The 144,179-nt window shown below is 41.0% G+C and overlaps 1 protein-coding gene across 5 annotated transcripts; it reads right to left on the bottom strand.

The window, feature by feature from the left end:
- Positions 1-70,868: 70,868 nt before the first annotated feature.
- Positions 70,869-140,505, bottom strand: NNT (nicotinamide nucleotide transhydrogenase). Of its 5 annotated transcripts, none has more exons than XM_050946884.1 (22): positions 140,411-140,505; positions 136,408-136,615; positions 127,983-128,212; positions 125,640-125,857; positions 123,182-123,269; positions 122,380-122,468; positions 120,367-120,554; positions 118,533-118,666; positions 116,025-116,216; positions 113,973-114,126; positions 110,742-110,903; positions 109,403-109,513; positions 108,279-108,424; positions 106,386-106,581; positions 105,131-105,364; positions 102,082-102,242; positions 100,761-100,940; positions 96,567-96,726; positions 94,918-94,999; positions 77,104-77,222; positions 75,109-75,224; positions 70,869-72,783 (listed from the first exon to the last, which is right to left on the bottom strand). In XM_050946884.1, the coding sequence occupies exons 2-22, from the start codon at positions 136,556-136,558 to the stop codon at positions 72,640-72,642; spliced, it is 3,255 nt and encodes a 1,084-aa protein (XP_050802841.1). In that variant the 5' UTR covers positions 136,559-136,615; positions 140,411-140,505; the 3' UTR covers positions 70,869-72,639. The 5 variants fall into 5 exon arrangements, with proteins under 5 accessions (XP_050802841.1, XP_050802843.1, XP_050802844.1 ...); XM_050946886.1 differs by having other exon boundaries at positions 136,408-136,611; XM_050946887.1 differs by lacking the exon at positions 140,411-140,505 and adding an exon at positions 138,962-139,696.
- Positions 140,506-144,179: the final 3,674 nt, after the last annotated feature.

The following is a 144,179-nucleotide window of genomic DNA, read 5'->3' as shown; positions in this document are numbered from 1 at the left end:
TTCCCACAATGCACTTAACAGAAACACTATGAAGAAAAGGCTGCTCTCTTGAGATGAGAGAGAATAAAAGAGAATGCCTTTGTAAAGGCAAGAATTTATGAAGGGACCAGGATTAATGTTAAAGATTAGCATTGCACAAGGAAGATCAAGGCTAATTCTGGAGCTCATGTCACCCACCACAAGTAGACCTCTATGCAAGCAAAGCACAAAAAATCAAATTCCACAAGTCCAAATTCAGAGTTCAAGTAACATCTTTCTCCACAAGCAGAAGAGATAATGGCTGCATGAAAAGGGATCTGTGAAGATAAGGGATCCACTCACTTCTCAGATGTCAACCTGACAGAGTGCTCTCCGTTCTACCTTTAGAAATCCAAAAAGAGGCCTAGTAGTTTTCAGGTATTATATATAAAATGGGCTGAACTGTCAAGCATTTGGCTCACACAGATGTTCACAGACTGAACCTTGTAGTTTGATTTGCAAGTTGGTGGCCATAAACTAACCCTTCAGATGGCCTGAATATAAAATTTAAGTTCTGTACTATGTAGGTCAGTGTTTCTCAAACTGGGGTTGCCGCTTGTGTAGGGAAAGCCCCAGGCGGGCTGGGCCGGTTTGTTTACCTGCCTCGTCCGCAGGTCCGGCCGATCGCAGCTCCCACTGGCTGCAGTTCGCTGCTCCAGGCCAATGGGAGCTGCTGGAAGTGGTGCAGGCCAAGGGACTTACTGGCCGACGCTTCAACAGCCCCCATTGGCCTACAGCGGCGAACTGCAGCCAGTGAGAGCTGAAATCGGCCGGATCTGCAGATGTGGCAGGTAAACAAACTGGCCCCGCTTGCCAGGGGCTTTTCCCTACACAAGCGGCGACCCCAGTTTGAGAAACACTGATGTAGGTTGTTACATTGCCCTCATCACCATAGTATCTGAAAGCCTTGTAGCAGTGCGTTCAGTGACATGAATAATATCTTGTTGCTGAATCATGTCCAAGCACTCCCACCGCCTTTTGCACACACACTGTGTGCCTTCCCTTTTGTATATCCAAGAGTTTCCAAGTCACTCTTGGTAACCTACTTACCCACTTTGTAATTTGTTTTGTTAGAAATATCTGAAATATGTAAAGTCTGGTCTTCTATGGTCTTGACAGAAGACCTCTTGCAAGAGGGGGTGGTTTCAAGGCTACCTATTGAGTGCTCCTTCTGTATTTGAAGGTTCTGGCCTGTTGAGTTTTTAACAGTGACATCATGCCATCCTTTTTAGTAGGGGTGTAGTAGCTCCACAAAGGTTTATGTCAAGCACTGGAGTGAAGTAGCCTCAGCCAAGTGGTTGTTTCCCTGCCCCATATGCTATGGAAATACAATCCTCTACTTAGACTGGGCACTACAGTGGATTCAGTTCTATAGGGCACATGGGAATAAAGTAGTTAGAAATAAAATATCAATCATATATTTCTGGGGAAAAAACTCTTGTGAGGTCACCTTGTTATAAAATGGATTTTGTTATTGCATGAGAACTCAATAGGAACATGTTTTGAGGGGGAGGGTCCACGAGTAACAGCTTGCAGGTGGCTAGACTAGAAAGCCTAGAGGAGTTATTCCCTGCTGATATCCTAAATAATTCCACTTGCAGTATTCCGCATCTGTGAACATTGCACAAGAAAATGTTACATCAGAAGCTGATAAAACCCACAAAATTCCCCATTCACCCAAAGTTTTGTTTTAAGAGCTTGAATATGCCATAATTGAGCCTTTACTGCTATTGGCTTATGGGTCTCCTTGGAGGCTACTCCACCTACCACCCATTGGCATGGCTTCCATTTCTGAAGGGGAAACTTCCCCTTTGCTGCAGCTGCCCTTGAGAATGTTTCTGGAGGAAAAGAAGTATTGTATGTGATGATTGTCCTTGGCATCATAATCTTGTCCTTTGTCTAACGTTTGTGGAGTTCCTTTCTTTTTCCTCTTCTTGAATTTGCTTATCAGTTCCTCTCATCCTTCCATTTAGTATTCCACACCTCCTACAGATCAGTGGTGCTTTACATGAAAACTATGATGCATCAGAAATGGAATGGCCATGTGAGGCTGACAGCAAATGAGTGTAGATATTTCATTTTTGTGGCTTCCATAAAAATTTACTTGTTGGGCAACAAGACTTACTCAGCAACATATCAGTGGAAAATTAAAGTGAGGAGTTGTTTGCGGAGATGAAAATACAGTAGCCTTTGTAGTGACAGCAGGGAACAGTCTCAGTTATTACGTACAACATGGAAAGATATTGTGGATGGCACTTTGGGCCAAAACTTGATCCTGCTGGTGTCAATATCAGAATTCCCTTTGGCTTCAATGGAACCAGCCACTAACATTTCAGAGCAAGAGAGGATGTTGAGACTCCAAACAGCCAGTGCTCAAGAGTACAGTATGGATGTTGTTGTAATAAGTTCTCGTTGTGCTAGTGTCTGTGCACACAGACAACACAACCATCATGTTATGTTCTGTTTTTAATAAGAAGAGATCAGTGCCTTAAAAATATGGCTCCTATCATCAACTGATTGCAATGAAAGAAAGTTCAGCATAAAAGAGTCATTTAGACCAATATATGAAGATAAAACCTAGAATATTTCTCTCCCACTGGCCAAAAAACACAAAAATCCACCAAGCACAATGACAACAACAAACAAACAGCTGCATAGTACAAGGACATATTGCTCTCAGACAGCTAGAATGTATGTGACAGTAGATAAGCCACGCAGACACTGCTCTTAGCAGCTGTACTGGGGCAATATTTGCATAAAGGGATAAACTGTTCTGAACATCTTTTGTTAGTTTTAATACTTTCTTTGAGAATTAGGCATGCATTTCATCAGGAGCTACAAGGGCCAGAGCAGAGTGCCAGTTTAGAGCCTTTAATTATCTTTGCAATGAGATAGGCCCCTTGACTTCCCTATTCCTCCTTTAACAATGTCAATCTCAGTGCCCTGTGCAGTTCCTTCCTCTACTTCTGTCTTTGTGCTTGGTCCCATGGGCAGGGCCAGCTCCAGGCACCAGCACAGCAAGCAGGTGCTTGGGGCGGCCAAGGGGAAGGGACAGCATGTCCAGCTCTTCGGCAGCAATTAGGCAGCAGGTCCCTCTGAAGTGCTACCAAAGAAGAAAGCAGCGCAGTGGAGCTACCGCCAAAGTGCCACTGATCACGGCTTTTTTTTTCCCCCTGCTACTTGGGGCGGCAAAAACCCTGGAGCCAGCCCTGCCCATGGAATGTGTTCCCTCTTTTCTCTTTAGTACCACTACCCTTCAATCAGCTCTTAAAATGCCATTTTTCCCCAAAGCCTCCAACAAAAACTAGACCAACAAAGAGGGAAAAAAATCTATATTAAATTACTATCTAATCTGATTTTCATAGTGTGCCGTGTCTTCTGTGTGCCTGCATTTCAGACTGTAAACTTCTTGGGACAGGAACTTGCTATATTTTGCTACATTCTGTAGCACCAAGCACTGTTGCCACTAAACAAACAATCAACGGGTGTGCGAATGTAGAGTAAACTAATTCACCAACCTCCAGCTATTATTTTTTCTTTTTCTTTCAATCTGGAGAAAGGGATATCAGCCAATATCCAAACACTCCTAATATTATGCCAGATTCTGCCACTTGTACTCATGAGTATTTTACTCCTTGAGTAGTCCCCTTGCTCTTAATTGGATTGTTCATGAAGTAAAGTACAGTACTATTCGGTGCGATTAAGTGAGCATCAGGTTGAATCAGAAGATTAATAATGGCATATTGCCTTTCACTATGAGGTAACAGGTTCTGGAAAAGGCCCAGTACACTAGTGCGACTAAAATTGTTTTCATATGATGATATATGTGAAAAGAGTTTGCTACAAACTGGATTGACACCAAGCAAGTGTCTCACCACAAAAAGAAGGGCCAGAAGAGTTTGCCCTAATTGGTGCAGTTTATTGGCCGCGTGAGCAAGGCCAAGAACCAAATGGAAATGGAAACAAAACTTGTTCTCATTCCTACATTTTTTCCCTTCCAGACAGAGAGGAAGCATATTTGAAATGTATCAGTGGAGGGATATTTGCACTGTCACAGCCTATCTTGTACTTGTTCTGTAAATAAACAGAGTGCTTCAGTCTCTAGGACCTTAGAAAAACAGAGAGTGACTATAGGGTGATGGCAGTCTTTAAACCTTGATATTGGTCATTAGAATTTCCTAGCAAGACTCCCACTGCTGGTGATAGACTAGCAGTGCAAAATGGTTCAAAACTTGTACAGCTTCATCTTCAAATTTCACCAAATTGCAACAAAGCTGTATTTTAGATTTGCCCTAAATTGTACTGTACCTTGATAAGTAATTGACAGGTGTTAGTGATTTGTAGACATCCTGGAAGAGGTGTGTTTCAAGAAAGGATTCAAAAAAGGATGAGGTGGCGGTTTTCCACCCTTTCCTCACACACAGGGTGCAGTTTGGGAAAAACCATGGAAAGGCTTGAGGGAGAAGCAGTGATTGCCCTTGCAGTAAAAAATTAGAGCTGAGATGGGACTATGTGGCACTCAAAGATGAAGCAAGGCTTGTTCTTGATGATCTTCAAATGCTTATGTCAAAACAAGCTACAAATTGGAAATGGGTTTAAAGAAATCATTCCCAATTGCCCATTTTGGAATTTTTTTTTAAATCTTACCGTCAATCAAAAATGGTGGTGGTGCTTTGTATTTGCGCCTTGCATTATGGATAACAACATGAAATATACAGCCAGCATTTGATTCTTCTATTCAGTCCTCTGATTTTAAGGGTTCAGTTCTCTGGCATTGAAAGCTAGGATTTGTAAAGGAGTTGAAGGGTGTTAGGCAATCACGTCCTGTTGAATTTAAGCAGGAGTCGGGCACCTAAGACTGGTAGGCCAAAGTGAACAGGGGCAGGATTAGGCCCTGGAAACCTTAGAAAACCAGCCACAATTATATCACAAACTAAATGCACCACTCGGATTATCTGTTGTTTAAACGAGATGTCTCAAGTATGTTATCTATGTGCATAAAAGCATAAACATTTCAGCTATCAACTCATCAGAACTGCTTGAGCAAGCATAAAATATCATCTTGGCACAGGTAGTTACCCCACCCCCACCCCAAATAGAGAGAGAAATCTGACTTACTCTTCAGCTGCATGATAATGGGTCCCTCTTAAGATACTAAGGTGATGCATGTTTTTAATACCACTAACGGCTTTCCTTGCGTTGGTGAGAGCTGCAGATTTTTAGCTGACAATACAATTTTAAGACTATATGTCTATATTGTACATATTTGTTTAAAAAACATGAAGTGAATAAGAATTCTGAAGCACAAATGACACTACATGGATGAATAAACTGAACCCAGAAAAAGTTAGCCCACTTTAGTGTTGCGAATGTAAGTGAAGCAGGGTGCATAATATAACAAAAACCCAGTTCTTACTCAACTGATTATTAAATATCCTTTATTCTTTCCTGTATTTTCAGTATTTGTACTATTCTTCTCCCTTGGCAGCGTAAACTGGAGCTCCTATCCTATGTCTACATTTTTGTCTTTTCATACGATCCATTGGATTTTGATACATAGCTGTGTACTGAGCGGGGTCACGCAATGCTTCCAGAGCTGAAGCTGTAGGGTGAGACCCTGGATGACCCCTGGTAACCCCACAAGTTGAAAGTCTAGCATGCTGTTCGCTGCTAATGATCAGTGCCGCATGGCAGAAAGCTCGAGCTACTTCCTGCTAACAGACTTCATGGCGATAGAGCCTAGACCATCCCGTGAAATTGCTATGTCTCCCCCAGTCCTGGTTGGGACCTATCAATATAGGTTTCCCCTATTCTCACCACTAAAAATCCACTATTTCCTAACTCCCTATACTGGCACAGCTCTGAATTCTGTGTACTGAAGTGTGTGTACAGCACCTAAACCCCACCCCTATACACACACTCCCTTCCCTTAGCTGGAAGGCAAAGGAATTTGGGGCATGTGAGAAAAGAAAATTGCACATTAAATCTTGGGCATTGCAGTGGGCAGGAGGGGGTTAATAATGCTTTGGCAGGGGTCCCCACCTTGGCTTGACCTGCCTCTATTTGTGGAGCACAACATCTGATCACAGTTTTATTTTCAACTCAGTTAGCACCTAACTAGCTAAGGACTTCACTAATTTCAAGTCCTACTTTCACACTGTAAAGGACCATTAACGTTGTCTTTATTCTCATAGGTGCCACACCACAGAAGATCAGTGAGAAATGTAAGAGAAAGCCATACCTATTCTAGGTTACTTTGGTGAGATAATTCCTTCTGGATTTGTATCAAATTCCATTTAATGCCATGCATTTCTGAGGTCTCTTTTTCCCCCTCCCACAGAAGTCTTCTCAGCTGTCCCATTGACAAGTCGGCCTCTTTCTGATGTCCCTAAGTGCCTGCACTGACATGGTATCAGATAAGCAGGGGGATGAGTGACTAGGTTAACTGATAAAATTGCTAATTAAAGCCCTGTTTTCAACACTCCTGAAAGATTAACTGGGCCAAAATTTAGAACACAGAGGAAGTTTTACTTTTAACAATGAACTCTGTTTGGTAAATAAAAGGCTCTAACAATTTCAAAGAAGGTCATGCCAAGAAGCTTGCAAAAACATTTTCCCCCTTGGAGAATTATACAAATGGTACAATTCACTTTAAAACTTTGTAGGTTTAACTTTGCAAGCCTCTTGTTTGCCTGTTAAGTAAACATTGAGGCTAATTCACTGAATAGCTGCAGTGCTGAAAGCACAGTCATCCTCTGATCCGAACCACTCATTCTGATGACTTATTCCTAACATTTCAAACTGGCCTAAAATCAAAACTGCTGTAAAATTGGAAGGGGGTGAGGTGGATAGAAATAATTTCTTTATCTTGCCCAGCGTAAGTCTAGATATAATGTTACTAGTCTGACAATAATAAGGTATTAATATGGCAGTGACTATGGCCTAGGTTCCAAAAGTACTTCAGCACTTAAACCCCCTGATTTAGGCATCTAAATCCCAGTTTTGGACTCCATTGCAATTCACAAAGCTCCTGTCAAACCTTTAAGTGCCTAAACTCACTCAGAGCCTAAGTTTTTGCAGTAAAAAGTTCCATAAGCACCTACATTTCTGCTTCTGAGCATGCACATGGCTGCCTCCCTCTAAGCATCTGTCTGCCTAAGCCCCAGAGTGACGCACAAACCAGGGGAAGATAGATGTTTGGCTGCCTAAATTGCATATAGGGCCTGACCTGACAGGCATGTTCCCGAAGCCGTCTACTGGTTCGAGACACTCAGGCGTGTTCACACAAAGCAGCCAAGGGGAAGGACATCTTCATAACTCATTGCCTAGTGGTTGGGATAACTCACCTGGGATGTGGGAGACTTCCAGTTCAAGTCCCCTCCACCTCAGGAAGGGAACAGGGATCTCTCAGGAGACAGTTGTAATTGTGTTATTCTGATGTGGAGTTTCATCAGTCTATCCTGTTGAAGCTGTTACACCCTGGATTAGTCATTGGAACAGAGGGATTTGGATCCTGAGTGAGTGCTCTAGCCACCAGGCTATAGAATCATTCTCATGCTTGTTCTCGCTCTCGCCCAAATGACTAACTATTTATCCAGAATGGAACAGCTGTGGCAAGAGAGAATGAGGCAATCTCTCATCAGAACCGCTTTCTGTTGTAGCAAATATTACTGAAGGTCCAACCAGCTTCATCAGAAACATTGTTAGTGTTACAAATGTTCTGTAATGCCCCCAAAATGGATTTGCACACCTGTTTGTTACTTGCATAGTTACTTGTTTATAATATTCCCATATGATAGATGAGGAGCAGAGGAGAAGACCTATTTTTTAACACTTCACACCAATGCTCCTGGGAGAACACTGCTCAGGAAACAGTGTGAGGCACTAAATTGAATGCTGTCTTCTAAAGAGCATGAAAGATTCCCAGCCAATTTAAATGTTCAATTTAAATGCTGTGATACTGATTATTTATTGTAAAGCTAATTGAAGAAACGGTGAATGCTTAGTTCAGTGATATTTACTTGTTGTGTTTGCAGCACATTATACCTTTTACTGCTGTTGCACTTTTGGTGCTTGCTTCCATTTGTAGTGAATTAACACTGGGAAGTTGATAGCTAAGTGGAAAAGGGTTAGTACTGAAGGATTCCACTTATGCCTGCAGCCATACCACCTTGTTCTGCGGTCTGCTCAGCTCTCATAATAAGCTAAACTGGGTCAATCCAGGTCAGTATTTAGGTGGGAGACCTCCCAGGAATGATTAGATGCTGCAAAAAGTAGCATTCCCTTTGAATTGATACTAAGTCAATAAACTAGTACATCTGGAGAGAGCAAAATCTGGATCCAGGTCTCCACCTGATCCCTCCCCCCAATGTTAGAGGCTGTCCAGATCAGAATTTTTATTTTGGCCCATTATAAGAAGGCTTGATAACTTTTGTTTATAATTTCCACAGATAATACAGATGTTTATTTGTAAGCATTTTTTTTAAATTTTGTAACAATTAAAACCTCCACAGTGGAGTGGGGAGTCAGACAAAGGCAGGACAGATGGATTATTGAATGACAATTGACATTGAGATGAGCTTTATAACTGTTAAAACACCAACTGTCAATATCCCATGTCAAAATATACAAATCAATACCCTTAAACTCTAAGTTCTCAAGCAGCATTTTTCTTATTATGCCTATCTGTAAATGTTGATTATTCTCAGTGGAAATAGTTTTCATCAGTTTGTGTATTCATAGTGAAATCAACATTTACCAATAAAAAATCTAATCATTCCAAGCCTAATTAAAAGGATCAGGTGTGGAATGCAAATCCACCCCCACCATCCCTGCTACATTCCAAATGTGTTTGAAATAGATCTGTGAGAATTGCTGGATACACTGAAAAAATGGAAAAAATATTCGTTTCATCAACCCAAAACAATGTTTTCTACTTTTTCTGCAAACTGAAAAAGTTAAAAAAAATAGTTCTTTTTTGGTTGAATAAAATGTTTTGTTTCCTGAGAAACAAAAAATTTATTGGCCTTTTTTTTAAAAAATCTTTTTTAAAGAAAATTGAAGTAAAATTCAAACTGTCAAAATATTTAAGGTTGAAAATGTCAAAACAAAACATTTGGTGGTTGTTTTTAAAAAAAATTCAGATGAATCCATTTGGTAAATTCTACACAAATTTGTGAAATGTTTGTTGACCCAAATATGTATAGGGTGGGGAAGAGGGATGAGTTTCAGCTAAAAAAATTTCACATAGCTCTAGTTTGGATCCAAGTTTTTGTTTCAAACCCATCTTGAGTTCAGTGACACTGTGCTTCTGGAGGCACCATCAGTCAAAAGAGATGTAAAATCAGAGTCTTGATATTTGGTCTTTGAGGTCATGTTTACACCAGAGAGTTAAGTTGACTTAAGTTGACAATCATAAATGGCTGTAATTACATCACTTGTGCATGTTCACACATTGCTCCTTGCTCTAGCACCAACAGAGAGAGCAGTGCACCATGGGTAGCTGGCTCATTATGAAAATCACCACATTCTCCCACTAGGAGTTCTGGGGATGGATTGCAGTTTATCATGAGGATGGGATCACTGCCCCATGATGCACTTCTCTTCATCCCATAATTCCAAGGGCTTCCAATGGCATTTCACACCATTTTTCAACTGTCCGTGTAAACTTTGAGCCTGCCATCTCTGCCTGAAAGCATGGATTCTGCACTGTTCCCAGTCTTGTGATAAGCGTTATGAACACAATGCAACTGATCCTGCAGTATTTCATGAGTTAAGAATCTGAACAGGAATCTGTGGAAAGAAACAATTCAGGACTGATGCTGGCATTCACAAAGCAACTGCATATGGTGGACATAGCTATTGGGCTTGGGAAATAAGCATGAAGTGGTGGGATCGGATTGTGATGCAGGTTTGGGATGAAGAGCAATGGCTTCAGAACTCTTGTATACACAAAGCCACCTTCCTTGAACTCTGCGGAGCTAGCCCCAACCTGCAGTGCAAAGACACCAAAATGAGAGCTGCCCTAATGATGGAAAAGCGAGTGGCAGTTGCTGTGTGGAAGCTGTCAACTCCAGACTGTTACCGGTCAGTTGTGAATCAGTTTGGAGTTGGGAAGTCCACCGTAGGGGTTATAGTGATACCAGTGTGCAGAGCCATTAATAACCTCCTGCTACGAAGGACTGTGACTCTTGGTAATATGCATGAAATATTGGATGGCTTTGCAGTAATGGGCTACCCTAACTGCAGCAGGGCGATGGATGTCACACACATCCCAATTTTGGCCCCAGACCATATTGTGACAGAGTACATCAGCAGTAAGAGCTACTTCTCTATGGTATTGTAGGTGCCGGTGGATTACTGGGGTTGTTTCACTGATATCAACACAAGGTGGTCAGGGAAGGTGCATGACACACGCATCTTCAGAAACACTTGTCTGTATAGAAAGCTGCATGAGAGACTTTCTTTCCAGACCAGAAGATTCCAGTAGGGGATGTGGAAATGCTCATAGTGATTCTGGGAGACCTAGCCTACCCCTTACTCCTGTGGCGCATGAAGCCAGAAACCTTGACGGCGGCAAGGAGCACTTCAACAACAGGCTCAGTAGATGCTGAATGACCATAGAATGGGTGTTTGGTAGATTAAAGGTTTGCTGGCGCTGCCTATTTGGTGGATTAGATCTCAATGAGGACAATATTCCCATGGTCACAGTAGCCTGATGTGCTCTGTATAACATTTGTGAAGCCAAGGGGGAAAAGTTTCCCTGGGGTGGAGGGTTCAGCTGAAGCATCTGGTGGCTGATTTTGAGCAGCCAGACACTAGGGCTATTAGAGGGACTCAACAGGGAAGTGCTTTGAAGCAGCATTTTGCCAATGAGCCCAGTAATATGTCTTTCTGTAATGAATTGATCCAGGCATTGTTTGCCATCTTGAATGACCCCTGTAATGATTACTACCTGAGCCTTAATTGTAGTCTATGAATGTGCCAGTTGCCACTATGTATGAATTTCTGTTGCAACCACCCTGTGTAGGTCACAGTACTATTCAACATATTCATAAATGATCTGGGGAAAGGGGTAAACAGTGAGGTAGCAAAATTTGAAGATGATACAAAACTACTCAACTATACCTATAAAATAATGGGATCTAAATTAGCTGTTACCCCTCAAGAAAGAGATCTTGGAGTCTTTGTTCTTCTTAGTCTTGGAGTCTTAGTTCTCTGAAAACATCCACTCAATGTGCAGTGACAGTCAAAAAAGTGCACAGAATATTAGGAATCATTAAAAAAGAGATAGATAATAAGACAGAAAATATCATATTGCCCCTATATAAATCCATGGTACGTCCACATCTTGAATACTGTGTGCAGTTCTGGTCAACCCATCCCCAAAAAAGATATATTGGAATTGGAAAAGGTTCAGAAAAGGGTAACAAAAACTATTAAGGGTATGGAACAGCTTCCATATGAGGAAAGATTAATAAGATTGGGACTTTTCAGCTTGGAAAAGAGATGACTAAGGGGGGGATATGATAGAGAACTATAAATTCATGACTTATGTGGAGAAAGTAAATAAGGAAGTTTTATTTACTCCTTCTCATAACACAAGAACTAGGGGTCACCAAAAGAAATTAATAGGCAGCAGGTTTAAAACAAACAAAAGAAAATATTTCTTCAGATGACGCAGAGTCAACCTGTGGAACTCTTTGCCAGAGGATGTTGTGAAGGCCAAGACTATAACAGAATTCAAAAAAGAACTAGATAAGTTCATGGAGGATAGGTCCATCAATGGCTATTAGCCAGAATGGGCGGGGATAGTGTCCCTAGCCTCGGTTTGCAAAAAACTGGGAATAGGGGACGTGGACGGATCACTTGATGATGACCTGTTCTGTTCATTCCCTCTGGGGCACCTGGCATTGGCCACTGTCGGAAGACAGAACACTGAGCTAGATGGACCTTTGGTCTGACTCAGTTAGGCCAGTCTTACGTTCTAAAGAATCACTGTCTTTGTAAGACTAAATTTTTATTAAACAGCAATACACAGATTTATGTTTCTTACAAGGATGACAGTGAGTAGCACCCTCTAAAGTGAAGCTCTCACCGGTGTGTGCAAGTCCAGCTGTCATTATGAAAAATGTCCTTGGGGTGGAGCGCAAGGGGTACTGCGATGGGCAAGGAACGTAGCAGGAACATGTGTGGGGAGTTTGGGGAGGGCAAGGATGGCAGTTCTTTATGGGCTGCTCTGGGAGTTGAGCATGCATGTGTTCTGCTTACAGTGCAATCAGGGACCTCAACATCTCTTTCTCATTCTCCATGAGCGTTATTATCCACTCCTGACCCTGTATTATCCACCTCTGGCTCTGGCGCTGGCTCCTCTCCTGGCTGTCCACTTCTAATTTTTCTTTTGTCTCTCTCCATGTTCTGTGCTTGGTATCAGCCTGAGCTGATGATTGCAGCACTTCGCAAAACATGTCCTCCTTACTCCTCCTTATTTGCCTCCTTATCTGTCAGGCGCTTTACCGGTGTGTAGGAGCTGGCCCTCAAGGGCACATCTGACGAAGCAAAAGAAATAATACACAGAGTCAGTATTAAGTATCGGGGGGTAGCCGTGTTAGTCTGGATCTGTAAAAGCAGTAAAGAGTCCTGTGGCACCTTATAGACTAACAGACGTTTTGGAGCATGAGCTTTCGTGGGTGAATACCCACTTCGTCAGATGCATGTAGTGGAAATTTCCAGGGGCAGGTATATATATGCAGGCAAGCTAGAGATAATGAGGTAGTTCAGTCAGGGAGGATGAGGCCCTGTTCTAGCAGCTGAGGTGTGAAAACCAAGGGAGGAGAAACTGTTTTTGTAATTGGCAAGCCATTCACAATCTTTGTTTAATCCTGAGCTGATGGTGTCAAATTTGCAGATGAACTGAAGCTCAGCAGTTTCGCTTTGAAGTCTGGTCCTGAAATTTTTTTGCTGCAGGATGGCCACCTTACTGTATGTGATGGCCAGTGAAGTCCTGTTGGTTTCTAGACATCACGGTGCAAATAAGTGATGGTCACATTACCACCACCCTATACCGAAAACCTACCGACCGCTATACCTACCTTCATGCCTCCAGCTTCCATCCCGGGCACATCACACAATCCATTGTCTACAGCCAAGCACTGAGGTACAACCGCATCTGCTCTAACCCCTCAGACAGAGACCAACACCTACAAAATCTCCACCAAGCATTCTCAAAACTACAATACCCGCACGAGGAAATAAGGAAACAGATCAACAGAGCCAGACGTGTACCCTGAAGCCTCCTACTGCAAGACAAATCCAAGAAAGAAACCAACAGGACTCCACTGGCCATCACATACAGTCCCCAGCTAAAACCTCTCCAACACATCATCAGGGACCTACAACCCATCCTGGACAATGATCCCACACTTTCACAGGCCTTGGGTGGCAGGCCAGTCCTCGCCCACAGGCAACCTGCCAACCTGAAACATATTCTCACCAGTAACTGCACACCACACCATAGTAACTCTAGCTCAGGAACCAATCCATGCAACAAACCTCGATGCCAACTCTGCCCACATATCTACACCAGCGACACCATCACAGGACCTAACCAGATCAGCCACACCATCACCGGTTCATTCACCTGCACATCCACCAATGTAATATACGTCATCATATGCCAACAATGCCCCTCTGCTATGTACATTGGCCAAACTGGACAGTCACTACGGAAAAGAATAAACGGACACAAATCAGATATTAGGAATGGCAATATACAAAAACCTGTAGGAGAACACTTCAGCCTCCCTGGCCACACTATAGCAGACCTTAAGGTGGCCATCCTGCAGCAAAAAAACTTCAGGACCAGACTTCAAAGAGAAACTGCTGAGCTTCAGTTCATCTGCAAATTTGACACCATCAGCTCAGGATTAAATAAAGATTGTGAATGGCTTGCCAATTACAAAAACAGTTTCTCCTCCCTTGGTTTCCACACCTCAACTGCTAGAACAGGGCCTCATCCTCCCTGACTGAACTACCTCATTATCTCTAGCTTGCCTGCATATATATACCTGCCCCAGGAAATTTCCACTACATGCATCTGACGAAGTGGGTATTCACCCACGAAAGCTCATGCTCCAAAACGTCTGTTAGTCTATAAGGTGCCACAGGACTCTTTACTGCTTTTACAGAGTCAGTATTGTGTGTGTATTCACAGTCTTGGATCATAAAAGTTACATACATCTCCTTCTCACTTTCCCTTGACAAGCACGCAACATGGCCAGAGCACTAAACATAATGAATTTGTCCCAGGAGGGGGTGGTGCAAGATGGGACAAAGGGTCTGGGTGGGTTCAGAAGGGGATCAATACATACCCCTAGGGACAATATTCTGAATACTGGCCCATTTTCCAGAATCAGGGGCGATTGAAGCTGAAATCACACTACTGAGGGTAACTGAAGATGCAAGGGTGCGTCTCCTGCACGTGTGCGGCTTCAGACTGGCTCCATATGCTGCTCACCTGTGTGTTGTTTTGGTTCTTTCAGAAGTAATTGACGATTGGCATAGCAAAGTTTCCTACAATGTGGGAAGAAACAAAGCAGCTCTGTCAAGGAACCTTTGGCAGAAGATTGCAGAGTATCTGCAGGAAAGTTTCCTAGAGATCTATATGGAGGATTCCTGGGAGATCTCAGTGGGCAATAAGAAACTTCTCTGCAAGGGTCTCACTGTTTAGCTGCACAGGGGAATGGGAAGCAGATACAAACAGTCCCTAGTGTTGTTAATTTCGATCCCTTCTCCCATGTGCATCATGTAACAAAATAAAGGACACCTCTTCCTCATATCACCGGGCACTATCAAAGCAAAATGAGCTCCTCTCTTCTGCTTCAGGCATGCCAAAGCTGAATTGTTGGGACCAGCTGGACCTCTCTGGAGTGAAAAGAGGTTCTGGCTTGCCATGCCATCGAACGAGCCTGTCGCCTGTCCCCGTCCCACATCCTCCTCCAACTCTACCTCCTCGTCCACCACTTCATCTTCAGGGTTAACTCCACTGGCCACTACCTCCAATCCTTCCCCCCACCCCTCGAAGTATCCATGGAGTTCTTGGCAGTGGAGGTGGGGTCACCAGCAAAGATGGCATGTAGATCCTTTTATTGGTGCCACACCAGAGTGATATTTGGCCTCCCTTGCCTTCTGGTACACCTGCCTCAGCTCCTTGATCTTAGCACGGCACCACTGCATGTCTCTTTCATGCCCCTTCTCATCCATGCCACAAGGAATCTGCTCTTATGTGTCAACGTTCCTACGGCTGGATCAGAGCTGAGACTGCACAGCATCTTTCCCCGCAGTCCCAACAGAGTCAGCAACTCCAGTGTACTCCAGGTGGGAGTACGTTTGCTGCAGAAAGTCAGCATGGTCAACTGGGATTCAATATGAGCTATTCATGCTGTCATAAACAGATAGCTAAGGGTTAATGTCTCTGTCACCTGGAAAGGAGTAACCTGAAACACCTGACCAGAGGACCAATCAGGAAACAAGACTTTGTCAAATCTGGGTGGAGGGAAGTTTTGGGTGTGACTTCTTTGTTCTTTGTCTTGTGTCTGTGCCCTCTCGGCTATGAGAGTGATTTTTCTATCTCCTGGCTTTCTAATCTTCTGTTTCCAAGTTGTAAGTACAAAGATAGTAAGACCATAGGTTTATATTGTTTTCTTTTGTATTTACATGTGTGTAGTTGCTGGAATGTGTTAAATTGTATTCTTTTTGGATAAGGCTGTTTATTCATTTTTTTTCTTTTAAGCAAATGACCCTGTATTTGTCACCTTAATACAGAGAGACCATTTTTATGTCCTTTTCTTTCTTTTTATATAAAGCTTTCTTTTTAAGACCTGTTGGAGTTTTTCTTTAGTGGAGACTCCAGGGAATTGAGTCTGCAGCTCACCAAGGAATTGGTGGGAGGAAGAAGTCAGGGGGAAAATCTCTTTGTGTTAAATTTACTAGCCTGACTTTGCATACACTCTGGGTGAGGGGGGGAAGAGAGATTAGCTCTTTCGGTACTTGTGTTTTCCAGGACTGGAAACAGGGAGGGTGGAGTCCCTCTGTTTAGATTCACGGAGCTTGCTTCTGTATATCTCTCCAGGAACCCAGGGAGGGAACACCTGGAGGGGAGGAGGGGGAAGGGAAATGGTCTATTCCCCTTTGTTGTGAGACTCAAGGAATCTGAGTCTTGGGGTCCCCCAGGGAAGGTTTTGGGGAGACCACAGTGAGCTAGGCACTGTATAAATCCCTGGCTGGTGGCAGCGTTATCAGGTCCAAGCTGGTAACTAAGCTTGGAGGTTTTCATGCTAACACCCATATTTTGGACGCTAAGGTCCAGATCTGGGAAAAATGTTATGACACATGCCCAGCAAACAAGAAGTGAAATTTCAAATATTTCTGGAGTTTTAAAACTAGAAGGGTGCATGCCTGTGTACCTGGCTGCAGGGCAGCCAAGTAGAAATTGCTTGCCAGAGCAGTCTTGATGGTCATTGTGGGACACCTCCTGAAGGCCACGTAGGGTGACATAAGCAAGCGCAGTGTTTACACTGACACTGCGTTGCTCTACTTTTGTTGCGAAAAGCTCTGTGCTGTTTGTCAAGGTGGTTTTATTATATCAGCGCAGCAGGAGAGTTAAATCAGCAGGAGGAGCATTGTTGTGTGTCTACTCTTTTGTCAACGAAACTTGACTTTTATTAATAAAACTGTGTAGTGCAGACAAGGCCTATATTCATGGTACTTTTCCTAGAAGTTGGGTTGCTAACTCTGGTATTCTGATCAAATTCCAGCTCAATTAATTACAATCTGCCCATAGCAGAATGCAATAACAGTCACTTCCTGGCCTAATGAGGTTGGTGGACTAAGTCTGGAAACCACCACTACAGTTGGCACTAATTTGCACTCTGGTTGGTAGTCTTGGCCGAGAGACAAAAATGTGGAACTAGCCTTGTCTCATCCCTAGTGGTGGAGGCACCATTACAGTGGTGAATGAAGTGGTCCTACCTGAGAGGAAGATGAGTTAAGTTTGTAAAGGACAAAGGGCAGTATTATGCAGTAAAGAGTAAGATACTATTCATTTCTTCAAAATATTTTAAAACATTTATAACTAGCGTGTGTGAAAGGTGCTCTCTTGACAGTTATGTGAGTGGGAATCTCTTGTTTATCTACAATAGAACAGGTACAGCACAGGCAGCCTCAAGGCGAGTTCCCTTTCACTGCCTTGCCAACTTCCTCAGCTCTGACCAAACTTGAGAGGCAAACCTACCTTTGGCTGAGATACATGTAAACTTGTTTGCTACTCTATAGTTTTCACTAAGTCTGTGGCACCTGTAGGAGTTCAGCATCTCTCAGGATCAGGACCTAAAATCATAATCTCCCTTTCCTTCTTGTCCTTCAGTTATGCATGATCATGTGCAGTCTGGTTCCCAGCATGACTGACATGCAGTGATTAGGGTTTAATCACCAACACCCCATGTCTTTTTTTTTCTGCTAAATTGCTTAGAATATAATTGCATTAAACTGTTAGAGGTAAATGGCTTATGGGGCTTCCCATTGGTCATTGGATCAGAAGGTTCTTAAGAGAAGCACTAAGAAAAGCTAATGAGCATAAACTGAATTATTACTCTGTTATCCATGTACTAAAAGTTTGTTCCAGAAGTTCTATATCTGAAAAAATGCCAGAGAATAGCCTGCCACGGAACCAGACTAGAGCTGGGTGACATTTTTCAGATTAAACCTTTTTACAGGGAAAAAAAAAGCAGATTCAGCAACACCAAAACATTTTGTGAATTCATATCCATGTCTCCAAATGGTTCCATTCCAAAAGATATAAAAATTCTGAAAAAGTCAAAATGCTTTGTTTCAGCATTTTCTAAATGAAACATTTCAACTTTTCAGTCTGAAACAATTTTGTTTAAATCTTTCCTTTTTTTATTTAAAAAATAATCAAACCTTTAAAAATGGTTGAAAGTGAACTAAAATATTTCAGGTCAAACAAAATATTTCATTTTTAATAAAATATCAGGTAGAAAGAAACAATTTATTCAACTCAAAGTAAAAAAGAAATCAACTCTTTCAATTAGCCAAAAATTGCCAATAAAAAAGATATATTTTGGGGTTGACCCAAAACAATTCTTTAAAATTTTGTGGAACTGCCCACAAACCAAAATATGCATTATTCACACAGCTCTCTCAAGGACCTAAAACCAGGCAAGCTACAATAGGAAACTACCTATGAAGACATGAGCCAGAAGCTGGCACTGGTTGACAGGGCATGGATCACTCAATAATTGTCCTGTGCAATTCGTTCCCTCTGAAGCATCTGGCACTGGCTGCTGTCAGAAGCCGTGATACTGGGCTAGATGGACCATTGGTCTGACCCAACATGGCCATTTTTATGAGTCTGTCTCCCTTCCCCACTGCTATTAATTTTTCTTTCCCTATTAGGGTCCAATTCTGCTCCCACTGAAGTCAATAGAAACTCTGTTGCTGGCATTCTAGTCTATACTCTATTGCCCTCATCACTGTAAGTGTCTGAGTGCCTTCCAGCAGTGCATTAAATGACATTACTATACATCTGTCATCTGTTGTTTGTTCTCTCTTCCTCTTGCCAGAGAGAGAAACGTGCAGAGAAGTGTCTTGTTTTGGTAGACTATCTGTTTTGTTTTGTTGTTAAATATACCAGTTGCTATGTGCTTATGTTAGAGACGGTAAGCTCAAAGAAATATGCCATGCACTTGGAGCAGAAAGTGGTAAGGTTTTTGATGGTCATTACTTCCTGGGGGAGTTCATTACATAGTCTCAGACCATCCCCAGAGAGAGTTCTGTCTCCTGCACAGATGAGCTTTATGCTTATTGTTGAGGGTTTCATTGTGGCAGAGGAGAGTAATTGTTAACCATGGTCTTCATCCTGGAGCAGTAGAAGGGCTTTTAGGTGTCCTAGGCCCATGCCATAGAGCACTTGGAAGATAAGGACTCAGACCTTAAATTTGATTAGATATTCTGTGGGAAACTAGAGTAAAGAATGGAGGACAGGGGTGGTGTGCTCACAGTAGCCTGTTTTGCCAAGAAAAAGAACTGCAGTGTTTTGTACTTCTTGGAGTTTCCTAAGTGCTGAAGGTTTCTGCCCAGGTATATCACATTGCTATAATCCAGCCAGAGGTGATGAAAACATGAGTAACTGAGGCCAGGTCTTTGTCTGCCAGGATGGAATGGAGTCTCTTAGCCAGCCAGTGATGACAGAAAGCATTACTCATGGTCATTCTGATGTGAGAGCTCAGAATCAGTGGAAAAGCCAAGAGGCCTCTGAACTGACCAGTTGTGAGTATGTGCCTTCAATCACAAGGGATTGCACCATGGCTGCAAATTCCTCAAAATACTTTCCTCTGCCACCAGCATCAGCTTTGTTTTGCTCAAATTCAGCTTTAGCTAGCTGTTCCTCAGTCCTATGAGCTGATATCATCTAAGCCATCTTGGTGTAGTGGTGTACTTGTGTGTGGTGAAGGATAGGTAGAGCTGTGTGTCATCTACATATTGCTGGCACATGAATCCATCTCATCTGACTAGTTCACCTAACGGGAGCATGTATATGTTGAAAAGCACTGGGGAAAGAATTGATTCTTCTGGAACCCCACAAGTGTAGGGTTTAGTGGTACAGGTGTAGTTTCCCAACTGCTTGTTGGGTGCATCCCTCCAGTATGGACTCAAACCATTTTAGAGCTTTACCTTGGACTCCTGAGACCTTTCTCAGGTGAGACAGCAGACTCTCATGGTTAACAGTGTTGAAAGTTACAGAGAGGTCAGATGGTTTGAGACGGAATATTTGTCCTCTGCCTATTGACAGAAGGAGGTCATCCATCAGTCTCACTAAAGCAATTTTAGTTCCATGTCCTGAGCCTGAATCCAGAGTGCGCTGGGTCTAAAATGCTGGCTACAATTAGATGAGCTTTTAGTTGGCCTTTTGCTAGCTTCTCTGTGAGCTTGCTCAGAAATAACAGATCTGATATAGCAGGTGAGTTGGCTAGGAATGAATATCTAGGGTGGGTTTCCTCAGACTATTGCATGTTTGAAAGAGGAAGGGAAGATCCCTTCTCTGAATGAGGCATTGGCTATTTCAGTCAGGAGTACCACCAGTTGTGCATGACTCTCCTTCACAAGCCAGGGAGGGCATGAGACAGGACTTGGGTCACAAGACTTGGATCAGGACTAGTTTAGGGTTCCTATATGTATAACATGTTGTAATGTGTTGAGTAAATGATACTGAAAACAGAGAAAAATATACAGTGGAATGGAAAATACATTCCCTGGCTTGAAAACTATTGAGTGTTTAGAGCCAGAGAATAGAAGTAAGGAGAAAGTTCACTGGCTTCATTCCCTTAACAAATAAATCAGTGATGAGAAGGGTTGGGATTTGTAAATGGCATAAAATAAATGTGTGAGGCTTGGAATCAATTTGTTTTTAGAAAGATTCCAAAGATGGAAGAATTCAGCAAAATCCCATTTTTTCCACTTCATATTTTTAGTTGACACCTTGTTGATTTTAAAATGTTGCATAGCATCTTTTAGAGTTGGCAATAGCAAAGACATACTCTTAATTGGGCAAAGATTCCCCAAAGTAGTCTATTTGATCTGACTGGTTTCCACTACAAATGCCTTTCCTGAATGGGAGATTTTCTTTTTCTCTCACTCCCTTGCCACTGAGTTAATCGAACCATAGCTAGTGGACAACAGCGCTAGAAATTGCAACAAGCATAAGTAAGTAGCACAGGCAAGTGCTAGTGGTAGCAACCAGAAGGAAATGCCATACCCAAATAACAACAGAAGACTCAGCCAAGTGGACAGCATTGGAACAGAGACAAAAATCCTGGCAATATAAAGAGGAAATTAAGAGACTAGAAGCACAGTACCTTTGATATCACATACAAATTTGGAGTGAATTCTGGAAAAGTTGTCACTCTCTCTTGTAACGTTCATCCCCACACTCCTGCCTTGTGAGTAACCTGATCCAGATCATGTTGGATCTCCTGCCATCACTCTAGACCCAGGGAATTTCTGGAATCCTTATGAGTCCTGGTGCCCTCTGCCAGTTGACACCAAGAGGTCTCTGGAAAACATTGGATAATGCACAGCCTCATCTTTATTAATTGTGGGGTTTTTTTTTCTTTTTCAGAGAAGGAAGCTTGTTAGCTTTTATTTCCCTCCCATGCTTGTCAATCTCCTCTAAAGATTCACTTAGACAATTTCTAGCATATCTCTTTTCAGTGAGGAGCTACTTCTTTTTAACCCTTACAACTTTGTGCTTTGACTGACAGGAATACTTCTTCCTAACAAGATGCAGTTACAAACAAACTCTAACTCCCACACACACACCTGAGAAGCAGCCTCTTTCCTTTGTCCCTCAATTGGATTCGCTTCATAGCCACCTCACTTTATGGAATATAACTGTCTACCCATATCAACTAACAAGGGCTGGTACACAATGTTAAGGACGTCTTTTATACAATGCTCCCACCTCCTGTCAGGCTAGGAGAAATAAAGGACTCGGGTTGGGTTTAAACTCGGATCCTACAAGAGGGACTGGAGGTCACTGCGCTGGAATGTCTAAACAGTTTTTAATCAAATAATCCAGTTAAGACTGCTACCCAAAGCTTAGATCCATTACATTAATACAATAAAGCAGTAATTCTTATGGCTGCCCACTATGGCCAACTGTCCTCTGGCTACCAACACACTGAAGCTTCTTATCAACTCTCCTCATTTTATAATGCAAACATTATTAAAGCCCAGATTTTGTCACTTTACCCATGCTGAGTACTACCTTATTTCACAGAGTATTTCCATTAATTTAAATTAGATTACTCCTGGGGTTAGGTAGTACTCAGTAGACTAGTAAAATATAAACCTGGATCAATCACGTTCACATCACTGCCACGCTCCAACAGAGAGACAACTCTGTTTGTCAGCGTTTATGGGCTTTTGATTAGATCTTTAGAAACATCTCTTCAGGTACTTAGTGGAGTCGTCTAGCCAATAAGTGAACTAGCAGAGTTTATGCTACTACAGATAGCTCAACAGGGCCCCAGTGCTGCTATAGGCAACAGAGCTACCGTAGGAACATTCACCTTAACAAATCCAGTAAAGGGGTATGCTAGGCCTGTCTTGGCTGAAAGTTTCCGTTTGCATATCATAGAATCATAGGACTGGAAGGGACTTCAAGAGGTCATCTAATCCATTCCCCTGCACTCATGATAGGACTAAGTATTACCCACACCATCGTATACCATGATACAAGTTTGACACTGTCTTACACTCCACATAAGTCAAGGGTTGCAGGAGATATAAATCAGGACAGAGTATTTCCTGTAAAAAAACACCCAAAGTATTTAAAGTAATTTTTAATATGACAGGGTGGTTATTCTCCAAATAATAATAGACAGAATGGGTAGTGTAGAAAGCTGAGTTTTCAGATAATTCTGATGTGTGTAATGTGATCATCTTTGTTTTTAAACTGCTGCTATTAAAAAGTTATCCATTTTAGCTTTCATCATAGAAAATTAACAAGTCCAGGGGCTAGTCATGAACGAGACAATCATTTTAATAGGTACATGAAATAACTGAAAAAGAATTTACAATATATGCTGTTTTCCAAAATATGCTCTCCCCCTCACCCCACCCATACACACGTCTCCCCCATTCACCAGACATTTTGATCTAAAATATTTCATGATGGGACATGCTGTAAAAATTAAACTCAGCAGCATGTATGGAAACAGGAAAAAACTCAATTGTTTGCAAAATATGGAAACTTCCCCAAAACGCAGTAACTAAGTTTTCTACCAGGCATGACAGAATACTGGGGCATATTCATCAACTCCATATGAAACAACAGTGCTTTTTGAGTGTTGAAACAATGTAACATTCAAATAATTCCTACATTCATTCCAGCAGGCGCCACTCACCAAAATTCTGATAACTAAATCTGGCAAAAAAAAAATTATTTTTTTTTAATGGGATGTAATCAGAGTCTCAAGCTTCTTTCCAGAGTTTCTTTATAAAACGATATCAGTAAAGCATAAAATAGCCCACATGTAAACTTTCACAATAAATCCAGCATTTTTCATGCAAAGTCACATGTTCACATATCAGACTTCCTTCATTTCATATGGACTTTGGTCAACAATGACTTTGGATCACACTCTTCATTTATCTCAGACAGTGACAGTTTGGTAACTGTGTTTTAATTTAGCAGGATTAACATCAGGAACTAGAACAGATAATAAATAGAAACATGAATTATTACCTGTAAAGAGATCTTAGGAAGTGACCCCTAGGAAAAAAATTATATCATTGGTCCAAAACACTATTGCAAAATGTAGCATTTGGGACCAAGCAGTAAAATATTGTAGTGAGGTTTTTATGAGAAAATTGAGAGAATATTTTAATTGATTTTTTTTAAATGTAGTTAATCTGCTGCTTGTAAATGGTGAGAGACTGATAGCCTTAGATAAAGTCCTCTATCTGCTAAGTAGAGACCAAATCCAAGGGAAGGTAAGAGGATAGTTCAGTCTCCAGGCCCAGTTAATCCTCTTTCCTCAGTCTGCCAGCACGGTCCAAACCAAAGCCAAACCTGGTAGCAGTGGTTTATGTGGGGAGAACACATCTGGATTGAAACAACCAAACTGATTTCATGTCAGCCTCAGAATTAGTATCTCCATTCTGCAACTTTATCTCCTCACAGTGGGAAGCAAGAGATAAAATGGGGAAGAACTGCAATGCACAATCCAGGTGCGATAGGTAAAGTTCTGAAGAACAGGAGCACTTATCAGCGTTCCAGTTTCTCAGAAAGAGCCAGTGTCCTCGGGAAGAGGTTCATAGCTGACTAACACAAAACAACTTGCAAATACACTTGCAAGCTATGATTTTTGTGAGCTCCCTTTTTGGGGGTTGCAGAGAGTGGAGCAGATGGGTTGTGTGGGTGAAAGTTTGTGCTGGTAAAATTATATTTGGAGCAATAAATTCCTCTTTATTTAATATGCAGACTAGATAAAGTGGACATCTGTAGTGTATTCTTCCGCAGTGTCCAATGAGTGTCCTTAGCCTTGGTTTTTCCAGAAGCTGGGAATGGGTGACAGGGAGTGGGTCACTTGATAATTACCTGTTCTGTTCATGCCCTCTAATGCAGCTGGCATTGGCCAATGTCGGAAGACAAGGTACTGGGGTAGATGGACATTTGGTCTGATCCAATATGGCCATTCTTATGTTATGTTGTTATGTAATATAACCCCTTTGAGGGAGGAAGGTGTCTTATTCTGTTTTGTAAGTACAGTTTATGGATATTATAGAATCATAGAACTGGAAGGGACCTCGAGAAGTCATCTAGTCCAGTTCCCTGCACTCATGGCAGGACTAAGTATTACCTAGACCATCCCTGACAGGTAAAAACAAGGAATCCGGTGACACCTTAAAGACAAACAGATTTATTTGGGCATAAGCTTTGGTGTGTAAAAAAACCCTTCTTCAGATGTCTGACAGGTGTTTGTCTAACCTGCTCTTAAAAATCTCCAATGACGGAGATTCAACAACCTCCCTAGGCAATTTATTCCAGTGCTTAAATACCCTGACAGTAAGGAAATTTTTCCTAATGCCCAACCTAAACCAAACTTGCTGCAATATAAGCCCATTGTTTCTTGTCCTATCCTCAGAGGTTAAGGAAAATAATTTTTCTCCATCTTCCCTCTAACAAACTTTTATACTTGAAAAGTGGTATCATGTCCCCTCTGTCTTCTCTTCTCCAGACTAAACAAACCCAATTTTTTCAATCTTCTTTTATAGGTCACGTTTTCTAGACCTTTAATAATTTTGTTGCTCTTATCTGGATTTTCTCTAGCTTGTCCACATGTTTCCCGAAATGTGGCACCCAGAACTGGTCACAATACTCCAATTGAAACCTAATCAGTATGGAGCAGAGTAGAAGAATTACTTCTCATGTCTTGCTTATGACACTGCTGGTAATATATAAAATATATTTGATTTTTTTTGCAACAGCGTTACACTGTTCACTCCTATTTAGCTTGTGATCCACTATGACTCCCAGATCCCTTTTCACAGTACTCATTCCTAGGCAGTCATTTCCCATTTTGTGTGTGTGCAACTGATGTTCCTCCTAAGTGGAGAACTTTGCACTTGTCTTTATTGACTTTCATCCTATTTACTTTAGAGAATTTCTCCAGTTAGTCCAGAACTTTTTAATTTTAATCCTATCATCCAAAGCACTTGCAACCCCTCTTGGTTATCATCTGCAAACTTTAAAAGTGTACTGTGTGCCGTTATCTAAATCATTTCTGAAGATATTGATGAGAAACAGACCCAGAACTGATCCCAGAAGGATCCCACTCATGCTTTTCCATTTTGACTGTGAACCACTGATAACTTCTCTCTGGGAATGGTTTTTCAATGTGGCTGTGCACCCACCTTATAATAGCTCCATCTAGGTTGCATTTCACTAGTTTGTTTATGAGAAGGTCATGCAAGGCAGTATCAAATGCAAATTATAATAAGCTGTGGCCAAAGTGCTCCATATTATCATTGATAAAAGCTTGAAGAAAAATTTCACAGGCTACCAAGATCTGAGGATTCTCCTTAGTTTTCTCCCATTCCATCCGCAAGATGGTGCATCACATTCATACCAAGAATGACTAGATAGCTCTTCAAAGCCTACTGGTAACATTCACTACTTACGTGGCTGGGAATGGCTATGAGACACCCTTGTTGCGGAAAAGACCACCACCCAGTTGATTTTGGATCAGACAGCCGGAGGCACCTTTATTGATAAAACAAGACTACAAGATTACAAGTATGCATACAGGGAGAGACAGCGTAACCTCATGCAAGAGGTAGCCTGCTCTGCCCTTTACAGTTTTCACCAAGCTTATAAAGGTTAAAACTGCAAAATATCATATTGATTACACAAGTTATTTGTCCTTTTCTGGTAAATTAATATTGCAAATCAGCAAGCTATTTTAACATATATCATGCATTTTGGCAGTGATTGAGCTGGTCATTTTACAATTGAGCAAGCCATTTCCACACTTATCATGCGTGTTGGCAGTGGGTGAGCTGGTCATTCTGTAACTCCACCTTGCAGTTACCGTAAGCAAGCAACAATTATCATGCTATATTTTACTTAAAACTAAGCTGACACTTGAGTGACCCCTTGTCCTCCTCCCAGTTCCTCTTTTGTCAGTGTTCCATACCCTGCTTTCCTCATATCTAGTTTCTCCACATCCAGTGCACACCCAGTGCCACAGTAATACAAGTTTCTTTGAGAACTAAAACCATGGCCTTTATTTTGCATTTATTTAGCTTGCATGGCCTGTAAACTAATAAAGCTAAAAGCATATAATTGTTACAATATTATATGTTAAAATTACAGATGCTTATATCAATGGCAGGGCCCTGCAGCAGGGACAGATAGATTACTATTTCAGTCATGGCCCTGGTACAGTATCCAACCCGTGACAGCAACCTCCAAAAGGCTTTGGTGGCAAGACAAGATCCCATATAAACAGTTGCAAAGCTCTATCCAACGAGACGGGGGGAAGGGGTTATGTTCCCTCACACCCTATTCCACTACAAGCTAACTGTGATGCTTTCACAACATTCCCAACTAATGCTGCCCTAGGGAGCAATGAGAGACTAAGCACAAGAAGTAAACTTCACTGTGCCATGTGACAAATAACATTATCCCTGGGGTGCTGAGCTGTCTCCATAATTACATGTTTGACTATAAACTAGAAGAGAAAAGCTAAACATCTTACTCCTGACTAAGGCCTCAGGGTCACCAGTGGAGTAGAAGCATGAGCAATGGTAACAAGTGCTGCAAGCTGTTTTTTTCCAGCCGACTTCCTAAAAACATGAGGAAGCGGCACAAATACCTTTCTAATATGATAGATCTCGAGACAGAACATTCAGATGTATAAAGTGCATATGAGGACAGTCTGTATCAAAGAATGCAGTAGTTTACACATCATTAGGACCAGACCATGCATGTAAGCACCTAAATAGGTGGATGAAACAACACAAAGGGATCACAGGAATATTAACTAATCCATATGAAGACAGCATTTTTTCCAGCTGTGCCTGGACTCTGTTGCATGCTATAAGAATGCAAAGAGTATTTTTGTCCAATAGGAAGTGTATGTAAAGATCATCATGACTTATCTACTGCTGTATCCTATTCAGCTGAAGGTAATCTTATGGTGCCATTGTAATCCTTTCACTATTAAATGTAGGTGAGCTTTGTTTAAATTCATAACCCAGGCTATTGTACCAGTTTGAACTATTGCGGGACTGCCACAAGGGACAATAACATACAAATATTGTATGAGCAATTATGTACATCGCAACATATAAAAAAAACAGGCTACAAATATTGGCATCTAACAGCAACATAAGAAAGGTGAAGACTTGCCATACATTTAAATCAAAGAGAAATTGGCTCCTTTGGTAAGTCAAAGCTAGGAAATAAACCCAATATTTTTAATAATAGGAGTCCAAAGATAGGTTCACAAATCTATTGTGACTGCCTGGTTTTCAACCATTCTGAGGCCCAGCTATGCATGTTGAGGACAATGGAGAGAGCGGAATTTTATGGAGAGCCATTTTACACCCCCTCCTCAACCTTTATACAATGAGAACAGTGTAAGCAAGCTGCAGTGTGCAGCAGAACCCAGCCCATTGATTTCTATTTAATTTATCAAGCCATCGTAATCACTAATCATTATTTGTATTACAGTAGTCCATAGAGGCCGGTCAAGATCGGAGCTCCATTGTACTGATCACTATACGTACATATAGGAATGGACAATCTCTGGCCCAGGGAAATAAGAGGCACAAAATGGGAAAGTCACAGAGCAGGCCAGCAGCACAGTCAAGAATGAAACCCAGCTCTTCTGAGTTCCAGAGCACACTGTGCCTTTTAAGACTCATGGTGCTAAAACCTTTCACATAAGAGAGCTCATTAAACCTAAAAAGACTGCATAATTTTCCTATACTATGGTATGGTTGAGGCAGGTCAATTATAAAGGTGAATGGAATGCCATATATTTTAGTATTGATATGACCATTTTGTCTACAAATGTAGAGATTAAAATCTTTAACAATGTTTTATTAATTTTTTAAATAATAAGAAAGAATAATGAAATAGGAATTAAACTTTTTTACTCTGAAGATAAGAGAGATAAATTTCACAGATACCAAGTGTTAATGCAGAACCTTCCATAGGAAATTCTCAGCTTAAGGTGCAATAAACAAATTACACCCATTAAAATTCTGAATGTTTTAGAGTTCTATACACAATTTTGCTAGAGGATATGTCTGTAAAGCGTTTCCATACTCTTGGTGATAGATAGATAGATAGATAGATAATACAACTGCATTAAATGAAGCCAACAGGACAAAATGCACTCCCTTGTGTAAACTTGAGCAGCCCATGAACTACTCTGACTTTGTCCCAGCTGCCTATGGACCCAGAGTCCTGATGTGGCAGGCAAGAACAATGAAAGCTTGGTGGCACTTCAGCCAGAATCTAGACATATTGGCAACCACCCCACTATGCTGATGTGCTGCCTCTATGCTACCCAGGGATTCCTCCAGCTCTAAAGAAATTCCCAATGAGGCAGTTTTGCCAGCTTTTCTCCTGTTTGCACCATATGTTAATGGCATCAGACAGAAATGGAGTCCAGAACTGGGTCCATTGATTTCAATGGAAAGTGTCAATAGTGTGAGTGAGGACAGTGTAGGGTATTTTTGCTGTTCTGCATTTACTTCTCCCAGAAGCTTGCTGATTTTCATCTAAATGGCTGGTCTTCTTTCATGTTTCCTGACCTCTTTATGTTGCATATGCCTCTGTGCATCTCCAGTAACTATGATTCAGTGGTCTGAAAATGGAAACATTTTTGGTATTTGCAATGTACAGTGTGCACGTTTCTCTCTCATCTCTGGGTGTCTGAAGAAATTAAAACAAGTCAAACAACAGAGCATAATTATGGCCATTAATGTATCAACTGTAGTGCGTGCATTTATGAACCTGCCACACTGAGATTAAACCAGACATGCTGCTTTCATCAGAGGCATCAAAGTCAAGTATGAATATAAATAATAAGTAAATAAAGCCTGAATACTCACCTGACTGTCCCAAAAAGGGATTTACCCACTCTCAAAACATTTGTTTCATTAATGTCTCTGTGGGAATCAACCAACTGGAGAGCCCTCTTCTACAAAGCCTCATCAAGTATAATTAGTTGTCTTAGTAGTAACTCTAACTGCTCCAACATCAGATTCTCGAGTAAATTTCAACACGGTTAACATTGCCTGCTCTTAACACACTGACAAAGATAGTAAGGCACCATTGACATTTGTATTAGGACTGCTGAGAGTTTATTTTCAATTCTAGTGATGGGCAGTATAATGATTTAAAGCAATGGCCTGACAGATGGGCCTACTAGGTTTTATTCTCAGCTCAGGCAATGACTTACTATATGACTTTTGACAAGTCACTTAGTAGTTCAGTGATCTCTCTTTTAACATTGGTATATTTGTATTTGATATACCTACCTCACAGGGATTTGGGCAGGCTTAATTATTGTTGGTAAAGTGTTTCGGGATGTTCAGATGACAGGCTCTGTTGAAGTGCAAAGTGTTATCAGATGTGTTAATGTTGCTTCCATCTGTCTTATGCAGTGTTTTCTGAGCTTCTCTTCAAAGTCATCATTTAAAGAAAATTCCAAATGACAGTAGCTGAGCAGAGAACACTTTGTAGGCACATTTTTTTAACTTGCCAATAAGGCTAACATAAAGTACATCAAATAAAACCATGTCAGTGTGGAGAGGCTTAGGCTCAACGATCAGAATGGTTGTATCTGCAGTTTTTGAAGGGGTGAAAACTTGTCTCCTTTATTTGTCTTCCAGTTCATGGCTAAGCAAGTGGCATGGAAATTTCCTTTAACATTCGGAGTGTCTTCTAAAAATTCAGCCTAAAATTGTAAAGTGGACCAACATATACTTTTTTTGGAAATAAGGGTATAGGAACTTGTCTGGCTGCCTGAGGGAACCACTATGTGCTACTATATTGAAGTCCCAGGAAAGTTCCAGAGATGCATCTTTTGGCTGCTTGATATTCAGATATCAGCTATTGATCAGCTTAAGCTGGCTCTCTCTTGAGTAAGGTAACTCACCCAACACTCCCAGCTAGACAGAATTATGAATTTTGTGTTCATCAGAAGAGGGCAAAATAGAGGACTGGATGGTTCAGGAAGTTGGTAATGATTCAGTGGTTGCCATTTTAAAAGCAACTTTTACCACTTTCCAGCAGTTTCCACTATCTCAGAAGCTGTGTTGTAGTATCATTTCTTATTCTAAAGGTCGAGAACTACTATTTAATAGAACCTAGGCCCTTGGCTTAAGTGTGACCCAGGTAGCTGGTGACTGAAAGCTGCTACTGTCTGATGGCTGTTTGGTAGTAGTCTCAGATGTCCACATCACAGGGGAAATGACTGATTTGCTTCTTTGCTAGGAGCTTGCAAAAGAATTAATGGGTATGGAGAATGATCTATGCTCCAACCTCTAATTACGATTCAGATATTGATATGGCAATGTGGGGAAACTTCCACTACTATCTGTGCCATAAGTGTTCTACAGCTAGATGGTGCTGTCACTTTTATGATCTTTCCCTAGCGTTACATTCAAGAGACAGAAAGAGGTAGGAAAGGGTTTAGCAATGATGAAACTATATGGAGTTTGCCTCCAACTAAAGGCATCTCAGTTTGACTTTGTGCAGTCATAGAGACATTTCAGTGAGAAAGGAACAACTGAAGACATACCGCACCCAACATTCTGCTGTGTTTATAATCCCAGTCGCTAATAAGATCTCAAAGCACGGACTGATAAGAACAGAGTTACTGATGTAGAACTTGTCACAGTTTATCTGTAAAGGTGTGATGGGCTAATTGCACGTAGATGGGCCTGTGCCCATACAAATATCTCTGGGGGAGAGTCACACTTTTGTGAAGCATTTGGAAATCTTGGTTGATCTGGGGATTTATAATCCAGCTGTTTCCATGTCACAAAAGCACACATATTTTGCAAATAAAATGGGAACTCAGAACACCGTTGGCTCCTGTACAACAAAATCATCAGCCTTTTCAGCCAACATCACAATACAGAAATTACAACTTCATGTCTAACCAATCAAATTTGCAAGAATGCTAAGATGGATTTTGTGAAACTTTTGATTTTTTTCCAATGTGTTGATTTTCCACAGAAATTTCCTTGTGGAAGTAATACATGAATTACACAATTACATTACCAGATAACAGTTCATAAAACTAGTAGTTTCCAATCCAATAAAAAAAATTAAGAGGACTAATATGACCTCCACTCAGGCTCCTACACGCTGTTCCAGTGGTGTAAAGGAGATACTACCAGCCTGGGGATAATTCCTCTGGTGCAGGACAATGTAGGATTGATATGAGTAGCCTGACATTGCCTCCTTTCCAGCTCCAAGTATAAGATGTGCCTTCGTTTTAGGAGGGGACATGTATACAGTGATCTGCATTACAAGCAATTCTGTGCTTTAAAGTAGCCCATCGGCAGTCACAGTAATGCTGCCATAAATTAGACCAGCCCCTGGGGCTACAATGTGCGTCCGTGCCACAGTGACCCCCACTCAGTTCAGGCAGAATCTAGGTGGTATAAAAATACATCTGCCTTAGAACTGCAGTTGTGTAGAATTCATGGCCTTAATGTGACCCTAACCAAAACCATTTTGTTAGTGTGTGATGGGGCATGCCTCACCACTGCAGTGCCTCCTGCTGGGTATCCAGGGAATTAGTGATGCAACCTCTTCTGGTGGTGTCTTGCCCTCTGTCACCTCTGTTCCTGGACCCACGTCACTCTGAGGACCACAGCGTCCTCTTCAGTGACACTGCCCTCCAGCTGTGCCAAACTTTATGTTCCGCCCCCCTCCAGGGGGACCTGCGGTCTACTGTCCAGCCACTTCCTTCAGTGGCAAACTGCAGTCCACAATCTAGCTCCTTCCTTCAGTGGCTCCAGCACCCTCCTGCCCCTTGTGTCAGGGTCTCAGTTTGCAGATCCCTGCATCCTGCCAGGAGCTGCCTTTAGCTCCTTGGGTCTCTGCCTGCAGCACTGCTCTGCCCTTCTATGGGCTGCTTTTAACCCCTTTTCTGCCAGTGTGGGGCAGACGCCCCATCACACTGTGTTAAAGTTATGTGTTCATAAGTAGCGTTGTCAGCTCTTGAGATTTTATCATGAGGCTAGCAATATTTGGCAAGTTTCAGAAAGCCCAAGCTTTTGGAGTAAAGTGATTAAATGAGAATCTCAGCTTTCTTTTTTTTTTTTTTAATGTAAGATTCTAGCAAAGAAAATGTGACCTCAGTGAACTGTGAAGGCCCAAATCCAGGAGTTCAAAAACCCAATTTTTTTTTTTTAACTTCAGGATTTCAAAGCCAATCTCACAGATTTTTTTAGGGCTTACTCAGTTCTTGAAATCATGCGATGCCATGTCCTCGAAGTAAAACAGACCCTGTAGCTTTCAGGGAAGCTTAGGGAGCTGACTTCTCCTCACCACAGAAGGTGTGAGTATGAAAGTCAAGCTACTTGAGAGGATTTGGGGGAACAGGGAGGTGTTTGTGTGTACATGTATGCAGTTCTGTCCCTGTGGCCGTGCACTTCTGGCTTAGAAGTTAGGGTGGAACTCAGTGGTGTTTGGATAAATTGCAGTGGTTGACATCTGAGGTTTGTGCTGTGTGAAGAAGCAAACTGTGGGTTAAACGTGAAGGCATTTTCTGCTGTAACATCGATGTTGATTATATAGACTGTTGTAAGGCTGCCATGTGGCTGAGCAAAGGTTCTATTCTGTTTCTTATGAGTGGGTGTGGGTGTGTACACATACATGCGCTTTTTTGGAAAATATATCGAAAAGACATTTTCTTTCTCTGTAGAATTTCAGCGACCATTGAGCTCACAGGGGCAGCACAGAATATGCTCAGACATTCTTCTCAATTGATTTGAATTTATAGTAACTTAAAAACTAAATTGTAAATACGACAGTTTTGAAGTGCACACTACCTGTCCAGTTACAAAGGTCACAACACACAGTAGCTGGGGGCACATAACTTCATGGAGAGAACCCGTGAGCTGGTGGATCTTGGTGGGAGAGGATACAGGCTCAGAGGGGACCAAGGGAGGGGATCTGGATGGGACAGACTCTTGGGGGAGATATTTAGGGGAGGCAACAGAGGATTAAGGCAGAGCCTTGTGCAGAAATTGGACTTGGGTACACAGGCAGAGGAGGAATCTTGGGGAGAAAAGGATGAGGTGTGATTGGAAGAGGGAAAGTCTATTTGTGGGAGAAGGGGTCTGTGGGAAGAAGAGGAAACCGAGGGGTGGGAGAGGCAATGCTTTTTGGGTGATGAGGAGAAACTGATATAAAGGAGGAGGAGTGAGAGAAGGGTGGGTGGGAGAAGGAGGAGTTTGTGACCTCACTGAGGTGGGAGGTAGGAGGGAAGAAGGAAACATACTGCTGGGGAAGGACCCTGGGGGTGTTCATGGTACTATGTGGGTCTGTGTGAGTGTCCACTTCTGCCTTCCAATTTTCTTGTTAAAGTTATTCAAGTGTCCTTTTTACACAAAACATGCCTAACTTATATTGCCTTTAATAATCTACACACACAGAGACAGTTTTTAAAATGACTCCACATGCTGAACTGAACTGCTTTTTGCTTAAATGCCTCAGTGATGGGCACACTAGGAATACCTGGATTATGGCTAGGAAAAGGGCTTTCTGCCTATAGTAGTTTCAGTGTGAAATATTCTCTCATTCTTTTCTTTTCAGAGTATGAAGTCTTCCCACCAGAAGTCTTGGACATTGCAAAGAACTGCAGTGTTTAGAACAAAACTCTTTGTGTGTTATGAGCCTTGAAAGGAATTTTGGAACACAATGTTTACTGGATGTTAGCAGCTACTTGAAATTGAACTTTTTCTATGTGTATACATTACCATCCTCGAATCCCACAGGAATTATACACAGATATCCAGATCTACTGATAGAAAACATCATAGGGTGCTTTTGGCCAAGAACTGTCATTCAGAACTGACTTCTCTGCCGGGATGTGGGGGTTAGAGGCTCATACAATATTGACTGGAGATTCATTGGATAAAACCCCCACTTCTACAAGCCATTGGTATTGTAGACAAAGCCCACCTCATTACCTCACCCTACTTCATTTCTTTTTCATTTGGTATATGCTTCCTCATGATGACAAAAGGTAAATGGAGGTTGCCTCAACTTCATTAAATATTCTCACACAGGACCTGATCCTGTTCCCATGGAAGTTATTGGCAAAATTCCTATTGAATCTAAGAGCAACAAGATTGGGCCTAAATCATGAAACCATATAGGGCTAGCTTGTGCACCCCTTACTCATGTGGTGGAGCATTTACTCCCACAGGCAGATCCATTGAAGCTAGTGAGTAAATGCTCACCAGAGTGAGTAAGGGATCTCCAACCTGGCCTCTGATTACATTGGCTGAAAAGAGTCTTCTTCTCCTCTGTTCTGCGTGGCTGAAATATATTCATCTCCTTAACTTAGTCCTTCACAATCATTACAGATATCCCTATACACAGTGAAGCAAAGTAGACTTTAAGTTGTGCATCATCCCCAACATCTTTTCATATGTCTGCTGCTTATCATTTGGAAAATAACAATTTGATTTTGTTCTTCAGGTCTGAGTATTTTAATCAACTCTTCATTGTTCTCCAACTCCCATGACTTTTTGCTTCCGTGAACTTAGACCCTTAGTGAGCATTTAAGTAGACATTCATTACATGTATGAAAAAGTGTTCTCAATCTAAAGAAAGAGGTAATTATCTAAATGCACCTCAGACACAAGAGAATGGCAACTCAGTACCATATGCACATGCCTCGGTCTGGAGGAAGTGTCTATCAGATAAATTGGTTTTTTTTTCATCATATTTCAATTCCTGACAAGTAAAGAGGGTTCTCACCTGCCTTAATTTCTGTACTGCCTATCTGATGAGGACATCACAAATCCCCCCTAAGCCTAGGGCCAAAGTGGCTTTACATCTCTGGATCCTGGGGTTTCCATGTGCCAGTTTGGACGCTGCGATATGTTAGAGTACCCTGGTCTCTGCTCTGACTTACATCCAGCTGCCCACAGAATCAAGAAGTTGTTCCAGCAGCTGGGGATAGCAAAGCAACTTATCCATGCATTGCTCCTTGCCTCCTGGAAACAGTATTTGGTCCTGCCATGAGGGCAGGGGACTGGACTCGATGACCTCTTGAGGTCCCTTCCAGTCCTAGAGTCTATGAGTCTATGAGTCTATCCCATGAAACAAGAACCTAGGAAGGAGGGCTGGCAAAATAGTGCTTTGGCAACTATTTGCCACCCAAGAATTGCCCTTTCACTGGGGTATCCTCAGGCCCCCAGTTAGCCAGCTTTCTGCTGCTTTGTGGCCCCAGAGCAAGAGTTAGTCAGTGCAACGTGGCTAAAGTTGGATACCTGGAATTAGAGGTCTGGCCCTAAATGACTTCCGTAAGGTCACATAGCAATTTGTAATGCTGAGGATAGAATCCAGATCCCCTGATTTCCAGTCCACTGGACTCTATTGCTTCCTGAAAGAATAAAAATCCCTAGATAACTTACTAATGAATCAAAAATAAAAAAGGGAGTATTTCCAAATATTCAGTACTAAATTACATTTTTTATATTTAGTAGTGACTAATTATAGCCTTATATCACTAAATAGATACAACCAGTGTCTTTAAATATAAAAGCTAAGCAACTACAATATTACAGTTGAGGTTTTAAGACAGTTTTGCTTCCGCTGAAGTCAAAAGTAAAACTCCTACTGACCTCAAGGGAGCTGGGTTGAGGCTTTAAACAGAGGTGAGCATAGGGTCATATATTACCCTTCTTTGTGCTTTCTTTGTTTCGCAGGTATTTGTTTCTTGTTTGTATTTGTGTTTACATTTTCCCAGGCTCTTTTAGTGCCTCGGGGAGTCATTTACGGGGCCATGATAATATAAGACATTATTACAGCCCCATAAATTACTCCTTGAGGCGCTACAAGAGCATGGGAAAAAGTAAATACAAACACAATTATACAGATACAAAGAGTGCATTTGATTGAACAAAAGTTGGGAAATACGGATGATGAAAAATGCAATAATTAAAAAATTGGAAAAGTACTTTGCAATTTATTTGCTTTTTCTTTAATTTAAGAGAGAAAATAACTGTCCTGCAGTCAAGCCCTCCCAGTTATTTTTTGTTTGTTTGCTAATGGATAACAAGCATATAGTGATTAGTAGTGCCCTCTTGTTGTATTGAGAGTTCCAGTTGTTATCTGTGTTGACATGAACACCCAGTGAGAGCTATATGAAAAACCAGTGAAGCTGGCTAAATGACAACAATGTATTTAGAAAACCTAAATATGTAAAAGCTAGGTAATGAATATTTAAGGACATCTTAAATATTACACAGACCACATCGTAAAGAGAAATACACTAGCTATTGTACTTATATAACCTGTTACCATAGTATCTGAGAGCTTTACAATCTTTAATGGCCAGAGAATCAAAATCCCCTCAAAAATTTCTTTTTTACACAAATTCTCTCCCCTCCCCTCCCCCACCTCCCAAGGCAGGAGAAAATGTCAAAAATATGAAGTTTTTCACAGAAAGGGATTTCAAGAAAAACTGCTTTTTGGGTGAGCCAAAACAGAATGTTTCAGCTGCCTGCCTGGAATAAGGGGGGGGGGGTTTGGGAGGAAAAGAGAATCATTCCTAACAGAAATTCCTGCCCATATCTAGTACCCCTGTGAGGTAGAACAGCACTATTATCCCCACTTTACTGATGCGGATCATCTGAGACACAGAGAGCCTAATTGTCCTACACAAGATCACATGGGAAGTCTGTAGTAGACCAGAGAATTGAACCAAGGTCTTTTAAGTTCTAGCATAGCATTACAGCCATAGGACCATCCTTTCTGTCTTGCACAGAGTTCTGGCTGTGCTACAGTTTCTGCAGGTTCTACCACGGGAGGGCATGATAGGATCATCCTCCTCAGCCAGAACCTCTCTCCTTAACTTGGCCTGTGTTCCCCACATAATCTGAATCCCATTCCATCTTTCACACTGGGACATGACAGGTCACCTTGAAGAACGAGGCCAGGAAAGATGTAAACCAAGGGTAGGCAACCAATGGCATGCCTGCCGAAGGTGGCACGCGTGCTGATTTTCAGTGGCACTCATACCGCCTGGGTCCTGGCCACAGGTCCGGGGGACTCTGCATTTTAATTTAATTTTAAATGAAGCTTCTTAAACAATTTAAAAACCTTATTTACTTTACATACAACAATAGTTTAGTTCTATATTATAGACTTATAGAAAGAGACCTTCTAAAAACGTTAAAATGTATTACCGGCATGTGAAACCTTAAATTAGAGTGAATAAATGAAGACTCGGCACACCACTTCTGAAAGGTTGCCGCCCCCTAATGTAAACTATACTAACCCTAATATGTGGCACTGGTTCAATATTGACTCAAAAGGCAGTATGCCACCTAATGACTCCCACACCCACTCCCATCCAAGCCAGGCCCTATTTAGCCTGTGAAATCTGAGGAGATCCCAGAAAAAGGTTGTATTGCCATAAATAGTCTCCATTTTAAGTTGTAATCATGTGATATTAGTTTCTTCATAAGAAGTTTTGGACTCAGAAGTTAATCTCTGAACACTCAGACTAATGTCTGCAATAAAACAAATGTCTCCATGTTAATCCCAGATACAATAACAATAAAAATAGGCCCATGTCAGTTGTTTCCAAAAGTTTCCTTGATTGCTTGGTCCTAGAGGTTATGGATTTCAGAGGGAAGTGTTGATATCAATTACATTAACACTAATAACGGGTGCTCTGGGACTGATTCCTTGTGTATTCATCAATAGGTGGTACTCGTGAGCCTGAATCTGTCATCAATTAATATGCAAATCAAACACTGGGAAAGGAATCCTAGGATTTGTCTTGTATAATGTTATAGAATGAATTATTGGTTATAAAATATTGCCCTGGCTATGAGGGACGGCTCCAGGCACCAGCACTCCAAGCGCGTGCCTGGGGTGGCAGGCAGGGTGCCTTCGGTGGCATGCCTGCAGAGGGTCCGCTGGTCCTGAGGCTTCAGCAGACCTCCCGAAGTCCGCCGAAGCCGCGGGACCAGCGGCACCTCCGTGCTTGGGGCGGCAAAATGTCTAGAGCCGCCCCTGCTGGCTATGCTGCTGCTGTTGTAGAGTCTGGGAAAGATATTGTTCCACTTGCAGAAAAAGACATGAAAAGTAGGTGAGACACAATTTTGATCAGATGGGACATTCAAGGATGGATACAGCTGCTGGAAACAGATGAGGCAGATTGTCCGCCCCACAGTGAAGAGGGAACACTGATGGGAGCTTATTGTGGCTCCTTGATCTTCAGTCAACTGGCCACAATGCAAGTTAGAGATGCACATGAGCAGCTCTGATGTACTAATGTCCACAAGGGGAAGATGGAAGTCCATGATGGGCATTCTGGGACAGGGAATTGAGCCCAGCAGGGAGGAGAATGGGGTGTGGAAGAGCAGAATTCTAGTAAGCTCAACTCTCTTCTAATGTGAGGTCACTGATAAACAGGAAATGGTACATCCTCAGCATTCTCTAGACACATCTCCCTCCATCCCCTTTTACCAATGGTGGGGTGGAAGCAGGAAGAGTTACTGCCTCTGCTAATGGAGAATTCCACTGCAAAAGGGCAGTTCTTCAGTCACCACCAGATGACCATTCAGTGCAAGCTGAGCTAAGCAGACCAGAGAATCTGACCCAGACTTATTTAAGCCATTAAAATTATGGGCCCAAAACTGTAATCTTTATACTCATACAAGCAGTCCCATTGACTTTAACAGGGTTACTCATGTGATTTAGGATTGCAGAATTGGACCCCGTTACTCTAAAAGCCTTTACCAAGATGGTAATACAATCCAAACTCCCCACACACACACACTTTTTTCTGAAAGCATTTAAAGTAGTTAAATTAAAACAATGTATTTTTCTAACAAGTCATTTACTCATCCTGATTTATTAAAAGGCAAGGAGGTGAACTGTTAAGGACATCATAAATTTTATACTATCAATATAATAAGCATAAATCCACTTTAATATTAATTTAAACTGTGCTGAAATGATAAATATCAGCTTCTATTAAATGGCTGTTTTTCTAAAAAATAATAAATTTTAAACTGGATATTACTTTCCAAAAACTGAGAACAATGAATTTATTTTTTTTCTTTGATGAGGATATGTTCAGTAACATTTAAACAAGTGAGACATTTGATTTACTGCAGACTGTAGACGGAGAGTTTTAAGTGCCTGTTTTCATTTCAGAGGTTTTATAAAGAAGCTACCTTACCATTAAGTTCAAAAGCAGGCATGTGATTAATTTTAAACAAAGTATTGGCACGTTAAGATACTGGAGCTGGATAGATATACACAACTTTAAAGCTAAAACACTGGTTTCAGAACTTCTTGCAATAGACATGCACTGATCACCTTTCAAAATATATATTTTGCTATGAGATTCAAATGATTATTGTTATTATTTGTCAGTCTTGTCACTATGCAAGACAATAACTCCAAAACCCTACCATGAGGAGATTTCAGTCTAGGATCTGAAACGTTATTATGCCATGCAGATTCTTAGAGTAAATTATACCAACCTAGCAATAGCATAAGGCAGAAAGTTTTAGCCTTTTAACATCTGAATGCATGTGTGACAGTTGGTTCAGTTACAGTGAATGGATTTCATTTAGTGACACAGACTTGATGTTCTGTAAATTTAATACTTCCTAGATAAAGCATCATAGATTTGAAAAGGATTCATAATTGGTGTCTATGGTACACACTGGAACACAGAATAAACGGTGTGCAGCAGAGGTCTGTTCAAATATCTGTGAGCAAACAAGAATGAGACTGGGAAGGGTGAAAATAATAGAAATATAAACTCTCATTGAGCATGTAACCTTTGCTTTCTCCCTCCCTGTCTCCCTCCCCGCCCTAAAAAAAATCCTCACCTTTCCTTGTAGTGTCATAATTTTGGGTCCAAACATTCCCACAAAATTATCAGGATAGAGGAGGCCTTCTGTACCTAAATCCTGTGTGGAAAGCAGGTGTTGCCTGCCTTTGTATCAGCATCGCCAGGCCTGGACTCTCCACAGAGTCAAAGACACATAGATGTAGAGAGGATGGGCCAAGAAACGCACATCATCCTTCCCTGAAGCCTATGGGAAATCCAGAACAAAATTAATTTAGTCAGAGACTACTTTAACATTTGCACAACCTCCCTCTTCATGGCCAGAAACTACCCTTAAGAAGGTGTCCTGGGAGCCTGTTTTACACAATATGTATGGAAAACATCACAGAAGAGCAAGATTTAAATTTTCTCCAAATGTCGTAATGCACTGGGTATAACACTGTGTCCTGGCTGAGTTATACAGTGGTCTCCTCTTGCAATGATGTCACCTTCTTCTTCACAAATATCTTTGCGATAGTGGCAGTGGACAGGTCCATTATCATTTGACTTGCTGAGACTGAGCGCATTGCATTGCACTGAAACAACCTGAAGTTTTTCAGTCTAAATTACATGTCACATCAGAACTTTCTAAGAACTCTCCAAGCTATGGAGCATCACTGTTCAGATGCTCCTGACACAGTCATGCATAATAGCTTCAAGGGACAGAAAAACTACTGCTTACATGGATCGTGATCCCTTTCCCTCCCAGCTGCTCTATGGTACACTAGGGCCACAAAACCTACTTCAGCTCTTGGGGTAGGATCTCCACCAGCCAGCTGGGTTATTCAGCTTGGGCACTGGACAGAGAATTTGGGCCTATAAACAAGGGCTAGAATGTGTGGTCTGTCAGCATCACGGATGTGAAGAAACTATTCTCCTTGAAGACAACAGTGAGGAAATGGTTTGCTAGGGCACAAAAGTAAATACTACTGACTAAGCCAGAACATCAAACTCATCCAATGGAGAGAGAGAAATTTTATTTTAAATTATAGTTCAGAGGCCAACATGCAAATATAGGATGCCATACTGTTCTTAATCCTCAGTGGAGCTCCTACTGATATCAGTGGAAGATTTGCACAGACACCCAGCATAGACTCTTGCCTTTATGTAAGTAACTATACTTTTAGTTGCTTTCATTATTACTATTAGCTGCTTGGTATCTTATTGCTCTATCCAGAGCCACTCAGAAAGAACATCTCCTCTCCTTTAGGACCACTGCCCTTTGTTTCACCTTCTTCTCCATCCTCCTTTGTCTGTTTCTCTTCCTCCTCTATATCTTTGTGTATTGGTGTCCTCTGTTCTTCCCCTGCAGCAACTCCCAAGTCCCACCTCCTCCTAGATCTCATCTGTTAAAATGATCAGCAGTTAATTTAACATGAGCATTTGCTATTTGTCGTTAATATGCCAATCAGATTAATGTTAGTAAAGAAGTTTACGCCTTTTGAAGTCATTGTTCCAGGCTTTCCTCAGATTTGGGAAGTCAGCTCTGCATCCATTACATTCAGATCATATTAGAAGGTTATTTTTGCAACCACAAAAGGACTAGAAATTGAATTCATTTAAATAAAAGTTAAAAATCAGTCAATCAGGATCAGAAAAGAATGTATCTTATCAGCCACATAAATACATCAAGCCAGCTGAGATCTAGCCTGTGTGGTGAGCATTAAGCTTTTTTGCACTTCTTAGACTCCTACAGTTTCACTAATTGGATTTGGTTAAACAGATTTAGAACAGCTTCACTCCGAATATGTGGTACCTTTACAACCACCATAGAACTGATCTTTGTTAAAACATAAACATAATACCATGTGAGTTAAAAACTTCAGCTTAAATGTCCTAACAGTGTACCACATCAGTCCCCAAAGTGGGTCTATTCTTTCTTTTTATTTGTAAAACAGCTCTAAAATCCTATTGCATTTCTGAACAAAGTAAACTGATTTTTATTACATTCTTTTGATCTCCCCTTAAAGGGAGGAATCCCAAGAAGACTATTTTTTTGGCGATACATTTTTGCAATACTTTCTTTCTAGAGATCATCCAAATCTTCTAAGGCAATACTTCAGAGTTCAACAGTGCTCATCTTCTGTGATAATTATAAAATATACAGTGATTTTAGCAGATGGCAAAATGTTCCATGAGAGAAGATACAGTACCACAGCCCCCTTACTCCAGCTGGTTCTGGTTTATATCTAGTTGTCATTCTTTATTTGTGTGCACTCTTTTTAATACGTTGTTTAAATATACAGTAAGGTTGCTGCTTGTACTGTGGTATAAATATCAGACACCTAGAGTAGGTGACCACAGCTCTGCTCTATTACCAAGTTTCCTACGCTGGACCAGCACAGAATTTTAGCTGAACTGGGGATGTAATCAGAGTTTTAAAAAACTTGATTTGCCTCATTTTTTTTTATAATGGTGCATAAAATGAAAGAACAAAAAGAAGCATCCACTTTAGAAAGTGTTTTCTAAATTGTGGCTGGGGAATGTGATTGAATGTTCAGTTAATTCAAAATGGTAAACTCTATTCAAGGAAAATCTTTCCTTGCAGAGTTGTGGGGAGGAAAAGGGGGGGTTGTTTGAGGTGTAAGGTGGTGAATGCTGCCATCAGCAAATACTCTTCCAGAAAGCATCCTCCCTTCAGGCAACGGATCTTAAAAAAGCATAGAGAAAAAAGGTGTGCAAGGATATTTTAAAAAATCTCACAAGAAATAAATGAAAGAGATTTTTATTATATAACAAAATGCCTGGTCTTTACTCAAAGTAGTTATTGATCTCACCGGGATTTACTCATAAAAAAAACTATTCACATGACTTTGGGTTGCAGGATAAAGCCCTCAGAGGGCACTCTTGTTAGGTAATGTTCTGTAAAAATGAAAATATGAATATGAATTTCTGTAATGTTTTGTAATGTTCTCTAACATACTTCCCTATGAAGTTCAATGCTACACAACCTTTTTTTAAGCTTTTCTATAGTATCACTCCGTTGGTTACTAAATATTCTAGAATAGTTTATATTGACTCCAGAGACAGCTGTTGGGGGGAAAATTCCTCATTTCAAGCCAAATATGGAGTTCATGGCTTAGCTAAGGAATTGGCTACAACCCAAGAATTTGCTATGTTTTTTCCCTCCCATATGAGTTGCCCAGTGCCCCTGCCCCCAACTCTAAAGTAATAAAGCATAACGCATACCCAAAGAGCTTTCTTTACATAATCATTTCTTGAAATGGACAGTGTCAGATCAATCTAGGCCTAAAATTTAGGTTTTGTAAAATTAGGCTTTTACAAAGCATAACATTAATAGAAAATGTATGATGATTTTTTTTAAAAATATTCACTGAAAATAGCTGTTTGTATTTAAAGGGGCCCCTGTAGTATTCATGACTCCACGTAATGTCTCATTATGCTACTACATAAAAACCAGGAAGTGAAACCGACTAGAAACAAAACTGAAACAGATTAATCTACTTTCATTGTCCAAGCAAAGATAAATGCAACTAATAAACAGCTTTAATCATAGGACTGGAGGGGACCTCAAGAGGTTATCTAGCCCTGCGCCTGCATTCTTGGCAGGACTAAGTGTTATCTAGACCATCCCTGACAGGTATTTGTCTACTTTGCTCTTAAAAATCTCCAATGATGGAGATTCCACAACCTCTCTAGGAAATTTATTCCAGTGTTTAACCACTCTGAAATAAGGATGTTTTTCCTAATGTCCCACCTAAACCATCCTTGCTGCAATTTAAGCCCATTGCTTCTTGTTCTATCCTCAGATGTTAAGGAGAACAATTTTTCTCCTTCCTCCTTGTAACAACCTTTTATGTACCTGAAAAGTGTTATCATGTCCCCACTCAGTCTTCTCTTCTCCAGCCTAAACAAACCCAATTTTTTCAATCTGCCCTCATAGGTCATGTTTTCTAGACCCCCATAATCATTTTTGTTGCTCTTCACTAGTCTTTCTCCAATTTTTCCACATCTTTCCTGAAATGTGGTGCCCAGAACTGGACACAATACTCCAGCTGAGGTCTAATTAGAGTAGAGTGGAAGAATTACTTCTTGTGTCTTGCTTGCAACACTCTTGCTAATATATCCCAGAATGATGTTTGTTTAGAGTAGCTCCATCTAGGTTGGATTTCCCTAGTTTGTTTATGAGAAGGTCATGGGAGACAGTACCAAAAGCCTTACTAAAGTCAAGATGTACCGCTTCCCCCAACCCCCTCCACAAGGCCTGTTACTTTGTCAAAGAAAGCTATTAGGTTTGATCTGATTTGTTCTTGACAAATCCATGCTGACTGTTACTTATCACTTTATTATTTTCTAGGTGTTCGCAAATTGATTGTTTAATTATTTGCTCCATTATCTTTCCAGGTACAGAAGTTAAGCTGCCTGGTCTATAATTTCCTGGGTTGTTCTTATTTCCCTTTTTTATAGATGGGCACTATATTTGCGCATTTCCAGTCCTCTGGAATCTCTCCCACCTTCCATGACTTTTCAGAAATAATCACTAATGGCTCAGCTATCTCCTCAGTCACCTCCTTCAGTATTCTAGGATGTATTTCATCAGGCTATGGGGTGATTTGAATACATCTAACTTGTCTAAATAATTTTTAACTTGTTCTTTCTCTATTTTGGCGTCTGATCCTACTTCATTTTCACTAGCATTCTCTATGTTAAACATCCAATTGCTACAAAACATTTTGGTGAAAACTTTTGAAACAAAAACATCATTTAGCACTTCTGCCATTTCCACACTTTCTGTTATTGTTTTTCCTCCCTCATTGAGTAATGCGCCTACCCTGTCCTTGGTCTCCTGTTGCTTCTAATGCATTTGTAGAATGTTTTCTTGTTACCCTTTATGTCTCTAGCTAGTTTAATCTCGTTTTCTGCCTTGGCCTTTCTAATTTTGTCCCTACACACTTGTGTTATTTGTTTATATTCATCGTTTGTAATTCGACCTAATTTCCACTTTTTGTAGGACCCTTTTTTGAGTTTCAGATCATTGAAGATCTGATTTAGACAGGGTGGTCTTTTGCCATCTTTCCTATTTTTCCTACGCAGTGATGTAATGGTGAACAGTACATTATATTTTTAGAATTTTCATTTTTAATAATTTGAGGTTCTATTAATGACACATACAAAAATTTAGTTTTAAATATATGACATTTATAACCTGATAGAATGTATCCTTTTCAAAGAAAGTGCATTTGTCTTAGTGCTTGAGTTACAACTATTAATGACGGTGGTGATATAGGACCTGTTTTTCACTAGTCAAATGTCTAGTCTATATCTGATTGCTGTTTTTGGCATACTCATGATCATTAAAACACAAGAAGCATTAATCAAATTCTTCTCAAGTCAGTAGAAGGATATATGTTAATGAGGAAATCTATATTTGTTACAATAAATATCTCAAATTGAAATTTGTTTGAAGGAACATGGGTTCTATAGATTTGCTTTATTGTGCCTGCGTTAGCTTGTGTATGAGAAAAAAGCAGCAAAGCGAAAAAGAACAACATGTTATCACAACATGATGGAAAATGCAGCCTTGTTAAGAAAATATTGCTCTGCAGGTAGATATAATCAGATCTTGCAGCAAATAGTTTCAACTGATGAGAAACCTGCTGGCAGGAAAAAATGGCTGCCAAATAATAGTCAATAAAATGGGGGCAGTGCTTAAGGTTAAAAGCAAATCTGCAACTGATAACTTCAAAAGCATGGAACACTGAAAGCAAATAATGCTTAATCCCAGTGATATGAGAGGTATTTTGAAGATTTTTTTTCTTCAACTGGGAATATCTGAGGGGTTATGAATTTTACAAAATATGTTTCTTGAGTGTTATGGAACATTCTTGATAGAGGAAGTGTGCCTCACTGATGTTGGTCAGCAATAAACACTAATTATGATCAATTATTGTGGAGAGGTGCCCCCTCCCTGCTTCTTTCTGATTCTGGAAGTCTATTTCTTAGTCATACACTAAAACCTCAGAAAACTAGTAGATAACTAGAGATTGTATCTATTCAAATTTGCATGGATGTTCTCAGTTCCTTTAACAGGAAATGAATGTAAGCCCTTTATGCAACTAACAATACAGAAACAGCCCATCTGAAACTGTATTGGAAAAAGATGGCCCAGTGACTAGGGTATTATCCTGGGATTTAGATGATCTAGGTTCAATTCCCTGTTCTGCACAGGTTTCTCCTGTGATGTTGGAAAAGCTGCTTGTTCTCTCTGTACCTCAGTTCCTCATCTGCTAAATGGGAATAATAGCAGTTTCCTATCTCACAGGTGTTCTGTGAGGATAAAAGCAATAAAGGTTATGAAGTGCTCAGATACTGTGGCTAAGGGGACCACCCAGATTCTTGCTTTTGCCTGAGATAGAAGCATCACTTGTACTACACCCTCCGACAATGGAGGCTGTGCACTTGGTTTTCCATGATAAAAGCATTTTTGTTGAGGCTAAGTTAACACTGGGTTTTTTTTAAATGTTTCATTCCATTTTAAAACACATCAGAATGACAATTGTTTCATTTAAATAATAGCTTAGTGCCAAATTCAGGGTATGGTGGCGATCGTGAGAGCCCCTTAAACTTAGATTTCCTTTTGCCTGCGTATGTCCACCCACTTTACTTCTATGTAAACCAGCCACTGTTTGGTCTCCCTGCAATGTTTGTGACACAGCCAGGGGTGAAAGTAATTTATAGGACTTACCGGTACTGCTGGAGTCCTGATGGGGGCGTGGCCTCATCTGGAAAAGGCATGGCCTCAACTGGAAGAGTCGGGGCCTCTCAAGATTTAAAGGCCCTGGGGTATGGCTGTGAGGCTCAGGGCCTTTAAATCAACCCAGGGCTTCCAGCTGCAGAGGTGGCTGGGAGCCCCCAGGGCTCACAGGCAAATTAAAGGGCCTGGGGCTCCGGCCGCCGTGGAGCTCCGGGCCCTTTAAATCCCCACCACAGCTCCAGCTGGGATTTAAAGGGCTTGGGGCTCCCATGGCTGTGGGGAGACCCGAGCCTTGCCGGACTGGGGCTGGGATTTAAAGGACCTGGAGCTCCCATGGCTGTGTGGAACTCCGAGCCCTTTAAATCCCAGCCCCAGCCCGGCCACCAGAGATGCAGGCGGGATTTAAAGGGCTCTGGGCTCCCAGCCGCTGCGGAAGCCGGTGCGGTCTGGCATGGCATACTGGCTCTTGCTGGTACACCGTATCGGACCATACTGGCTTACTCTCACCTCTGGACACAGCTTGCATCCACACACAAAATTGCTCCCAAAGGTACACGCATAAAATATGTCTTAGCCAAAAGTAGCAAGTTTCCCTTTATGGAAGCTGGCCACACTTATCAGGTATCTTTTAAATGTTATTTGGAGATTGATGCTCATGTGAGTGAGGAATGGTGGTTTATGCCTGTTGTTGTCCTTGGCCAAGTTCTGAAGGTTCATTTCCTCAAAAAGATGATATATTATTTACTAGGGTCTGAGCATGTGTTTGTAAAGAATCAGTCTTCTGTGATTCAGCAATCTTACAAGATGTCCAGGATGGTCCCCTCCTGCATTTAAAATGTACTATTTTGCTCAGAAACACCTAGCTTGAATCAATTCTCATAGGTAAATATGCTTCCAGCTGTTGCATTCACTTCATCACTTTTACCCAAGTGATGGCTCACAGAAGGGTATCATCTTTGGGCTAAAATGTACTCATCATGGGTGGTCAGCTGCTTCTGCTTATAGCCAAGACTGGGGCAATCAGCCCAAGCTAGGCAGAGGAGAGACACTGATTTTTCAGACCAGGTAATGGAATAACCTGCATAGTTACTGTACTGCTGCCTTTGATTCTCCATAAAGGAAAATAAAACTAATGACATGATAAATCAGACCCATGGCAGTAGGGATCAACACTGGCAGCAGAGAGCGGAAAAGGGAAAACCACTTACAGGTGCTTTCACTTTTAGGTACAAGCGCCATAGGATGCTCTCTCACCCTATCTTCATTCAGTTTGATGCTGCATTATTTCTTGATCAACCTTCTTCTATTTTGCTTTTAATGGTCTTTCTCTCTCAGTCAGGAAGGTCTGATAGACTGACCAATGGAGTGTCCTGCTAAGAGAATTTTACTGTGCACAGCACTCATAGCCTTGGAATGAACTGTTATAGCATGGACCCATTTGGCTGTTTGGCAATGTAATCACTGGTTTGCCCACTGGTCTGTAGAAGCCCTCCCTCACTAAACGTGTGAGAGGAAAAAGCTTACTAAACCCCCATAGCAATAAGCAACGGGTACTAATGGTCAGTCCACCAATATTTGCTAAGTTGGCTGGGTTCTGGGCCTGGGTTCTGGGCCTGATCCCTGGACTTCTAGTAGGAGGAAATTGATCCACACTAGTTGTGGTGCTGCCAACCTTCCATCAAAGTTGTTTGCCTCATCACTGTACATCACATTACACTGTACATCGGAATTACACTCCACTCAAGATCTGATGCTCCCCCATGTGGTGTATTGAGGACTGTGTAGGAATTGCCAGCTGTCACTTTGCAGGGAGGAGATTCCTGGTCTTGCTTGCAGGCTAGGGAGCTCTATAGTGAAATGTGTAATTAGAGTTACTATGGAAAGAACCAGCATAGAACAAGGGGGAGTGAGTTGTGCCTCTCTGCATTATGAGTGTGTCTATACTGCAGCTGGGCATGTGCCTCTCAACCTGGTAGACACACCCTAGCTCTGCTCAAGATAGCATGCTAAAAATATCAGTGTGTACTCTGCTTTATGGGTGGCAACACAAGCTAGCCACTCAAGTATTGACCCAGGGCATCAGGTAGGCTTGTACTTGGGTGGCTAGCCCATACCACCACCTGTACTGCAATGTCCACACTGCTATTTTGAGCATGCTAGCTCAAGAAGAACTGGCATGTGTCTTCCTACCTGGGCTGGAAGGCACACTCTGAGCTGAAGTGTAGACATACCTTAGGGAGCAGACTGCTTCTTCTCTCTGTTTTTAGGTTTCATCATTGAGTCTATGATAAAAGTTTTATGTCATGTCACAACCTTCCAGCAAGAGTATTTTATGTTTTTATCTAACCTCTCTAGGTGGGCACTTGAACATAACACCACATCTCTGCATATGGCTTATGAGCAGGGCTGGCTTTAGGCCTATTCCACCAATTCCCCCAAATCAGTCCTCATGCCTAAGAGGGCCCCGCGCCCAGTGAGAATCCCTTCCCTGGCTAGAGGCGCCTTTTTCATTTTTACTCACCTGGCGGCGGGTCCTTTGCTTGCTCTGGGTCTTCGGCAGCGGGTCCCTCAGCGCCACCGAAGACCTGGAACGAGTGAAGGACCCACCACTGAAGTGCCGCCAAAGACTTAGAGCACTGCCCGGTGAGTACAAGCCCCATGTGTTTTTTTACATGTGTTTTTTAGTCATCCCTGCTAGGGCCCCATCGAAACTGTTTGAACTGGGCCCCACACTTCCTAAAGCCGGCCCTCAGAGCCATTTTCTATTGATATGCTGGCAAGCCTTCCCCAGTTATAGAGAACAAAGGGCACATGTTACATCAGGAGTGTCACTGTGTGTTTTGGGGGAAGGGGAACATGCAGCATTTTGATTCATCATATGTAAGAAACTCAAACATATTCAGTGCTGCTGATTCTCATTTCTTGTACAGAGCATCAGACTCGTCACCACCCTCCTTATCATGTCCTGTGTCTTTTCTGCTGCCTGTTCAGTCACATTATCCCTTCTCCTCTTTTGGATAACATGAGTACTTTGTAGTTAGAGACGTGTGAATTAGGTCATGAAGGTACTGCACGTTCCTCCTACTCAGCTACTATGGGCACCTAGTGTTCCCACTCCTGGTCACTCTGTCCATACCCTCTTTCTCCTCCTCCATCTCATGGTCTAGGAGACAGCACTCTCATCTACAGCATTTCCATGATCATGGGATCGCTAGGGTCCCTTAAGTGTAGCATATATATATATATATATATATATATATATGTCTAGATTCAGCATCAAATCAAGTGATAAGTGTTTCTGGGGATGTGTGAGGAGACTCTAGGAAAAAGTTGAGCTTACAAAATTTGTTCTTGTTCTTTTAGCTGGAGAAATGAAGCACTGACTGAACAATGCTGGGTTCAACCCTCAAGAAAGAAGAGATGGTAATATTTACAAATTATAGCACCACCACTAAGAGGGATTAAGAAATGTATTAAAATATTTGTAGAGTAAATCCACCTTTGCCTGTCATTAACGTGTATATTTTTAAACATAACTGAAATGGCTTTGCTGAGTTAAAGAGGCAGCACTACTCTCAGCCCCTAAGAGAAAAAGGAAGCTTCTTGAATCACACTTGAACAGATCTCTTTGGCCATATCTCCCAACAGACCTGATAAGCTTTGGAGACTCTTACTAAACTAAGCCAATGTTATAAAAGACCCTACCCGGAAAAAGTTTCTGCCATTTTGCTTCCTTTGTTAAAGGAAAGCAGAGTTTTATTTGAGCTACATGTTGCTACTGTGATCACATTTGCCACAGTGGAATTATCAACTTAGCAAATTTTACGTGATTGGTTTCAAGCATAGTGTGCCCCTCAACATTAATGAAATATCTGCACTCAGAACAAAGATAGAAAGTGCCCCGGATGTATCTGTTCCGTAAAGCAGTTAATCCTATCCTCACATTAAACTTTTTCCTCATTCCCATTTCGGGCCTGCTTATCTCAAATTTTGAGATAGTAGAACCGATGGCATTTTCTTTAAAGAAGCTTGCATTGCCCCTGTTTACCAAAGTACTTTGCGTAACACCTATAGGTTATCACACTAGTTATTTGGCTTGTACAATCATGGGGTCCTCGATAAAGAGGTCATAGTCTGAACCCAAGGGAAGAGAGAAGCATATGTGTTGCTGCAGCTCTTCTAAAGTGGAGTCCTGGAAAAATTCATGTAAACTGTGCATAGCTGTAATGTGAAAGGGGCCATTTGTTTCTCAAACAGGAATTAGTGTGGTGCAAGAATTATCTTGGCAGATAAACAGAACACAGGAAAATGTGTAAACAACGTTTTATTCTGTAAAACTTTAAGCAAATGAGCAACCTCTTTTAAAAGGAAACAAAAAAAAAGCACCCTCTCCTTACCTTATACACATTCACAGCTACACACCTTCTCTTTAAAATCAGTTGACTTTTGTTGACACTTTTGACCTCAGTTGTTTGGTTTGATTTACTGATGGGTAGAAAAAGTGTCAAATGTCAAACTGAAGAAAATCATTCATTCAAAAACATATTGGCATGGATAACTCTCCCTATAAAGACCACATTCTAGGATTCATAGTGTGGGAAAATTGCTTATCTTCCCCCATTTCCTAAGGGATTATTCATGTGAACATTTTTTTAATTACAGAAAGCACTGCACTCGTGACTTTCCCTATTGTAATGTATTGGTTTCCTCTATGGATGGAATTCCTGCCCTTTTTAAATTGTAGGCAACTAAGTTCATCTCTATTGCTTGACACACAGTAGTGTAAATTCCTTAAAATTACTGCATCTTAAAACTAGTAACAGAAATTCTTCTTTAGCTTAAGTCATAGGCGGCCTGTGCTTTTGAAGCAGACAGTGGCAGGTTTAGGCCCAGATCTTCAAAAGTATTTCGGTACCTAAATCACACTATAATTCAGCACCTAAACACCTTTGAGCATCAGGCCCTACGTCCGCACAAGTGCAGTTTAGCTGTTGGCCATATCTATATCAGCAACACATTTATTATAGTGTCACATATTCCCTGGTTATTAGAACTGGCAAAAAAAATGCAAAAATGTAGTCCAAGTTTTGTCCTCCATTGTTGGCCAAAATTTGAAATGTTGACAAAATCATTCAGTTTTTTGACCAGCTCTATTAATTATCTACAGTAAGTCTATCAACACTAGGGTGCCCAATATTTTACCCCTTTCTCCCAAATATTAATTTGTAAATTGTTAGGTGCATGGGTGTGTGTTTTTAGGGGAACTTTGCCAAAAATATTCATGAGCAAGCCTTTGATAACAAAATGAATGACTCTAACAAAGGAAATATCTTCAATAAGAGCAAATATTTGAATTTCTAGCTTTTAAAGAGTTGCTATGAACAAAGGGTACAGAATTCTAAAACAAGGACTAAAAACAAATGAATAAGACCCTGCCATTATCAATTACATTATTATTTACTATTTGTATTACTAAAGCATCTAGGACCCCATTATGTTAGGCCCAATACAAATACAGAACAAAGAGACAGCCCATTGCCCCAGAGAACCTGGAATCTAACTAAAAGCCAAGAGACAAGAGATGGATATAGACAGAGGAGTACAAGTAAACAATGAGATGATATGGGTCACCATAAGCAGTGGTATCCACAAACCCGCAGCCTAACCATTGCAAGTTTTTTGTAGGTGTCACAGTATGCATAGTACTGAGTAGGTTGTGACACACTTTGTTCTTTTCTCAGGTTTTGCCAATAGGTCCCTTATGTATAGCATTTAAAAACATCTATGCATAATACTAAAAAGCTCTTCATTCACCCTACTTTGATTTGTTTGCAATGCTGAGAAAAAGAAAACCCTGGCATGCCCAGTGTTTTTTGTTAGCACTTACTGTTCCTAAATCCTACATGTTAGTTCAATTGGGATTAAACATGAAATTTTACTATGACAGTTGGTTCTCACATGATTATCGTATAACTGCCCTAACGATCTAAGAGGATTTTTTTTTTTACAGCAACATGGATTTTCTGTTGGATGCCACCCTTTGTGGCATCATGAACTTGAGTTAGAGTAACATTTAGAAAGGCTTTATTATGTTCAAGGAGTGGGAAAATTGGACAGCTTATAGAATTAACAGAAAAGCTCATAAGCAGATACTGGTATAGGTAGAGCTGATTAATCTTTGTTTGCTTTATCTATGGTAGCAGATACCTACTAGTAACAAGGGATTTTAACTATCCAGACATCAGTTGGAAAAGTAATCGGACAAAACAAAATTTCCAATAAGTTCTTGAATGGATTGGTGACAACTTTTTGTTCCAGGAAGCGGAGGAACTAATCAGGCCATTTTAGACTTGAATCCGAAGGTGGAAGGCAATTTGGGCGAGAGTGAGCTTGAAATGAGAGATTTCATGATTCAAAGGAAAGGAAGGAGTGAGAGCAGCAGAATAAGGACAATGGACTTCAAAAAAGACGACTTTAACAAACTCAGCAAACTGGTAGGTAAAGTCCCAAGGGAAGGAAATGCAAGAGGAAAAATGAGTTCAGGAAAGATGGCAGTTTCTCAAGGAGACAATATTAAGGCAAAACTGAAAATTATTGTGATGTGAAGGAAAGAGAGAAAGAACAGTAAAAAGCCAATATAGCTCCATTAAGAATTCTTTAATGATCTGAAAATCAAAAAGGAATCAAACAAAAAGTGGCATCATGGACAAATATCTAAGGAGGATCACAAAAGGACATGTTGGAACAAAATCAGAAAGGATAAGGCATAAAATAAGTTACACCTGTCACGAGACAGAAAAGGCAATAAAAGGAGGTTCTATAAATATATTGAGTAAGAGAAAAATGAAGGGAAGTGTAGGACATCTGCTTAGCAGAGGAGAGGAGCTAATAACTGATGGCATTAAGAAATCTGAGGTGTTTAATGCCTATTTTGCTTAAGTCTTCACTTAAAGGTTAAAGCTGACCAGCTACTCAACAGAATTAACATTAACCACCAGAGGGAAGGAATGCAACCCAAAATAGGGAAAGAACAGGTTAAAGACTATTTAGATAAGATGGAGGTATTCAAGTTGGCAAGGCCTGATCACATTCATCCTAGGGTACTAAAAGAACTAGCTGAAGCAATCTCAGAACCCTTAGCAATTATCTTTCAGAACTCCTGGAGGACAGGTGAGGACCCAAAAGATTCAAGAATGGCAAACATAATATCTGTCTTTAAAAGGGGGAACAAAAAGGACCCAGGGACTTATATACCAGCCATAGCCTAACTTTAATACCTGGAAAAATACTGGAACAAATTGCTAACCAATTTGTAAAGCACTTGGAGGATAAAAGGGTGTGACGCAAGTCTAGAAAGAGTTAAATATCCTGCAAAATAAATGACTCAAATTCAACCCTTAAAGATATGTGGTGAGGTAATAGTTATGTTTTTGTGTATTTACGTATGTATGAGTAGGGTCGACAATGTAATCAACAGTCCCTGTCTATGCTGTATTGTAATAATTCAGAGATCAAAAGAACATCCTAGCATTTAAATTAATTGTAAACACAGGTATCTCTGTATTCATCTCTCTTTGAAATGTATAGCAAATCTGTGAATGGTGGAGGAACAAGCAAATTGCCTTATGTTAATTCTATAGCTAAGTACCAGTGATGAACCTCCTTCAAAGTCATCTTAATGACCTTTTGTTCCCCAAGGAACTCCAACTTGTCAAAAAGGACATTAAATTGTATAAAAGATCGTTGCGTCCTGATCTTGCTCATCTCAGATCTGCTTAAGGTTTCATGCAGGGAAGGCCTACGCCATAAGGACTGAGATCCCAGTTCTAACTGGATGGCCCTGAAATATAAACATTGGACTATAACCTATGGACTATTTCTGAAAGAACTTCTTGCAGCTACAAAGCTCACCATCTTTGCTATGAATCTGAATCTTTAGAATAGAACTCATGTCTGTATATATATTGATCTTTTAACATACTCTCTCATTTTTTAATAAATTTTAGTTTAGTTTTAATAAGAATTGGCTGTAGTGTGTATATTGGTAAGATCTGAAACTTCCATTAACCTGGGAGATAATGTGTCTGATCCTTTGGAATTGGTAGAACCTTTTCTTTCATATGATGAAATAAGATTTTCAGACGTCATCATATTTGACCTAGGTACCTGGATGGAGGCCTGAGTCTGGATCACTTTAAGAGAACTGTGTTTTTGGATTTCGGAGTAACCAGCAAGGTAATAAAGAAGCTGTTTGTGCTGGTTTGGTAAATCTAAGTATTGGAATATCCACCAGATGTTTGGGGATTGTCTGCCCCATTCTTTGCAGCTCACCCTAATTGAGTGACCACAGCTAGCCCCCAAAGGCCACAGTCACAAAGGATTATAAGGAATAGTACAGGATAGATTGGTCAAGAACAAATCATGCCAAACCACCCTAATTTCTTTCTTTGACTGAATTACTGGCCAAAAGGCATGTGGGGAGGAAGCAGTAGCTGTGCTAGATCTTGATTTTCGTAAGGCATTTGATACAGTCCCACATGATATTCATATAAGTAAATGAAGGAAACATTGTCTAGATGAAGTTACTATAAGGTGAGTGTATAACTGGTTGAAAGACTGTATTCAAAGAGCAATTATCAATGGCTTGCTGTCTAATTGGGAGGACGTTATCTAGTGGGTTCAGTCCTCAGTTCAGTACTATTCAATATTTTCATTAATGACTTGGACAATGGAATTGAGAGTATACTTATAAAATCTGTGGATGATACAAGCTGGGAGGGGTTGCAAGCACTTTGAATGAGAGGATTCAAAATGACCTTGACAAATTGGAGAATTGGCCTGAAATCAATAGGGTGAAAAACAATAATGATAAATGCAAAGTATTTCACATAGGATGGAAAAAATCAAATGCACAAGTACAAAATGGAGAATAAGTGGCTAGATGCTAGTACTGCTCAAAAAAGGATCTGGGTCTTATAGCAGATCACAAATTGAATATGAATCAAAAATGTGATGCAGCTGTGAAAAAGGCCAATTTCATGCTGAGGTGTATTAAAAAGAGTGTCATATATAAGACACAGGAGGTAACAGTCCTGCTCTACTCAGTACTGGTGAGGACTCAACAGGAATACCATGTCCAGTCTGGGTGCCAAACTTTAGGAAAGATGTGGGCAAACTGGAAAGAATCCAGATAAGAGCAACAAAAACCATAAAAGGTTTAGTAAACCTGTCCTAGAGGAACAAAATGGTTACAGAAACTGGGCACAGTTAGTCTTGAGAAAAGAAAACTGAGGGAGACCTGATAAGTCTTTAAATATGTTAAGGGCTGTTATAAACAAGATAGTGATCAATTGTTCTCCATGTGCATTAAGGTAAGACCAGAAGTAATGGGCTTATTCTGCAGCAAGGGAGAATTAGGGTAGATATTAGGTAAAACTTTCTGACCATAAAGGTAGTTAAGGACTAGAATAGGCTTCCAAGGGAGTTTGTGGAATCCCCATCATTGGAAGATTTTAAGAACAGGTTGGACAAACACATATAGGGATTGTCTAGGATTACTTGGTCCAACCTCAGTGCAGAGGGATGGATTTGATGCCTTCTCAAGCTCCCTTCCAGTCCTACATTTCTATGTTTCTAAGCATTTCCTCAGGATTAGACAGATTAATCCCCTCACTGGGATCCTGGAGGGAGAAACACTCAGTGAGGGATCCGTGGAGGGTGAGGTTTGCTCCACACTGACTCTAGGATTCCCTGCTCCTTCCCTCTCTGCTGCCCTCACTACCTCCATCCATGAAGACTGGAAGTGGATTCCACACAAAGGGCACTGCAAAAAAGGGGATATTGCTTGGGGCTCCCTTTATGGTAGAATTTACCCTGCCTGCTGGACTTGGATTGGAGATGAAGGAAGGATATGTGCCCCCACACACACACACACTTCCCCTCACATATGGAGCCCAGGATCTATGGCCGTCCATGTCCAGACCCAGCATCCAATGTAGGGCAGGACTTTTAAGGGTGGCTTCCTCTGCAAAGGAGGATGGAGGTTGGAACACAGAAGGCCCCCTCCACGAACAGTTCTGGTGGGAATGACCTTTTTCCTCCTCTCCTCTGTTTCCAGGAACGTATCTGGGGAAGGGGAAGTTCAATCTGAAATTTCACAGTGGCCTTTTGTTATAAGACAAAAATGGTGTTGAGAAAGAAAAGTGCACAGTGGTAGGAAAAAAAAAAAAAAGAGTAAAATACCAATCCTTAATTGCTTAGGCATACACTTGTGGTCAGTGAAAACGTTAACATATTTCCACTTACATTTGCTAATTAAAACATTCAGTGCACAAAGTGACTACATTTCCCAAGAAAAACTGTTTACAATCCTTGTAATCTGTTGCTAATTCCTTTAGGGCATCATTTACCCAAATTTGACCAATATGCTTAACTGTTAAAAACAAAATTAGCGTAGGTTTGTGTTGTACAGTACTTGGATTGCATGTAATTAAGATGCATGAGCTCAGTTTTCCCCTTGGCATTTAGTGTGGGTTTATAGTTAACATGGAGAGGCAAATGTATAAAGTAATGAGAAGCAGGGGCAAGAGACTGGCTGTGGGGTTATAAGAAACAACAAAACTAGAGGTTCAAAGCTGTTCACAAAAGATGTGAACCTCTGTGTGATAAAGCAGCAGATCAGAAATGCTTGGAATGAGTAGGCTCTTTGGAAAGAGAGTAGTGTTTGCCCAAAGCTAGAGACGTGGATAACCACCTAACCATGTAAAGTATTTCTTTCTAAGTCTACTTAGTATACCATGAGAAAGTCAAGATGATGAAAGACAAATAGAGGGAAAAAATACCAATAACTTTCAATTAAGAATGATTCATTTAATAGTTGTTTGCTGTCTTGTTTTAGCTGTATTGGTCCCAGGATATTAAAGAGAAAAAGGTGGGTGAGGTATTATCTTTTATTAGACCAACTTCTATTGGTGAAAGATTCCACATGCTTTCAAGCTTAAACACAACTGTTTTTCAGATCTGGGAAAGGTACTCAGAGTATCACAGCTAAATACAAGGGTGGAACAGATACAATGTTCATCTTAAATTGTCTTTTGCAACTGGCGTTAAATCAGCAGTTTATACCTCTACAGTCAGTTGTAAAGAAGCAATAAATCCAGTGTCTTTATTAAATCCATGTTATTTGGTGTCTAGTAAAGTTATGAATTTAAGTTTCCAGGCTCGTCTTTTAAAAATGTTGTGCGGGTTTCCTTTGAGGATGTGGACTGATAGGTCAGATATGGAGTGATCGTTTTGTAAAAAGTGTTTGCCTTTGGGTGATATGGCATTTTTGTCTTTTACTATTTTTCTGAGAGTGTTCATTCGAGAGTGCAGTGATTGTCGGGTTTCTCCCACTTTGTTGTTGTTGGGACATTTGATGCATTGGATGAGGTCCCCCATGTTGTGACAGGCATGCGTAGGACTAATGGATCTTGACGAATGTGTTGTGAGGGGTACTGGTCATCACAGCAGTTGATATATGTCTGCAGGTTTTGCATTTGTTGTTCTGGCAAGGGCTGGTGCCACTTTGAGTTGGTGTGTCCCTGTCTGTAGGGAGCTTGCTTCTGACGATGAGCTTGGCAAGGTAGAGAATTGTGTGAAGGCCAGAAGAAGGGGTTCAGGAAAGTTTTTTTTCAGGATGTAGTCACCATCAGTATGGGTTGTAGTTGTTTAATGATACATTAATTCCAATGCATTCAACACCCATGCTTCTATATATAGCAATATAACTGATTTTTTCATGTATAGTTTGATTTGAAATAAAATGAGGCTTAATGTTTTGATGCAGGAAAAAAGTGAATTTTGATTTTTTTTCCTAAATGTTTCTAGATTTCTATGTGAATTAAATGTTGTATAATTCAAGAACAACTGAAAAGGGTGAAATCCTGCTGTTATTGGAGTCAACAGAAAGATGGCCATTGACTTTATTGAGGCCAGAATTTCACCCCAGTGCTTATGTAGCTAAGTGTCAATGGCCATTTTAAAAAGCTGGACAATCCCTAGGAACCCCTTAAATAAGTTTCCCTGCAGTTTCTAATCTTGCTATTCCATCAAAATAAAATAGTCAGTAATATTTCTCAAGATGATGATGAGATTTTCACTTATTAACTAGTGACACAGGACTTATCAGTTCCACTTATTCTAGCGCATGTAGGGAGCCAGAGCAACTATAGCTCCTGGAATTCAGCGAGAGAAAATTCAGGAATACATTAATTCTACTCCATGATGTTATAATTGAAGGTCATTTTCCAGCATTAGTCAAGCTATTTGGTTATGAACTGTTTTGTCCACTCATTGTAAAATGTGAGAGATAATCATCTTGGTCATGACTGGGGGATTGAACTGGGTATCTCCAGAGGTAAAAGCATGGGCCACTACAATTTGAGATAAAAAAAGATGAACGTCTATAACAAGGAACTGTAAAAGAGGGGATGAGACAAACCACACACCGAGTTACATATGCACATACTGACTTCTGCCCAAGAGAAACTTAACCCAGCTCCTTTGTGCTTAACCAAGAAGAGACTCTCCCCCCTTTTAGATCATCTGGTACAGCTGCTGGCATACAATTCAATTTTAACTGTGGTAACAAGCAGACTACAAACAGTGGCTCCAATTCCACTCTCTCTTCCCATGGTGTAGATCAAGAGTAACTCTATGGATGTCAATGCACTTAAAACCACTGTGAGATTAGAATAAAACCTAATGCATCCCTCCAAGATGGGGATTTTAGTTAATTAAGTCTGATGTAGTTACTGGCTGGTTGAAGACACTCATTTCTCCTTCCTATTTTTCTCCCTTCTTTATCCTCTTTGTTGCATCTCTCCTTTTAGTCTTAATCTTTCTTCATGGCTTTCTGCCTGTTTTTGCTTTTGGGGTGGGTTCTCTCTCTCTCTGAAAGATGTGCAAATAGAGTCTCTGCCTTCTGTTTCAGCAAGGTCTGCAGCTCCACGAAAACTCGAACACTGGTGTCTCTAGGTCTATGTTCTGAGTCATATTTATGAAGCAAGGCAAAAGCTAGCTTAGTTGTGTGGCAGGTTTAGAGTCCTTCTGCATCCGCTAGTCCCACAGATGCCAGCTATAGAGAGGCAAACACTAGCATGCCATTCAAGAAGTGATGTGGCAGGGTGAATTCACAATTGGGTCATGCAGATGACCATTTGCTGTAGATCTCAGACTCTGAGCTGACACTTAGATACATGGTATCCCACTTTAACAGCTACAGGAGGGAGAGAAAGGATTTTCACTCTGAAGCTATCTGTATCTTACTATCTTGAATAGACTCTCAGAAATTCTCTGCTGCCAGACTATTAACTTCTCAGGTATATTTGTGTGAAACAAGTGACATCCAGTGGCTGGTTCAGTCAATTACTATTTGTATTTCAAGCCTTCACTTTTTGAGCCAGGTTCTCTGATGATCCTTCCCTAGCTCTTTTCTTTTGTCGGCTTCCTGCCCTGGCAAAGGGCTTGCAGCATGTTCACCTCTCCTGCTGGCTGAAGATAGCAACTTCTCCTTCAAGAACTGGTCCACAAGGGCACGCTGAAGAGGGACACCAGGATTAAGGAGGTAGATAAAGCAGCAACCACCTCCCTTTATCGCAAACTGGAATCCCAAATTTTGTACCACCATTTGACCACCAGGTCAGTCAGGTCAAACCCTGTTTGAATCTTAAAGCAACACTGACAATGTTTTTTAAAAGGGGTCCCTCTAAAATTTTCTTGTATCCATATGAAACCACAAATCCCAGGGAGCTGCATGGCACTTTGGGTCATAAGGAAAGGAAGACAGGTAACTGCACTTGGCAAAAAATCTAAAGCTGCACTTGACTGTGAGCATTTATAGTTTGCTCCTGAAAAGTATATTGATAGTATAGCATAGCAACAGCCTACATAATCTCAAGTGGGGATAAGGAGTAAGACTTTGTGGAGGACGCTGTTGGCATCCTCCGCAAGGAATATTTGTAAACAACTGAAATTAAGTGTAACCAAATTCAGAGACATTTTTGTGGCTTCCAGAGATCAATCATTTCTGTAATGGACAGTTGTCGAGGATGCCACCTCCAGAGGTAGGGAAACCATCGCTGTTTTCTCAGTTGGAAAGAAAAAATTTAACAGGGCGCCTCTGAGAATCGCATGATGTGGAAGGAGTTGTTTGAACAGTATTTGGCAGATCTCTAATTTGGCCATTCTGGAATGATTCTAAAAGGTAGATCTTCTAGGGAAGACTCAGGAATAGGACATTTTCACACAGCATGAGCTTAATTTATGTTGTTCCTTTTGAGATATGTCTGATACTAAGATTTCTTAGAAAGACCACAGGTAGCTGAGACTCTTCATAACAGCCCTAGCAAATCCCATGCTCTTTCAAAACACTGACAGAACAAACATGCAAACATACAATTACCAAAACACTCCGGAAATCCAAGACAAATTCTGCTGCCGAGTGAGTACCTGGAAAAATAGATTAACATGGCCTACGTGGCAGAGAGACAACAGGACCATCTGCACAAACAGGCTTGACAACAAATGTTGGTAAGGAAATTTATTAAATGGCTTAGATTTTTAATAAACAATCCAATTAGGTAATGGATGCACATTCCAACTGTGTAATTATGTTACAGATTAAAACTCATTAACCAACAAATGTCTCATGAAACATTTTCAGTAATTTCTTGGGTGCCTAGAATGAACATATGGACACATGACACACACTTTCATATACTTCTTACTTATAAAATGTCTTGGATAAATGGGAGCAATCTGCTTTGTCAATGAATCCTGTGATCTCCCTGGCTGAGAACAGTATCCATGTTCATATTCCACATCATTGACTAAACTTCATCAATTTGTTTAGTTTCTGTTCTATTCAGGTTCTTATAACCTGCCTATCACTGAGGTTTGTGAGCATCTTGTTTAAATCAATTTATAAAACCATTTTCTAACTCAAACTGGTTTTTAATGTACATCTTCTAATGTACATTTTGTGAATTTAGTTCTTGTGAAAAATCCTGGAGTCAAACCTCTGCAGGCTGAATCATTATGTTCAAACATAGACAAGTAAAGAATGATGTTGCCTGTACTTGACCTCCCAACATGCTTCAAAACATGGGCTTGAAGACTCACCAACAAGCAGACTTACCCATCTCCACTGACTGCCAACAAATGTCTCCATTTTGATGGCAGATATTAACTGAGAACTACAAATCATTTCACATAGGCATTCATTATGAGGTAGACTTTTAACTACTATGGACATAGGGTGGATTCAGTCCAATGAGCTAGTGTTAACAAGTGCTCTCTAATTCTGAGACATCAAATCCTAGCTAAGTGAAAATATTTTAAAGACCTTTTTGTAAAATTAATTTCTGCTTTATTCTACTTTTTTTAAATAGTTTTCAGCCGTACACCACAGTCTCCATATTCTTGCTATACCTCTTGCTTTCATAGAATCATAGAATATTAGGGTTGGAAGAGACCTCGAGTCGTCATCTAGTACAATCCCCTCCTCAAAGCAGGACCAACACCAACTAAATCACCCCAGCCAGGGCTTTGTCAAGCCAGGCCTTAAAAACCTCTAAGGATGGAGATTCCACCACCTCCCTAGTTAACCCATTCCAGTGCTTAAGTTGCAGTGCAGGAGGTCTAGGTTGGATATGAGGAAACTAGAGACCATTATTCCTTGTTCTGTCATCTGGTAACACTGAGAACAGCATAGCTCCATCTTCTTTGGAACCCCCTTTCAGGTAGTTGAAGGCTATCATCAAATCCCCCCTCACTCTTCTCTTCTGCAGACTAAATAACCCGTTCCCTCAGCCTCTCCTCGTAAGTCATGTGCTCCAGGCCCCTAATCATTTTCGTTGCCCTCTGTTGGACTCTCCCCAATTTGTCAACATCCCTTCTGTACAGGGGGGACCAAAACTGAACACAATACTTCAGGTGTGGACTCACCAGTGCTGAATAGAGGGGAATAATCACTTCCCTCGATCTGCTGGCAATGCTCCTACTAATATAGTCCAATATACTGTTGGCTGTCTTGGCAACAAGGGCATATTGCTGACTCATATCCAGCTTCTCATCCACTGTAATCCCCAGGTCCTTTTCTGCAGAACTGCTGCTTAGCTAGTCGGTTCCCAGCCTGTAGCAGTGCATGGGATTCTTCCTTCCTAAGTGCAGGACTCTGCACTTGTCCTTGTTGAACCTCATCAGATTTCTTTTGGCTCAATTCTCCAATTTGTCTAGGTCACTCTGGACCCTATCCCTACCCTCCAGCATATCTACCTCTCCCCACAGCTTAGTGTCATCTGCGAATTTGCTGAGGGTGAAATTCATCCCATCATCCAGATCATTAATAAAGATGTTGAACAAAACTGGCCCCAGGATCGACCCCTGGGGTACGCCACTTGATACCAGCTGCCAACTAGACAGACATCGAGCCATTAATCACTACCCAGTGAGCCTGACAATCTAGCCAGCTTTCTATTTATAGTGCTTTACTCTTGGCTGTATATTACTGTTAACACTCACGCTTTATTATACATTTTCAAATGATGTTTTTCAACACTTTAGGTTAAGTTAAAATCATTGTTGCCATAGAGGGAAATAACTCTGGAAGCCAGAAATGTGCCAATGCCAGGAAAAACGGAAGCAAGCTAATGCCAGCTCTGACATTCAGTAACAGGAGACTTTTAGGACCCCCACCACTACCACCAATGAGTAAGGTTTCTCAACAGAAAAAGTTAAAAGCCACGATGGGCTTGGCTGACATATTACTGAAAGCCCTCAGTACCTGGGGAGAGCAGGACAATCTTTCCTGAGGAGGAAAGATCCTTTACAAAAGAACTATGCTGTAACCATCCATTTCACATTCTGCAGATAGTGCATCCTCCCATTAAATGTTATTTTTATAACCAAAATTATTTGCTGTACACTTTTTTATGGCTAAAACAAAGATATACTAGAATTGCAGGTGGACATTTTGGACCAAGTTTTCAAAGGATGGCACCTAAGTGATTAACTGCGATATGTGCAAAGAGGAAATGGCATTTAAAAAAAAAAGAAGTGTTTGTAACTGCATCTTACGCAAGCTACACATCATTGTTTGGGCCTTGGTGGCATTTGTTACGATGCTTTCTGATAACTGCCCACCTTGGCAGCCTTCAGTCATCTTGTGATAACTCGCATCATGCATCCTATATTGTGAGAGTCTAAGCACATATACCATTTGGGGTGACAGTCTTTTAGAGCCTCTCCCCTCTGTGAGCGTAGGCAGGTCCTTCAAGGCAGCCAAGAACCAAGCTGGGAGTCTCCTCTTCAAAATGCTCTACCTCAATAAAACCTTCCTGTGTCACATTATCCTGAGTTATATCTGGAGAACGTTTTTACTGAAAGGCATATATTTCACCTGTCCCTTATTTTAGCTCAAATGTATCTGTCACCCACAATAATACTATCAAGAAAGGGGAAGATTGATTGAACTTGAAACCTGTGATCTATAATTAAAATCAAAATAAAATGTTTAAAGTCTATTGATTCTCACAGAGAATCCTGCCTTTTCTTACTTTGCATCCTATGTTCCTCATTTCAGCTTTGGCAGTTTGCAAGGTATATCTAAAGGTTCTGTTCTCCCATCAAAACACACACACAATTCCCATTAATAGCAATGTAAATTATGGACATCTAGAATACAGATTGGACCTAGTATCTTTATCTTAATGCTTATACAATATTAAAATACAGGGTGAAAGATTTCCAAAAAGACAAAAAGGTGTGCTTCAGTGACCAATTCCTAAAGAAAGTTGACTCTTATTTGTGCCTTTGAAAGTCTCCCCTGTACTATGCTAATTTAGTTTTCTTCACAATTTAATGTCCATAAAACGTTATAGTGAAAAAGTTAATGTTTCCCTGGCTCGATTATCATATCAATTCCATCATCTATGTCCACTTTTTCCAAAGTAAAGTATAGATTATTAAGGAAACATTGAAAGCCATTTTCACCTACCATGTAAACTGTATCAATTTTCTCCAAACCAAATATTAAAGTTTTCCTTAAAAATAAACATTGCATGGGAAGAAAACCCTGAAAATAAATGAACCAAAGAAGGATGGGATGACTTCTGTCTGGAAATGAAAAATACTAATTAACTTTAAAACACTGGAAAATATTGGTTGCAAAGAGCATAATGCTCCAGAGTTGTTTAACTTCAAGCCACACTGATCAAAACCCAAATTGCTCCCCAAGTATTACATAAGTTTTGGCTGTGACCCAAACAAGTTTTGGAAGATTAGAAAATCATAGGCCCGAAAAACAACAAAGGCCAGATGCACATGGGAGACTTAAACACCTAAAGTGGCAGGTAAGTCTAACATTTAGACCACCTGAACCCACTGACCAGCTTGGTGCCAACCTGGTGCCTAAGCCCCAGCATGATTCACAAACCAGGCATTCTCCCAACTGTCTCATTGCAGGGCCCAGTGCAGTAGGCACACTCAGAGGCTTCTTAAGAGCACACTTACCAGATCTTGCACATCGTTGTCATGGTACCCATGCCCCCGCTTATGCCCAATAGTTAGCACCCTCATCCAAGACATGGGAGATCCAAATTCAAACCCTTCCTCTGCCTGATTCAGAGCAGGGACTTGACTCCTGGTCTCCCACATCCCAAGTCAATGTCTTTACCACTGGGCTATGATTATGCTGAGGTAGGGCTCTCTTAAGCTCTTCTGTGGAAGCTGTTCCACTTTGTATAAATGCTTCAATGGGCCATTGTGAGTGAGACTCTAGCCTAGTGTTTAGCAGACTCACCTAGGAGAGCCCGGTTCCAGTCCCTGCTCCAATGTTTAAGAATTTATACAAAGTGGAACAGCTTCAAACAGGAGAGAGACAGCACCTCACCCCATAATATGCTATAGCCCAGTGGTCAGAGCATGCATTTGGGAGGCAGGAGATCTGAGTTCAAGTCTCTGCTTCTAATCAGGCACAGCAGCAATGTCAATCCGATTCGCCCACATCCTGAGGGCTCCAATCATTGAGATATAGAATATAAAGGGAGTAGTAACACCATCTTTCAGTTTTTCTTGAGAAAGGATTGACCTGGCTTAGACACCTAACTCAGGAGAGAATTCCTGGATGTGAATCCTGAGTGGAGACAGGTGCTCATGATCAGAGGTGTAGCCCAAGTGCCACTCTTTTCCCTCATATTTCCTATGGCTAGCCTAGGCAGCTCCCCGCTCAGCTTGCTGGCTTCTGTGAATCCCCTTTTTAGACTCCTAATTCTCCCTGTGCATTGTATGGGAAGCCTAATTCAGGGTTGTGAATTTCGCAAGGCAGGAGATCACTTAAAAGTTAGGCATTGCAATGCCTAAGTCCCCTTTGTGAATCTAGCCCCATGTCTTAAATGCTGTCTTTTGCAGCTCAACAATGAATTTATTGAAGGCATTGCCATGGGAAAAACTTTTCTGAAACCTCTCACCCAATGTTGAAAGCAGACTCCTTATCAAGACGACCATTTACTTTTTAATTACAAAGCTGTGGCCTTTATAAAATGCACATACAGCTACTTCAACCCAGCATACCAAGAAGTCAGAGCTCCCTTGCTCATGATCTCCATTCAGCCCATGCTCACTCTTTAGTCAAACACCTGAAAGTAAACAGAAAAGTTTATAGTAACACCTCAAACTGGCTTATGTACTATGGTGATACAGTGATATGATGTCATGTCATCTAGACTGACTGTGGAAGCTAATTCTAGAGCAGAGTGCTCAATAAGAACACAGGCCACCAGTCTGCAAGAGACTAAATCCATCCGCTCTTCTCGATCACTGAGAGCTACACATGGGATACACATTCAGAGGGGACAGATACTACCCCATGACACTAAGTGCTTCCTCTATATGTACCAACAATCTTGTCATTGTCTGTTTTGGGGTTCAAACCCCCACTCTCATCTATGCCTCTGTGGCCAAGCACTAGGAACGCAGACACACGGCTGTCTCTCCTCCCTCAGTCTCAGATGGTACAGGTAGTGAGATTGGGCTGCAATGTGATCTTCTACAGAGGTCTCCAATATACATTGAACGGGATGGGTTCAACAGGCAGCTGGGCAACTGTGCAATAGCATCCTCTAGGGAAACAAAACTCCATCCACTCCAACGGTCTACAGGCAAATTCAACAGCCTGATGGTTAACCTCATGCATGGTTGTTCACAGATCTAAAAACAGATATGGATGCTTGACCTTTGTTTACTGGCAAGGAATTCATTGACCAATGAATCAGTGAAAGGTCAATACCACAGTCAGGCCAAAAACCAGATTGAAAGAAGTCTAGGAACTCAAAGGACTACAAAACCAGCAATTTCTCAGGATTAGGAAATGCTAGAGACACGCATAACTGGTGTGTTGGAAAGCTGTCTCTATCCAGAGACAGAGTGTGTTTATTGAGGAAAGCTGGCACCTTGTCCTCCCCTGAAGTGGTGTTAAATCTGTGCCCATAATGGTCACAATGCTCCCTCTCTTGCACTAACCACAAAAGGCAACGTCTGTCTTGTACTTGTGGCCTACAGCTCTTCCTGTACTTCCAGGAGTGCCCTCTGAGCCAGGGAGACTACCTGAATCTCAACCAAGGACCTAATCACTGTTGCCAGCATGTCATACTACCTGTCCACTAGGATGAGATGGCCCTGGAAACCTCATAAAATCCCAAGGCCAAGAAATGGGAGCAGGGGGTGGAGAGAGATTCCTGCTGATGACCACTGTGGGCCATGCTGTGCCATAGAAGGGTAATTTTAGCAATACTTAGCACTTACATGTAATGTAAATACATTAATTATAAAACTTTTAAAGTTGCACGTAGCACTAAACCAGTTCTAAACCGACACTTCAAAAAGAGAACAGTAATGTTAAAATAAAGAGTTGGTGTGCCTGTAAATCAAAGGCAAAAGTTATCTTCCTGTGTTGTCTACATGTTAGTAAATCCCTCCTGAAAGGAAAAAAATCAAACATTTACGTTGTCTCATAATCTATAATAAAGATAAAACTGTGATTTTCTGATTTAACATTTCTCAAATAGTTCTTCCTATGCACACCTGTAATATTTTAATAAAGAAAATGTGGAACTGCTATTATTGCATGAGACAACTTTAACATCTGCTAGGGCTTTTCAAAATGTGTGCTAGCTGTTAATTAAAAAAATTTCCAGGGACATAGAAACTATCAGTTAGACTATTTATCAGAATAACAATTTTATACTGTACTAGAGAACAACCACAATCTTTTTTGTACACATCTCTTATTCAGTGTAAAGCCCTGTCAGCCCTTTTGTTCTTCTGTGGCTTCTTTCCCACAAGAGAGATGGGGTTGGACAAGAACCAGCTCTCAGGGTCTAGTCAGCATGGAACTGGTGAGATGGACAAGAGAGTCAAGAAGCAGAGAGACCTTATAGGGCCTTTACGGGATCTAAAGCCTGTATGCAAAATATGCACAGTGCTAGCAGATTCACATCAGAGTATTTAATAAAAGCACATATGCGCAAAGAGCAGACTTGTGTCCTACACGTAACACCTCTGCTCTTCATAAACAAAACTGAGATGTATAAGGCACAAAGCTATCTCTGACACACTGTCATTCATTTTTCTTTAATGATTACTTTATTACTTTAATAACCTTATTTATAAATAACTTGTTCTCTTCATGAAAAAACATTGGCTTTATTATGTGGCACATCACATAATCACACAGCAAAAGCCAACATGGTTCTAATTTTCTCCTTGTTCGCATACTAAGAATATTGATATGAGCACAGCAGTTAAATATGGTTTATTAGTCTGCTTCCTTTGCTGTTTCTACAGCTGCCTTGCAAGGATTAAAATACAACCTATATAAAAAGGAACATTTGAAAATGTCAAGAGGGATGGATTTAAAAATTAGAAAGGGGATAGCCTCTTGGATTTTATAGAACAGTTTCTTTAAATTTGGTAATAAGATGGACCCAGAAATGCAGGTGTCCTAAATCATTGTTGTGTGCAAAACTGGACTGGAGGTTCCAAAGTTCAGAGGGAGGTAAAGACAGATTAATAGAACAAATGGTTTAAAGTTTCATTTTAAAATTTTTCTTCACTGACTTCTTGTTATCTGAATGTTTCATATCTGTGCTTATGGAGATAAAAGGTCCTACATCCAAAAGGCCACTGTGATCAATGTCTTGGGAGCAGCCATTCTTTCATTTTAAAATAATTTAGTTCCAAGCAGAGAGTTTTTCAAAACAAGATTTTAGGATAGGTGCTGCAGCAAAATATCTAACTAGACATTTTTTAGGAACTTGCATCTTTGAAAGTTTTAAACCAGCTACAGCAGTGTGTTTTGTTTCTTTTATACAACACTAAGGATCACATGAGAATAGTCTGTAACCTAATTAATGTAATATTCATTTCCTCTGAGTGACTACAGAGCAGCTGGATTATGCAAGTCACTGCCATTTTAGCAGAGGAATTTTTTCACCATCCTACACCAAACACAGTTGCTGGAACAATACCCAGTAAACTGGCAAGTCTCAAACTGAATATTTGAACTACTCTGCCTAGACATACAAACAGGGAGGCCCAAGCAGCAAAGAATCCTGTGGCACCTTATTGACTAACAGAGGTTTTGGAGCATGAGCTTTCGTGGGTGAATACCCACTTCATCAGATGCATGACGAAGATGCAGCCCAACTTTCCCAATACTCAAACTTATTGATGGCAATAAGTTCTCCTGTGGGATTGGAAAGAATACACATGTCAGAGGAGCATAAAGTTTATGATTAAGTCATTACAAAGTAAATCTGCAAGACTGAAAGTGAATTGCAGCCTATGGTGCCTCTTCTGATGCTTTCAGTTTCCATCACTTTCCATCTCTGAAGGAACTGGAGTCTCACTATACTTTCAAGGTGAAAAAAAACTAACAGTTCATACAGGAGGACATGAGTTATTCATTGCATTATCATCTCATTTTAAAAATACCAGAGCAAAACACAAGTTTGATCCCTGGAGTCATAGGCTAACATTTCATTAAGTATTCCTTTTTAAGAGCCATGTTAATACAATTTACACTATGCCATCACTATGTAAGGTTGAATATAAAATGAAAGTTATTGTGTTGCAAAGAGCTTTCATTCCAGAGGATTGCAGAGTACTTTACCAATTTATTCATTCAAGTTATATACTGGGATCACTTCACCCCTCCCTGAAATGCAAGCTACATCTAAAGTCAAACAGACAGTAACAGTAGAGTGCAAAACGACACACAGTTTAGGGCAGAAAGTGAATGTGATACTAGATAGTAGAAAGAGCAGGAGAAATGTAGGAAGGCAGAATTTAGTTACTGTACTTGGAATGTGGCCTGGGATATGGTATTAACATAGTTTAAAAAAAATAAATCATGGACATTTTATTCACTACCCAGGTGCAAGGACTCTTACAATTTAACCCAACTTTGGCACCACAAAGGGTCCTGGCTCCAAGTTAGAGAAATCAATGAAGAGGAAAAGAAAGCTAACTATTGAATCAAGACCTCTGACTGCTGCTCCTGGATAGGATACTTCCAAGAAACAGCTAAGTTCTGACCAGATCCAAACCTGAAGAGAATAGCTTTCTTTTTCCCCTTGGAGACCTGTCTGCAAGATTGGCTTAAGTTAGATTGTGTAATTAAGTAAGCAAACATATGCCAGCTCAGGACTAATAACTGTGAAAAACAGAAGCATCCAAAGAGATTTTGCTACAAAGGGCATAAAACCAACCTGCTCTGCATTCAGTGTAATTTTGATGCTATACACCCAAAATGGAGCATCAGGCTCGCTACCTTTTTAGGCCACACTATACTGGAGAGGAGATGATCAATGATTGTGAACGAAAACCACATTTTTAAAGCTTTTTTAATAATTCTCTGATGTTTCATGATAAAACACAGTTCTAAAGTTAACACTGGCACCTCTGATCCCTAACATATTGCATTTTTCATTTCAAATACAAAGGAAAAGGCATTTTAAGAAAAGATTAACTTTTAGTTAGCTACATGCAGGCAGAAATAAGTTGGACACTGCAGCCAATAATACTTAAATCATACTTCATCAAGGAAAACAATTATTCCATGATTACAAAATTGCCCTCTATTTAAGTCCTTTTTCTCCCCTCTCAAGGGTTTTTTTTTTTTGTTTGTTTTTTGCGCACAGACCCAACAGAAATATAGCTATCAATATAATTATATTAAGAGGCCATACATACTGCATTCAACCATAGCTGCCCCAATGTGTTAAGTTAGAATTTAACACCTCAAGTATTCCTGTGCTGTGTAACAACATAGTCATGCTTATATGCTAATTTTATTTTTGAGCTATAGAAAAGACAGATTTCTAAAAAGGCCATTTCTTTCACACATTATTACATTTCTTGATGTACTACTACCTGTTCAAAAAATGGATTTTAAGTTATCCTTACATAAAAACAGAGGTAGCTAAGTGGTAATATTTCTCAAATGCTATTGAGTTATGCAAGGTCCCAATACATGATGTGATTAAAAAAAATTAGTATTATAAACAGTCAGGATGGATTAATTTTAAAACTGCTTCAGAGTAGTTTCTTCTTCCCAGATGTTAATGCTTTCTAACACAAGTATAGCTATTTATATTTAGCTTTTGTCACCGAGGACAGCTGCTACATCATTGTGCAAACATGATAAATTCATTTTATTAGGCAAATATTTGAGTTCCATTCAACTACTCTTAACATAATAAAAATAAAATAGCACTATATGCCAAAGTGATTTACTGCTTAGCTGTACTTATGAACATTTAAATAGTGCTCTTAATTAGACCAAGGGAAAGTCAAATATTCAAAACATTGATTGTAAGATTGGCATGCTTTTACAGTCCCCAAATGATAGTTGATTCACTTAAAAAAATTGTGATAAAGAAACTCTTGATCCACATTTTCTCCAGCATCTTAAATACGTTAATTAAGAAAGTGCTTTCTTCCAGCATTACAAAAAATGTTGATTAAGAATGTATGAATACACATTTGAAAGTAGCAAAATATAATTAAAAGTCAAAAGTGAAAAGAAATTGAAATAGCCTGCAGTGGCCAAGATTTTACAATCAGGTTAGTGTAGGCAACCGCTGGTGCCCAAACAGAATCGATTGTGGGCCTGGGGACATTGTTTTCTCAGAACAGTTAAAATGGCAACAACTGCAGGGGGGATACAGATTTGAATTAGTTGCATTTACTGAAAAATATTTCAGCACTTTAGGTGCATATGTTTACAACATGTCATACTTGGAAGTTAATGAAACAGGTCCATGAAATCCTACATTCCAATTTATATTACCTAGGTGACTACTAGGGGAGAGGAAAAAAATTCAGCCACACTGGATTCATCTAAAGATGGACTCATTGTGCTGAAGTGTTCCTGATTCATAGCATCTATAAAACCCACAACAGAAACACAATTTGGGTTTTTCTAGACCCTTAGCAAAGTGGTGATTTTTTTCAGATATCAAAATTACATAAGCCAATTTGTGCACTTGTTTTTTTCTCATAACTTTGCCTTACATTCTGATGTACAAAATAATGGTTTTTTTTTTTCATACTGGCCAAGTATTAACTTTGATAGGTGATCATCAGTATTTACATCTAGTAGGATTCTCTGACTTTGGACTGCAGGGCATCACAGGTCTTCTTGGCATCTCCTAAAAGCATAGCGGTGTTGGGTTTGTAAAAGATTGGATTGTCCACAGCTGCATAACCGACACCCAAAGATCTCTTCATAACAATGATCTGCAGAGGGAAGAGTTTATATTTGACATAGTACATAACAATCTTCTCCCTTAGTGCAGGAGATTTGAAAATAATCTCAATACACAAAATAAAAATAAAATAAAATAAAATAAGGGATTTGATATTATGCCCTGTAATAGATCACTTTATGGGTGCCAGTATATTCAAATATACTACTTGCAGGCCAATGTCACTATGCCACATGAAGAGGGTAGATAGGTGGTCTCCAAGTAATGTTCCACATTCCCATGCAGGAAACATAGGTTTGATTCTCAGTCTCCACCTCACCCCCGGCATAGGTAAGGTGTATTCCTAGATCCCAGAGAAGGAATGGCTTGCTTTAATCAAAAACAAGACCAATGGCTGACTAGGGACTGTACTGGCACACACAAGCCCTAACCCAAAGCTCTCCAGCCACTGAGGGTATGACTACACTACAGCTGAGAGAGCGCGCCTCCCAGCCTGGGTAGACTGACTCATGCTAGCTTGGCTTGAGCTAGCATGCTAAGAATAGCAGTATGAATGTTGTGACTTAGTGGCAGCTCTGGGTCTGAGCATGGCTAGCTAGCCCAAGCGTCTGCTGGGTCCACACTGCTAGTTTTAGAATGTTAGCTCAAGCCAAGCTAGCATGAGTCAGTCTATCCAGGCTGGGAGTCTCGCTCCAAGCTGCGGTCTAGACTTACCCTGAGGACGACTAGGAGTGTGAAGAATTATTATACAGCAAGGGTACACTGGATGCTGTACAAAATACTAGAGAAGCTAAAAATACAATGCAAATGGATGTAATGAAATACAGGACATGACACCTTAATTCCAAGTGCATGTAGCATCTCAGATCCACAGCATGTGAGACTGGGTAATAATGATCCAGTTAAAAGTCTTATTGCACACACAAGTTACCTATGGAAATTCTACTCTTGACCACTGCATTTAAGGTTTACTGTGCAGGGGAGAACACATTTAATTAACCAGGCAGAAAAAGCTGACTACAGAAAGATGTCAGAAAGGCCCTTAAAACATGATTAAAGAATCCCCTGACATCACTCCCTAATGTTTGATTGCAATCTTTTAAAGGTGAGTTACCTGAAGTCCATTGTTGGCTCTAATATTGAGGCAATTCAATTCTCAAGAGTCTTCCATGCCCTCAAAGGTGCTTAGTTCCAATCCACAGTTAACCATTTCAGGCTGTGGAGCTCCAAGAAGCAGGCATAGCTTGGCAAAATGGTGCCCTCTAGAAGCTGAACAATTTAAGACTATGCCAGCTTCAGGAGCACAGGTTTTTCCACACCTCTAGTGAAGTCTCTTGTTTGCCACAATTTTTTCATCTGATGTAGGACAGCTCCACATTACTTTTACACAAAGGAACCGAAGCAAGATTTTAACACTCAAGAATATTATACAAACAAAGCAACTGCTTTCTTTTAGAACCCAGTCTCTCAGTAACACCAAAAAATAAAGAAAATATTTGAGTGAAAGTCCAGCACTAATATTTGATAAGATCACATTCTTGGTAACTATTTTCCAAGATAACCCATTATTTCACAATGGGTTGTCAGTACTGACATGGGTCTTTTAGAAGAAACAAATAGGTTTGAGATAATTAATGCTAGAGCCAATTAAGGAAATTAATCAGCAGACTTCGAAGAAGGGAAGCTACTGGAGCATAATGTGAAATGAGGCCTTAACAAGGCATTCTGCTTGCTTATATGTATTCCTCCAATCATGATAATGGGCTATTGAGAGAACACTAATAATAACCCCATCACGCTAAGCACTTGAGTGTTTCAGGATGGCAAATCTGAATACTGAGAATTCACAGTAGTGATGAAGAATAACTGATAACATTTGTACTGCTGCACAGATAGAGATACTGTTTGGGTGAGGTGTGGATAAGCAGATTTTCTACATGCTAGATATTTTTTCAAATCAGACTAACTCCTTTGGCTGCTTTATTAGTTTCACTATCTGAGGAAAGAAAGCTAATACAGAAACTATATGGCTCTCTGTCCACTCCAGCCTTCCGCAGGCCAACAGTGCCAAATATACTTGCCAACAAAATTCTACTCTTTAGCCTCATCAGTTGTAGCCACCATTAGCTTCACTGGATCAGAGCACAGCAAAATGCTTCTATTGCAACATTACTAATGCTCTGAAGTGCACTTCTGAAGCACAGAATATTCTATTGTGCACAGCGCAGTACAGGATGGGAAAACTTTGTACACAAATAGAAAAAGTAGGATAATTCTATTAGCATCTCCAAACAAAACGGTTCTAAGAAAAGGTGGCTAAATGAGGTTGCTACTATGTTTTATTTGTTCACCTTACCTGTTTTGCCTTCCAAACTTCTAGAACTGGCATTCCAGCAATGATAGAGTTAGGATCTTCTTGAGCTGCTGAATTAACTGTATCATTAGCACCAATTACAAGGACCAGGTCAGTTTCTGCATTAAAAAAATAAGAAGGAAAAAACAAACTCGAAAAAAATCACAATACAGAAGTTACTACGAATATTGATTTGCATTATGATTGAACCTACAGTGCGAGAGACTGTACAGTGCCTCACATAACGGAGACCCAAACTCATAAGGAGAGTTCTTGCCCTGAACAGCTTACAACTTAAATACAGAAGACAGACAAAAAGCGAGCATGGACACTGGTAAACAGAGGTGAAGTTTCTCATTCAACTGGTCAGTGGTAGAGCCAGGAATAAAACCCAAGTATCCTGACTACCGGATCCAGTGCCCTATCCATTAGTCCATGCTGCCTCCCTAAGTTAAATCCTTTTACATTCACATAAAGTTTCACAAACAAATTGAAAAACAGACATTCTAATATGTGGAGCCATATTATCCAACGGATCAATAGTAGCATTGAAGCTTTTAGATACCCAGCCACTTAAACTAATGAAATATTAGTACCATTATCTCCTGTTGACCAGCCACTACAGGGAGATGAGACACCACATGCCACTGGTTTCACAGCTATTAGGCCTACACTGCAGAGTTATGTATAGATCAGAAATCCTGTGCTGAATTTTAGGTTCTGGAGCAGAGTGTTCTCTAGCAGTTAGAGATCTTTTTGCCCATTCCCAGCCTATCTCCGTCTGTTGCTATCCCTTCCAAACTGTTTCTCTCTGCTCTTATGTTTCCCACACTATTTCTGTTCCTCCCCCCATCCTGTACTTCTACTCATCCCAGTTTCTGTTCCCCTCTATTCTTGTTCCTGTTCCTCCCCATCCTTAGCCTGTCTACATCTCCTCTCTGCTCCTCAATCCTCTACTTTTGAGTCAGCCTACTTCCTTCTCCTCAATGCTCCCTGAGCATCAGCAGGGGGTGAGGGGGAAGAGAGACACTGCCCTCAGTACTTGGTGCCATGGCCAAGGGAAAGTCCTGCTCAACCCTGCAGCCTTGAGTTAGAGTATGCTCAGTGCAGATGGAACTTTCCAGATTTTAGTTGCCAGCCTCTAGCAAACTTCTACTGAACATGTGCCATGGCAATTTTCAGAGGCTTATACCTTGGCCAAATCTGGGTGAACGTTCATGAGGACAGCACCTTTCTGACTCCAAGGTAACCCGTCTGCCACATTTCAAGAGGGGACATGATAGCAGTTTTCAGGTATCTAAAAGGGTGTCATCAGGAGGAGGGAGAAAACTTGTTCACCTTAGCCTCCAATGATAGAACAAGAAACAATGGGCTTAAACTGCAGCAAGGGAGATTTAGGTTGGACATTGGGAAAAAGTTCCTAACTGTCAGGGTAGTTAAACACGGGAATAGATTGCCTAGGGAAGTTGTGGAATCTCCATCTCTGGAGATATTTAAGAGTAGGTTAGATAAATGTCTATCAGGGATGGTCTAGACAGTATTTGGTCCTGCCATGAGGGCAGGGGACTGGACTCGATGACCTCTCGAGGTCCCTTCCAGTCCTAGAGTCTATGAGTCTATAAGTCCCTGCTCCAGAGCATAAAGGTATTATAATTCGTTAATGAAGCAAGTTTTAATCCTTGGCAAAACATTTTTCTCTAACGATGTTCATAAAACAGCTGAACTGTTTTTGCTGAAACGTTCCAAAAGATTCAGCCTGAATGGTTAAATTTGGTAAATTTATAAAGCATATAATAAGAAAGTCTTGTAATAGAAAGCATTTAGCAGAGCTGGAAACAATGCTTATTGTTGTCTATTGTTATAGACAAGTGCGCGGACAAATGAACACAGTGTATTATATCTGGCTCTATTTTCATTTAAAAAATTAACAAAAAATAACCACTGCAAGTTTAATATACTGGCAAATAATGTAGTTTTCAAGTTATCACTCTCTCTAACCTGGGAAGTCTTCATTGATCTCATCCATTTCCAGAACAATATCATATGGCACACCTGCTTCTGCTAGGAGCACATTCAGCTGACCAGGCATCCGACCAGCCACAGGGTGAATACCAAATCTAGCCAAAAAAAAAGGAACGTACCCATTAGCAGATACAGCCTTTTCATTTCATACTTTAAGGATGTGGCCAAGTGTGGGAAAGAACGCTAGTTCCTAAATGTGCTAATACCTACAGAATTACTCAAAAAAATTAAATCTCCAAAGACAAATCACATGTATTTTCCAGCATGTCCTGGGAGTTTGGGGAGATAGAGTGGGAGGGAAGGAGCTATAGAAGAGGAAGATATTTGAAATCACATAAATCCACTAGATTAAGATTTTAAATCTCAACCCTTCAGCCTCAAGGACCACAGATTAAATCCTTCAGAAAAAAGTTGTGCCAAAACCAAACTCGTGTGTTGGAAACCACAGGCAAGAAAAGCCCCTAAATTTCCCTCTTACCCTGAGACAAGATGACCATTTATAACGTTGAAGAACCATTCACGCATCCAGGACAAGAGAAAGGGTTTCCAATTCTCATGGATTGTATTGGAAATTGAGTAGATTTTAACTTTTATTTAATGGAACTAGCCCTTTTAGTATGCTGATCCACAAGAAAGCTGCCTCTGGAGATCCTGCAGCAATGAGAATGCCAGAGGCACTCCCAATTACAACAGTGGAGGAATTAGTGGCAGAGGCTTTCCAGATAAGTGAATGGGGCTGTCAAGAAATGCATCGCAGCACAGTGAACAACACAGCAACAGTGAAGTAAAGTTTCCACAAGGTAATATTCTACTTCAATAGGGTGGGGTTTTTTAAATAGTTTTAAAAATAATTGCCTTTTTCCTGCTCCTTTTTGGCTGACAAATCCTTCTGTCACCAGCCAAAGTGAGACACATATGCCAAACATTTGTGTCTACCTCCCAAACAATACTAGAAGAATTAAAAACATATGAACAGCATATTTGTCTTTGGCTCCCACAACAGATGTTGGGAAGGCTCCTCAGGTTATTAAGAGCTGCAAGTGCCACATATTGTAAGGGATGTGACCAGAATCAACAACTCTCCTATGAAAAATGGAAGACGATGTGGGGTGGTCCACAACCAAAAGGTATCTCCCAACTTTCTCCACAAGAATCTTCACTGTTAAGTTAGAGAGAGAATACTTTACTCTGTTGGTTACAAATAAAATACATCCTTTCAAGAATTCAGACTCGAACACACAATTTCCTTAAATTAAAGTTTGTCCCAATTATCTAGGACTTCAGCTGCTTCTGGATAAAATTATTTTAATTTCTGAAAGATGCGAACTATTGAATTTATCATGGTAACAAGAGTAATTGCCATAAAATTACTCTCATGAAATGGGAAGATAAAACTGGGGGAAAAGGCTGTGTGCTCTACTTTACTTACTTCATGTAATGAACTCAAATGGGGCATTAGAAATCTGTTTTTAAGAAGTTGACATGTAGCTCTTTGCATCTTTTCAAACATGACAATCTCCTTAGAATGAAAGAGGCCTCTCCATCTCATGGCATGTATCTCGCTAATCCCCAGACTCTGACATTATTAACAACTTTATTCCAGTGAGAGGAAGATAAGAGTAAAACAAGTCATCTGTATTTTGCTTGATGTATTATGCTGTAACTTTCAGGCAAAATATGATACTATAAAAATTTAAGATTGGTGACAGATTAGATCTACTTTGTTACAAATTAACTTTGTCAGACAGAATTATTTCATCTGGTCGTCATTAAAAGAAAAATGCAAGCAATTAAGGTCTTTACAGTAGGAACAGAAGTCTGGTCTCCTTAATGATGATTTAGTTTTCACTCGAATTTTTTTTATTTTCTTAGAGTGCACATTTTGAGAGCTCTCCTTTTCTTCTCCACTCAATATTTTACCATAGCAACTTTGACAAAAGGTACAAAGTTAGCATTGCAATTTTTTCTACCTAACAAAGCCTTATTTAACAGTTCATCTCTTCCCTTTCCTCCAACACACATTCCGGTGACACCAGAGGATACAGTTATAGATATATAAAGTTTTCCAGCACCTTACATCTAGCGGTGCAGCAAAACGACAAATAATGCAGGCCAGAATATTAAGTCTCCACCATATATCCTAATTTGCAGGGCAAGTTGAGATAGCCAAAAGGTTATTCCCAAATTTAACCAGGACTCCAGAGATAATATCCACTACTCTGGGTGAATAGGAGATGGAGTTTTAGCTATAGAATTTTTGGTGAAGGCAAATGGTTGTTTTTTCCATCTCATCTAAATGACGGCACCTGCACAGAACAGTTCCTCGCAGGTTAATTGCACCTCCCTACTCCTAATTTATATTCCCCTGCTTATGAATCCAAAGATAATATGGAGAGATTTGTTTCTATAAAACTGAAAAAAACCGTCTTAATTATAATGCTGCTTTTCACCCTTATGTTTGAGCCCTATATAGCAGAGAGTCTCAAATATTTCCATACCGAGGACCATTATTGTATAACAGATTTTCTCATGGTCATTTCCTTCCCACATTACTAGTCACAATCCAACAGAAGCAACGGTGATCAGCACATAAGAGTAGTACTGGGACAGAATTCAGGAGATAGGTGCTAACTTGCTTTAATTTCATGGGTATGACCACTTAGCTGCAACTCCTCCCACTATTTCGATTTCTTCAACAGGTACAGGTATTTACATTTATGAGACCCAAATCACCTCCTTGTCTGCAGCCCCTACTTCTCTAATCTCTCCTCCAGGCCACCCTGTAGGTGGATTATTTTGTCCTATACATTTGATACCCTCCAGTTTTGGAGTCAACAATTTTGATCGTGGTTGAATTTACACAAAGAAATGCCAAAGATAATTAAGTGACTTCAGTTACTGTACAGCAAACCAAAGAATCAGAGGTGTGATAAAGGAGTTCTTAAAGAAATATAAAGGAGCTCTGCTTGAAGACTGATGATTGAGCAATTGAAGGACAGGAGAATTGTCTTTCCACTCTGCATGTTTCATCATTACAATGGAATCAGATCACAACCACCACCAGAGGTCCACAAACTACAGTTTTTGAACCACTGATGTACAGTGGATACTAATTTTAATGCTGTACAAATATAAATTTATAATGAGAATAATCTGTTCAACCACCAGTAGTAAGATGGAGTTAAAGCAACTTGAACATAAGAACAGCCATACCGGGTCAGACCAAAGGTCCATCTAGCCCAGTATCTGTCTACCGACAGTGGCCAATGCCAGGTACCCCAGAGGGAGTGAACCTAACAGGCAATGATCAAGTGATCTCTCTCCTGCCATCCATCTCCATCTTCTGACGAACAGAGGCTAGGGACACCATTCTTTACCCATCCTGGCTAATAGCCATTTATGGACTTAACCACCATGAATTTATCCAGTTCTCTTTTAAACACTGTTATAGTCCAAGCCTTCACAATCTCCTTGGGCAAGAAGTTCCACAAGTTGACTGTGCGCTGCATGAAGAAGAACTTCCTTTTATTTGTTTTAAACCTGCTGCCTCTTAACATCAGGTAATTTGAACTCCACGTTCAAAATGAGACATACTGAATGATCACGCCACTCAGCACTATGAGATGCTGTGACAAGATGCAAGTACAGTAACTCCTCACTTAACGTTGTAGTTATGTTCCTGAAAATGCAACTTTAAGAGAAAAAATGTTAAACGAATCCAATTGTCCCATAAGATTTAATGTAAATGCAGGGGGTTAGGTTCCAAGGAAATTTTTTGGGGTCAGACAAAAGGCATTATATACTGTACAGTACTGTACTGTGGTTGGGAAGTGCCCGTGGCTTACCCCACACAGGCACAGTCCGCTGCAGGCAAGAAAGCTAGGAAGCACCTTTGCAGCAGCAGCAGCTTCCCCAGAAAACAGGCTTGGATTTTGCTGGGAATGCTCCAGGCCCGCCTCTTCCTGTTCCCGCTCCACTCCAAGCCCACCTCTTCCCACCCTCACTCCACCTCCTCTCCGGAGCATGCCACATCCCTCCTACCTCCGCCCCAAGTCCTAAGCTGTTTGGAGGCGCTTAGGACTTTCTGGGAGGGAAGGAGAGAAGCGGAGAAGCGGAACTTGTGCAATGCTCCCTTGTAAAGTCACTGCTCTTACACAGACTCTTACAAGCAGGCAGCCAAAGGACGTTATAAGGGAATATTGCACAACTTTAAACCAGCACGTTCCCTGAGCATGGACGTAACACTGAAACAACGTTAAGTGAGACAACGTTAAGTGGGACAACGTTAAATGAGGAGTTACTGTATTGTTAAACTTTGGTTCAAGAGTGGAATGGAAGCCAGTTTTATACAAGAGCTACATAGGGAGGAAAAATAATACATTATATTTAGCTGATAAATATTTGGGATCCTGATGCAGAGGACAATACCTAGAATCAGATACAGGACAGCAAAACAAATAGGACAAAATATTAACAGCCTAAAGCAGGGGAGGGAAAACTTTTTGGACTGAGGGCCACATCAGGCTTCTGAAATTGTATGGAGGGCCGTCTAGGGGGGGCTATGCCTCCCCAAACAGCCAGGCATGGCATGGCATGGCATGGCCCCTGTCCCCTATCTGACCCCCCCTTCAGCTTTTCACCCTCTGATGCCCGCTCCCCGTGTCTCCTGCCCCATCCACCCCTCCCTGTCCCCTGAAGGCCCCCCGAGGACCCCTGCCCCATCCACCCCTCCCTGTCCCCTGACCACCCCTGGACCCGTGCCCCTGACTGCCCCCTACTGCCCCATCCAACCCCGCCTCTCATTCCTGACTGCCCTCCCCCAGGACCCCTGCCCCATCTAACCACCCCTTCTCCCTGACCGCTTCCAGAACACTTGCCCCTGACTGCCACCCCATCCAACCCCCCCTCCCCTTCCTGACTGCCCCCCGGGATCCCTGCCCCCATTCAACCCTCCTGTTCCCCACCCTCTGACCACCCCAATCCCCATCCACAGCCCCACCCCTGATTACCACCCCGAACTCCCCTGACCTCTATCCAACTCCCCCTGCCTTCTTACCGTGCTGCCTGGAGCACCGGTGGCTGGCGGCGCAGCTCAGAGCACCAGGACAGGCAGCCATGCCAAGCCAGCCACACCACCGCACAGAGCAGAGCACCAGGTCAGGCCACGGCTCTGCAGCTGCGCTGCCCCAGGAATTCACAGCCCCGCCACCCAGAGCACTGCACAGGCAGCACAGTGAGCTGAGGCTGTGGGGAAGAGGGAACAGCAGGGGAAGGGGCGGGGGCTAGCCTCCCGGCCAGGAACTCAGGGGCTGGGCAGGAGAGTCCCGCGGGCTGCAGTTTGCCCACCTCTGGTTTAAAGTTTCACACCAACCACTCACTAATGTAAACCATGTGCAGCAGCACAGCTGCTTCCAAACTGTGCCCAAATGCAATGATTTTTAGTACATTAGAAGAACTCTTATTTTGAAACACGTTAGAAAATCATCACTATTTTGGCCAGGAACAAAGATTTCCCAACAAAATTCTCTTTAGTTTCTAATAAAATTATTCGAGTTTCTTTTTGATTAAAGCTGGCCTATAAATTAAACAAACAAAACACAAAATATGCTTGAGGTTTCTAGTAAATACTCGAACACAACCTTGTTTCCAGGGCTGATCCCCAAACCAACATACAAGTTGCCAAGTGAATGAACTTTCACCTTTGACTTTGCCTCTGCTGAGGGAAGGGGAAGAAGAAAAAGAAGGGGAAAGAAATATTTTTGATTGGTGGGAGGAGTTATGGTATGGATCATCATCTGTCACACATTTTGACAAACACTGCCAGAAACCATACACTGCACATTTGGAAGGTTTATGAACTGTTTGCACAAAATCTATTTGTCAGGACACATTTAGATGACTCCCAAAGGGAGTTTGTTTCTGAGAGTCTTGATGACCAAATATGACAGTGGTTTGCCAGTACTCTTGGAACAAATGCGTGCAAGATCGTCAAACTAGATGTGTGTGTGTGTGCGCGCATGGACACAGACACTCACCATGATCATGTTGATAAAGATTTCATACAGGCAACATTTACACAGATAGTGAAATTATCCACTCATCTCAAAAAGGAAGATCCTACCAGACATTCAGGTGAGCATGGCAAGGCTGAGAAGAAGCAAGAGCAGACCAAGTTTCTCATAAACACAGAAGAGATTACACTAGAAACACCAGGAAACAAAAAGAAAGGACACTTTTAAAAATGCCCCATCTAAACATCATATAACCTTGGAGAATTTGCACTCAACTTGAAATCCCTTCCGGTTTATGACAACCTCTTGATTTCACCACCATCACATGCAATGGGTGCGACATGTCCTATTCGCAAAACTGAAAATATGGAGAATTATTAATAATCTTTAATTGCTTAAGAAGTATTCTCTTTCAAGTGTCTCTAATGTTAGTGCTGCAAGAACATCAGATTTTCTCCTTTAATGAAAAAAAAGAAGGAAAATGTTTTTTAAAATTTCTTATTTTTCAGTCAAACACTAAAGGACCTTATATCATGAAAATGTTTGCATCTCCTCCTGCTGAACTTATATGTGTCAGACAAAGCGTGTTGGCTACAAGTTCAGTCCAAAGAACTAAAATTCATGACCATGCTCTAGTTTATCAGAGGGGTTGGCTCAGTGCTGTACTGAAACACAGGTTCTCTTTTTGGACCTCAAATAAGTCAGATTATACAATTCTGGGCCCTTTTTCAAACTAAGTCTCTAGTTTCAGAGGAATAATCTTGTGCCCAAACTTTGTACCCATGTGAGTTACTGGGGAAAAAATACATGAATACATTTTAGGTGCAAACCTATATCAAAAAATAAAATAAAGTGGGGAGCTGGTTTGAAATCCAGCCCTTTATATGGGTTTCTTCTAGAATAAGCTAGTCTCTGTGGGCAAGTCAGAAGCATTTGGATTCATGAAAATTGATTGGTAGAATTGTTTACACATGCTGATGTCTTCTGTTGCGCAAAAGGCTTTTGTCTATATATTCTCTGCATATATGTAAAATTAAGCAGTGGAATGAGGGTGCACACTAGGCTGAAGAAGTCAAACCCACTTGTAGAGATGGCCCAGGATTTACAGTACAATGCCCACCCAGTCTTACCACCTCAGTGACACGAATAAAGGGTTACTGTTTCAGACTCTCTGTCGACGCAGGAAGACAGTACTGCATCTTTGGAATGTCTTCTTTGCAGCCCTAGTGACTAGAAACTTTCTTCTTTAAAAATGAAAGCTTAGATTCTGCAAAATCTGAAGATGCCATGTGAGCCTATAAACACATCTAGACTGTCACATGTTAAACATTCCCCTACAGTACACACCCCATCACGAACAAACCGTTCCCAAACTACAAAACTAGACTCTACCAGTGCTAGTGCATTTAAACACACACACACACACACACACACACAGTTGAACAGACTATGTCAGGAATCCTGGGATAAGTTTTCAGTACTGATAAAAGAGCTTTGATAAAAGAGCTTTAATGATTTGTGCAATTTTATCTATGTTAAATTTAAACTCAGTTGCCTAGGATGTTATTACAGATGCAATAGTATTCTATTTTTAATGCTTACTGAGGACTGAAGAACTTCAGAGTGGGATTTACTATTTGTGGTTAACGTAGTCAATCTTTTTACTCAAAACAGACAAGAAAAAACAATACTCTTTTCCTCAATCCTGAATAAGCTTATTTATATATAACCCATTGCAGAAGTGGTTCAAGATCATTTCATTGTCATGTGACTCTGGTGTTTGCACTGAAATAATGCATAATGCATGAACGTTAAACGCAACACACAGAAGTCAATGTCCAACAATCTTCCTCCCAGAGCACTTCATCCATGTAAAAATAGGATTTCTGTAACTATGCCAAAGTTGATGAGACATAGGGTGCTCTAAGTAAGTTACATCTGCTTGGTGCCTATTTTAGCTTGCTCAACAATTTTTTTTTAATTTCTGAACATTTGTAGAAGTTATACACACACAGGATAGCTTGCTCAACAGAACTCAATTTCTCCCCTCTTAACTTTCTATGCCCTCTGTCCAAAACGTGCAGCCTCTCTGTTCCAAGCACATACACATCTGCCAATTCTCTTAAAAAAAACAAAACATCACACTATAGTTTCATGGAGAGATAACATGAATGACAATTTAAGTACAAAGGGCATGCAGATACTCTAGCACTTGTTTATTGTTCACAAAAATCTGAGTTACAAAAAACAAGGCCTGATTGGAAAAGATTTTAAACTGTCCATTTTTACAAAATGATCTTTCAGTCAAAAAAGAACACTTCCAGTTTTTCTTCTAGGAAACTAAGACCTTCCCCTGCAACATGGGGCATGGGTCACTTGCCAGGATTTTCTGGTTATATCTCACCTAATCAAATCCTGGGCATTGCAAGGGCCTCAGGCATTGATGCAACTTGGTCCCTCTTATTCTTTCCCCATGGCGCACAACAGTATTACAGACCACATGAGACCACACTGGGATCTAATTTCTGTAGTTGGGTCTGGTGTGCAGGCTCTGGCTCGTGTTTTTGGCCTGTGATATACAGGAGATCAGAGTAGATGATCTGGGGTCCCTTCTGATCTTAAATGCTATGACTCTAAGGCAAAATTCATGTAATTTGAAAGAATAATGTAAGAATTCAAAATGAATTAATTTTATTTATTTAAATGTAAAGAAAAGTTAAAGATGGCATCCATCTATATGCTCCAGAAACCCCTGGCATAATTAAAATGCAATACCTAGTACCCTACATGCAGCAATACAATTTGACTACAACCCAATACCCGCAACCTATGGAAAATTTAAAAACTCAAGTCCACCTACCTTACAATTTCCCCCATTTTCAAATGCTTTGCCTTGTGTCCCAAGATCGTGAGACACTGGCACATCCTTCCAATATATGAACCTATAAAAATTAGTCAAGACTAGCCATCTAGTGATTGAAGTTTGAGAAAAATATTCAGACAGTAATCTAAATTTTCTCTCACAATTGCATATTCCACTGATTATGGCAGCTAAAAAGCCAAGAACCCACATGCCTGTCAATAGATTTAAAATTAAGCGTGCGTGCTTTCTTAGAATACTTCAGCACTTGCATGCAACTTCCTTAACCTACAGTCATTGGTTACTACTGCATCTCGTGCAGAAATTTTAAATACACACATTCTATAAGAATGGCTATAAAGTCACACAACTGATATCATGGCCAAAATATAATGAATCTAGAATGTCTGGGGACAGCGTTCAATATGCTATGTATTTGAGCATTTCTTTATTTTAAAACACATCATATAATATATAATTTAAGAGATTAAAATTCCATGAATGGATGTTTAGGACTTGCCTACACTGAATTTAATTCAGATTAAGGTAGGGTATGAATTTAAAGTGGACTAGCTATTCCTGATTAACTCCCTATGTGGATGCTTTTGCTGTAGATTAAGGGTGCCTTATTCTGAATTAGTTTGATCCATTTCTGAAGTGCATTAAGATAATTCAGAATCAAGCCCTTACATGAACTGTAGTGAAACATTCAAGATATATGATAAATGGAGAGCCTTCAATGACAGCTCTGTAGTACTACAAAGGCAGTAACAGAGAATAAGACTGCTTGAAGACCAGGTCTTGGTCTACATTACAATTTTAGCAGCGTTACCTCGATTTAAGCCTGGACTCGTCCACATGATGAAGCCCTTTTTTTCGACTTAAAGGGCTCTTTAAATAGATTTCTTTACCCCAACTCTGACAAGGGGATGAGTGCTGAAACTGGCCTTGCCGGGTTGAATTTGGGGTAGTCTGGAAGCAATTTGACGGTATGGGCCTCCAGGAGCTATCCCAGAGTGCTCCATTGTGACCGCTCTGGACAGCGCTCTCAACTCAGATGCACTGGCCAGGTAGACAGGAAAAGGCCCGTGAACTTTTGAATCTCATTTCCTGTTTGGTCAGTATGGCAAGGTGCAGGTGAGTGCAGCTCTTATCAGCAGAGGTGACTGCTGGACATGATGGAGTCCCAGGATCGCAAAAGAGCTCCAGCATGGACCGAACAGGAGGTACATGATCTGCTCACCATATGGGGAGATGAATCCATGCTAGCTGAACTCCATTCCAGTAAACGAAATGCCAAAACATTAGAAAAAGCCTCAAAAGGGCATGAAGGACAGAGGCAGGGACGCACAGCAGTGCTACGTGAAAATTAAGGAGCTAAGGCAAGCCTACCAAAAAACCAGAGGGGCAAACGGCCACTCCGGATCACAGCCCCGAACATGCCGCTTCTATGATGAGCTGTATGCCATGCTAGGGGATGCAGCCACCACTATCCCAACCCTGCGCTTTGACTTAATGGAGAATCACGCAACACGGAAGTAGGTTTTGGGGATGAGAAAGATGATGATGAAGAGATTGAAGATAGCTCACAGCAAGGAAGCAGAGAAACCAGTTTCCCCAACAGCCAAGATATGTTTCTCACCCTGGACCTGGAGCCAGTAACCCCCGAACCCACCCAAAGCATGCTCCTGGACCCTGAAGGCGGAGAAGGGATCTCTGGTGAGTGTACCTTTGTAAATATTACACATGGTTTAAAAGCAAGCAGGTTTAATGATTAAATTTGCCCTGGCATTCGCGGCCAGTACAGCTACTGGAAAAGTCTGTTAACGTGTATGGGGATGGAGCGGAAATCCTCCAGGGACATCTCTATAAAGCTCTCCTGGATGTACTCCCAAAACCTTTGCAAAAAGGTTTCTGGGGAGGGTGGCCTTATTCCGTCCGCCATGGTAGGACATTTTACCACGCCAGGCCAGTAGCATGTAGTCGGGAATCATTGCATAACAAAACATGGCAGCATATGATCACGGTGTTTGCTGGCATTCAAGCAACATCCGTTCTTTAACATGCTTTGTTATCCTCAGGAGAGTGACATCATTCATGGTCACCTGGTTGAAATAGGGTGCTTTTATTAAGGGAGCAAAGAGTCCTGTGGCACCTTATAGACTAACAGACGTATTGGAGCATGAGCTTTCGTGGGTGAATACCTACTTCGTCAGATGCATGTCTAACAGACTAACACGGCTACCCCTCTGATACTTTTATTAAGGGGACATTCAGAGGTGCCCATTCCTGCTCAGTTGTTTGGCTGTGGCGGAACAGAAATGTTCCCCGCTGTTAGCCACGTGGTGGGGAGAGGAATGAAGCATGAGTGATCTCTCACACTAAACCAGCAGGCCCACAATACAAGAGGCAAAATGCAACCTTGTAACAAAAGCACATGTGCTATATAGTGTGAATAGCAAGGTTTAACATGAAAGAGTATACCCATTTTTCTCTAAAATGTGTCTTTTTAACTACCACTCCCCCTTTTCCTCCACCAGCTACAAATGTTTCTCCTTTGCAGAGGCTAGCAAAGATTAGAAGACGAAAAAAAACGCACTCGGCATTAAATGTTCTCTGAGCTCCTGCTGTCCTTCCACACTGACAGAGCACAACAGAATGCATGGAGGCAGACAATGTCAGAGTGCAGGAAAGCACAATATGAACGCGAGGAGAGGTGGTGGGCTGAAGATGATAGGTGGCGTCAGCTTGCTGACAGAAGGCAAGAGTCGATGCTCAGGCTATTGGAAGATCAAACAGGATTGAGCTCCAGCGTATGGTTGAGCTGCAGGAAAGGCAGCAGGAGCACAGACCGCCGCTACAGCCCCTGTGTAACCAACAGCCCTTCTCCCCAAGTTCCATAGCCTCCTCACCCAGACACCCAAGAACGGAGTGGAGGGGGCCTCTGGCCACCCAGCCACTCCACCCCAGAGGATTGCCCAAGAAACAGAAAGCTGGCCTTCAATAAGCTTTAACGTTTTTAAAATTTTAAGTGCAGTGTGACCTTGTCCTTCCCTCCTCCCCCACCCCATCCGGTGCTTCCCTCATTCCCCACCCCTCCTGGGCTATCTTGGCAGTTATCCCCCATTGTGTGATGAATTAATAAAGAATACATGAATGTGAAGCAACAATTACTTCATTGCCTCTGCAAGTGGTGATCGAAGGGGGGAGGGTGGCTAGCTTACAGGGAAGTAAAGTGAACCAAGGGGGGGGGGGGAGTGTCATTAAGGAGAAACAAACAGAACTTTCACACCGTAGCCTGGACAGTCATGAAACTGGTTTTCAAAGCTTCTCTGATGCGCATCACGCCCTCCTGTACTTTAACCACTCTGGTGTCTGGCTGCATATAATCAGCAGCCAGGCAACTTGCCTGAACCACCCACATCTCCCCCTTACTCTCACAGATAGTGTGGAGCGCACAGCAAGCAGTAATAACAATGGGAATATTGGTTTTGCTGAGGTCTATCCGAGTCATTAAACTGCGCCAGCACATTTTTAAATATCCAAATGCACATTCTACCATGATTCTGCACTTGCTCAGCCTACAGTTGAACAGCTCCTGACTACTGTCCAGGCTGCCTGTGTATGGCTTCATGAGCCATAGCATTAAGGGGTAGGCTGGGTCCCCAAGCATAACTATAGGCATTTCACCATCCCCAACAGTTATTTTCTGGTTTGGGAAGAAAGTCCTTTCCTGCAGCTTTTGAAACAGACCAGAGTTCCTGAAGACACGAGAGTCATGTACCTTTCCCAGCCATCCCACGTTGATGTTGGTGAAACATCCCTTGTGATCCACCAATGCTTGCAGCAGCATTGAAAAGTCCCTCTTTCGGTTTATGTACTCGCTGGCTTGGTGCTCCGGTGCCAGGATAGGGATATGGGTTCCGTCTATCACCCCACCACAGTTAGGGAATCCCATTGCAGCAAAGTCATCCACTATGACCTGCACATTTCCCACAGTCACTACCCTTGATATCAGCAGCTCTTTGATTGCGTTGGCTACTCGGATCACAGCAGCCCCCACAGTAGATTTGCCCACTCCAAACTGATGCCTGACTGACCGGTAGCTGTCTGGCGTTGCAAACTTCCAGAGGGCTATTGCCAGTCACTTCTCAACTGTGAGGACTGCTCTCATCTTGGTATTCTGGCACTTCAGGGCAGGGGAAAGCAAGTCACAACGTTCCATGAAAGTGCCCTTACGCATGCGAAAGTTTCGCAGCCACTGGAAATCATCCCAGACCTGCAACACTATGCGGTCCCAGCAGTCTGTGCTTTCCCGGTCCCAGAAGCGGCGTTCCACAGCATGAATCTGCCCCACTGACACCAGGATGTGCACATTGCCGGGGCCCGTACTTTGTGAGAAGTCTGTGTCCATGTCTATGTCCTCATCACCGCACTGCCGTTGCCTTCTTGCCTGGTTTTGCTTTGGCAGGTTCTGGTTCTGCATATACTCCAGGATACTGCCTGTGGTGTTTACAGTGCTCATAATTGCCGCGGTGAGCTCAGCGGGCTCCATGATCCCAGTGCTATGGCATCTGGGCTGAAAAAAGGTATGAAATGATTGCCTGCTCTGACGGAGGGAGGGGCGACTGATGACATGGCTTATAGGGTATTAAAAAAATCAACAAAAGGGGTGGCTTTGCATCAAGAAGGAACACAAACAGTCACACAGAATGGCCCCCTTGAGGACTGAACTCAAAACCCTGGATTTAGCAGGCCGTTGATTTCATGGAGGGAGGGAGGGAAGCAAATGAATACAAAACCAGTCGGGTCTATTTCTTGTTTTGATCCACTCCATCTATCTTTTACATCTTTAGGGTGGCAGCAGATGGTGCAGTTTGACTGCTAGCCATCATCATCTCCTGAGTGCTTGGCAGAAGATGGTGTAGTAGGACTACTTGCCATCATCATCTCCTGGGTGCTTGGCAGAAGACGGTAATGACCTGGCTGAGTCACTCCCATGTCTGCCCAGGCGCCCCGACTGATGTCACCGAGGTCGGTTAAAAGAGCACCCAAGAGTATGATGACGATGGCTACCAGTGATAACGCACCGTCTGCTGCCAAAAGGCAATGAGATGCTGCTGTGTAGCAATGGAGTCCCACATCTGCCAGCACCCAGGAGACTTACAGTGACAGTCAGTTATGCAGGCTCCATGCTTGCTGTGGTATGGCATCTGCACAGGTAACCCAGGAAAAAAAGGCGCAAAATGATTGCCTGCCATTGCTTTCACGGAGGGATGACATGTACCCAGAAGCACCCATGACACTGTTTTTGCCCCATTCAGGCATTGGATCTCAACTCAGAATTCCAATGGGCAGCAGAGACTGCAGGAACTGTGGGATAGCTACCCACAGCGCAAGGCTCTGGAAGTTGATGCTAGCCTTGGTACTGTGGATGCAGTCTGCCGACTTAATACACTTAGAGCATTTTTTGTGGGGACATACACAATCAACTGTATAAAATGATTTCTGAAAAACTGATTTCTATAAATTCGACCTAATTTCGTAGTGTAGACATATCCCAAGTGTCTTCCCTCAGCTCCTAATGGATTCTGGGAACCTTCCAGTCTATGACACTTTTTGTAGCTCTACCAGTCAATGACAAAAAAGGAAAAGCCAGCAGGAAGGTTGAGTAACATGCAGTTTTCTTTCTGCCTGATTCCATTAATATATTTAATATGTGATCTGCTGCAAGATCATTTCAAGTCAATGGTGATGTTAGCAATGCATTTTAATAACTAAAGCAGACTTAAGTTTGCAAACCCTCCTGTATTTCTGAATTTAAGACCTGCTATACATCATGTTATATAATCTATGCTCTTCACTGAGCATGTTATGGCTACAGGCAAAGTTAAGGAAACAGTGTCTCTGAATCAATCATGAGCCATGAAGCAAAAAAAGACCATATGACAAATGCAATTTTTCTTGGCACAGCATGGGCATAAACTGATGACAATCGTATGTCCATGCTGGCACACTTCCACAGCGGATGTGTGTGTGTGTGTGTGTGTGTGTCACTGCATCTGGATGTTGAGAGTGCTTGGGTCCTGAGGCATTCAGACCTACTGAAACCAGAGGGACAGCAGCTGCACTCAATGAACACTGTGGGAGCTCCACAAAGTGATGAAAGGCCTAAATGACCACAAACTGTAAATACAGATTTATTCCATTAAAATACTAGGTAACCAGTGCAGCAATCTCTTCCTGAAACTGACTCATTTTAAATATAATCCAGTTACTTTACAAAGCTTCATTCATATTTTTCCCATACAAACCTGACATGCAAGGTGAAATCAATAATATTTTATATCATTATGAAAAAAGGAAGCTAGCCCACACAGAAGCTATAAAAGAAAAAATCAAAGGAAGAACAGGACACTCATCATATTACCCCAAATGAGGTTTTTTTGATACATGCCTAATGGACCTTCAGGATCTTTAACACAATTTGGCAATGAAACCAGCTTCCACTAATGGTGAGAAAATAAGAGATGAAAAGAATTGCAATGGGAAAGAAAGGCATCAGGGGCCTCATTCAGCTTTCCTACATGTAGATTAAACTGCAACACAGAAGTATATTATTTTAGGTGACTGCTAATGAACAATTTTACTAACTGGTTTTCTTATCCATCAAATTATATACTACACACACTTCTGGGTACTATCAATATCGTTTCTATGAACATGGAAAATAACAAAGAAAAAAAACACACTAATTGCTAGAACGTGGACTCCAAAGCAAAGTCACTTTTATTTAAAATAAATATGCAGAAATTAGAGAATGAGTTTGACTAACCAGCATCAGTCAGAGTATCTTTTTGTAATCTGACAACTGAGACTTGACCAATTTTTAAGATATTAAATTACCATAATTAAAAAATAGCTTCCAAAACAATTAGTGATGGAGAGATGACACGTATTGAAAGCACTGGAAAGCTAAGTCTTATGAGGAAGGAAGGAAGAAAGAAAGAAAGAAAGGACTGAAGATTCCATGTTTGTTAGCTTCCCCTTTTTGTAACATACTCTATTGGGGTAAATTCTATGGAATTTAACATTTGTTTTGAGTTCCAACAGCCTTTACCTGTAGAGCTAGAGGAGTTGATGTAAATACAGATGTGAAAAATACAGTCCAACTTGCAATGGTAACTACAGGTCAAAAAACCTGGCCTCCAAAGTGTTATGACTGGAGCTACAATGGCAACAAAAGCCCACCTCTTCAGAAACTAGCTAGTGTGGGCAGTCACCAGGAAAGTTCTAAACAAATCAGAAACTAGATGATTTTGCACCCAAGGGCATGGGGTGTAAAAGACTAAATGATGCAGCTCTGTCATTTGGAAGAGTCCAATGGTGAGCTGCAAAGGTACTAGACGGCTCAGGCAGAGCTCTCAGCATATCCTTTGCAAGTTAGTCTCTGCGACAGACAACAGAAAGAAGACCTTACAAGGACTTTCAGGAACATGCCAGACCAGAGAGCTAATCTTAACAGATCCTTCCCTCCTCAGGACTAGAAGTCCTTGAGAAGGAAACCTTTTGCCACAGTTTAGAGCAGGCTCTACCACTCCACTGTTAGACAGAGACTAAAGGGCTCCTGAGAGATCGCCAACCGCTCTTGCTGCTCTGTATGCCTCTCCTACCCCATCACCAGAGTCACCTAAGGGTCCCAGTGTCTGCCAGCGCTTCTGCATTTAAAAATGAATTTGCCACCAAGTACTCAGCATTCTTAGCTAACTTGTAACATGTTGTGGGGGGGGGGGGAAGAAGGGGGAAATAAGCAGGATGACATTTAGTGTGTGTGTGAGAGAAAAAGCTGAAAATGTAGAATTTTTTTATGCTATTAGCCTTTGTGTGAGAGATTTTTAGCCAATATTTTAAATGCAGATTTGTTTTACCCCCTTTTTTAGTGTAAATAAAGCCACTCAGGGTGGGCTGCCCACCTTTTGTGTTTTTACTGGCTACTACTGTGTGTTTTACTGGCTCCTCAGACTGTAAGCACTGAATCCATTAGTATAAATCAGTTACTCTGGATTTCATTGTTAAGTTTCCTGAGGGAAATAAAGCCTGTATACTCATGGTGTGAAGATTGCTTCCTCAGGTGGAGGTACCGTAAGATCCTTCCATCTGGTATTGGATTGATTTCTCCTGGCATTCCCTTCTCCTTCTCAATCTCTTCCCTGCCCTCCCCTCCCAAGTTCCAGGACAGCCACGTCCTCTCCTACTTTAAACCTCCCCAGAAGACAGTGACAGTGCAACAGACATGGCGCTTGGTTCCCTGGGAGGGAAGCAAAAGTTAGGAAACAGGAATGATTTGAACAGGACCCCGTGCTATATTTTAGTGAAGCAGCTGTTCCTGAACAGAAGTCTCCTCCATATGTTGTGTCTTTAGAAAACCAAATGATTGTTCTTTGAAAGATACTCCCAAGGGAAGGGGAATATAAAAAAAAAAAAAAAAAAAAAAGATTCAACTTTCCAAAGATTTCATGAGCACTTATATTGAGCAACAGTAGTAAAAGGTTATTGTGTTGTAGCCATTGCTTGTAAGGATGGAGCCCAGCATGACAGACCAAGAAAGTAATACTAAGTTTAAAAAGATTAAAAATTAACTGCTGACATAAACGTATGCAACTCCACTGAAGTCAATAAATGGTACCAATACCTGTGTGATTAAACAGTATCATGAAATTATTAGACTGTCTGATACTCTGTGGTAGGTTGATAAGACTAGAACATTCCTCTAATTAGCTCGTTCTCATATCAGCACAAGCATAATTGGTGACAGCAAAAGGCAGACTTCTAGGGCATTTTCTTACAATGAAAAATCCTTTGTTATGTCTCCCGCTACAAACACACACACACACACACCATCCCCACAATGGTACTTACCTGACATGCTTGCCTTGTTCTCTCAGCATCTTCACCAGGTCAGCTATGGGGTACTGAGCTTTCGCTGCACACAGACCATAACCTGAAAGAAACATTCCACTTACTTGAACAATTGTTTCTCCAGTTCAGAGTAGGAAAAGTTGCTTCATTTTCCTTTTTATGTACACCAGAAGCTCTAAGCATAAAAAACCTGCACTCAGACATCACGATAACTCATGGGAGTTTCAGCACAACCTATTTTTTTCTTCTTCCTTTTGCTCTCCAGACTGAACTACAGTTGTGATATCAATACATCTGTTTGGACAACTAATCTACAAATGGTAAACTTCAGCTTTACAGAAACATATATCCTGTTCTGTTGCACTGGAACAGGCGGTTTCACACAAACATAGCCAAAATCTGGTGCACAAGCTACTGTCATACCTTCAAACTCATACCTTTCACCAAATTTTGGATATCTACAATGCAAATCCAGGTGGAATACAGACTTTAGGGATATATAATTCTTTTACTTTCATTAACTTTGTACAGAAATAATGCATGAGAGGAACATGCATCACCCTTAAAACCCTCAAGGGCATAAATTGTAAGCAACATTCTTCCAGTAATACAGTGCCGGAAGTACCAACAATAGCAACAAATGCCAAACAACAAAACAATACATCTTTGTGCCTATTTGAAGGAAAGCTAACTCTTATGAAACAGTGTATTTGCCTAAATAGGTATACATAGAAGGATACTAAGAGTGCTGGTGGAGTTTTATACATTAATATTAAGATGCTGTCCAATCAGGGCCGGCTCCAAGCCCCAGTGCAGCAAGGAGGTGCTTGGCGTGGCCAAGGGGAAGGGGCGGCACGTCCGGCTCTTTGGCAGCGGCGGGTCCCTCCGAAGTGCCACCAAAGAAGAAAGCGGCGCGGTGGAGCTGCCATTGAAGTGCCGCCGATCGTGGCTTTCCCCCGCCACTTGGGGCAGCAAAAACCCGGGAGCCAGCCCAGTGTCCAATGCAGCCACTGGCATCATGTGGTTTAATGAAAACGAATCTTGAAACATAAGTAATGACGAACTTCTCTTTAAAAGGATACTCGGCTACAGAAGTATACAAAACCTACATTTATTTGGCCAAGAGAAAGGTTTTATAAAATCTATGAGAAGTGTTTTCAGGATTTTTATTATCTCAGTGGTTGGATTTAGATATTTATCAGCAGTTCAAACAAAAGAACATTGAGCTAGTGGAGAAGAACCACAAAATCTTCCAGTTCTAATAATCCAAGGTAGAGAAATGTTATTACTGCTACTGGCTGTATTATGATCATGCCTAAAAGTCCCCACCACGATTATAACTCTGCTGTGCTAGGTGTTGGCTGTACAGACAGAGTAAGAGAGAGCTCCAGACTGTAAGAGTTTATGAACTAAAACTAGATAAAACAGTAAGAAGAGACACCAAGACACACAAAACTGAAGTGACTTGCCCAAGGAGGCTACACAATTGGTTAGTGGCCAAGTAGGGAACAGAACTAAAGACAACCCGGCTCCAAGTTTAGTACCTTAACCACTAAACCACATTGTCCCCTCTTATGATTGTGAATCATGAAGATTTATAACCTATGTCCCTTTAGTATCTTACAATATCCACTGTCACTGCCTCTTACCTGGAGTAATGATAATGCTATTGGCCTCCCTTATCATTTCAACTGCGTTGTCCAAGTTGACTTCTGTGTGAGTACCAGTAATTTCCATAGGTTTTCCACCAGCTGTTGAAGTGGTGCCATAGCCACCAAGTATGACATTGGCAAGAGAACGATTCATGGCCTGAAAAACAAGTGACCAGCTGATCACTAAATCCAAGGATAACAGAAAAATAGTTTTACAAAGCAAACTTTCTTCTGTATCATGTTTTTCTGAAAACCAAAAAACATTTTTTACCCCAAATTAAAACATTTCAACCAAAAAAATAGACATTTCAATAATAAAGGGAATCTGGGGGTGGGAATGATGAAATTTCTGAAAAAGATGTTCCCTGTTTTTGACCAGTTCTTCTTGTAACCATAGAATCTCTAAATCATAGTATGACAATTAAATGGCCTTATGGGTAGCTTCATACACTGCCACCACTGCTTCAAGCTGAAAAATAAAATAGAACAAAGCAAAATACACAAGCCGAACTAACCAAATGCTATCATACAACGCGTTAGGGAACTGAAGAGGACCGAAACCAGACACTGGTGGACCACCAAAAAGAGAGTTCTAAAAGCGTGAGCTCTCAGCTGAAAAAGCTACTCCTCCTGAGAATTCAGTTCCATGGACTGACAACAAGAACACTCTAGCTGACACTGACTACTATGATGCATGCTCTTTCTAAGAGCAAGGGTCTCAAAATATTCAGGTACTACCAGGAAATAGGCAAAATTTGTTGTAATTACAGTCTGACAAACTTTAAAGGGGAATAAAAGGGAAATAACTTTTCTCTTAGGCTAAGAGTGTGTGCGCCATGCTAGGTTATAGCCCAGAGCAAATCTTTTAATAAGAACGGATGTGGAGCTGCACATATGCAAATGAGAGAAAAATCCACAAGGAAGTCTACAGTGCCAAATTAACTGTTTAAACAAAATCTGCTACAGCCTTAGAAGAGGTGCCACTCTGGAGAATTCCAACACCTGACAAAAGAATAAAGAAAGGGAGATGAGGATGTTACAAGTGGAAGGCCTTTGTTCACAAGTGATGTGGTAGCAGCATTTCAGATATCATGAGGACAGATGTTGGGCCTGATCCAAAGCCCACTGGAGTCAATGGCAGTCCTTCCATTGACTTAAATGTGCATTGGATCAGACCCATTCTGAGACCTACAATTTGTACACAATTTTGTATGTATGCTATGACACTAATACCTCCCCTACTTCAAGGGGAAAAGAGAAAAATAGAATTTACTGGCAATTGCACTGTAGTGGCTAATTGCCAGCTAATGTGGTCTGGAAAAAGGAGAATGCTCCCAACAAAACTCAATTGCCTTAAAGACACAGGGGCTGATCCTGCAAGATATAGAGCAACCTCCACTCTTGTAAAAACTTGTAGGAGGGAGAGGAGGGGTGCGCAGAGAGAGAGAGAGAGAGAGAGAGCGCAGCAGCAGCAGCTCCCTAAAGATACACAGGCCAACCCCAAAACTTGTACCTTACTTGGAAGGTTACAAGGGAAGTTAAAAGGAAAGAAATACCTCATTGTGCAAGAACATCACGAAATCAGAAAAGGAGACAGTGCCCCAAGATATTACCAGAATAGTTAAGTCTTGTTGCTGTCTAAACTTCATTGTGTATTCCACAGACAGGCAATTTGCATGGTGCTTAAATATTAGTTAATGGTTAAACAGCCTATCCATCTATATGTGTAAACGAAAAGCAAACGGGAAGGGATTCTCCTAACAAAGCAAAAACTTTCTAGGAAAATAGCCTTGTGTTAAGGTTGTAAAGAAAAAAAACCAATTCCAGTAACAAGAAGGCTGTAACAGCAAAGTGTTTTTCTTTTTTGGTTTGGAGGTTAAATCTTTGTCCCTAACTCACCCTGTCGAAGGCACAACAGGGAAAGTTAGGCAGATTCCTCCATGAATGACTTATAAAATCTTTAAGAGATTTGGAATGTTTCTTGGGATTAAGTTAGTTTTAATCACAAAAAAAGTTATTAAAAATCCAGTAGAATGAACCTTTCAACCATTAAGACATTTCCACAAACACCTCCTCATCTGCAATAGATAAGTTTCAATAAATATATTGTTTTGGATGGAAATTACATTGAGAAGAATGTTGTTTCATTGGCACAGTTTGAGTCATGTTTGCATTATTAGAGTTTATAGCATCTTAAATCTGACTTTGCCTACCAGGTCATGGGAGTGACGTTTCTTTTTCATTATAGAGCTGTTGAAGAATAAAAGCTGTTCAGTTCCATGGATTACAGTAACGCATTTAAAGCAACATTTTGGAAGGCAGTTCATAACATGGAACAAAGTCCCTTACTTAGGGAAGGATAGAAAATTGACACCTGCTGAAAAATATCACCACATTATTGTGTTTATTGCACTTCAGTAACTCAGTTGCAGTTATGCTGATTGACTGTTATCTATACTGGGTTAAAACAGCACAAGAGTTACTGAGCATCATCTTAAAAGCTAAACTCTCCAAAATGTTTGCAAATATAATTTGATTGCCCCTACTCTCCAAACTTGCCTATGTACAGACCTGATCAGGCCATGCATACCATACCCTTTTTATTTATCTTTCTTGAGCAACAATTGAAACAAAAGTTTACATTAAATTATACATGACACTTCACACGATACCAGCTCTAGTTTACCAGAAACAGAGTAATGGAAGACAGTCATAGTTGGTAACAGGGAAATATCATGAGGGGAACAGATGGCAACATTGATATGCAAGAAGGCAAGAGTGGGAGAAGAAACGGAAGGTCCGAAAATTATATAATGGGAACAGATAGAAGTGGCAGTTGTTGCACAGTAAGGACGCAAAAAGAACAGGAGTACTTGTGGCACCGTAGAGACTAACAAATTTATTTCAGCATAAGCTTTCGTGGGCTACAGCTCACTTCTTCAGATGCATAGAATGGAACACACAGACAGGAGATATTTATACATACAGAGAACATGAAAAGGTGGAAGTATGCATACCTTTAAAGGTTTTTTTTCTCCTGCTGATGATAGCTCATCTCAATTGATTAGACTCTTTCAGTTGGTATGCATACTTCCACCTTTTCATGTTCTCTGTATGTATAAATATCTCCTGTCTGTGTGTTCCATTCTATGCATCTGAAGAAGTGAGCTGTAGCCCACGAAAGCTTATGCTGAAATAAATTTGTTAGTCTCTAAGGTGCCACAAGTACACCTGTTCTTTTTGCGGATACAGACTAACCCGGCTGCTACCCTGAAACCAGTAAGGATACAGTTTTCAGCTATCTATCCCGCTTAGAAAACAAGAGGGAGATGGAGGAAAAGAAAAAAAGATTAGTGTGGAAGCATTCCAGGAGCACAGTCCGTTACTAATACTAAAATATGATTACGCATGACGGGATAAACTTAAACCCATAACATTATTCCAGATTTGTCAATAACAGACTAATGTGCATCTGCTGCCACCCAGTGGAGATTCAAATTCATCAAACTCTGAACAAACCATCTATCACCACTTAAGACTGTAGATTATTAACTCAAATGGTAAGTAAAGCCATCGTCAGATTGAACTACACAAATTACAGGCTTTGTAAAGATTCATAGCCAAGTTCACTCACGAAAACAGGTTTTCCTGTGAACACAGACAGACAAGTTTAAGCCTAATTTATACTGCTAATGGATAAAGATTACAAAGATGTTCAAGTTTGAGGAGTCAGCCTACTTAGGTATTCATGGCGTGATCTTAGCCCACTGAAGTCAATGGATTTTGTATCAGATTCCTAGGCTCCAGTTCTGCAAAGCATTTAAAAGCATGCTTAACTCTGAATTGAGCACTGAGTCAATGGGAATTAAAAACAGTCTTCACTATTTTGCTGCCCAGGGAAGGGTTGTTGAATTGGGACTTCATAAAGGAGAAGTATTTCAGAACTGCAGAAGAATCAGGCATGTTTAATCTCAGAATTGCTGCTTCTACTTTCACAAAAGGTTCAGTCTGTCCAACCCAACAATCTGAATTAAGACCATAAAGAAATTTACCAGTCTCTAAACAGCATTAACAGGTCATAGCAGTTTTGCCTCACATCCCTTCCCTGCCCAATGCAGATTCTGAGCATGGCTCCCCAGTTATTTTGCAATATAATTTCAAGTATGAACACAATTTCTATTTAATTCTTACCACACACATGATGTAAGAGAGGATGGCACCAGAGGAACCAATGAGAGCACCAACAATGGTCAGCAAGTTGTTGTTGAGCAGGAAGCCTTCAGCACATAGAGCCCATCCAGAATAACTGTTCAGTACAGTAATAACTACAGGCATGTCAGCACCTCCGATAGCCGCTGTTAAAGTGACACCCTTAAGATGAAAAAAATATATATACATTTCACCACAATCTAACAAATTGTAAGCAACACAGAGAGACTATATTTAATATTGCAGATATTTACTAAAAAGTGTTAAATCAGATTCCAAAATGATTTGATCCAAAGTATGTTCTATGTAAAAGAGATTAATAAGAGATTAACATATAGAATTTCTGATCATTTCTGCCTTCAAAAATTAGACAGAAAAAACACATTACACAGCTTCATAAATAAGGTCTTTTGTTAACACGGACCTTGATTAAAAATAAGTGATTATATCCCTAAAAGCAGCAGGTTTACAATTCAAAGAGAAACTGTGCTGCTGATGTACCAAAGGTGAAGAAATATGATTAAGAAAAAAAGAGACTTGTAGATGATCTATAAATATGTTGTGGCGTCATTAAACTGGTCTCTCTTGATCTACTTCATTTTATCCTATTTGTGAATAGTTCCATTAATTCATGATACTTGAGTTAAAAAGGTGAATTGCAATTCTACTGTATTTTATTTTTAAAGTGAACTAAAAGGTATTTGTATGGTGCTGAATGCCCAAAATAGCAAAAGCAAGAAGGATAATTCAGCACAGTAAACTAGCTTTTTCCTTACCAAGGCCCAGATTCAGCAAAACTAAACATATGTGTAAGTACTTTGCTGAATCAAGGCCCAATTTCAGATCCTTTAAAGTCTCATGTCAACTCCCATTCCACTCTAGTACCATAGTTTTTACCAGGGCATCACAGCAGAGTTGTCCAATATATGTGGTAGGAAGTAGCTTATGATATAACATACTTCAGCAAAAAGGTGATATTTTACATTTTAAAGGGATATAAAAATTACATATCTTGCAAAGCTATATACTAAACCACTCCTTACAGATTAGCTTCATCTGCCCACATGATACAGTAGCTCTGGTTTATGGCACGATAACCACTGCATCACAATATATTTATGGGACAATTTTAGTATCTGGGGGAAAAAACAAGTGACAATTCTGTATATGCTGATTCCCCCCGGACTCCGTTGCTATGTGGACATTCAGCATATATTGCAGCAAACCAGATATTGCAACAAAACAAAGTCTATATGTCAGTAATCGCGGTTCACTTGGAGTATTGTGCAACTCCCTGACTTACCATAATAGCAGAGAGTGCTGACACTGAACCTAAACAGGTAAGTCCCATAGTGTAACTAGGATCAATCATATATGGAATCATTCCACCAACACTGGCGGCCAGCAAACTTGCATTCAGTAAGTGCCGGCCTGGCAGAAGGAGTGGTGCAGAGTTCAGGATACCTGGAATCAAACACATGATCACATTTAAAACTAAAATGCATGAGTGACACGTGACTCCCTCTGTCCCCTTAATAGAGTAAAGGAAAATAAAACACCAAAAACAAAGTGAAATTCAAAGCTAAGGCAGAAACTGGCAGATATGGCAGTTTCCTAGACAAACCTTACTGAACTAAGTTTCAGTATCTTAGGAGCTTGTTGTATTAAAAATGCAAATGTGTATCGTGGGATTGTGTGTAATGTCTCTAGGGAGGAGACATAGCTAATGAATACCCAGGGAAGTGTTATGAGCTTTAGAGAACTCCTTGAAACAATGTGCTAGACAGACAGTTAAGTGGGACTCCTAGGAACATCAAATCTATTCTTTCTTGAGACTTCTTTTTGGAGGGGAAGTGGGGGGGGGGACCCTCAGAGATGAGTATTTTGACTTTAACAGGAGGAAGGAACAAATATATCCTTTTTCCCAAGTGCCTTATGATGTTTATTAATTTCTAAAGTTCTCCAGTCACCACAGAATATTCCAAGGTAAATTTGACCTGAATTTCTCATGATAAAAACTGGTGAGTTGGGTTGGGGGGCGGGGGGGAGGAGAAGAGAGAGACAGAGAAAGAATGTGAAGGTAGAGAGGAACATGCATTACATAAACAGTTCTAGCTCTAAGGTGAAGACTTACTTGTGCTATCCATAGCACGACCAGAAGTACCACATAATGCCAATCCCCATTTAGGTACGGATTCTACATTTGTATATATTTAATCAGAAAGTAACAAAAAAAAGCTCTGTGACAGGGTGTACCAGGCCTACTGAAGGCTTTGCGGTCCTACCACGCACCAGGAAAGGAGCAGTGAAGGTGGGGCCTTCACACCTAGAAAGGCTGCAATGAAGCCACCAATCAGAACCCAAGAGGCTCAGTTAAAAGGACCTGCAGTGCCTGAGCAGGTCAGTTCCTGGCTGAGACCAGAGGAGCAAGGAAGGGTGCTTGTTGCTGATTATTGAAGCTTGAGAACAGAACCAGAAGAAAGGTTCTGGTGGTACTTGCATTCAGTGAGGAGAAAGAGGATTTGAGAACTTCAGCCCCGGAGGTCAGGGTGCAGAGAAAGGTGCTACAGGGGAAAAGGACCAGAGAATAGCAGCACTAAACTGAAGGAAGCAGTCCATGGCTGCAGTGTGTAGGGGGTCCCTGGGCTGGGACCTGGAGGAGTGGGCCAATTCTGCCACCAGCCACTAGCAAAGTGGCCTCAGCCCTGAGACGGGGACAAGACTCAGTTGAGCAGCCCAAGTGAAGAACAGGACTTAAAGGGATCCAGCGGTGAAGACCCTGGTGAGGATAGACCAATTGGACTCTTTAAATCTAGCCCCTTTCTTGGGCCTTAGGTAAAGGGTCCCGAGACAGTATTGAAGACCCCAATAAGGGCAGACTGTGTGTTGAACTTCTGTTACCCTAGAAGGGGTTCATTTATCAAGTCTGACTGTGTGACTTGGCCAGAGGGCTGAGACACTGGAGACCCATCCAGCAAGGGCAACAAACCACAGGGGGTGCCAGAACCAAGAAAAATTGCAGCACCTCATCCAGCAAACAGGAGGCACTCAGGAGGTGAGTGTCTCCTGTCACAGGCCAAAGCCTGTTTATTCAGGAGGACCACCATTCTCAGGGGGAAGGCAAGAAATGGGCAGTCTTCTAGTGCTACGAACAAAGAAGAGTACTGGCTCAGTAATGGAAACAAGGATGTTCCAACAATAGTACTACTGAGGTGAAAAAGGGAGTGGTGGTGGAGGATTGGGGCAGGCACCTCAGGATTTGAGCTCACAAGGTAACGAGAAAAAGCAGCACACATTGAGTGACTGCTCAGGGTAGCCAGGTATGTCGCTTGTGACCTCCACTCACAAGCTGCCTTCTCCTACAGCTTTCTACTAGAGAAATTGCTAGCGCAAAACACCTTGTTTGTATATTTTATTTCCACCTTCTCTGTGAGGCCTTGTTTATACAAGAGAAATTTTCACTAAAAATTCCCAATGGTGCTACTACAAGCTATACCAGGATTAGCTCTGGTGGGAATTTTTTAGCCAGAGTGCCCTAGTATGGACAGGTCTTAGGTTTCTTGTACCTATGCATTGAAGTGTTCACTCAATCACTTCCACAGCAACCAACTTATATCAAATGAAGGATTAGTATTTCAGGTAGAGAATCATCATCAGGTGTTGGTGAATCTTTAAAGATTCTATGTTTCATAGGAATGTTTATAAACGTTAAAAGAAGAGACAGATTTCATGTGGTATGTAAGCAGAAATGCATCTAAATAAGATTATTTTAATGAATTTGACTGTTTAAAGTAGGGTCATGTAACATTTGTGAAGTCAACAGTAAAAGAAACCTGTACTTTAAGTGAGAAATCCCATGGAAGTCAGTGACAGAACCCCTATTGACTTTAATAGGACCATGATTTCACCCTAAATTGTCTACTCGGCCAGATGACGAATGTACTTTTAAATTTTAATAAATTTTAGTAAAAGAAAATTATTTCCAGACAGAAAGTATGTACAGTACATTAAATAAGAAATCCAAATCAGTACTAAGTTTTTCATAATGTAGGCTGGGGATTGTTTACATTATTTGGTGATTAACATGAGAAATACTGTCCATAAGGACACTGAATGCAGATCATCCACAAAAAAAGCACTATACAACAAATAAAAAAAAATGCGAGGCAGCAATTAAAAAACCCCTCAAGTTAAGCCTATATTAACTCACTTGATACATTTTCTGTAAAACAGAAATTTTTTTAAGCTCTACACACACAGAGTTTATTAAGTGGGTGCTAGAGTCAAAGAAAAATGACAAAAACAAAATAAATTAAAAAAATTAGCTTCTACCCAACATGGACAATACTCACCTTGCAGTTTCCCGTAAGCTATGAGGGAGCCACTGAAAGTCACACCACCAATGTATGTGCCAAGGTACGCCACAATCTTGGTGAGGTTTGCAGCTGGGTCAGTAGCGAAGTGAGGATACTCAATCATGTACTCTGCTACACAGGTGAGCACAGCAGCCAAACCTACCAAACTATGGAATGCAGCCACTAGCTGAGGTAAATCTGAAATCTGGATGCGTTTAGCAATTGTCAAACCTGGCAAGAGTTGGAGACAAAGAATTAAAATATTAGAATGTTTTATGCGATCATGAGCTTGTGTATTCTATTCAATACAGTAATGTCAGTAATTTTGTGCCTTGGGGACATTGTGCGAATAAGGAAATAAAAAAGTCAGAAATGTATTAGTATTAGACTACAGCCTCCTGAGAAGCTTCCATTAGAGTCAGTATTCTTTTTATATGAGGCAGCATAGTCCAAAAAAAGAGGGAATCTGACTAGACTCAGAAGACCAGATTTCAATTTCTCAGTCAGTAACTAACCTGCAGCTTAGCCCCTCTGTTCCTTAATTTTCTTACTGAGCGAGCTGGGTAACTACAGATCCATTAGTCTGACCTCAATAGTATGTAAGCCTTTAGAACAAATTTTGAAGGAAATAATCATTAAAGACCTGGTGATAAATGGAAAATGGGATAAAATGCAACAAGGTTTAACAAAGGTAGATTGTGCCAGACTACCCCAATATCCTTCTTTAATGTCTTTAAAAAAAAAAAAAAAAAAAAGTTAAGGGAAGTGTGGTAAATTTAATCTATTTGGACTTTAGTAAGGCATTTTATACAGTAATAAATGGAAATTATTAGTTAAAATGGAGAAAATTGGGATTAGTACAACAATTGTGAGGTGGGTGGCTAAAGATATGACACCAATGGTTGTGCTGAAAGGTTAATTATTGGGCTGCAGGAAGGTTACTAGTGGAGTTCCTCAAGGATCAGTCTTTGGACTTGATCTCATTGCCTTGCAGCAGGACTGGGATCCCACCTGTTATTATGGCAGAGGGATGCGAGCTGGTAAAATGTACTTTGTTGTAAGCAGGCAGCTCCTTATCTGCTAAGTGGGGATCACAATTCTGATCCCACCTGAGTAAAGTGCTTTGATAGATGGATAAAAGCACTCTATAGGCACTAAGTTAGAGTAAAGATATCAAAAGTGGCATGTAACCATGAGCTATTAATTTCACCTGTAAGTTATAAAACTTAATTTTACACGGTGCTGTACTCACCTATGGTGCCACCAAGGGTCATTGCACCTGACATCTGAGCCAACAATTCTGGGGATGGTTTAAGGCCTCCAAGAGTAGCCGCCAAACCTCCAGCAACACCTATCATACCCAAAGTGTTACCCAGACGGGCAGTTCCTTGAGTGGACAGACCAGCCAGAGCACCAACACAACACAAGCCTGAGCCCAGATACATCATCTTTAAAACAACAGAAACACATATATTCATGAAAATCTTTCCGATCATCACATAAAAGACAGATTTTAATGCTGATGGTTCACAAAGGTGGATTTGATCTTAACCAATGCTACTGAAGAGGAGTTCAAGATTTTACTGTGGTGTGCAAATTTGTTGTTGTAATGTGACTGTGGTCATTTTAAAAGGTTGCATTTACATCAAATTTGAGGATTTTTGCTTTATTAGTTTAGTTCACCTGCTTCTCATGACATTAGTTTTAAGTTGAGACAACTTTCCAGAAGTCTTCCCTTCGCAAGCGCAAGATTTTCTTAGCATAACACCAACTAATGTTGTCAGAGTTCAACTGTCCTAATGGGTATGGAAATAATTTTTGATGTTTACTTATGATACCTTTGACTTCCTGTTTACAAAAGAAAAAGAATTTAGCTTACATGGATACATTTAATTTAAATAATCATTTAAATAGCATAAAATGGGTGTTTGTAAAATACTATGTTATAAAACCCTGAGACGAAGTTATTTTAGATTTACTTCAACAAAAAAGAAAAGGTAACTGATTTCCATTTTCTTAACTAGTATGATCTGAATCTGAACAAGCAGCACTATAAGATGTTCTACATTGTGAAAAATGGGATTATTTTTAAAGACCTTATCTCTTATCATTCCTTCTGGGCTAAATCTTTGTAGATATGGCCGCAGCTCAGAATCCCATTCATCCATCCCTCCCTCTACCCCACAACAAATGTGGTTTACAAGTTTCAAGACTTAGGTGAAAGAACTCCTACCTTTTTTGCCTGGTCTCCGATTTAAAAACTTTTAAAAAACTCTTAGCTCTCTATTTCGTTCTAAGGTATTGCTAGAGCACCCATTTCAATAGCATTTAAGCTTTATTTCTACTATTCATTTTTAAGAGAGTTGTCCGTAATGTGAAAAACCCTGCTGCTATTTTAGAAATATAAAGATATTTTAAAGGAAGTTGTTATTTAGAAACTTTGCAACACTAAAGTCAGTGTCCAAGGTTCATTTGCAGTTTGGAGCTAGCTCATGGAGTTAGCTAACACTTGGCTGCCTGTGTGGAAATAAACAGAGGATGAAAAGCCATTAACAGTTTGTGCCCTCCAAAGCCCGTCAACAGAAAAATATCCCATGTCACTAGCAGTCAGTGGATGCTTGTTCTAAAAGCCTGTACTTGACATACAGACAAGCTCCATATCCCAGCCATCAAGTAAAGGCGAGAGAGAACTCATAATGCAAACTGGAGCGAGACGCATTCCCAACAAGTGGAAAGTGTGGCAAAGCACAGAGAAGAAAGTAATACTGAAAGAATAGCAATTAAGTGTGTTGGGGGAGAAAGGGAACAAGACCAACAGAATGAATTTTTCCCTTTCCCACAAAGAAGTTACTTACAAACCTGCAAATGTCAGAAAAGTCGTTTGACCTTGTCTTGACTGGTTCTGAACTCTTGCCCATGTCATCTTTACCAAATGTATAACTGAGAGGTAAAACTAGAGGCGATTTGAGAAAGAGCTGAGTGGGAGATGAAGGACAGCAGGATACAGCCCTTTTGTAGGTTTATTTCAGAACCTGTTTGATCAAAGTGATTTGAACACTGTGTATTTTAAGTCCAGTTGCCAAATAGGAAAGAGACCTGGTGAAAGCTGGATCAGCAAATGACAGAAGATGAAGGATCTTCTTACCTGTTCAATATTATAGCCACCCTGGAGAGCAGCTGCATATCCCCCTACAAAGACACCAGCAGGGAGCAGGTACAGGTAATTGTATTCCGGGGGATCAGTAGGACGCTTGAACATATCCAGCATTCTCTGTGTAACCAGAAAGCCACCTTGCCAAAGTACAAAAGAAAAAAAAAAGAAAGCTGAAACTAGGCCTTGGCCAACCTACTAGGAAAATATTTAGTTAATCCTAGTAACCACTGGAACATGAGTAAGAGCTTTGGAAAGCTTGGAATCTGGTGTACCAGCCGGTACACAGATATCTAGGATCAAGGTCAGATATAACTACTTTCTTTAGACTACACAGGGAATTCATCCAATTGGAGGGCGGGGTTGGTGGGCTGGCAACCACATACAGATATCAAGATCTGTAGGACACCCCACCAATTTGTAAGGTGGCCTACCTATCTGCCATTACTCTCAATTGTCTACCTGTTCAGCAGCACAGCTCATTGATGATCACACCACTCATCATCCATGCCTGTATCGTACTTCTCCTCCCTACTGTGGGATAGAAAAGCACTGACTCACACTGGAGTTTCTAATAAAATTCTGCAGTGGGTGTCCTCTGTTTCTGCTGCCTAAACCCTAACCATGTGTCAGAGCTTTTACTAACACAGGTATAGGAAGGGAGATTATGGCTGCTCCCTTCTCGCCCAGTAACAACCTTCATAGGAGTCAAGTGCCCTTCCATGATACATAGTGGAAAGACTGATATGTTCCCTATTTTTGTTATGAGTCTTTTTGCAGCTTGGCCACAATTTCGACCTGGAAAGAGGGGAGATGGATAAATACAATACCATCTCAAGATGCAGATGAATACATGTATTCCATGGAATCACTAAAGTGATTAAACTATAAAGGACAACTGGTATTCTCAGACTTTCTCCAACGGAAAGTCACATCATAGAAGGGGCACACAAGAAGGCCATTGTCAACAACCATACTAGCTTCTTTGCTTTTTAAATGATCCCAATCCATAAATTAGGGTCATTTCAATCAATACCACTACAAAAATGGAAGGCATTAATGGACTGTGGTCACATTGCGTTTGGATTCATGTTCATAGAAAGTTAACATGCTCATACCTGCAATGTTGACAGAGGACACAAAAGCAGCAAGCACAGCAAGACCTTGAGGAGTACTTTCAGGGAAATAGTTTCCTCCCATCAATGCCAACCCACCAACGGCAGTCAGTCCTATTAGAAAAAGATATAAGTAAGCTACTGAATATAAACAGCTAATTATATATCAAGCAGTGATTCAAGAATCAACAGACAACACTTGATTATAGTTTTGCCACACACTGTACACATCACTATAGTTTAATCCCTCTGAACCAAGATTGCAGTGAAATAAAAATTATTGGCAAAGCTATCCCAGTGTGCCACAGAACATATTAGTAAAGCAACAGACCAATATATTTTTGGAATATAACACATCATATGTTAATTTAAGCAGCACTGGCTGTTCATCTATAAATGAAAGCCTGAGTTATTAGGTCACAAATGTGGCCTGCTTTGTTGTTCATGAGGGCTAAGAAGAGCTGTTATTTCAGAAGTGATGGCCAGTTTACTGTCAATCCTAATTTCAGTATTAAGCTGGCAATAATCACAACTCTGTATGCTGCTGTACAAACATTAAGAGGAGACGGCCCCTGTTTGAAAGCGCTTACAGTCCAGGAAAAACAGACAAAGCTGTTCAGACTTGTACTAGCTCAAGTGCTGGTGTAATTTTTTAAGGGCAAGGAGGGGGTTATAAACCTCATGGAGGTCATTAGTGGGAGACTTTCCAGAAGCGAGTTTTGAGGAGCAACATGAAAGATGGCCACTCCAAGTATTAAAGAGTAACATGGAAGAAGGCATGAAGATGACAACAGAAGGAGAGAGAGGGGGCAGAGGACTGAAGGGAGTAAAAAGAGGAAGTAGGAAGAAGAGAAACCAGAGATGGAAGCACAGTTTGTTTATGACCTGAAAGGTGAGGACTAAGACTTGAATATGATATGGAAGGGGAGGGAAGCAGAGAGCAACAAGCCTGCCAGAAGGGAAGGAGAGGGAGATGATTTTAGTGGCAGGATTTTGGATAGATTGAAAGGGAGAGGTGTGGTATGCAGGAAACAGGTTGCCATGCCCCAGGCAAGAGACAACCCAGTTACATCATAAATTGCTTAAAAAAATATGCAGTATGTTTGCCTGTATAGATTTGTAACTAGTTCTCTTTGAAGGAGGCTACCAGTAGTTAGAACCACACATGAAGTCTGTTATCTTTGCTATTTATGACAAAAGGTTCAGTTGGAATAGTCTCAAATCTGGGTCCTTTGCAGCTTAAATACAGAGGATTAAACTTCTACTAAAAGCTCATAAAATAGCATAACTGCACCCAATATTTCCTCTACACAACACGAATAGCCGCAGGGCAATCACCTACCTGAGATAGCATTAGTCACAGACATGAGTGGAGAGTGAAGAGCAGGGGTCACACCCCAGACTGTGTGGTACCCTACTATTCCAGCTAAACCAAACGTTGTCACCATCTGTGGGAATGCAGAATTAGGAGCTGCAATGCCCAGCCCCAGCAAGCTAGTCAAACCTAAGGAGGACAAGGTTAATGCAAAATTGTGATCTCTAAATGGTTTATTTACATTTCTCCACTGAAACTGTATGACATATTGAATATGTAAATCAGATTAAGCAGTTGATGAATGTGTCCACCCCATTTCCCTAATAATACCCAACCATACACTATTGAACACATCTTATTTCTTGAAACTTTTAGGTGCTCCGATACTATGGTGAAGATACAGCTTGGATTAAGAACCCTCCCTTCTCCTCCATCACGGCATTTTACACTCATTTCAATATTACCTTGGACAAATGAGTAGTGCACATCTGATGCCAACATTACACTACTCTGAGAACAAACACAGAGCCTTGAAATGCACGTCTACACTGAAAAGTGACTAATTATGGAAGCCTGTAGTTCCATTTTGGTGTCCAGAATAAATCTGCACAGTTTACAGAAATAAAAGGTTTTTGTAATGGTCAATCCAAGCAAATGACACATGGGATGTGACAATCAGATGGCTGTCAAAGAGGACTGTGACAGAGTGTTGACCTAGGCAGTACAACGAGACCCCCGCATTCAGAAGGGACAAGGGAGCATCACTCCCAATCTGACCAGACCATGAATGCCACAGAAGATAGCCAACTATGTCACCCTCCCTGCACAGGTCAGCAGGAGTGCATCAAGTAGCATTGGCTGTGCACCCCTTGTCTTTCATCACAAGAACTAATTTTCAGCAAAATAACAGGAAATGCCAAGGTCTGAAAACCAAGGAAGATTGCTGCCTTGTAGCGTAAAAGGTGAATGGAAGCCCATTATTCCTTCTGGCAGATCCAGCCCTAAACATGAGCCAAGAGGAGAAGGTCCAGAGGGCCCTCACCCATCAGCTCCCTCCCAGTGCTAAAAAAGACATGCCAAACTCCCATAAGGAAAGAAAGGGGGAAATGCCATCCTTTTCAAACTGACAGCCAGAAACAATGAAACAAGTCAGTCTGAACCAGACTGCACTGGGCTCACTATTTAAATCAAGTTACCCAATAGCTTGTCATGGCTTTAAAATAATAATGCCCACCTGGTGACTCCTTGATTAGAAGATCATTAACCCAACAGTTATAGTTATATGGGAGCAATTATAGCTTATCAGCTCAAAGCCTACTTCGAAATTTGAGTTGACAAATCCAATAGACTTTAACTGTCTGTGTCAGCCAAGGTGTTGGGTGGAGTTCATCTCAGATTTCTACTACTGTCCAGATTGTAAATGTACTTCTAGCTTTAAATTCTGTACAATGGAAATAAAGCATTTGTGACAGACATGACAATATCTTGGACAAACTTGACTGACAAATTAAAATTAATTCAGTCAGGTTTAAGCACTGTAGGAGCTCACTGTATTAAAAATGCAAATACTTATGTACTATTGTGGGATTGTATGTAACTTCTTTTAAGGGGTATGAAAATGCCCTCACTCCCATTATGTAAGAAATCAGCCTTCTGAAGTTTCCCCCTGAGAGGGAAATCCATTGTCTGGCTGATTACCTATTCATGGTGTCTTCAGAGACCCAAACTGGATAAAGGAGGGACTCCGATGCATAAGTTTGCTTGTTCTGAGCTGAAGCTGTGATGAACCTCTGACCATAGGAAAACCCCTGGCTGGGGTCTGAACCCAGAGCCCTTATTAAAGTAAGAGGGTGATCTCTAGTAAGCTTATTTCCATGCATGTAGATTCTTTTATTATTGTCAATGTTTTCTCTGTAATGGTTTTACCTTAAGAATAAATGTGCTTGCTTAGAAAGCCCTGTGTGGTAGCTGAACTGTAGGCAATTATACTGTCTAATGTCTCTGAAGCAAAAAATAAAGCAGGCCAGCTTAGGGAGCCTCCGTTTCCTAGGGAGGTCACAGTACAGGAAGGGACCTGTAAATACCCAAGTCAGGACAGAGAGAGCGTGGATCTCTGCCTAAGAGAGGTACCAACTGAGGAGAAGGGGCCTGGAGCAAATGCTCTTGCTGGGCCATGAGGGGGAATACAAGTGCAGCTGCCCTGAACTGTGACAGAATTGAGGTAAAAATCAAGTACAGTTTTGTGTATGAACTTATCAGATCTGTGGGCCTGATGAAAGGCTCTGCAGGTGCTGATCTTTATTAATAAACCTGCTCTCTGGATTTTTATTATGCACACAGACAAAGCTACCCTGGTAGAAGAGCTTTCTACCTTGGGAAAGGTAGTGCTGAATGTGATGTCTCTCCTGTTTTGATTAAATGCAAAAGCTAAATAAAAGAGTACCACAATCATGTTGAAATTCTGTTGCAATACTTAAACCATGAGTTTTAAAGAAGAAAAGAAAACAGACAGGCAATTACATATTCTGAATTCCTTAACAGGCTAACTTACAATATTGGTGCATGTAAAATGCTAATTGAATACCTACTGGCAACTCTTATTGCCTGCTGCTTATTCTTCAAAAGCAAGCACTTGTTCCCAGTACTTAGCAAAGTTGGTGTCTCTTATTGTCCAGTAAAGCGTGAAAAAATCCACTACCGTAAAAGAATTCAAACACACATACTCCAAGGACTTTGCTGGAATATGAAGTATTTCACAGATTCTAAATTAAGCAAGCCAAACATACACCCATGCATGTCACATTACTCTGGACTATTTGAGATGTTGAAATACCTGCATTTCTGGTGAGATTCTTTAAATTTTGCTCTCCAAAACACAATTATTGCATTGTTTTTACACTAACTCAGTAATCAACCAGTCGGTTTCTCACACATCAACAAATAGGGTTAGAACTAGTTACTAATGGAATGATTAAAGTTACTATTTTTCATTAAGAACTTGTCTACATGGCTATGCCCAAGAAAATTCATGTGAATTAACTTGTAAAGTGGATTAGTTACAATGCATCCTATGTGGATGGTCTTATTCAGAATTAAATTGATCTTAATTCAGTTCAGCTTGATTTACTTCCAAAGTGAATTAAGATAAACTACCTTCTTCCCCATACAGACACACCTAAGTTTCCAAGAGGCTGAATTTAGCACACAACACACAGTCACCTAACCTAGGATGTAGTTGCAGTGTCAGAGTTCTCTCACCTGCAGTATATGCAGATGCAGTAGTCATAGTTTTTCTAAAAGGTGTGATCGTGGCTGCTTTCTCAGCTTCCAGCTCAGCCACACTCTTCTGTTTCACAGGGACTCCCTGAGGAATGTTGTTTGGTGGAGGTGCTGGAAAAGTCACCTTGCCATCCTGACAATACAAAAAGTTACAGTTACCCCTAGAATGATAGATGGCTTGCCCAGCTGGTCATTGCTTCTTCAAAAAAAAAATAAAATTCTTTAGACAAGAGTCAAGATCAAAATCAAAGAATGATGGGTGAAAATCTGGTCTGTGGCTTGTCAAGTAAGAGCCATAATTATGAACAGAATATTCTTCAAAACATATCTTTTCAGTCAATGCTAAAGATTATTGTTCAGGACAGTGGAACTAGAGGTGGGCAGGGGCTAGCAACCCTGCAATGGAAATATTGAAGGGGCTGATATATGTTTCTAGTCTCCCCTCTCCCCACAATATCTCAGAGGCAAGGGCAGGATCCAGCTGTGTTTCTGACCCAGAGGCGGGGCCGGTACACAAGACTGGGCTGGCCACCAGGAAGCAGGTAGGAACAATTCTCTCCCCATCTTCCAGCCACTACAGGTCCTAGCAGAGACACCCAGCCTGGGGGAGGGCAGGAATGTGTGTGCCAGCACTGGCATGGGGAGCCGGGGCACCAGGCACCAGCCACTGAGGAACTGCCATACAAACAGGAGTAGGAACTTCCAGGTCATCCCTCACCAGCCTGGAGTCTGCTTCCCTCGCTCCTCCTCTGGTTCCTCCCTTTCCTCACTCACAGCATCTCACCCCACCACCCCATTACTATTTATTCACAGAATTAACATTGAGCTAGGCACCTAAGGGAGTAGTAGTATACTAGCAGCTAGAATCCCCAGTCAATAACAGGGCCCCACTATGCTAGGCACTGTACAACATACAGTGAGAGACAAGTCCTTTGCTAAATAACTTACAATCTAAATACATAAGACAAACAAAGGACAGGAGGGTAAACAGAAGTACAGAGATTAAGCAACCTGCCCAAGGTCATACAGCATGTCAGTAGTAGAGCAGGTAATAGAACGCAGGTCTCCTGACTATCTGCCCAGTGCCTTATCTAAGCCACGTTGCCTCTCAAACGCATAGACAGACACATATTTCCTGCTCAGAGGAGTCTGTCTCGATTACGTGAACCATTAAGCACACGTTAGGACAAAAAAAAGGCAAAACACAGTATCTATATACAACTCACTCCCTTCCCAGCTAAAGTTGGAATACAAGGAAACTAATTTGAAGTGGACAGACACCGATATCACAATGAACTATCCTTCTCACTTAAATGTTCCATAAGATCACAAACGATACACATTAATATGGAAAGAGATGAGAAATTTGTATTACCATTGCTGGACCTGTTCTATGAATAAATTAAGGCCTTCATGTTTCCTTTGGCTTTGACCTACGCTAAAAAACAACTTGAAAGCATACTGTTAACTTGATCTTTTTTAAATGTAATGTTAAAATTCTATTTCTGCGAGAGCTCCCTTTAAGTACCATCTCCTAATTTTTATTTGTTTAAATTCCTTGAAAATAGATTTTAGAAGAAGTGTTTTTCTGCTCCCTTCGGGATGCTTATAAGGATCTTTTCAGCAAGGGGAAAACTGACTATATATGGAAATAGCATAAATGTCTACTCAGAAAGTGTTGTCAAAATTCACAAAGCAAGCAAACATAATACATAAAGACATTTTTGTTTTTTGCAGTTGTAGAAATCTTAGGCTTTTCTGTTAACTGTAGTAGGCACAGCATTTTCTGATAAATGTTATTTTCCATTGATGGTGGCCCTTTGATAAAAAAAGTAGTGATGATAAGAAACCACAATCATTGCAGAGACCAGAGGAAAGTTTAACATGAACACAAAAACAAGGCTGTGTTTCATAAGCTACATATAAAAACAAGCAAATATTTACCTCCTTAGGATGGATTTAAGGAGATTTCAATTATAGGTCTGGAAGTAAACAAAAATACAGTTATAAAGATATAGTATGCTGACTTACCTTCATTACCACAGTGCCTCTAACAACATGGTCCAGAGTGCCATAGTCAAATTGGTCCTTCAGATCAAAGTAGAAGTTTTCCTTGTCAGGACTTATAGCCTTTAGAAGTTTGGTAACATTGTTGGAGTACAAAGTACTGGCCTGGGTAGCCATTCTACTTGGAAGGTCTGTATAACCTATATGCGTAACTCCCTAAATAAAACCAAGTGAAACATTGAAAAGTAGAGTACAATTCTCAGAAGAAACAGTGTTTCTCAACATCCAAAACCTTTCTGGATATGCACATCAAGTAGCAAGTTTAGTTTTAGTAAAGGTTTGTATAGATTTTAATAAGTTACAAAACAAACTGTTGCATTAAGTTTACACTTACAGTTGGTATTTTTTTACCAACAACGTTTATATCACAACATGAGTAAATCCATTCACTTTGCACACCACTGGGATTAAGCCTGAACGTTAAGAGGGACGCACTATGTGAGCATTTTTCCATCTCTAATTTTAATACTCTTACAACTTCAGGTACTTTAAAACAGCCAGATGAGAGGTAGATAGAATGGCCTATTAAGTCTTTTCAGTCTTTTGGAAGAGTGTTAAGGGTGCGTTCCCAGACTGATGAGGGAATGGAAAGGAGCTTTTATGCAGCTGGCTGTCTGGCTGAGTCAAGATATTTGTCCTTGGCTATATTTGCTTTTTTAATCATAAAACATAAAAATGGGGGGCTAAAAAAGGGACCTTAAGAGGTCATCTAGTCCATCCACCCACGCTGAGGCAGGATCAAGTATACCTACACCAGCCCTGACAAGTGTCTGTCTAACATGATCTTAAGAACCTCCAATAATGGGGATTCCACAACCTCCTTTTGTAACCTATTCCAATACTTCAATATTTCTAGAGTTAGGAAGTTTTTCCTAACAGCTAACCTAAATCTCTCTTGCTGCAGACTACACAGATTACTACTTAACCTACTTTCAGTTGATATGGAGAACAATTGATCACCATTGTCTTTATGACAGCATTTAACATACCTGAAGACTTATCAGGTCCCCCCCCCCTTCTTTTTTAACCTTTCCTCATAGGTCAGGTTTTCTAAAACAAATTATAATTTTTGTTGCTTTCCTTTGGACTGCCTTTAGTACGTCCACATCTTTCTTAAGAGTGTGGTACCTAAAACTGGACACTATACTCCAGCAGAGGACTCACCAATGTCTAGTAAGTGGTACAATTACCTCCTGTGTCTTAGCTACAACATTCTTGTTAATTACCCCCCGAATAGCAGCCTTTTTTGCAACTGTATTTCATTGTTAGCTCATGTTCAATTTGTTATCCACTATAATTCCCAGATCTTTTTCTGCAGTACTACTGCCTGGCCAGTTATTACCCATTTTGTATTTGTGTATTTGATTTTTCCTTCCTAAGTGTAGTACTAAATGTTGCAATGTTTAAGTTAGTTTCAGGGTGCTTAGAACCTTTGTATATGTATCATTTTATTTTTCAAATGTAAAGAAATAAAATAATTTAACTGAGAAGACTAGGAATACATATTTCTGTTCTGTGTAACTGAAGTCTGCCAAAGAGATGTAAATTATATTCACTATCAAAAGAAAAAAATGTTACTATCAATTTTCAACAGAACACAACATTTAACTGGTAATTTAGTCTTTTTGAACTAGGTATCCCAAAACAAGTTGAGTTAAATACAGAAGGGGAAAAAATTATCAGGTTATGGCTACTTTACAGCTTATGTTTATGTACGTTATATCACTTAGGGATGTGAATAAGCCACCCCCTGAGAGACAAGTTACACCGACCTAAGCGCTGGTAAGGACAATGCCATGTTGGCAGGATAGCTTCTCCTACCGACACAGCTACTGCCACTTGTGGGGCTGCAGTAATTAAGTCGACAGGAGAGCTTTCTCATTGGCACAGAGCATCTGCACTAGCAGCGCTACAGAAGCGCCCCTGTAAGCGCAGTAGTGTAGCCATAGATTTTGCCACAGCTGAGTCAGGGCTGGTCTACACTGAGGAGGCAGGAATCAATTTAAGATATGCAACTTCAGCTATGCAAATCGAAGTATCTTAGTTTGACTTGCCTGGCCGTGAGGACAGCCAGGTAAGTCGACTACCGTGGCTCCCCGTCAACTCCGCTTACTCCTCCTGCCGAGGTAGAGCACGGGCATCGATCTGGGGATCAATTTATCGCATCTAGACGAGACATGATAAATCAATCCCCGATAGTTGGCGGCAAGTAGTGTAGACGTGGCCTCATATCAGTTTCTATCAAGTCTAAGAAACATGATCTATTAAGGCAATCCTTCCTGAGCAGGCCTTGAATTACACTTGTCTTTCAAAAATATGACTGGTAACAAAATGATAGTCTTAATTTTTTTTTTTTTTTAAGCCTAAATGGTAGACCAGGAACCATTTTCAGTGTTTAGTTTAAAAGCTATGGAGTCCTCAAACAACGTGCACTCTTATAAATCCAGAACTGCTACTTAAGAAAGCCCATACCTTGTGAACATAAAGCTCTCCTGGCTTAGTAGTTTCAAAGTTTCCTCCTGCTTCTGAAGCCAAATCCACAACAACTGAACCTTCTTTCATTGATTCAATCATGTCTTTACGAAACAAGATAGGAGCTTTTTTACCTGGTAAGACAAAAAATATATATATACAGCAGGCTACATGTAAGTATCATATCCTGTGGATAATGTCCAAGGGCCAAATTCTCTCCTCAGAGAAATATACACTATCTGCATATAGCCACCATAGAACTCAATACAAATTGTATGTGAACATTAAGGAGAGAATATAGTCTCTAATTTGAATGAAGATAGTATAACCTTTTCCCCAAATAAGTAGAAAACCTCTTCATGACCCCTTAAGAAATAATAAAATGATGTTCTCCCAAAAGCACATTTTTGCTTATGTAAAAAACAACGTTAGAAAATGCTATTCTGCATTTACTTTTATTTATCTTTAGGCTATGACCTGCAAATTTACCTTTAAAGAAACCAAAAAAGTATTTCTAAAGTGCCTCTGGTCTCCAAATACAAGCAGCAATAGAATCTAAGCCCACTGCCATCCCTATTCATTCCAGTAAATGAACCTTCAATATCTTTCTTAAAGGGTATATGGTTTCTGCAGAAGTTAGACCTGGATCCTGCAAAGGGATTCAGCCAGTAGAATCCCAATGAATCCAGCTAAAAACTCTGTGCAAGTGAGTATCTTTATGCAATAAGGGCCTTAAAAGAACAACTTCAAGCTTGTTTAAATAAGAGCATGCATTTATTTCTTACATAAGAAAAATCCAGCAAACACTGAAATACCCTATTGACAAGAACTGAAGGCAAGAAAGGTCTATGAGGAGAAATTTCAGATCTCATGGCTGAAGTGACACCCAACAATCACCAATGCCACACACAAACCGTTAAAAGAATATTAAGGTAGCAAACAAAGCACTCAGAAATTGCTTGTCCATGCAACCTTAAAACTCTGACACTGACACTGACACACACACACACACGTTTTGATTTAAATTTTAATGACATGGTCACAAGCTACTATTACAGCACAATTTGTCTTATTCACTGCACATGTTCTAGAGACAATTAGGTAAGAGTCCTGCAGATCCTTACTTCATTTAGTGCAAATTCCTTTTATATTTACAACAGCATAAAGATAGTACATACATTGAAGTCAATAGACTTCATGTTTACACAAGTGTTATGAGCATAATTTAACCACCACCATTGAAGTTGGGTAGTATAGAATTTAAATAATTTTAGTTACGTTATATCTACAAAGAATATGAGGGTTGCATTTAAAAGAAGAAATATTTAAATTAATTTAATCTGCACAGTTTTTAAAATTCTGACTGATAAGTAGCAGTGTACATTTTTCTAATACTTCATTATTTTCTAGCAAGACTGAAGGAACTTCACAGAATCAAGAGTCCTGGGGCTGCTGAAGACTGCTGAGTGAGTGGCAAAAGAGTACACAAGATAAAATCACCAAGGTGAAAGAGAGAGAGCCATCCCAGAAAGGGCTAAAGACCAGGAACTCCAACAGCAAAGGAGGCCTGAACATCTGTTTTACACAAGGCATCAGCTGTGGGAAAGACAAATATGGCAACCTCTTCAACAGCTTCAACAGCTCACCCACCAACAGAAGAAGAGGGACAGATTTATGTAAAGCTGAATTACCAACAGTTTCTCTGCCTTCTGCTCCCTCGCAATGGAGTCAAGATAGCCCCAAAGATGCACACTTACCTGAGGATAGTGGAGATGGAATATTAAAAGTATTCAGAGCAGAAGAGGAAAACGTGTCTGCTGCATTGGTGACATACCAGGAATAAGAGCTGTACTGATGATGATGTCAACTTCTTGGCATTGTTTGGCAAAAAGTTTCATTTCAGCTTCAATAAACTCTTTGGACATTTCTTTTGCATACCCGCCTTGCCCCTCTCCAGATTCCTTTAAATCCACTTCTAAAGGCTCAGCACCAAGAGATTTGAATTGCTCCAAAGCTGCAGCTCTAAAGGTTTAGACAAAACGCAGACCACAGAAAAGTCAAGTCAGTTTTTGTAGTGACAATTCAATCCATCCAGAATTTTATTGGAGACTCTTACAGTAGCAATCAGAGAGGAAGAGCAAAGAGAGAAAGTATGGTCCAACGACCAGTTACCCATCTGCAAAATGGGCATAAAAGAATTTTACTACATGGCAAGGATGTGAGAGGATACATACATTAAAAATCTTGAGGCACTCATACTATGATTATAGCCTCTATCACCACCCCAGGTAGATTGCAATCGTTCCTGCACCCACATTTGCTTATTATTGCAGGATTTTATTATCAGGTGGCAGCACAGTGCAAAATATTAACTTTTCAGAGACTACTTTCCAATTTCAATATAATCTCAACATGCAAGGAATTATGCACACAAATCTTTGTACATCAAGATGAAAATACTCAGCTTGCTGAGCACATACACTTGGAAAACTTAAGATGGAATTTAATTTCTGCCTCTGAGAAACATAATCCATTACGAAGAATGCTTGCTTCCCCTCCTCCCCATTCCCACACATACTTTATATAATCAATTGTTGTATTTAAATATAATGGAATGGAAACAGCTTTCAAAATCAGAGAGCTTCTGCCAGAATTTCTGCAGCATTTCACTCCATAAAAAAATTGATATGTATTCATTTATTTCTTCAAATTTGACAAAAGATATATCTAAACCCTAAGCACATGAAATATAACCAAATATACAGTATAACTACCAATACAACATATAAGGTCTAGAAAATATGACCTATGAGAGAAGACTGAAAAAACTGCGTTTGTTTAGCCTGGAAACAGAAGACTGAGGGGACATGTTAAGTTTTCAAGTACATAAAAGGTTGTTACAAGGAGGGAGAAAAATTGTTCTTCTTAACTTCCTGTCAGGGTGGTTAAGCACTGGAATAAATTGCCTCAGGAGGTTGTGGAATCTCCATCATTTGAGATTTTTAAGAGCATTTTAGATGAACACCTGTCAAGGATGGCCTAAATAATACTTAGTCGTGCCATGGTGCAAGGGACTGGACTAGATGACCTCTCAAGGTCCCTTCCTATCCTATGATTTTAGGATATGCACACAATAATTCAATAAAAGCAAATTCTTTAATAAGAGAAACAAACATTTAAGGCTCATGAGGGAAATTTTTCTGGGCCACCATTACCCCATTATTCCTGGCTTGCCTCTTAAAAATGCCTTTGGGACAGGAGAATGATCTGAGGCAGAGGAAGCAGTCTTAGGATGGTAGCATTTAAAACGGCTCATACTGCTGATTCTGCTTCCCCCTCTGCAAGAGCAGAGTAGGTTGGATCTCCGCTCCCCATCCAATGGCAAGGAAAAAGCCTTGCTCAGGAATTCCCAGATGCCCTTGCTCTGGGATATAGGATAGCAAGGATTCTGGGAAACATAGTTCCTTCCAGCAGCCATGTAGTCCTGGTCTGAGGCAAGACATGCTGGGAAATAAGAGTATATAAACCTTGCCTCCTCTCTTTTTTTTCCTCCCCTGCAGCTTCCAGAAAAGCAGAGACCTGAAAGGTGATGAGGGGTTTTTCCTGAAAGTCTGAACAAATAAACACCCTTCCATTCATTTTACGTGTATAATCCTCTGGCTTTATAGTGGGGTCTGATACAGCCACTTTTTATGAACAATGTGAATGGCTGGTGATATGATTTTTCTGTTTGGGAGTGAACTGAAATAAAATCCTTGGCAGGACGATTTTTTTTATACTCCACCATTTCATGAAAAATGAAAGATGAGCTTGAGTTGCCTCCAAGATTTTAAACACCCACACTTACCTGGTATCAAATCCACGAACCACGGCGCCCATCGATTTAGCTGCTCCTGCAGAAGCTAGCCCTGCAACTCCCCCTCCAATTATAAGGACCTAGAATAACATTTGTTATTAGAGATCAAGGTACATACAAAGTGATCTGGAAAAGTGACACCAATTCAGTTTGACACAGTACAGAATTCCCCACAGGAACTATGGCTCATTTACCAGATCTATTTAACTGATTACCTTACAGTACAGGGTCCAACTTGACTAGGGTATAGTTCATAATATCACATTATTTAATGAAATTCATTTCTAACGTCTAATAATTTGGGAGTCAGCCCATATATAGCATGGAGTCTACATAGACTGACATAAGCAATATACATTTCCCCCCATTTTACAAAAACTGGTTTCCCATTCTCAACTGATTCTCTTTCTTTCCCCTCACTAAACTCAACCAAGGGCCATTTCTATTAGGATTCTTAGACACCAAAGTTCCAGCCGGACAATCCCAAATAGTTTCAAAAACCCTCATCACCTTGCCAATGCATGAACTGATTTTATATCAGAAGCATGATTTGAAAAAGTTAAGCATAAGTGAAATTTATTAAAGTTCAACATTCTTTATATTCAGAGTAGCTTCCATTGCAGACAATGGAAAACTTTGCCTGAATAAGGAGTGACTCAGAATTAACAAACAGGTTCTAAACTCTGAAACTAAACACAAGCCTGTCAAAAAATATTTAACACCCATCAACAGTGGTTTGCTATACTCATGAAATCCACCTCTGCTACAGAATAAATTTTCTTAGTCCACATACCTTGGCAGGAGGAACTTTACCAGCAGCTGTGATCTGACCAGTGAAAAATCGACCAAAGTGATTTGCTGCTAGTACAACAGCCTTGTAACTGTCAAAGGAAAAAGATGAGACCATAGTATCAGTAATTTTCCATGCCCAACTCCTGCTCAGCCATTGCAGCAGTCAAAGAGGCACACATTTAAGCAAAGGCATAGTTTGACTTCTATATTGGGGACGTAAAGGGGGGAAAGGAAGAGAACGACAGCTCCAGTAAGGCCAATGGGGCCACATGTGTGGGGGCCAATTCCACGACTTGCAGTCGGGGGCTGGGGAAGTGAGGGAGAATGCCTCCCTACCTCCCCCCAAACACCCCACACACATTTAAGTGAAACACACAAACTGATGTGAAAGCTATACATTTATGCTCAAAAAAATTTGAAAATGTAGGCCAAACGAGCATTTGTCATGTGACATGGAGAAATGCTAGCCAGTTAAGGATGCAACTAGCTTATAACAAGCTACTCTAAAGGATTATTTTTGCACTTCTAATTTTGATTGAAACTTGCCAATATTTATTCTGAACATAAATGTTCTTTAAAAATGTGAGTGTTTTTGCAAAAGTTAAGTTCCAGACCATTAAAAAAATTTAGTCTGAATTAAATATTTGTCTGTATGCATCCCTTTAGCTCAAAATGCTTTCTATACAATTAGTTCCTAAATCTTCTTGAAACCTTACAATGCACTTCTTTGTACTTAAGAGCATGTATTTGTGAGACAATGGAAGATTTTTGAGGTCTCTAACCATTCATTCCCTTGCTTAGGGTTTTAAAATGTGATAAATATACTGACACTTAGCAACTAACTTTAACAGTTTACAATCTTGGAAGTTAAGGTCTGCAGCATCAGACCTTAATGTGAGGATCTGCATATAGGGAAACTGCAAAATCAAGCACAGTAAATATGGTGTAAAGGTAGCACGATCTGGGAGAGTAAGCACAGATCTGAGAGTCAAGAACTCTCATATCCCCGATTTACCGAACCTTGTGTGGTTTTGGACAAGTTGCTTAATCTTTGTGCCTCAGTTGCACCATCTGAAAACAGATAACACTCTACCCAACCATAAAGGCATGTTTGGAGGCTTAGTGAATATTACTACAACAGATTGTAAATATAATATGCTTATCACAGGGTGCTGCCTGATTAGGTCTTTCCCGTGGCCCAGTTGCATTTCTGTAAACAACAATGTGTTGACTAATGTACTCTTTTCCTGTTGTGTTCAATCTTCCCTTTCTTCCAGTGATTTTGCAGAGAGAGTAAACTGTATGAAAAGGTGTGAATGTCCTTTTAAGTGCAGGGACATCATTACTAACTTCTCCAGTGTAGAACGCAGCTTAGTCTAGCAGAGAAGAAACAAAGGAGCCTGGGACCTTATTAAGGGAATAAAGTTCTTCTGGTGTATGTTTTATGCCTGATTTCCCAATTCTCTTATTTTGGTCTCTTGTTTTGTTAGAAAAACAGACTTGTTTCCTGATCTACATGAGTCCAAACATTTTGTAGTAAGATATGGGATACTGACAATCCCACATCTGTGCTATATAGGTGTCTAACACAATTAGAAGCATGCTAATTGTTCTGGATACACCAAAACATTATTTTAAGTGTATATTCTTTAGGAGTCTTATGACTATCTCTAGTGCTGTACACAAAAGAATGTCTATTCCTTGGGTCAAAACTTATAAATTTTATAACTTTAAAATATGACTTCCTGTCATATTCTATTAAAACTATATAAGATGAATAAGAAAACACAGAATAAGTATTCAAGCTATTACCTTGTTTTCTCTAGCATAATTTAGAAAAACATTGTCAGCTATATACATCCACAAAGAAGCTGGTAATTTGCCTAGAGCAAAAGGCTAAATACATTTTGAAGAGCACAAAATGTTTTCTTACTTTGAAGAGTGACATCTTCACATCTGTACAAAAAAGCAAATGCTCATAATACTTGCTGACAGCCAGTTTACCAACTAAGTTGCCATCACAGAAGCTACAGAGAATGCAAATCCTAGGGGAGTTTGGGCTTTCAGTCCCATCTGCCATGCTAGTGGGGTTTCGTTTAGAGTGCTTTATACTGTCTTATCCTCAACCCCTGTGTTGGACATTAGTCACTCTGTGTATCTTAGTCTATCACTATCTCAACTATAGCTTAAGCCCATTCTGATCTAATTCATTGGGTGAGGCACTACAAACAAGTTATCAGATTAAGAACTGCCTTCCAATTTAAAAAAAAAATCTGATCACTGCAAGGCTGACCATAAGAGACTGACAAGTTTAGACAACTCTAATAGACTGATTCCTCTTGAAACAGTTGCACGAAAACAAATTCAGAATTATTTTGGACACAACACATTAATACCAGAATGTTAGGTTACTTTTATTTAGCTTTATTTACCAAGGTGAAAAAAAGATAGTTTCATACCCAGCAATGTTGGCCATGGAGCTAAGAGCATCATATCCCTGAGCAATGGTGACCCGCGGAACCTGATCCATAGCCAAGACAGTAGTTTTCCTTTCTGCAAGTTTATTCAGTAGGTCTGGGTTTTGAGCTGGGTAGATAAAACTAATCAGGGTAGCAGCTGTCTTAAAAAGATCTGCCTCATGTATTCCTAGTGCAGGGTTAACTATAGGAGCCCTCACCTGAAGGAAACAAGAAGGGTTCAGATTAATCAACACAAACAAATCAGTACATGTCGCATGGGAAAATATAAGGTTTATTAAGGATTATTTACACAACTAAACAAATTAAAGGTGCCTTTTGCTTGTAGGTCACTTGTTAAAAATCAGACCTAGGTAATTAAGTGGCAGTACAGCAGGGACTATTAACTCTCCTGTGGGCCCAGGGCTATTAGATTTTGTGGGGTCCCTGTATACAAGTCTTTTTCTTCCTAATTTAAGACAAAATGATCACAATTATGGCATCAAACGCTATACTAAACTTGCCATTTAATTAACATATAGCCGTTTTGTGGTTACATTTCAGTCTTAAAACACATAGAATATAGTTAAGTTAATTCAAAATAGCCTACTTCTGACCTTAGAACAGCTGTTATATTAGTTTCTTTCTGTGAAGGAGTTTGGGTGCAGGAGGGGGCTCCAGGCTGGGGCAGAGTGTTGGAGTGCAGGAGAAGGTGAGGGGTGCAGGCTCTGGGAGGGAGTTTAGTGCAGGAGGGGATTCTGACCTGAGGTGGGGATTGGGGTGCAAAAGGGAGTGCAGGGTCTGGGAGAGAGCTTGGGTGCAGGAGGGGGTTGGGGTCCAGGAGGGGTGCAAGGTGCAGGCTCCGACCTGGAGGCACTTACCACAGGCAGCTCCCGGCCGGTGGCACAGCAGGGCTCAAGTAGGCTGCCTGCCTGCCATAGCCCCATGCCACTCCCAGAAGTGGCCAGCTGTTGCCATGTCTCTGCATGCCCCTGGGGGGGAGGGAGACAGTGTGTCTCCATGCCCTGCCTGCAAGCACAGCTCCGATTGGCTGGTTTCCAGCCAATGGGAGCTGCAGGGACGGTGCTGCGGGCTGGGGCAGCACACTGAGCGGTCTCCTCCCCACCTCGCCAGGGGCTGCAGAGACGTGCCAGCAGCCAGGTGCTTCTGGGAGGGGTGTAGGCCATGGCATGCAGGCAGCCTGCCTCAGCCCTTCTGCACCAGGGCCCCGAGCTGCTGCCTCTAAAATCCCTGCATTAATCTGGCCCTGCAGTACAAAAATAGAATTCAAGGGACCTGTGTGAAATGAGTTAATGGCCCTTATTCAGTTGGCAATAGTTTTTGTGAAGAATGTTTGCATTACTGTAATTAACATGTACGCTGGCAGTCTCAGACCTACTCCTGAAGAGATCAGGAAACCAGGTTACTCTTAAAGATATCACCACCTCTAAAGGCTGAAAAACACAAAGAAGCTTGCACTGCTGGTGACTGCATTAGACCCAGAGGGCTTAGATGTCCAAATCTGTTAGCTCATCAGTCTCTTTCTTGAGCATATTTTTAAGATGGCGAGCATTCCATCCCCACTTTTCTTAAGGGTTGATAGTTTGCCCATAAAAATTCCACTATGCCATATCTAAATCTTGACATGCATAACTAAGATTTCTAAAGGAAGTCCCACCATCAAACTTAAGCTTCTCTTCTTCATCTTCAAGGCTCCTAGCAACTTGGCTACAACCTACATTTCTTAATACGCCCCATGCTTCTTTGTTTTTCATGTTCTTGTCATATCACCTGCCACTGTTCTCCTGTCTCAACTCCACTTCAGAACACACTGCTGCCATTAGGTCTTTGAATAAGAACGGAGGATGGTGCGTGGCATTCATTCTTAGCTAGCACTGCAAGAAGAACTATGACAGGAGGAAAACAACTGATTTATTTTCTATTATTAGTCTTAAGAGTGCAGGTTCCTTGGGGCAGGGATCCTCCCTACTCAGTGCTCTCAAAAGCACTCTCCCTACTTAGATATGGGAAATGCCATTACTCCGAGTGTGCGAACAGTAGATAGTTGTCCTCAAACCATTTCAAAACTGCTGTTCAAAGGCTTAGTTCTATTTTCCCGCTTAGCAGGGTTTTTAGTGCCCAGATCTGAGTCACCAAATAATCAACTGATGAAAATTAAAAACACAGGTAAAACCTGAAATGTGTAAGATGTGAATTTAACAAGAGGTCCCTCTTTTAAAATAAAATCAGCTAGACGTTCAGCAGACTATATGAAATGGTTTGGAAAAGTTATATATTAGCCCTAAAACATTTAAAATACACTATATTGAGGAAAAAAATAATTACTTTGAGTACTAAATCAGAAGCCAATACTTCCTTGGTCCCTTGGATCTTTGCTCCTGCCTCCCTGTAGTGATCATCAGAGAATTTGGAAGCTTCTCCAGCACCTGATTCCACTACAACATTGAATCCTTGTTTAATCAAAGCCTGAACACCAGCTGGCGACAATGCCACCCTCTTCTCATTTTGGAATATCTCCTTAGGAACACCCACAGTCAACTGCTTATATGGGATTCCTGTAAATGCATAGGAAAAAATGGCATTTAGTTTAGCAATAATAAGAACTACTAGACTGATGTTCTGTTACAGCATTTTCCTATACTCTGTACTGACATTTATAGATACATCTCACATTTAACAATTCTCTTTTCCCAGAACAGATGTAAGAGGCTACGCAATATTTTCCAGAAATGTAACACCTTGCAGTTCTACTCCCAAGCATCACTTTCCTTTAATTACCAACAGGTGGCTGTAGTAGTACAACGTAGTAGGAAAGTCAGCTCACAGCAACAAATCTCTAAAGGTTCAGATGGGTACACAATAACTCCTCACTTAACGTTGTAGTTATGCTCCTAAAAATGCAACTAAGTGAAATTTATGGGGGGCAGACAAAAAGCATTATACACTTTACTGTGGTGGAGAGGTGCCCCTGGCTTACCCCTGGGGCTCAGGGCTGGGGATGCAGAGTCTGGGAGGGAGTCAGGATGTAAGAGGGCATTCAGGGTGGGGGTGCGGGGTCTTGGAGGGAGTTAGGGTCCAGGAGGGTGCTCAGGGTGGGGTTGCAGGAGGCTCAGGGCTGGGGCAGACAGGAGGTGCAGAGCACTTATCTGGAACAGCTCCTTTCTGGTATAGGGGGTGTGCAGGTGGCTCTGCACAGCGTGGCACTGCCCCCATGGCCACAATTATGGGAGGTGCCTGCCCCCCCATCCCCGGCAGGCAGGGCCACGTGGAATGCAGGGGCTTTAGGGGCTGCAGGGTCCTGGGCTAAGGGGGCCCGGGGGCCCTGGCCTGCAGTTCTAAGGCCCCTTTCAGAAAGCGGCCCTGCGAGCACGCGCCGGAGGATTCAGGAGGAGCAGGGGTAGCCACACAGCCAGCGGCCGGAGAGAAGCGCCGCTTTCCCCTTCAAAGCTGGCCAAAAAGAAGCGGGGCTTAGAAGGGCAAAGCGCCACTTCTCTCCAGCCACTGGCTGCGTGGTTGCACCTGCTCCTCCTGAGTCCTCTGGCCCATGCTCACTGGGCCGCATTCTGAAAGGGGCTTTAGAGCTGCAGGCCAAGGCCCCAAGGCCCCCTTAGCCCAGGACTCTGCAGCCCCTAAAGCCTCTGCGTGCCAGATGGCCCTGCCTGCTGGTGGGGGAGCAGCTTCCCCGCTTGCTCTCTCCCTCCCAGAAAGTCCTAAGCGCTGCCAAACAGCGGCAGGAAGTGCTGGGAGGGAGGGACAGAGGAAGGGAGGGAGAGGAGGTGGAGAAGAGGAACTTGTGCAATGCTCCCTTGATGTTATAAGGGAGGATTGTCCAACTTTAAATGAGTATGGTCCCTAATGGAGCAGTGACATAAACTTCAGAACAACGTTAAGCAGGAGGACTTTAAGTGAGGAGTTACTGTACACTAAAATATATGGGCTTGACTGGCTTAATGAAAGTACAATAGAGCCTGGATGTAAACACCTACTAATCAGTGCTTGAGTCTACCCTTTTTACAAATAAGCCTAATACTTACCTACCTTCTAGGGGTATCTTGTGAAACATAACTGTTTGAAAAGCAGTTTGGGATCCTGGATGATGGTTGCTATTAAAGACTAGGTGAATTTAAAAAAAATAAAATAATTTGGATGCCAGTCTATTAATTTAATCAGTTTGAAAGTTAGTTATTTTCAAGAGAAATAGAGGACTGAAAAGTCAACTCAGTAGTCTAAAAAGCTTAGAAGTTGTGCTTATTACTGACAACGCTGATTCGCAAATTATCAACCTCTGATTTTATTTATGCATAGTTTAAGACTCGTTGAGTCTCAAGTCTGAGAAGTTTAAAACTATTCTAATCCACCTTGCAGTGTCTAAATATCCTCCAGACCGATTGATGTATGTAATATATAAATACATCTCTCACATAGTCAGTCAACACTCACCATTTTGGTACAAGCATATTAAAACAATGCGTGCCTATCAAATCTCAGCCCAGTCCCGCAAACAGTTACCACTGAAGTCTATGTAATTTCCACATAAGAATAAGAATGTGTGTAGTGTTATTTGCAGGAGAAGGTCCTACCTACTATTTGCATTAAGGGTATGGAGATTTACAATTTATATAGCCTATTTCATCCATAAAGATCGACAAGAGGAATATGCCAGTCATATTCAATTTGTTTTTGTTTTTTTTAAAGTGAACTTTTGTTGCAAAACTAGTTTACAAGGTTTTCAATTTGACCATGACTGTTACGTCCTTTGATACAAGACGGTGGTAAACACAGTTTGTAACAGACTTTATACAACTTAAACATTTGATACAGAAAGTGTGTGTTTTGGGGATTTAAGTGTTGCTTCCCTATTCCACTCCATGGTTTATTTATAGAACTTTTTCTTTTTTTAAGGGGATGCTTTGACCCACTCTTGAGCCCAGAAGTATCTTATAGCTATGAATTTGAAACACCAAGCATCTAAACAGAGACTTATTTTTAGGTTAATACTCATGCCAACTGTTACAAACTTTGCAATCCTTGATAATTATCTGGCACTGCTGCTACAAAAATCTGGATTTGAAGAGCTAATTAGATTAGCCAGTCATCTGCACCCTTTAGAACTGATGCCAGAACACACCTACCCATGAGTGTAGTTGAAATCAAAGGGAAGGAAACAGACCAACTGCTAAAGGTGTATTTCATTTAATTATTTCAGCTCTTCCTTTGATATTGACTGTCTTTACCCAAAATGTAATTGCTGCAATGGTGGAGAACAGTTTGAAAACACCAGTATGTAATATCTAAATACTAAGAGTACAGCTACAGTTCTTTATATAAGTCCTCCACCCTTACCAGACAAAACAGAGTTATCAAAATAAGCAGTGTTGAAAGAATGCTACATCACTGTAAGAGACATGATTTGTATCTAATAGAATTAGTCACATAAGTACCTGAGAGGTACTTTACAAACATCTGCTTCATCAATGTATAGCCCTCCTAGACATCACTATACAACTGGAACAGCATCTCCCACTCCCACCATAGGCAAGTAGGAAGCTCTCTCTGCCAACTAAATAGGTGTCAATGGAAATGGTTACAATTCTATTCTCTTGCTACTTGGAAGAGGCACCTGTTCCCCTGCTCTTCTAGCTACCCAAGTAGTGGAGGACCCCAGTCCTGCCTCTATCTGATTCAGCTCAGTTTAGAAATTAGAAGTGAAATTAATCAGATTATTGCTGTTTAGAAATTAGAAGTGAAATTAATCAGATTATTGTCTGTGGCTCAGGAAAGTTCTGAACAGTAGAGGCTGAGGGTGATTTAGGGAAAGTGGACACAAAATGGCGAAAGGAAGGGAGAGGGTGGAAAACTCTCCCCCACACACACCTTTTTACAAAGCCAGGAAGAGGAAGCTCCACAGTGCAGTGGCATTTGGAGAGCCTTGGGGGGAAATCACACAATAAAAGGGAGAAGAGCATGATCAATCCCTTATATTGTTCTGACACTGGAGGGAGGCTGCTAACTTAAAGGAACACAAACTTAATCTAGACAACTGTCAGTTTCAATAAGTGACTTTAAAGCATTTTCTGCTACTACGTGTTCAAGTTGCATTGCCAATTGATTAGAATAAAAAAAAAACTAATAAAACATTTATTTTCCCTTGTTGCTGTGTGGAAGGCTCAGGGAAAAATCCACAGTGTGACAGTTGCAAAGTTTTCTCATTTCTTTCACTCATTCTGTTAGATGTTACTTGCATGAAAGATCTTTCTCTCTGAATGTTTTAATCTGATTTAGTGTCCTTTCTAACAGACACTACAATCCATCACCAATATGGAAAGGTGTGCCCTTCACCAAGACACAGGGAAAGCAGGTCACTGAGAAATACCCAGTGACTTTCCTGCTCTCCACCAACCCCACAAATGCACCAAACATTTTCCACCAGCCGTAACACTCCACTTCAGTACAGTACTGCCCACTCACAACCACTGTTATCAGCCTCTAGCTAGTAGTAATCCAGTATGCTTTTCAAGCCCTGAATCTTGATCTGCAAGCATTTCATTCACCAACAAAAAGGAGCAGCTGTTTAACAATGCAGAGCAAATAACTATATCAATGGGTTAGGGTAGGACACCAAGATCACTACATCCAATGGAAACTACAGGTGACACTCTGCAGGTGATATTTTACACAGGCGGAAGTTAAATATAGTTGAGCTGGGACTTGTGGGTTATCATCACTCTTCAAATGAAATTTAAAACCCAGAAGTATCTCCAGGAGTGCACTGTCCACTCGTTCTGAGTCATGGGTTTAAGTAACAGGCTACATCTACACCTGGAGCTGGGACTGTGATTCACAACTTGAGTGCACATACTCGTGGTAGCTCTCATCAAACTAGTGCCCTAAAAACAGGTATAGCCATGGAAGTATGGACAGCAACACAGGCTAGTGGGCATACCCACAAGGTCCAGGTGGATTTGCTAGCCCATACCACTGCTGGCCATTGCCCATGCTACCGCAGCTGCTACTCTATATTTTGCGCACTAGCTGGATGACAACTAGCATATGTTTACTCAAGTTGGAAATCACACCCCGAGATCCAAGTGTAAATGTAGCCTAAGTTGCAACGGGAGGGGAGCGTGAAGCATTTCCTACTGAATTACCAACAGCACTTCCTGCAGAACCTAGCTATTCCATATAGCCTGCATAGTTTGAGACATTAACCAGACTCTGCAGGGAATCAAGTACAAGTGGAGACTGAGTCTATGAACTCTAAGTCACTAAGCAGCCTCTGGCAACAGCACGTTTTGATGGCTTATGCGAAATTGGGTTTATTTTGATCCTGTTCCCAGCAGACATGTGCAATCCTCACAGCACAGGGGTTCTCCTTCCCTTCCCCACACCAACCCAGTTGGTAGTCTAGAGGGGCCAAGGACTGAATAGGCATGGAGGCAGATCTGCCCTTTTACCCTAGAAATGGTCTCTTCACATCAGAATTGAGGTAACTTGTGGGGAGAGGGGGAATGTTGTGAAGGTTGAACTGCCGCTTCCCATGCCATGGATAAAGGAATTCAGTTCACTGAACTGCCATTAAACTTTTCACTCATTTTGCATACAAGTAATAGATACATAATAGATACATTGTTAATGCACAACTATCTAGCATAGGTAATGAGAGGCCCCTTATCACCTGGGTATCTAAGGTGGGATCCCAAAACTGCATAGTCCCACTGACCTCAAGACCAGTATACACGAACTGTAACAAGTAGAAATATTTTTAATAAGGCAACATTCTTGCTGCTGTGATGCTGAAAAAGTAAATAGCAAAGTCAACTGCTCATTGACTTTCAAAGCACATATGGCCTTAAAAAAATCTCCTCCTAACACAAAATAAGTAAACAAATTATATTTCCAAGCTTTTAAAGGTACCTAACAATTGAAATTGAGCCTATTAAGAGTCTACTCTCACTTAACTTCCACTTAAAAGGTTAAATACTGGACAAGTCACTATATTAAACTAACAGGAAAAGTTAACAAGAACTGGGTAGAGAAATCCAAAGAAAAATACAAGCACTTTTCTTCATAGTACTTTAACTTCAGGAAGTGCTGTGATACAGAATGATACCAATAAATGTTATCAGAGAAGAGAATAAGACAGTTTGCTGGGGAAAAGAGACTATCAAACTATGTGCCATGTCTTTAGGATGGGAAGGAAAGAACAAAACTCAGGGCTGGTCCAGACTAGGGGAGGAAAAATCGATCTTAGATACGCAACTTAGCTGAAGTCGAATATCTAAGATCGAATTACTCACCCGTCCAGACGGCGCGGGATCGATGTCTGCGGCTCTCCGTGTCAATTCCGGAACTCCGTTGGCGTTGATGGAGTTCCGGAATCGATATAAGCACGCTCGGGGATCGATATATCGCGTCTAGATTAGACGCGATATATCGATCCCCGAGCAATCGATTTTAACCCGCCAATACGGCGGGATAGTCTGGACGTGGGCTCAGCTAGTTACCAACTTTAACATCAGCTTCAGAAGAAGCTGCTCACCTGTTCTCAGAGTTCTGAAGTAAGATGAGTAGACACTCTGAAGGACTGTGACGTGATGAACACAAATGAATGGTGTAGAAAAGGCAGATCAGATGCTTCTGATTCCACCTCTTATTACAAGAACAAGGGGACAATGAAACCGAAAAGTAGCAAATTTAACTGATGAAAGGAAATGTTCAGGGCTTTCTTTTTTTTAATAAACACAATGAACGGTTGGCCTGTGGAACTCATTGGTGCAAAGAGCTTAGCAAGATTTAGAAATAATTGACAGTTACCAGAATATGAAATATTACAAAGGAAATATTTTTAAAAAGCTTTAAAAAAAAAGTTTAGGGAGGGAAATGCACCATCACACTTCAGGGGCATAAACCAATCTCTAAGGGAGGGTGTAGGGAGAAACTTTCTTTGTGAGCTAGTTACTCCATAACTGCCTACTGCAGGGTTCTTGCACCTTCCTCTGAAGCACCTGGTAGTGGCCACGGATGGAGACAGGATACTGGGCTAGATGGACCATTGATCTGCTCCAGTATGGCAATTCCTATGTTCCTAAGAGACGAAGAAAATGGCAACCAGAACAAACAGTGACATGAAAGAATCCACCTTTCAAGTTAACCTTTAAATTTCAACTTTTCTACTGAAGTCTTTTCACAAACCTCAGTCTTACAGAGCATACATCGAATGCTATACATCACACAATGTGGAAACAATCTCTAAATAGATGTAAGTATAAACATCTTCCATTGAATGATTTCTCAGTGGTAAATCTCTTCCCCATTTTGCTCGGACTCTTCAATCACAAATGGAAGAAGGAAATCAGCACAAAGTTTCCCCTAAAAAAAACAGGCTAAGCCTCTTCTGCAATACAAAGTGAGATATGGGGATATATTCTGAGGTAGCAGCTACAAGCCTAAACAGCTAAACAAACATACTAACATTTTTTCAAATTATCTTCTTTATATAATGTTAAATCAAATGCAGTTTTACATCAGTGATTTACTAATTTTATTTTTAGAAATTGTGATTTTGAGGTTACAGTGAAGTTTAGTTCATATGTTGATGAACTTCTTTATAGAACCCCCAACCCAAAGGAAAGTATTCAACAGAAATAAAAAGTATACATAGTCAATAATAGAGAAGAGCATGACATTTTGTTCAGAAGTTTACCCGTCATTTGCCTTTTTTGTTTATTGAATATCAATGTTCAGATTACCAAAAACAAAAAAGTGGGCCAGCTTAATCATCAACTAACAGGGTTATAAGTTTGGTTACTTTCCGTTTTAAATACTGGATGTCATAAAAGTAAGCGTCAAACTTATGTGATATTTCACATGGGTTGATAGTTCTGAAGACAAAAGTACTGTGCAGTTAGTAAATACTTTAATGCGTAATACCAAGTATCATATGAAGATGTCCATCCTAATCTGTAGCAACAATTATTACTGACTACCAAAGAAGCTGTCAAACTGCAGTCTGGTTTTTGGACTACCAACGAAGTCTTTTTATGGCCAAAGGCTAAATTCTGTCTTCAGATTTTAATACACTAAATTCCCAGTAGGCCCAGGGATGCATCCAGATTCAGGGAAGCATTTAAATATGTGTTTTATTCTCTTAGACTTCATCTATAGTAGAAAGGGTTTGCGTATATAGTTACACCAGCAAATCCTCTTAATGCAGACACAGTTTATGTCAGCAAGAGTTCTTTTGATGACATACCTCATACTATTCCCTGAATTAAATAAACTATACTCTCAAAAGAACACTTGTTGGAATAACTGCATCTAACCTAGGGCATAGCTACATCTGTTAGGGGTGAGGTTTTTTTCCCTCAGCTATGCCAGCAAAACTTAAGTATAAACCAGGCCTTAGATTGCAGTGGAACCCAAGGATATGCAGAAGTACTTTCTTAAATCAAGGTCATACTCAGTAGGAGCTCTGAACATACATTCAGAAGCATAACTTGGACCCAAGGTGTTGGGAATTGGGAGAGGAGGTGGTTAAGGAGAAACTCTGTTACACAGTTGTCTGTGAAACAAATGTAAAGTTGTAGAACTTCTGATGCACTAGAATTAACTCACATGATTCAGGGCGAGTTTTGTATATTTTCATCCTAGCAGTACCTTTTCAAAATATACCTACTTAGGAAGCTTAATTTCCATGTTTAGAAAGGAAAACCTAGTTGTTCTACGAAATTGTTTTCTTACATTAACTTACCTGGTTTTACAGGTGCCTGACACCAGAGTATCTGATGGGTTTGAAACATTCGCAAGCATGGCATCTTCACAGTCTGCACTTTTCGTGACATCACATTGCTGAAGAGAGGATTTGAGTAGCTGATAACTGCTGTACGTAGGAGGCTCGCCATGTTGTCTGGGATCTAACAGCAAGGACTGCCACGTGTGGAATCCCTGCCGCAGCCTTGCTGTGCACAAAAATCACAAATAGAGGCATGAACAATTAATAATACTAGAGAGATGAACTGTGTAGAGTCAGATGCTTATTTCGGTTGACAAAAACCACACAAAATGCCCATCTGTCCAAGTAGAAAACAAAGGCCGCTTTTTTCTAAAAAATCTGTGCAACCATCAAAAATAGACAGACTGATGGCAGGAGTAACAGAACAGTCACTTTACATAACATTTTATAAGCACTAGTTCAAACTTACAATACTCAATAGGCAGAGTAGATATCAGTCCCCTTTTACAGAGAAACAGAAAAAGTGTAAAGTATCAGAGGGGTAGCCGTGTTAGTCTGGATCTGCAAAAGCAGCAAAGAATCCTGTGGCACCTTATAGACTAACAGACGTTTTGGAGCATGAGCTTTCGTGGGTGAATACCCACTTCATCAGATGCATGTAGTGGAAATTTCCAGAGGCAGGTATATATATGCAGGCAAGCTAGAGATAATGAGGTAGTTCAATCAGGGAGCATGAGGCCCTGTTCTAGCAGTTGAAGTATGAAAACCAAGGGAGGAGAAACTGGCTCTGTAATTGGCAAGCCATTCACAGTCTTTGTTTAATCCTGAGCTGATGGTGTCAAATTTGCAGATGAACTGAAGCTCAGTAGTTTCTCTTTGAAGTCTGGTCCTGAAGTTTTTTTGCTGCAGGATGGCCACCTTAAGGTCTGCTATAGTGTGGCCAGGGAGGTTGAAGTGTTCTCCTACAGGTTTTTGTATATTACCATTCCTAATATCTGATTTGTGAAAAAGTGTACATGACTTGACAAAAGCCAAACTAAATCAATGACATTGTGGGTATTAGATCCATTTCCCAACTCAGTCACATGCTTCATCAACTGCCATGCTGTCTCTTAAACATAAGAGGCATTTACAACCCTCAGTGCAAACAGATATTTGACCATTAACACTAAACCTTTAAGTGTTATAAACAAATGTCGATACAACTACTGAGATCTGATGTCAGTGATTACCCACCCCAGAGAAATCCACCAACAATAAATCACACTTGCTTTTACATCCATTTTAAATATAGACTGACAAAGTCAATTGACTGTAATAAAATATTTTTCATTACCTTTTTCTGTTGCCATGCAAGATGCAATTATTACTTCAGACATTTTTGTTGCTTATCAAAAAGTAGAGATTATGTTAGTGAACCTAAGGTTCAGCTTGAATGTATACACCACTATACAATTGCTATCAAGTAGGTCACTATTGTCATCAGGATGCTGTCCTTCAGGATTAAGTCAAGTTTACTAAAATTAAACAGTCAATCAGGATTTATGAAATCTGGAGTACATAAGTTCACTCCATAAAGTATAGCTTGTGAAATCTGACAAATCAAGACTGTAGTCTAAATCTTCAATTATAAAAAAAAATTAAAAAATGAGAAAATAGAGAGAAAAACCAACTTGCATAAAGATGGCATGTAGACTTTTGACATAGGTCTTAAGAGAGTCATGGTACAATTTCTTCTACTTAGAGTTTTGATATCAGCCGTTCCAATTTTGGACTCTAAGTACAGCTAGCAGAGACATTTGCTAATTGTGAAGGATTGGAGCCAGTGCATTGCACACAGATGAATCTCTGCATCTCTGTGTGGCCCGAGGCCTTCAGTGAGGACCTGGTCACATACAACATCTTGCATGAATGGTGCCTTTCTGATGCATCTGTCATGTTCACTACCATAATTTGTTGGTCTCCTTTTTAGTGTCAAGTACAGCTCTGAAAGCCTATACCAAATGCTGGCAAAATAAAATAGTCATGAGCCACGTGCAATATGATTCACATGCAATATTTTAATCTTTAAAAAACAACAACAGACTGAGATATGCTAGGCCAATTCTGCTCTTTTGGCAAAACACACAGCTCTCCTAGCTGAAAAAACTCCACCCCTTTCCCCCACTGCCCTGCCTAAAGTACCTAGTCATCACACAGTGTTCAGCAGGCAGCTATGGTTTCTAAAGGAATTACCATAAATAGAAAACATTGTAGCACAGTAAGTTACAAGTGCTTATGCCACGTATTCAGACAGGCACTTAGAATAAGAAATCTATCCCCCAGGGATAAATAGTAGGGGCAAAAAAATACTATTAGGGATAAATAAAAATGAATGTGCCACCTCAGGTGACCAAGTAACATTAGCCTGCGAAAAGGTCCCCCTTTAAAGGACAATCCTCACCCCAACCCCATCAATGCACAAACGCGCTACCACGTCTGCAAGCTCCACAAGCAGCCGGCGTCCCGACGCCACTCTCATTAGCGGGTTCTCATTGGCTGCTTGCATTGAGCAATGCTAGTCAAACCTTACCCCAAGACCTGTCTGATTGGCTACCGCTCCTCACCTCGTCAATCACTCTCTCCTTGGAGTCTCCAAGTCCACTCATTGAAACAGCACTGAAATAATTTGGAATTCCTTGCCTAGAACTTCTGCACGTTTAACTACTTCCCCTGCTCCTACCTTCCAGCCACTCGAAAAGACATGCACATTACGAAAGCAGCACGATCTGATGACTGGAGCACAAGAGCGGAAGTCAGCAGTTCAGAGTTTTATTTCTAGTGCCAGAAGTGACCTTCTTTTTGACCTTGGCCAAGCTCTTTGAGCCTCATTCTGTCCATCTGTATTTAGATTCTGTGCCAAATGCCTTGAATCTAAGAACTATTTAGCACCTGTAATTTCCATTAACTTAAGTGGGAGATGCTGGTATGATCAGCTCTTCACTTGTCTATATGTAACTCTGAGCTAACACCTACACGAAAGGAGGGTTCTACAACTTTTAATGAAAAATGCTACAGTCGTGCAAGCATGACAATACATCAGGCCGACTGCATCTTTCTTCCCCTCCACATAAAATACATGCATGCATTCACGCAGCAAGCTCCTTTTCATTTAATCTCACAGCTTCCTTCTCCGTTCTATAGCCCCGCCCCTAATTCTTTACAAAAACTGTTTCCATGACAGTTACATTGTGTCTAGGAAGCACAAGGTCATTTATCCCATTACTACTGTAGATCTGTCCTCTATTGTTGTCAATACATTATCCCTCGTTACGACAGTGAAGTTACTGAAACTGAATTCTTGCTTCCTGCAAGTTTCATTCTTCAGACCTGATTTTTCCAAAATCGTTTCTTGATCTCCAAGTTTAACTCACTCTACTGGGCGGCACTGTAAAAACCCGTCTTTAAACGTGATAGAGAATGGAACTACCGCTGCTGGGATTTTTCTGATGCATTATTTATACCTCATCACTGTCCTGCTATTGTAAAAGATAGAAACTTCCTTTTGTTCAAGTTTTTTTCCTCCTGAAAACCTTCTTGCATCCAAGTTCCCTCGAATCAGCAAATTATACGGAGTTTCCAGCCTCAGGATCTAGTTCCATTTAGTTTTGCTTAGTATCACCCACACCTCGTGATTTAGTGAAATGGGGATAGAGGAGGCAGCAGCTGTTTTAGCCGCTGTTGCAGTACCAACGAGAAGAGAATAGCACCTTCTGTTTCACCCCTCCCCTGCTTCCCAACCACTTGCTGCAATTTCAGTAGAAAGAAGAAAACTAGCCTTTAATCCACTGCATGCCAAGCATTTGCTACAATGTCATAGCAGAAGAATAAAACCAGCTACAATTGCAACGGAAAGACGGGGTAGAAAGCAGCTGGATTATCCCCTAGCTCCGCACGCAATCGCAGCTGATTAACCCACCCTTTTGCTAGAGAATAAATAAGGCGCCTCCTGAGCCCCATTACAGGAGACAATAGCACCCACCAGCCTCCACGCTGCGCTCCCTCTGGCCCCTGCTCCCGCTGCGCTGACCTTCGGGCATGAGCCGGCGCGCGCCAGGGCCCAGCCAAAGGGGCGGAGCGAACGTCCTCCAACCCGGAAGTACTGGGAAGAAATCGAGTTCAAGCGCGGCCGGCAAAGCGGGTCACGTGATCTAGAGATTCCTGTACTAGGCCTCCTTCAACAAAAAAGGGGAGGGGGAAGCGGATTTCATCACGTGACGCTCCTGGAACGTCTGTAGCACGAGGGGCGTGCGTGTGTCTGTAACCTTTCCGCCAGGCTCGTTCCCACGTTGTGCGAGGGGGCGGGAGGAGTGTCTGCAGGCTGCCCGGCTGGCTGGCGCGGGCCGTGTCCTAGTGCTGCACCAGGAAGAGTGTTTAAAGCTAACAAATGGCGGGGTCTTTTTATTTGCCTTGTGGTATCTCTACTTCTCCAGGTCAGGTTTCCAAGCTTTTCTTGACAGCCCTACGGTATGGAAACTTCTTTAGTGAAAGCTGAGAGCCTCGTGCAGGGCACTGCATTTCAGCAGCTGAGGCGTTGAGAAAAACTCAAAATACTGTGAGATTTGTCTTAAAAATCACCAGAGTTGGGAGAACACGAGAATCTAGGGGAGGCGTCCTTTGTTCTTATTGTTAGGGGGGTAATGGTAACTAGATGTATATACATCTCCTTTGCTGGGTCTAATATTATGTTGTGATATGTGGGCTGCAGATTGCAGCCAGGCACATTCAAGAAAGCTAAAGTTTGCGCTATAAAGAGCCTTAGACATCTTGCTTAATTAATTAGTTAGCTATGTATTGTTCAGGAAGCAGTCTGAACACATAAAGCATTGAGTAAATAGTACATTTTATTATTTCTTTGAAATGTGTGAGCTGTAACAAAAGATCCTCTTTTGTATGTCAATCTTAGTGTGGGCTATACACCACAAAAAGGAGTGACTGTATAAATTCTAATTATTAGGATATCAGTAAAATGGGTAACATGGTGCTTTACAGAGGACTGCTCATAAGGAACAATTTATCTGTTTGCCCACATTATCATCCATTTTTGTAGTCACAACATTCCTCTCTAGCATAGACAACTTATTATTTGCAGGTGCAATTTAGGCATATTTTAAAATGCAGCCTATCTGTGAGTGCAAAATACCCACCACCTCAGTACTTACTTTTGTTTTAAACCTGCTGCCTATTAATTTCATTCATAGCATTAATTTTAAAATGTTAAATTTAAGTGAATTTGAGCAGAGGTGAATGTGATTTGTAAAGAGATTTTAAGAGGGAAACCCTAACCCTAAATCAGATAACTGTATCGTGCTCAATAGCAGTACTCAGAAGTCCAGTAACAGTACTGAAAATAGCAACCGCAAAAGTTCAGACCCCTCCAAAATGTCATGAGATTATTATTTTAAAAGGATTAGATCATGTGCTTTGGCCTGTCTCATTTATGAAATGCCCCCCCCCCCCCACGTTGAGTGTGTCAATTATAGTGATGCTAATTTTCACTTTTATGGCCTATATGGTTATATTGGGCACAGGCACTGACTTTCCAAAGTGACGGGTGGTGCTCAACTGCCATCTCTGCCCCAGGTCTCACGCCCACTCCACCTCTTCCCCCAAGGCCCCACCCATGCCCCGCCTCTTCCCACTCCCATTCCACCAAGGTCCTGCCCTGTCTCCACTCCACCTCCGTCCCGCCTCTTCCTGCCTATTTCCACCCCCTTCCCTGAGCATGCTGTGCCCTTGCACCTTCTCCCACCCTCCTGCCCGCTGCAAAATAGCTGTTTGCGGCGGGCCGGAGGTGCTGATCCGCAGGGTTCACCAGCAGGTGGGAGGTGCTGGGAGGGGTGGGGAGAGCTAATGGGAGGCTGCTCACCCACCATTTTTTCCCCATTGGTGCTCCAGCCCAGAGCACCCACAGAGTCAGCGCCTATGATATTGGGGCCTGCTGCAAGAAATCTTGGTAGGGAAAGATAAAGTCCCTGCCCTGAAGAATTTACAATCTAGTGCAAAACGTAGCAGTGAGAGCTGAAACTGGGATCCAACTCAGCTCAGGTAGGGGCTATCAAACATCCATTTGATGGGAATACTTTTTAATCCCTGCCGTGATGGACTGGATTCACACTGGTGACTGAGGCCTGGTCCACACTACACAGTTAAATCGATTTAACTCTGTACCCATCCACACTACAAGGCACTTTAAATCGATTTTAAGGGCTCTTAAAATAGATTTCTGTACTCCTCCCCAACAAGAGGAGTAACCATAAAATTGATATTACTATATCGATTTAGGATTAGTGTGGATGGAAATCGAAGTTATTGGTCTCATTCCTTTAATGTAGCTACCCAGAGTGCACCGCTCTGGAAATCGATGGTAGCCTAGGACCATGGACGCACACCACTGAATTAATGTGCCCTAGTGTGGATGCATAAAATCGATTTTATATCGGTTTTATAAAACCGGTTTTAGTAATTTCGATTTTATGCTGTACTGTAGACGTAGCCTGAGTGGTGAAAGGCTCTAAAGCCCAAAAACAATGCCCTGAGTCATCTAATCCCCCCATAACACCTTAGAGAATGAGGCTTGCTTTCTGAAAAAGGTAAATTTTCTAAACAATGTTGCCAGCTTGCAACATTTGGTGTTTTTCTTAAAGCCTGATCTCTGGGAGGCAAATGATTAACTGAGTTTCTAAGTTTGCTTATTTTCTTTTAAAGTAAGCTTCTAGCCCTTGTGGCTGTGTACCTTAAAGGGTCAAAAACCAGAAGGCAAATAAAGAGAACTTTCAACTTTGACCTAAAAATCATTTTTTTTTTAATCTCATAGTGTTTTTTTGGGGGGGGGGGGGAGGGGGGAACCAAGTGTTGACAGTTTGGGAGTTTACATAGGCAGAGTCTTGCACTCATTGGAAACACAGGCAAAATCTCTCACATGTTGCTCACAGTGGTTATGTCTTCACTACAAAAAAGGCTATTTTTTTTTTTTTTTTTTTTTACAATGGGACAGCTAGTGTGGATTAGCTATCTTGCTGTAAAATTTTATGGAGACAAGATTCTGTAGTTTTCACCATGAGGTCAATTACACGAGGTCAGCACTATACCCCTATCCTATAGCTGACCTTGTGTAGTTGACCTCATGGTAAAAACTACAGTGCCTTTCCTCCACTAGCATTTTACAACAGGATATCTAACATGGATTAAGAGCAACAAGATGACTAATGTAGCCAGAAAGAGGTAAGAGGCAGATGACTTGAAAATCTCTAGGTAAAGATGGGGTGGGGGGGACACAAAGGGATCATAGGAGGAGTCTAGTAGGGACCACTGAATCAGAGGAGGAGGTAGATGAGGTACAACAACTAACAGCAATATCTAAAATGCAAGAGCTAGTAATAATGGGGGCTTGTGACGGGGCAGCTGCCCCTGTCTGGCAGAAAAGGGGTTAAAACCAGACCTAAGGAGGCAGCACTGGAGGCAACAAATTCGAAAGGGGCTGAGAGGAGTAACCAATCATGGTCGGGTAGGCTCATATAAAAAGGGCTGCAGGGCAGAGCAGAGTTCAGTAGCTGACTGGAGCCCAAGGGGAAAAGACCAGGCTCTTAGCAGAAGGAAGAAGCCACGATGCCTGGGACAATTCAGTGCTGCAAGCAGGAACTGGGGGATTTAGAGAAAGTTCCTGGTGGGCTGCTAGGGCCTACAGGCTGAGGCAAGGACAGAAAAGGGTGCTGGAGCCACATGAGAAGTGGCCCTGGGATAAAGGACTG

This window comes from Gopherus flavomarginatus, chromosome 3, assembly GCF_025201925.1.
Source record: "Gopherus flavomarginatus isolate rGopFla2 chromosome 3, rGopFla2.mat.asm, whole genome shotgun sequence".
NCBI classification, from domain to species: Eukaryota; Metazoa; Chordata; order Testudines; family Testudinidae; genus Gopherus; species Gopherus flavomarginatus.
This window is presented reverse-complemented; position numbering and strand designations above follow the sequence as displayed.

Excerpts from the sequence above, each read along its gene's own strand:
- NNT (XM_050946884.1), bottom strand. The coding sequence starts at position 136,558 with ATGGCGAGCCTCCTACGTACAGCAGTTATCAGCTACTCAAATCCTCTC. Across the intron at positions 110,904-113,972 it reads TGCATCTGCATATACTGCAG|GTTTGACTAGCTTGCTGGGG; the intron begins GTGAGAGAACTC and ends TGTCCTCCTTAG. Across the intron at positions 105,365-106,385 it reads GACCCTTGGTGGCACCATAG|GTTTGACAATTGCTAAACGC; the intron begins GTGAGTACAGCA and ends AACTCTTGCCAG.